This window comes from Perna viridis, chromosome 2 (assembly GCF_037379345.1).
Source record: "Perna viridis isolate PV_CMFRI_1.1 ecotype Kerala chromosome 2, ASM3737934v1, whole genome shotgun sequence".
NCBI classification, from domain to species: domain Eukaryota; kingdom Metazoa; phylum Mollusca; class Bivalvia; order Mytilida; family Mytilidae; genus Perna; species Perna viridis.
The window spans coordinates 32,817,410-32,930,104 of NC_142446.1; the positions used below are offsets into that span (position 1 = coordinate 32,817,410).

General features: G+C 33.9%; 7 protein-coding genes and 3 long non-coding RNA genes across 16 annotated transcripts; 1 reads left to right on the forward strand and 9 right to left on the reverse strand.

Annotated features, from left to right (window-relative positions):
* Positions 1–34,647: 34,647 nt before the first annotated feature.
* Positions 34,648–37,828, reverse strand: LOC148624691 (BPTI/Kunitz domain-containing protein-like). Of its 2 annotated transcripts, none has more exons than XM_088571173.1 (3): positions 37,691–37,828; positions 36,011–36,152; positions 34,648–35,044 (listed from the first exon to the last, which is right to left on the reverse strand). In XM_088571173.1, exons 2-3 carry the CDS (start codon positions 36,138–36,140, stop codon positions 34,677–34,679), a joined length of 498 nt encoding a protein of 165 aa, XP_088427299.1. In that variant the 5' UTR covers positions 36,141–36,152; positions 37,691–37,828; the 3' UTR covers positions 34,648–34,676. The 2 variants fall into 2 exon arrangements, with proteins under 2 accessions (XP_088427299.1, XP_088427298.1); XM_088571172.1 differs by lacking the exon at positions 37,691–37,828 and adding an exon at positions 36,341–36,358.
* Positions 37,829–45,807: 7,979 nt separating this feature from the next.
* Positions 45,808–48,373, reverse strand: LOC148624692 (uncharacterized). Of its 2 annotated transcripts, none has more exons than XM_088571175.1 (3): positions 48,234–48,373; positions 46,306–46,616; positions 45,808–46,077 (listed from the first exon to the last, which is right to left on the reverse strand). In XM_088571175.1, exons 2-3 carry the CDS (start codon positions 46,610–46,612, stop codon positions 45,908–45,910), a joined length of 477 nt encoding a protein of 158 aa, XP_088427301.1. In that variant the 5' UTR covers positions 46,613–46,616; positions 48,234–48,373; the 3' UTR covers positions 45,808–45,907. The 2 variants fall into 2 exon arrangements, with proteins under 2 accessions (XP_088427301.1, XP_088427302.1); XM_088571176.1 differs by having other exon boundaries at positions 46,306–46,613; positions 48,234–48,328.
* Positions 48,374–55,577: 7,204 nt separating this feature from the next.
* Positions 55,578–57,624, reverse strand: LOC148624693 (uncharacterized). Its single transcript, XR_015919737.1, has 3 exons — positions 57,485–57,624; positions 56,223–56,602; positions 55,578–55,693 (listed from the first exon to the last, which is right to left on the reverse strand). It is a non-coding gene; the product is annotated as an uncharacterized LOC148624693 (long non-coding RNA).
* Positions 57,625–59,677: 2,053 nt separating this feature from the next.
* LOC148624694 (uncharacterized) lies at positions 59,678–61,777 on the reverse strand. The gene is made up of 2 exons (XR_015919738.1): positions 61,510–61,777; positions 59,678–60,190 (listed from the first exon to the last, which is right to left on the reverse strand). It is a non-coding gene; the product is annotated as an uncharacterized LOC148624694 (long non-coding RNA).
* Positions 61,778–63,893: 2,116 nt separating this feature from the next.
* On the reverse strand, positions 63,894–66,238 carry LOC148624695 (uncharacterized). Its single transcript, XM_088571177.1, has 3 exons — positions 66,177–66,238; positions 65,099–65,529; positions 63,894–64,001 (listed from the first exon to the last, which is right to left on the reverse strand). Exons 1-2 carry the CDS (start codon positions 66,227–66,229, stop codon positions 65,145–65,147), a joined length of 438 nt encoding a protein of 145 aa, XP_088427303.1. The 5' UTR covers positions 66,230–66,238; the 3' UTR covers positions 63,894–64,001; positions 65,099–65,144.
* Positions 66,239–70,274: 4,036 nt separating this feature from the next.
* LOC148624696 (uncharacterized) lies at positions 70,275–72,336 on the reverse strand. Its single transcript, XM_088571178.1, has 3 exons — positions 72,194–72,336; positions 70,876–71,260; positions 70,275–70,420 (listed from the first exon to the last, which is right to left on the reverse strand). Coding segments are annotated over exons 2-3 (351 nt in total). The 5' UTR covers positions 71,225–71,260; positions 72,194–72,336; the 3' UTR covers positions 70,275–70,418.
* Positions 72,337–73,985: 1,649 nt separating this feature from the next.
* Positions 73,986–79,340, reverse strand: LOC148624697 (uncharacterized). 3 transcript variants are annotated; one of them, XR_015920170.1, is made up of 3 exons: positions 79,301–79,340; positions 77,088–77,196; positions 73,986–74,638 (listed from the first exon to the last, which is right to left on the reverse strand). It is a non-coding gene; the product is annotated as an uncharacterized LOC148624697 (long non-coding RNA). The 3 variants fall into 3 exon arrangements; XR_015920171.1 differs by lacking the exon at positions 79,301–79,340 and adding an exon at positions 78,630–78,718; XR_015920172.1 differs by lacking the exon at positions 79,301–79,340 and adding an exon at positions 78,097–78,248.
* A 6,144-nt stretch (positions 79,341–85,484) lies between these two features.
* On the reverse strand, positions 85,485–90,363 carry LOC148624698 (uncharacterized). Of its 3 annotated transcripts, none has more exons than XM_088567536.1 (3): positions 90,212–90,363; positions 88,929–89,049; positions 85,485–87,958 (listed from the first exon to the last, which is right to left on the reverse strand). In XM_088567536.1, exons 2-3 carry the CDS (start codon positions 89,038–89,040, stop codon positions 85,812–85,814), a joined length of 2,259 nt encoding a protein of 752 aa, XP_088423662.1. In that variant the 5' UTR covers positions 89,041–89,049; positions 90,212–90,363; the 3' UTR covers positions 85,485–85,811. The 3 variants fall into 3 exon arrangements, with proteins under 3 accessions (XP_088423662.1, XP_088423664.1, XP_088423663.1); XM_088567538.1 differs by lacking the exon at positions 90,212–90,363 and adding an exon at positions 90,088–90,180; XM_088567537.1 differs by lacking the exon at positions 90,212–90,363 and adding an exon at positions 89,842–89,979.
* A 1,482-nt stretch (positions 90,364–91,845) lies between these two features.
* On the reverse strand, positions 91,846–96,127 carry LOC148624699 (uncharacterized). Its single transcript, XM_088567539.1, has 3 exons — positions 95,999–96,127; positions 95,409–95,475; positions 91,846–94,923 (listed from the first exon to the last, which is right to left on the reverse strand). Exons 1-3 carry the CDS (start codon positions 95,999–96,001, stop codon positions 93,866–93,868), a joined length of 1,128 nt encoding a protein of 375 aa, XP_088423665.1. The 5' UTR covers positions 96,002–96,127; the 3' UTR covers positions 91,846–93,865.
* Positions 96,128–107,016: 10,889 nt separating this feature from the next.
* LOC148624700 (uncharacterized) lies at positions 107,017–112,480 on the forward strand. Its single transcript, XM_088571179.1, has 2 exons — positions 107,017–107,382; positions 112,041–112,480. Exons 1-2 carry the CDS (start codon positions 107,071–107,073, stop codon positions 112,143–112,145), a joined length of 417 nt encoding a protein of 138 aa, XP_088427305.1. The 5' UTR covers positions 107,017–107,070; the 3' UTR covers positions 112,146–112,480.
* The last annotated feature ends 215 nt before the right edge of the window (positions 112,481–112,695 follow it).

The window sequence follows — 112,695 nt, forward strand, 5'->3', positions numbered from 1 at the left end:
CCTTCACTTTCGGTGATTAGTACTGCACTGCAAGTCTGCTAATCCCACATGCCATTCTGAGGATTGTGAGCTGACATATGTAGAATCATGCTGATATATAGTCCTCTGCAGGTTAAAGTTAAGGTAAAGTCCAGAGAAGCCATTGAACATTGTGAAATTAGCATAGAAGCCTATGGGAAGTGGAATTAATGGTTGTTAACCGGAATTAAGACTAAACGTCCTAATACTATTCATTTAGCTTACCAGATGACCTTTTAATACTTGTAAGGTCAAATATTAAATTCGCATTGATTACCAGTATGAGGACGTGCGTCAGTTTAAAAGATTAACTTGATTTTTGCGTCGATTGATTCATATTTATATAGTTAAAACACATTGATAAAACATCATTCTGAGATCTGTGAGTTCTCTTCATTGCCGGATTACGAAAAATAAAATACCAGAAAATATCGTTTACACTTTTTTCCTTCATTTGGTTCAGGTTTTTATACGCACGATTCTTCATACTTGTTTTAATCCACCATAAAGTTCAAGCTTGCACTGAAACTTGAATGTAATGATACACTCAGATTTTTCATGTCTAGGTTTAGATCCACCGAGTTTATTGATGTCGTATAATTAGGAATGGCAGATGGTTTCTTTGTAAAATTATAAGGTGTGTGAATGTTAAAGCCTAATGAAAATGACAATCTTTCTGATTAGAGACATTTTCATCTCTTAACCTGGATAAAGGATGTTATTTCAAGATAATTACTATCTCGACCAAGACGGAAAAAGAAGCACTCACATGTATAAAGTCATTAGTTTTATAACGGGTCTCATACTTACAAAAAACATCTTTGATTTGTTTTGTCGTTTTTACCAGCATTCAGGGAGTTTTCAAACGTTTTCATTTAAATAAAGCAAATTTGTCGGTCGCTCCCTTCTTCACTTAATGTTATACGTTGCGCAAACCACACCTTTGAGACTAACTTCTTTTTCTTTTTACTTTATTTGGAATCTATTTATTTAAATGCACTGTGTCTTCACAAGTTTCTAATTTCATTCTTGAATTTTAAGCATCGTATTCTAGGAAAGTGCGTGAATGTGTGCCTTTATGTCTGCACTGAGGGTTTACAGGCAATATATGAGCCAAACATAATAGATATAGTGGACAGTGTGCAATGCAACCTATCACGGCATTGTGAATCTTATAGTACATACAGTAAGTGTGTCAGAGCTGCAGTAGTTAGCATTACACTCAGTAAAATGTATATCCACAATTACGGTGCTTACGTACAGTATATAACGTTCTAAAACACTCAGCAGTGTCATTCCTAAATGAAGAATTCTGCAAGAGTTTCTAGAAAAAGCAGAGTATCCTACCTTACCGATGCACCTGATCCTAGTATTCGCTTTAATGGAGTCCATGTGGCTGGTATTATTTTAGTTTTCTGTGTGTTGGTCATTTTTTAAAATCTCCGTTGTCTTCTTTTTAATCTTTGAACCTTAGATTGCGAGTGTTTTTGGATTTGGGTGATATGAAGTTATGAATAACAAAAATATGAGTTTCGTCCTGAGAAATAGATTCCACTGTAAAATTTTATGTATCACTGGTCACATTTACCCAGTGCACTTCTAAACTTTGCTTGCCATTACACCAAGTTGAGCAAATTATTTCATAATAGAAGTTACTGAGCAACTCATAAATAATAAATGTCTGAAAATTGCAGCTGAAGGAATAAAACATTTTCAATCAAAATAGCTTTCTAGAGACTCTTATCAAACAAAAAAATCTTTTAGACCAATGATGTGTTCTCTCTCAACAGAATATTATATCATCAAATATAAATAGGTTGCTGTCGTGAAGGTTAAAAATCTCATTAACAATTACTTTGCCTTAAAGTACAATACAAGATAAAACGTGAACGATATTTTACCGAACCAGTATTAGTTTTTTGGAATTTGGAATATTATAAAACTTTTTTTCGGAAGAGTATTGCGTTTGGTTCTTGGATGTGCGCTTTTAGTTCACAGTTAGCGCAATGCTTTTTTTCGTAATGCATGTACACGTATATGTTATATGAAGGAAATCGCTACTAATTGATATCTTTATTCCATGTTTACCTTAATCTCTTCCACAACCTTATACCTGGTTCCAGGTTCACTACGTATCACTCTATTAGTTTATAAGCTCTGCTATATAGGATGTAGACAAATCACGGGGAATGATCACTACTTATTACAAATTCGGCTGTACTGTACTAATTTTCACAAAGGGGTGAAGTTTAGCACTGAGTGTGGCAGAGCTGTAAAATTGGGTTTATCTGACCTGGATTTTTTTGTAAATTGTGTCACTCCCGATCTATGCTGTGGTATCTCTCAAAAGTGAATCTTAAGCAGAGAAACTGCTATAATAATTGCATATCTCTTTCCAAATTTTCTTTTACTAAAATACATTTAGTAGGCTACACACATTTAGATATTTTATCCATAAAAGTTTATGGACCGTGAAGATCGTGTTGTTTTTTCACTTAACATTTAGTTTCATTTCATCAGTCAAAAACAGTTATCTTGTAAAATGCATTCTAAAAAGGAATGAAGACTGGAAAGTCTATTTTAAAAGTCGTTAGATACATTTTAGTAGCATGTAAAATTATTTAGAATGATAAGTAATGATTGATCTTTAAACAACATGGAACTGGGATCATAGAATACAAATTATTAGAAGGCTTTTTTTTTCAAATGGAGAGTCAGAGTTAAACATACAAAGTATGTACAGTTAATTGCTATTTGCTACATAATTTATGTACCAAATATCCACAAGCTCGTGGCATACATAGATTTATCACTTGCAATATAACACATATGAACACATTCATTGATATATCTCGGGAGATGCATGTTCTTTGCTCTCATTTTAAATATTTTTTTTTTTAGCTCTTTCACAATAACCTATGGAATTTGCTATCTTTATCCATATCATTCAACAGTAAGGACAAGTAATGCAGAAAGATGCATCTCAAAATGACTCGAAGCGATCTATTGCTTGATGAATACCATGAAGAGAGATAGAGCGATTGTAATACATTGTTTCACCATTAAATTCCAGTAATTAAACAGTGAAATTATTGATCAGGCTTAGTTGCTCTGCATAATAGAAAGATAGAAACTTGATGTACGAACAATTAATTCACATTAAGTGCCATTAAAACGAGCATTAAGTGCAATTTATCGAATTAGTGCGGTCACATTTTAAGTGAGATATTTTTTTCTTCGTGAATACATTATTAAAATCAATGTAGAAATACCTGTATATATCCCATTACTTGCGAGATTCCTGAGTACAAACAAACACTTGAAGGACACACACATGTATTATTACCCCGCCTCCCATTTTGCATTTTGCAATTGAATACTAATAATTCAGGGGGTGCATAATGGCCCCGTGTGATCAAGAATGTGGGAAAGTTTCATTAAAAACGATTTATGCAGCAGTTTCAGAATGAACCAACAGACGAACGGACAGTATAACCACTCTTTACCTCTCCCCTTTTAAACGTTAATGAATGATGGGTTTTGACTAAAACACACATAAAAAAAAAAAAAATACAATGTCATTTCTTGGCTTCCTCACGAATCACATACAATTATGACGTACATACAGTAACTATGCATTTGAATAAAATAGGAACTCAATCTTTAAGACAGACTGACATCATTATGTAACTGTTAAAAAAAATGTAGACAGACGGATAAAACGAGTATGTCCTAAAGAGACTAAGTGCTTGTAAGGTTTACTTTGCTTTTTTCTATAAATATGATCTATTGCAATATGGAAATATACAGTATCAATATTATAGTTTTGTCTCCTTTTAAATGATAATATACACAAAACCTGTACATGTATATTTAGGCAAATTGCCCCATAAAGACAAAATTAGCAACATTTTGTCTAAAGTCGTGAAGCTTGAATAATTAATATTAAAACATTCTTTCATAACTGGCTTTATACTGACTCTTAATGATCGTAAAATGGCACTAAAGTCAAATTTAGTTCGATATTTTGCGCAGTATCTAACGCGGAAGTTACTGATTTAGTATGCTTTAAATTTGTTAACCTTATAACCCGTTGTAAAAGTCATAAGTCATTACACTATCAACCTAGCTTTATTATAAATGGGCTAAAAATCGTTTTGTAAGTGAGTTGAGCTTGTGATCCGTGTTTGGTATTGTTTTTATTTTCTTTACAGCCCGTAATGAATTTTGTTTCTAAAGTCAACACAACATTGTAACGTACATGTACATGTACGACAAATAAACAAACAAAATCAGCTAAATCAGTGCATTTTATGTGCATTATGTACATAACTTTATACATATTTGCATAAACATTCACATGAAATTCGAGAAAATATACTTTGTGGTCGTTGACTTCATTACCAAGTGATAACTGCCACACATGCCAGTGTCAAACAAAATGTACATGTATGAAAAAGTAAATATAAAAAGTAACAAGAGACACCCCGCACTTACTATGTAAAGTCAGCTATTTTATGGCGATCTAATGTCAGCTGCACTATTGCGATATAATGCCAGCTGTGCTATGGCGATCTAATTCCAACTATACTATGGCGATATAATGCCAGCTGTGCTTTGGTGATCTAAAGTAAGCTGTACTTTGGCGATCTTATACCAGCTATACTAAGGAGATCTAATGCAAACTGTGTTATGGCGTTCTAAAGTCAGCTGTAATTTGGCGGTCTAATTCCAGCTGTTATGTGGTCAACTGCAATTAAAACATGAAGTTTCTACTCTTAGAAATATACAGCAATCATTGAACGACCATGTCAGGTTTAATGAATACCCTGTCTTTCATGGAAGGAACTATCTGTTCGCTTAATGGATATAAAATTATACCAATTTCAAATTTCTTTTCAACCTTTCCCGGAAACATCTGACAGCTTTCGGGATTTTGAGATTTCATTATGCTTTTCTATGGGTTGACCATATAATCTGTAATAAATGTCAAACATGATTTCAGTTGGTATAAAACATGCAGCCCCGATGCCTAAATTAATTAAGATGAAGGAGAATTTCCTCTGAGGGACAATGCTAGTTATTAAATTTTACGAAATATCTTTTAGACGGAGTCTTTTGCGACAAACTGCACAAAAAAGCTATGAACAAACTACTAATGATGCATTCTTTAAAATAAATGCTCAAGTACATGGCATGTACACTTGTGTAAGTCATGTCTGTTGACTTGTCATATAAAATTTAAAAAAAAAGATCGGATATAGTGAAATACAACACAGGCACCAGCGTAAAACTTATATTCAAAACAATGAGTACCCTCAGGAGTCACCACAGGGTCTACAACAAAACAATGAGTACCCTCAGGGGTCACCACAAGGTCTACAACAAAACAATGAGTACCCTCAGGGGTCACTACAAGGTCTACAACAAAACAATGAGTACCCTCAGGGATCACCACAAGGTCTACAACAAATATTACACACATTCAACATTTATGTAAGCTTTGATATGGATGAAAACAAAAGTAGTTATAAATACACGGTAACAGAACTATGAAAATTGCTTATAGTCAAATTTAAGAGTAATTAATATATATAACGATACACAGACCCATTAATAACCAACATCTCCTGACTGTTGACAGGCACATGAAACTTGCGAAGAGTACTAACTCAATAAGTCTTACTTCAAAAAGAACAAAAGAAACAGGAGTTAACATATTTAAGGTCACTCAGCTGTATAGATGATATTTTATCACTACATGTACGTTCAGTAGTCCCAAATTTAGGGTCTATCTTACTAGGTCGTCACCATATGATTGACCCATATGGACTTTCCATATCTTTTTCTTTCATTGACCATCGCACGCGAAGCACTGTGTTGTCTCGCAAGGGACGGGAACTACTCACACTTCGGATGCATTATTATTCAACCCGGTCTTAGGAATTTCTGTTCATGTTTTCTGTTTTCTCATATAGTTCATTTATTTTTGTGCTGTGCGACATGTTTACTGAATGTTGTGCTACGTGTGTACTAAGCATTGTTTTGACAACGGATTTCCCCTCGTTTGCATTAATCGTTTGTTTTTGTTGTATGTTTGTATTCAGTTGCTATATACATGAATGTTGACATGTAATTTTATGAACACGATTGTTGTTTCTGTGTTTTTTAAAGGCTTTTTCTATCTCGGCTGATTTTCCTGTCTCTGTCGTAGTTCATTACCATGCACATACAAAGACTGTTCCTTAAAAAATCTTATGTATCAATACACAAAACTATGTCTTCAGCAGTCCTCTGATTTATGGGTTTGACGCATACAATTCTGTCACAAAGCTTCAAAAAGCAAAATGTTAATCTGCCCTACATCACAGTGTCTATAAAACTCAAATCATCAGACAAAACAATTCCTACCTTTCTTTGGCACTTCAGGAATACATTTTCTTCCCTACTAAAATATTTCCTCTGTCGCTTAATTGATAATCTCTATGAATCTATTTTAGATCTTAGCGAATTATATCAATACGAAATGATTAAGCTCCAAAGAAATATTTTCAGTGCGATACAGGGTAAGTTGAGTGCGTCTTTTGTTTTTGGTTCTAGATATATCGTTTTATAGTAGGATTTGATCTAATTAAAAGAACTTAAGAATCCTTCTTTCACACTAAGTGTTGTGTTTCGTTGTGAGGTCTGAAAGAAAACATGGTGATCGTGACCTTATCTTTGATACAGCACATCTAGTCTTTTTAATGCATGTACATGTTACGTCAACAATATTTTAAAAATGAATTATACTCGGCGTCACATAAATAACATACTGTTAAAATTTGAATAAAAATATTTTCTTCGACTTTATTGACACCAACCGTCGTTTAAATTGTCTTAAATGACTTGCTCATTCGTTTAGCCAAACAGCTTCTCAAAAACAAGTCGCTTATTAGCTTAAATCATGCGTAACAAATCCTTACGGGAAAATCCCATACTAATATCCGCCATGTTGGTTTTTACGGGACGATTTGTTTACAAACGAAGTACGTAAGTTCCCGTCGAACTCCGGTGACAATCGTCTGCTTGATCAACTTCTCGGTATTATACGTTGTTCGCGTAAAATAAATCCGAGATATCCGAAATAACGCCGAATTGCATTCTGGGTTCTTCGGTTTTTGGACAAACCATTTAAACGTAAACAACATCTCCTAGCAACCCGATCACTGTAAACATGGCCGACTTTTTACAATGTAAATATTGCCACCTAGAATTAAAATCTGACCGGAATTTAACGATTCAATGTTTAGGGAGAAGCCGTTTGGCTAAACGAATGAGCAAGTCATTTAAGACAATTTAAACGACGGTAGGTGTCAATAAAGTCGTAGAAAATATTTTTATTCAAATTTTAACAGTATGTTATTTATGTGACGCCGACTATAACTAATATTTTGATATTGTAACGTCATCCCAATCGCAACACACAACAAGCACTGTCACTACATGTAAGTCGATTACAGTATCTAACTTAAAAGACTCAAGTCCAACACAGGCGTTTAGGTATACCAACTTTCTTATATTGAAATAACTTGTATAATGGTTGGATTTGATTTGATCATTTACAATATTTACCGCATTAATGTATATGGTCTCTATGATTCGGTTTTTTTTTTATATAATTAATGTTGTTTGTTTTGGTTTCTTTTTTATTTCTTTTCTTTAACTTGAATATCTTTGTCTCTTGACTTTTCAGTTCAGTTAATGTAATCGTTTTAAAATTTCGCTGAACTTCTCATTAATTTACTATTAATATGGTTGTTACATAAAAATATGAGTTTTTAATAACAATCATGCTTAAGATTGGAAATGTACATTGTAAGTGTACGGGCAAATTGAAAACAGTGCAAAATTGATTTCGATCAGGTCTTCCAAAAGCCGCAGATTACACTAGTAATAAATTGTCATATATCCAAAACTTACAAACAGCTACATTTTTATTGGCAGACCAATACAAAGCCTCTATCTACGATAATATTCAATTTGACACTGTTTACTCTGTAGAACAATTCCGCAATTTCCTAATACTTCGGAAATTGGCATGATGAAATATGGTATACATATGTTAATCTGGTAGATAGTAAATTGTTCCTTGATTGACATTGTTGCTAATTCCATCTGATACTAAAGTATTGTGTTACTTATCGTTAATTCGACAGTATTTCCTTGGGAACAATATCATTTAAGCCAGTAACAGTTAACGTCGATGCGGATTAATTTGACAAACCTATTGGGATACATTTGTGTGTCCTGAACGTCAAACAGTGACAACTGAAATTCTCTAAGATTCCTTACCCATGCTTGATGTATCTTCATAATGCAATTAAAATAACAACTATAAACTGGTATTCTTCATCCAAATATATTTTCATTTGATTTGAAACAAGGTTTCTGATTGGAAAATTCCTCATGCCGATTTGTTGCTATTTCATACTTTAAAATTTTGTCTTGTGTCGTCCATAACTTCGGAAGGTTTTAAGTCCGCGTTCAAATAGTCCCAAACTAAATTACTTCATAGGTACTAATCAGAAAGTTTGGACTTAGAAACATTGAATGTATTTTCCCGACACAGTCGGTATAGTTTCGCTGTTTACCCTTTGACCTTAAAGACGCTCTTCCATGGAAACGCAAGTCACCTGATCGCAATTCTGTTTCCCGATTAGCCAAATACTGATAACAAATACTGAATCGAAAATAGAAATTACGTGCCATGTGTTATCTCTTAAATTAAATGTAGACTTTTATAAGTAAAAAGAACAAAGTTTTACACGTGCCGCGCTTCAAAAAACACAAATATTTTACTTGAAACAAAAATTTAAACATTTTTCAAATTAACATCAAATTTAAAAATGAAAGTTGTGTTATGTCTAAGATATGATATTCTATAATAGGCGTACGTCGAGACTCGATATATTTTCTAATACCACTGGGAAAGTAAAACAAATAACTCTAGAAATATTCTAGTATGATTGATCATACGTCTGAAAAATTCCAATTAAGTGCGTTTTATTTGTTTCCCCAAAACAATATTACAAGACAATGTTCCATTTGTTTCCTTAAAATGTACATGAAATGACCCTTGAACAATATATTTCACCGTACTCCAGATGTGTAAGATTTCTGAATTATTTAGACTGCAATAAAAAATTTATTCATGCAATGGCTTAACAATTATTACCAATTTACGTGGATATAAAAGTCACCCCATGAACCATGAATCATAAGTAATAATTATTGTTTCATTATACCAATTATTAAGGTAATTGTTCTGTATCCCAGTTCATGTTGGGTCTTGAGTTCCTCATTGACTTTTACCATGATCTTGTCACCCGACTTATCAAACAAAGATACAAGAACATTCGCCCTATCCACTCCCTTAAAAAGTTCTCCTGTAGATATAAAGATCCTTAACAACGGAATATGCAAGTAATAGCCTTTTGTAGCGTTATCTGCCTTCTGCAACACGCTTCCAAATAATGGACAAAAATGTATTGCAAAATATCAAGATTTGCAAGATTTAAAATCTTGTCTAAGAGGTCCTCTCTTGTTCATGATGACCTTTATAATGGACGATGATATTCTCACAAATCCTCTAAATATATCATTCCTGCTTTGAAAGTCATAAGTGGCGACATTTTCAAGTCCCTACCATGTATTGGTTATCTCAAGTCGTATAAACAAGTCCCCTCAAATTCAGTTTCATCTCAGCGTCCAGTAAGTGTACTAAAATGTCTGTCCTTTTAACTAGTGATCTCACTAAATTAAAGGAACGAATTATAAATTATTGTAATAAAGCCTATGAACATAATGGTGTTAAGTGTTTTATGTGAAAAACTCGCTGGAAGTTTTGGATAATTACATGGTTTGGATATACCCATAGAAAATGTGGACAGTTATGATTTCTCCACACTTTACACTATACTTCCACATTACCTCATTCAACAGACATTTTCTTAATTTATCAAATAGTGTTTCGATAAAAAAACAGATCAAAAACATATTTATTGTAATAAAGAAAGATCATTATTCGCAGACGAAAGAGACAAAAATAAAACTTATACTAGCTGGACCCGTATCGACATGATTAGTTCAGCCCATTTTGTTTTTCTTGACAACATTCATTTCCGTTTCAGCGACAAATTTTTTTGGCAGGTTGTAGATATTCCGGGGCACAAATTGTGGTCCTTAATCATTATAGCAGATTTATTCCTGTACTGTTATGAATCTCAGTTTATGGCCAAACTTCATAAAGATCCTTCCAAACATGATTTAATAGACACATTTCATTATACTGATCGCTACCTTCATGATATTTTTGCGGTGAAAAATCCTGATTTTTTTAAATACTTAGTACACGGCTGAAATTTACCATAAGGAATTGACTTTAGATTAAGCTAATAAGGGCAGTTTTTATTGCCCTTTCCTGGGTTTAGATGTTTCCATTTCACAAGATAAACTCAAAAATAAAATTTACGACAAATGGGACGATTTTTCGTTTCCAATTGTTAATTTTTACCTTCCTTGAAAGGGGGGGGGCTTCCTTTGGCACTTTCATAAGGTGTATCTATTTCTCAACTTGTTCGATATGCCCGTGTTTGTAGCAATGTTTTACTAGACTTTAATGTACGAAATCTCTGTGTTTCCGGTAAATAGTTGAGTTAAGGTTTTCATTACCATAAATTAGTTTTACTAAATTTTTCCATAAATAACAAAATTTGTTGCTGACGTTTGGCTGTACTTGTAACTTAATCAATAAAAAGCTTCGCTGTGCGCAACATGATACGACCGCAGTGGTCAACTGATAATTTCCCCATGTTCTTTAGTATGCCAGTCGCGTTTATATACATTTTTATAATATACATAAAAGTTCAAGATTAAAAAAGCCCGCGTAACATTATAATGTTTATGTGCATGTGAGCGTCACTGCTTTTTATCTTGGCATTTGTAAGAAGACCTTGTTTTACTTGGAAATTTTATGATATAGTTTCACTTAATTCTGTAGGACTTTTTCGTATTGATAACTTTGTTTGAGTATACATGTTGTACTTTTGGACTATGAATTAGCTTACAGATAAAGCGAGTACACTTTTGAGGTAGATAAAAGTTTGTTTTCGTTTGTTCTATTCGTTAAAGTGTATGCATTCTGTATCGATCTCAAGATTTAAATCCGAATTCAACAGATTTTTATAGTTCGTGTTGTTGGTGTATTTTCCCACAAGTATCCCAAGTTAGGGGGAGGGTTGGGCGCTCATAAACATGTTTATCCCGCCACATACTTTATGCGCCAGCCCCAATGTTCATTGTTATTCGTTTAACGTGTTTTTCTATAGATTAGGTCGATTTTCATCATTTATTTTGGGGCCTTTTACAGCTTGCTTTATGGTATTGGTTTTCCCCATCACTGAAGACCATGAACTGTTACAGTAGAAGTTTAATTGTTCGTTCTTTGGCTTTTGAGTGATGACTGTCTCATTTACAATCATACCAAATTTCCTATTTTAATATTTGGTGAATTTTTTATTATCTTGACAAACTCTACAAAAGCTGCGCATCACGCTTGATACATAATTATGTCATTTGGCATTATTGTGTATTTTCGGTCGCTTTCGTATATCTCCGTAACATGTTTCTTGTTTTTTTAATCGAGAATATCTTTAAACACACACAAGATAGTTCTGTCTTTTTAAGTTACTTTCTCCTTTAAGTAAATTATAACATTCTTTCTAGAACAATCAGCAAACGTTATTTTCTTAACTGTTATCCATGTTTTGTCATGTAAGACGGGAATTACAGTTGTGTTCTTCACAACACCCGTCGTACAGTCTAGCGCTGCGTTGACTAATATTTTCACATTCATCAGCAGAATACATTCAAACTTACACCAAAACTCTTATGGCAATTATCGAAGAGGGGGTTAATTAGCAATTTAATTGTGAATTACCTGTACAAAGTCTGGAAGGTAATTTTCTTTCGCTTCGGCGAAAGAATATTTAGGGTAGGTTTTGACCTGTTGACCCCTTGTAATCCTTTGAAAGAGCAGCATACACGGAAAGAAACTTTTGTTCATGTTGTTAAACGGTGCGAAGACTGAGCTGTATGTGTACTACACAGAGTCGATATCGGACTGGGTAATTTCAGGTTACAGACCACCAATTCAACCAATGGGCATTTGGAACGTACGCAGAAATTACCCCTGTTCCTCATAGTGCTGTGAAAAAAAGTTCTCATCTTATTTAAAAAAATTAAACAGTTTCTGAAAGGAAAAACATTTCTGTACATTTTATAGGTGCATTTTGCTTCTTGTGAAGCCTAATCTCCATAATGATTTTTAATTATACCCCTATCTTGTGAAAACACTGGGATTTCCCATGCTATTTATAGACCCTTCACTTCCGGTGACCAGTACTGCACTGCATGTAAAAGAGGAAGTAAACATAGTTTGGTCGTTTTATTTGCTTATCTAAGTCAGAACATTAATACATGGCGATGTTTGTTTCATCTTTAGCGTAAAATTTTCATCAAAGATCTTTTGGCTTCTATGTATTGGAATACTTGGTCTGCAGCATTATCAGGGTGAGTTGTACTCTGTCTCCCCTTTACATGTCCCCTTTTCATGTCATCCTCTTTGTTAACTTACTCGATCATTTAATAGTATGTGCATGTACATCCCCATGTAAAGTTTTGCCAAAAATTATTTGGTTTGTATATAAAAAAAATGTCACGTTTGATATGCAGCGTAATCAGGGATTTTTATGTCTCTCCTTCCCGAGCCTATCATATATCTCTTCCAGTTTGCTGGAGGCATCCATGTCCATTTAGAAGTATGATTAAAATTCTCTAGAAATTATCACAATCTGAGGATAAAAAAAATTAAATAAATATATAATTATATTTAATACAATAAAAACAGCTAACTTTAACTCAACCAAGATCAACAATTCGACCTCATCTTTCAGACAAAGGAAATAACTATTCAACAGAATACAGAAAATGTAAATTTTTTGGTGACACTTAAACAGTACATTCAGTTCCAGTACCTTCAAAAAACGGAACCAACAAGGTTTTAATAGCCGATAATTCATGTTCTCCTCTACATGTATTTACCTTCAACATCTATGTTACCAAACCTGATTTCTAAGAAATATTGCAAACGAAAGACTCTGCCTTAAAAAGTTTTAAAAGCAATTACTTGTTATACAGCTAATTTTATCTTGGTGATTTGTCCTTGATTTTACTGGTTAAATTACTATTTATCCCATTTGTAACGTCACATGACTGTGACACGAAAGGTGTACTTAGGGTGGCTGCATGTACTTGTATCTTCCACACAGATGTGTTTTTTATGATTGACGCACATGTCACACCCACAAGTTTCATATTTGAACTTTAGATGCCCTTGGTCGAAGAAATGTAGGAGGTTGGTCCGATCACTCGTGTAAACCTAGTAACTTACAACAAAACGTAGATTTTTTTTGCGGATTCTAATTTGAGCGAGCAAATGTAGACACGTATGAAGATGAACTGTGTCCCCATAGTAACCTGGGATTTATGATAAAAGTGGTAGATTACAAGTGGAATTGTTTGGTATCGGTTGTGTAACTCTAACACTGCACCAGAGAGGGCTTCTTGTATTTTTAATTGATGGTGCGCATTCTTTATCAAATCATCCAGATTCAATTTTACCGACAGAACTACAAATTTAGCGGATTGATATCTACATGTAGTAAAGCTGGGAGCTGTTAATAGGTCTGCGTAGGAGTTTTCTCAAGATCTCTTTCATTTTTCCGATCTCGCCATGAATAAAATGAGCTTGTTGTTTATTTTCCATCAAATTATGGACCTAAATGGGAAAACAAATCTAATTTTGTTGCATCTTTTGGAATTTATTATCATGGAATTCTGAATGTCTCGGATCTAAATTTCAAAAATGATTTCGTACTATTACTCTCCATGTCCATATAATAAAAAAAAACTAATTGTCATGAAATACATTTCATTATTTTCTTTATGACCATTGTCCTAATATGCAATTTTGATGATTTTATCTTGTAGTCTCTAAAAGAAATTGAGCGGAAGATTTTTTATAGTCAAATTTACTGGAGATTCATCTCTTGTTTTAAAAGATATACATAAAATCGTCGTATCTATATTGTTTCTGACTCATATATAGCGAAAAATCCTTATCGATGCTGTTTTATTATATTATTCTCATTAATATTCATTGAATAAAATAATAAGCTTTACGACAGATACTTAGTCACAAAATACTGAATACGAAAAAATTTAACATTTAGGTTTTTGGTAGCCACAATTTGAATGATACTTATTATAATGACGAATACATGTTTACTACACAAATAAAAACAAGTTTTTATCTGGAAGAAATGACTCCTCTTTCCGTCCGCACCATGAAAACTGATTTGCTTAACGTGTAAAATTTTGCCTTTCCGCATTCGTCTGCTCTGGACTTGTCTTTTTATGAGCAACTCGGCGGGTGTTTCTAGAAAAGCAGAAGACGCTTGCCTTACCCGTGAACATGGTTCATGCTCTCAGTTTTTAGTGGAGTCGGAGTTGCTCATTTATTTTTGCAATTTGTATTTATTATTTTAGTTATTTTATGTTCTTTGTTGTGTTTGTCTGTTTTCCATGTCTGGTCTTTGTCCCTGGATTACATTCTCTTGATTTCCGCTAGAATTTTGGTTCCCTTGATTACTCTCTGACTAACAAATGTACACACAGAAAAAAAAGTATTACTACAATTATGAAGTTTGCAAGTGTTACAAATATACAACACGTGGCCATAGAGCAGGTAATATAAGGTAGAGACGTGGGGAACAAATGTTTCATTTTTAATAAAGTTCTGGAAGCCAAGTAATCTCTGTCAAGCGCTGAATGATATAGTTACCAGGTCAACGCACGCAATTCCACAACTTGTAGGTTTTTGAAATGGCTGCCCATGAAGTTTTAAATTACTTTGACACAGAAAAATGAAAAATGCAGTAAAAAAAAAAATACATTTCTCAAATTACATTTAATTGATAAGGTATTATTAAATACCATAGCAATCAGTCTACGCTTCATGACAATTTGTGAGGAGGCGCTTACATGTATAATCTGTATTTTCTATCTTTAACATTATGCATTTGAATATTTTCTTCAGTGTCCTTGAGAATTCATGTTAACAGGATAGTTTCATAGTTCAAACGCAGTATCTCATCGACATGGCATTGATTTCATAGTATTATTGTATTTTAGTTTTATATTTTGATAGATTGTTTTCCTCATAGATAAATCATAGATAAATCATATGATATTCGTTTAGAAGCAGTTAAAATTACATACTAAACAGCTTAAAAGAGCATTGACGCTCTGATTTATTTATTTCAATCCTTTTGCACCGATCTCAATTCAAAGAACAAAAAAAATATTTGAATCATCATTATGCTTTGAGTTAATTTACATTTTTTTCATCTATATTCATAAAATAAACTTAATCTGGTATAATACTAGCGTGGTGCGATTTTCAGCAGCTAGATATTATTTTCAGTTCAGCTTAAAAATATCAAATGCTGTTGTTTTTAGTCTTTTACGGTGGCAGTAAAAAAGGGCACGAAATGAGTAACAGTGATGATAGACGTGAAGACTGACAAGTCGAGCAAGAAGACTAGATTTAAAAGTCGTCAGGCAAGAAGACTGTAGCCTTAGGATTCAGGAAAGAAGACTGTAATCTTAGCCTTAGACGTCAGGTAAGACGATTGTAGCCTTAAAAGTCAAGCAAGAAGACTGTAGTCTTAGAAGTCAGGCATGAAAACTCTATCCTGTGAATTCAAGCAAAAAGACTGTAACTTTTGAAGTGAGGCAAGTAGACTGTAGCCTAAGAAGTCGGACAAGAAGACTGTGGCCTTAAAAGATAGGCAAAAAGACTGTAACCTTTGTAGTCAGGCAAACAGACTGAAGCTTTAGAAATCAGGCAAGCAAACTGAAGTCTTAGAAGTCAGACAAGAAGACAGTTTCATCAGTTTAACTTTTACAAAAATATGAAGACTTATTATTTATACATTCACTTTAACGCCATAAACAATTTGTCGGATGTAGATTCATTACATTTAAAAGGTCAGAAAAAAACAGTGAAACCTGTCTACACCGAACCCTTTCTGACTGTAGAGTTTGTTCGGTTGATACAGGTGTTTAGTTTACACAGGTTCAAAATGCACTTATACAAAACTGATATAAAGGACGTTAAAAAAGTGTCTGGTTTAAAAACCAATAGGATGGTTCGCCAATCTCATTAGTGATGTCATATTCAGTAATTTGCATATCAATAAGTGTCAAATTGGTTGGCAAGTAAACAACTAAATAAATAATTGACAATTTCATGATTAGAAACTAAATATTCAAAACTTTATACCTTTGTTATTTCATATCGAATTTTGGATCTGTAAAATGTTTCATTTAGATAAAATAATTCATATTTTGCATGTGAATTTATAACTCTTTTACTTGAAAAATAAATTTGAAATGATATTTATATGTAAACTTCTATTTTCATTTTAAATTATTTTCAAAATATCATGCTCATAATGTCTGATTATTGAATATCTATTTAAAAATTCCAAATAAAAAGAGTTTTATTGGAAGTGTAGGGAACCAAGAGCATTTTTCAATTATCTTTAAAAATAAAAAAAAGTTATGATGATTTAAAGTTGATGCCCCAAGCCACTCACGGATTTTTTTGCCAACCAAATCCGAATCACAGGTACACATGTAAGTCATGAAATCACAAAGAACTCTCCTATACATATATGAAGGGCTTTTGAAAAGTGTCTAGTTTAGCTAGGCTTTAGGTTTATTAAAGATTCATTTTAGATGTGTTTCATCATACTACTGATGAATGTTTACCACTGAAAACGTACAGAATATTGGATTGATTGAGAATATTGAATCTCGGCGTCTTTCTTTTCATCTTGGATAAGGTATAATGCTGCAATAAATTCTTTCCATTTATGCCTGCCTTTCACCAACTTCTGAGCCTCTCTCCGTGTGAACCCTCCATCATTCAACTCTATTACGACTGTTCTGCGCCATGTTATTCTTGACCTGCCAAGGTTTCTTTTTCTATGTGGGGTCCATCTATAAGCGACTTTTAGTATTAGCTACTGGTCCATTCTGAAGACATGAACTAGTAATCTCAACCGTCTTTCTTTATTTTCTATACTGATGCAGGGATGATTCAGTGGTTGGTTTTCTTTATCATCAATGTTAGAGATCTTATTGGGGCAAAATATTTGTATACCTTTCGAAGACATCCATGGTAGAAGCTTTAAATTTTCTTCATTTCACTATGTATTCAGCTCCATGTAATAGCGCAGATTTTACATAGCTGTTGAAGAGTTTGATCTTTTTTAAGAGAGTATAGCATATTGAATACATGTATCCAAATTCCCTGTCTCACAAAGACATCTTATATAAGTGACATATTTATGCTATTTTTAATCATGTTCTTGATCTTTGGTCAACATGCACTGTCCTCAAAATCAATAAGTTTTATCTCCACAAACGTTTAAATTCCATTAAGGAGAACTGCTAGCGGAGATTTACATCACAAATCATTGTTGAAAGGCTTGCCGAAACTACATGGACGTTTGGCACCATGCTAGACTTGTTATAATAGACTTTTTAAACAGGGTTATGTTGCTACAATATAGAAATATCTATATCAAAATATCTATGGTCGTCACCGTGATCTCGTCAGTCTACACCATGTGATTTAATTTGTTTACTGTGTCATGTAGGAAAAAAGTCATTAATCTTTTACTTCCCCAGACTGTTGTATGCAACTTGGGGCGCTTGTTCCAAGAAAAGCAGAAGACGCTAACTCTTCGGGTGCATCTGATCCATGCTTCCAGTTTTTAGCGAAGTATTGGTTGTTCATTTACTTTTTGTTTCTTTGTTTGTGGTATATTGGTTATTGCATGTTCCTTGTTGTGTGTGTCTATTTTCTTTTTCCTTTTTAAAACTTTATACCGCTAGCGTCAATTAAAACATGTTTTTAGTTTATTTTTATTTTGAGATGGAAGGTATCCAGAAATGAAAACCCAACAAAGAAGCCATTAACTAATTTCTGTTAACACTAATTCAACTTTAACGATGCGGTGAACGCCTACAAAAGTTAGTGAAGACCTCGTTATTGAAATGCCGATTCACAAGGTATGACAAGACTGGCATAAAGAAATGCCGATTCACAAGATATTACATGACTGACATAATGACATGCCGGTCACAAGAGTAATCAAGGGAACCAAGGTTATAGCGGTAATCAAAAGAATGTAACCCTGGGACAAAGACGAGACATGGAAAACAGACATACACAACAAAGAACATAAAGTAACTAAAATCATACATACAAAGTAACAAAAGCAAATGAGCAACTCGGACTCCACTAAAAAATGGGAGCATGGACCATGTGCACCGGTAGGGTAAGCGTCCTCTGCTTTCCTAGAAACACCCGCCGAGTTGCTCATAAAAAGTCAAGTTCGGAGTAGACAAACGAGGAAAGGAAAACTATGACCCGTTGAATAAATCAGTTTTCATGGTGTAGATGGATACACCATAACGATCCAAGAGTTCATGATGACGACCATAAAACTTCTGTAGCGATGACTTCAATCTTGTAGCAACCCTGTTCCAGAAGGTATGAAATGACTGGCATAATGAAATACCGCTTCACAAGGTATGACATGACTGGCATAATGAAATACCGGTTCACAAGGTATGACATGACTGACATAACGAACTGACAAGTTACGGCATCAAGAATTGCTGATTTACAAGGGAAGCGCTTTTATGTTTGTTTGTTTGTTGGGGTTTAACGTCCGAGCAGCAATATTTCAGCTGCATTCAGACGATGAAAATGAAGTGTATGATAAAATAAGCATGAAATGATGATGAAATGAAAAAGGGATGGGACACAAGGACAATGGGGTCGACAAATTTTGATTGCCACTGGAAATGGGGAGAGGTGGTTAGGGTCGGGCAATTTAGCCTCCTGTGGCGGAGCCCTATGGTTCCTACTCCGGAAGAATACCACAGTAGGGTTCTTTAACGTGCGAGGAACGTGGCATCTTTCCCAACACGGTGCACCACTATGGTTTGCGGTCAGGTTTTCCGTATTATAGCCTGACAACCCCAACATTTAACATGCCAGGGGTACCCCATTCCACCACCTGGGGCACACATCCCAGCTGCTCTGTGGGCAGAGCGCCCTAGCCCCCGTCTCGGGTTCTGAGCACTATTTAGTCGCCTTTTACGAATAGCTTAGCGGGAAGCGCTTTTATGATTACATAACAATATTTTTGTATTGTCAGCAACAAAATGATGCATTACATGAAAATACGTGTGTCATCAATGAATTATACCTTCTTTGTTCTCTTTTGTTGTTCATTATTCAAGATTATCTGGAAATATCGCTGCTGAGATTATAAAACCATCTCTATTTTCCTAAACAAATGATCCTATTAGACTTCTTCATTTTTACGAAGCTACCATTAGTCTTTAACTGGAATTTCATATTACATAATACTTGAATGATCAGTTGAATATCTCAGTAAGGGGCATGACCAGTTTTAAAGTCAATTAAAAAAGCAGCGTCAAGTATTTTCACCTAGTAAAAAATGTTAATCATGGTAAATATACACAGAAAAGTCCACAGACGAACCAGATTTTGTTATCATACATGTACAAATCAATATGACAGTTCACTGTTTTGGGTATACTTGTAATGCGTTTGGTAAATACTGCAAATGTGGATGTATTCCAATCGTAATATATGTACATGTATAAACTTGGTGATAATATCATATCACGTGTCATTCCAATCCTACATCTTTCAAAAATTAGTCTAAACACACACACACACACACACACACACACACACACACATACATAAACGAAAGATCGATAATAACATGCATTTTCTTTCCAAGAGAAAAAATATCATAATGATAATAGTTAATCCCGCTAACCAAAGACAGAAATAAAAGCGATGACAGGTAAGGACTAAGTGAACTTCCTTGTCTTACATCAGCATTTAATACAGCAAGTTCACATAAGTACATGTCCACCTAAGAATCATGCAGACAGTAATTTTTGTTAACTTTCTAAATAGTGTAAATTAATGCAGAGTGTCTCATATGGAGAAAAAAGTAACTGGTTTATAGTAAGATGCAGTTTATAAAAATGGCGGGAATATTTTTGATTGAATTAAAATAAAATGTTTCGACTTATTCCTTTGATTTTCTAAATTTAGATAAAACTCTGCATGGAATTTTTATCAAATAAGTGACTTTTTACATTTTAGCATGGTTTAGATATTGACAAAGTTCGATGTATTATCTGTTTTTTCGGTTGCATGATTCTTAACTGAACCCGTATATAAAGCCATATTATTAGCATAGCATGCAGACATAGATGAATCACATCAGGTTACATGTGTCATTTATGAATTAAGTCGCCTTCGTTCTTCATGTTATATCATTTCTTAACGTTATCTACAATCACAATACGTTTGATACAGAGCACAATACAGTTGGAGGAGAAACAATCATTTCACAATTTGTAATATTGGAAATTTCTATTATTGGTTTGATAATTATTAATTTAATAATTAACACCATACACAAGTAATGTGACATTAAACGACCGTGAAGAGCTTAAATCATAAAAAGTTTTTTTTTTTGTCTTCATTTGGTCACAAACATGTAAAATATAACGCAAATCTACGTATCTAATTCCAAATTTCATCGGATAGACTGGAGGTAAGGGGCATTTAAAAAGTTTTTGAAATTGACCTTCTTTGTGGTCAGAATCCTAGGGAAAATGGCATTGGTCCTTTATTATCTTCGTATCACTGTAACATTACATAACAGTTTGACAGTTAAGTTATTTTCTATTGTTCTGTAAGGTTCACAATAATTTTAGTATTCATTTATAACACTTTTAAGCATTTCCATATTTCATTGAAAAAGTCTTGTAATTCTGTCTTAATTATTTACTTGCGACATGATGATAAGGATAAGCCGATGTTTTATGAATTGTATCACATCTGCGAGATTTCTATGATGGCATCATAATTACAAAAGATAACTGAAGGTATTATTATTGTTCGTCTGACAGATTGTTTTACTGTCAGATCCCCCAAATAAATATATCTTGTCTTAATAATACCCACGGCTCAGTTGAATTATCTTTAATCTTCTAGTACAATATATCAAGTTTTTTTTATTCACCATGTTTTGTTCACTCAAACTATGAATACATTCAATTTGCGTGAAATATGTAAAAAAAAAAGGGCGAAAGTACTAGAACACGTTTATCATATAGGTAGATAAATTTATTCTAATACGCCTTGAAGCACATGTAAGCACACAAAATTTGATAAAACTAATATGAGTGGCATTATTGTTTAAAGCTGTGAATTTAAGTCCCGTAATACCTATGGGAACAAACTGTACACCACTACTACAGAAAAAGAGAAACGAGTAGCTCAGTCCTTCAGTTGTACTTATAGAAGATATAAATATGCATTATACATACAGAAAACACCGAGGTTTCATTTCTTGTATTGCACATATTTATTACTCTTGGTGACAGAATTGGTTTTCTATCACCAGAGTTTTGGTTTTGAGTTCCTTAAGGTATTTTCTGTTGCTTTTCCCATCGTAATCTAACATCTACAGTCTGGTTTCAATTGAATCTTCTTATTGAATTGAAAGGAAATTTTACAGGATTTTATTTCATTCAGCTTTTCTTAACGGCTTGAAAATCAAAATGTAAAATGAATTGAATTCAAACATAATGCTATGCGTTTTCCTTCAAGACAGTTAATTGATTATGAAATATAAATCTAATAAAATCGATACAACCTGACTTACAGAGTATAGAATTTTATTGTAGTTAAGTTGCTGCTACCTATCGGGGGACAAACAGTGGTTCAAAAAAAAAAAAAAAAAAAAAAAAAAAAAAAAAAAAAAAAAAAAAAATTGTAGAATTGGTAGGATGCAAAAGGACACAATATCAAATACAGTTTCGGACACCTGAATTATATATGAATTGGTATCTACCAGTATAATTGCGAGTGAAAACTCAATCGTAAAAATATCAAGAGTCAGGTATTAAGATAATAATAGTTTGATAAAAAGGATTTTGTATGTGGTACCTTTACAGACAGATAATATTACTCGCAAAATTTAAAAGTCGATAACAATTCTAATACATGAACTTCAGCTAAACTGCGTCGACACATCATTTGTTCTAACCAACGATCGAATCTAGTCCATTCTTTAGACAAGGGAAACTAGATAAAAATTGGAGGTTCCCAGGAGCCATTGGCTTAAATTAACAAAACAAAAAAAAAAACAAAAATAAAATAAATAATAATAAAATGAAATAAAATAATATAATATAATAAAAAATGATAATAATAAAAAGTATAAAATTATTTTTTTTTACCTATTAAGAGCAATGAATGTAACTATTATTTTATTATTTCATCAATCAGATTTTTTGCATTGCTGTCTAACTCATTTTTGGATGTAGCGTCTTTTCTATACTCGGCGTCACATAAATAACATACTGTTAAAATTTGAATAAAAATATTTTCTACGACTTTATTGACACCTACCGTCGTTTAAATTGTCTTAAATGACTTGCTCATTCGTTTAGCCAAACGGCTTCTCCCTAAATTCAGGTTACAGACCACCAATTCAACCAATGAGCATTTGGAACGTAGGCAAAAATAGTCCTACGCAGAAATTACCCCTGTTCCTCATAGTGCTGCAAAAAAAGTTCTCATCTAATTTAAAAAATTTAAACAGTTTCTGAAAGGAAAAACATTTCTGTACATTTTATAGGTGCATTTTGCTTCTTGTGATGTGAAGCCTAATCTCCATAATGATTTTTAAATATACCCCTATCTTGTGAAAACGCTGGGATTTCCCATGCTATTTATAGACCCTTCACTTCCGGTGACCAGTACTGCACTGCAAGTCTGCTAACCCCACATGCCATTCTGAGGATTGTGAGCTGACATATGTAGAATCATGCTGATATATAGTCCTCTGCAGGTTAAAGTTAAGGTAAAGTCCAGAGAAGCCATTGAATATTGTGAAATTAGCATAGAAGCCTATGGGAAGTGGAATTAGTGGTTTTTAGCCTAAACATTGAATCGTTAAATTCCGGTCAGATTTTAATTCTAGGTGCCAATATTTACATTGTAAAAAGTCGGCCATGTGATCGGGTTGCTAGGAGATGTTGTTTACATTTAAATGGTTTGTCCAAAAACCGAAGAACCCAGAATGCATTTAGGCGTTATTTCGGATATCTCGGATTTATTTTAAGCGAACAACGTACAATACCGAGAAGTTAATCAAGCAGACGATTGTCACCGGAGTTCGACGGGAACTTACGAACTTCGTTTGTAAACAAATCGTCCCGTAGAAACCAACATGGCGGATATTAGTATGGGATTTTCCCGTAAGGATTTGTTACGCATGATTTAAGCTAAAAGCGACTTGTTCAGGGAGAAGCCGTTGGGCTAAACGAATGAGCAAGTCATTTAAGACAATTTAAACGACGGTAGGTCGTAGAAAATATTTTTATTCAAATTTTAACAGTATGTTATTTATGTGACGCCGAGTATAATTGGTTGACATTTTTACGTTTATCATCTCATAGACGTAAATGTACCATGTGATTGTGACGTCATATAGCGTTGTTTGTTGATTTACTTTTGAAATTTTGAATTAAAAAAAACTTATCGTTCTATTTAAAATGACCCAAATGCGTGTGGTGAGCATTTGAAAATAACTCAATACGCGAATTATTTTAGTGTGCACCAAATGATGGAGGTTATATTTCTTCATAGAACTACAATATATTACACTATCTGAAAGATAACAGCTGTAACTATTTTAAAATGATAGCACATTGGATAATTCATTTCTTTACAAGTAATTAATGAATTAATCATTTTAAAGGTACGAATATCATTGAAATGGGAAAAAAGTACCACTCAACCGACTGCAATAAAGTGATGAGAATGGAGGACGACGCTTTTATTACTTGCCTAAGTGTATATGTACGTTCACCAACTACTTGTTTTAACGGACTATAACTGCAGATTTATTTACTGTAAATAATCGCGATATCTTCCACTTGTCCAATTCTTTTTCTGTAAAAAATTGTCGGACAATATTTTACTTTCTGTTCAATTTGACAAAAACAAATGAACAACTGTGTCTAGGATACAAATTAAACACTGAATTGGAATGTTCGTGACATACGATAAATCACTTGTATATACGGGGTAACAGGTCTATTTGTCAACGACAGCGGTTTTTAACAGTGGAAATGGAAGCAAACGATTGATTGCGAAAACATAAAAGTCTCTGTCGTGTTCATAAACTACAAGGCTGCGACGATATTAAAACTATTAAAATAGTCACATACTTCATGAGTTTATATTTATTTTTAATTAAAAATTGCACTTTTTTTGCTTCACAACATAAATTTACCTCGGAATATGGAAGCGGGTGGTTTTGTTATTCATTAGAGCAGGTTTAATCTACCATTTTACCTTCGGTGTTCATGACGTCACAGTACCAAAACAAAATAAGAAAGTAAATTGATTTGCTCAGAGAGAATCAAAATTGAATTATTCGCAAAAAAGGCAGAAAAATATTACCGAACCTATATTATTTAAAATTCGGGAATGGAGATATTAAATAGTACATGAACTGACATAATCAAGACGGTAATGGAAAATGGATTTAGCCACTATATTAATGATTTGGTACAGGCATTTCAAAATCGGCAAGTTTGCACTCGGCTATTCAAATAATCACAAATAAAATAGTTTTTATTAAGAAACCAAATTTTATCATCTGCAATTACCAATATTAGAATTTGAAATCATTAGATATTAAATCATAATAAATGTTCTTAAATAAGATAGTAATAAAGTTTCCATCTGAGCATAGCACCACAGAGCTAAATGCAATAAATAGACAGATTTTGTAAGGATCAGGCAGTGCGGAAAACACTAGACAAAACATTGCCTTAATTGTTATTATCAGGATTAGGGAGTTAACAATTATATAACCACATCTATTTTTTAAATGATTATAATGTCATCATAACTTTTCAAAACAAGCTAAAAAGCACGATTTAAATGAAAATATAAATAAATGTAAATATAGCAAACAAAAAATAAAATGTAAGCGAAAGAAGACAAAAAATAAGGTATACATAATACTGAGGAATCTTATATTTGACACGTAAGATGATTTTTCTAATGCAAAAGTTTATTTTATCATTATAATTTCGCGTTTCCATCTTGACATCCTTTTTGCGTAATTGATACTTTATTCGTTTTCTAATAGTAGTATAAGAAGTTAAATACTTTTGTAGTTCATCTTGATAATAACCTTGTCCATTTATGAACTCCGTGCTGACTTAGAATAATTCTATTGTATATAACATCTTTATGTTCAACTTGAAAATCCTTTCCTTGGTCGATTTTGTATTTTTGTAAGGCTATTCTCCATCAGTGAAGTAAATATAATAATTGTTTTCTAATTTATCATGTCCATTTGCTGTTATCTGTTACAGTATTGTCATTGATTCCTGACTTGTGCCTAACATCACGTGATCTGTTTTTTTTTTTTTCAATGATTGGTGTTAATTGAGTTTTGTCTTTATATATGGTTTCTTAGATTTTTGTTATTATATCCTTGGGAAATTTTCTGCTGTTGAGATCCAACAAAGCAACAACAGTTACACAGATCGTTTAACTTATCTTATTGATTAGAAATAATTAAGAATAATCATGTTTAAGTTCAAAATGTATAAGTTCGTCACATTGTAGATAATTTACCGCTAATTGTGGAAAAACTATTTTGGAAAAAAATGAAGGGACATAAAGATTAATCGTGGACAGTATTAAGATCAGAATTGCATGTATGGTTGGACTGTTATGAAAATGGGAAATAACAAAGAGACTAGACACCCTTTGTAAAAATATAGGCTTTTAAAAATATTATACGCTCACCGAAATAGAAATAAAGCCTTCAATATAATAAAGTTGCCATGCAATATTTTTCAGAAAATGTTTATGTGTTTAGATGAGTATTGCATATTTTAATATCAACCGAGACATTTTATTTCAGTTTCTCTAATAGAACCAAGAGATACGCTGTATGATAAATCTGCAAAACAGAGCTGAAAAGTTTGCAGTTTTCTAGGCAATAAGATATTTCCGAAAATTTGAAGCACATACATATCAAAGATAAGAAAACAACTGAAGAAGCAATACTGAAATGATCACTGGAGAACTGCCGATCAAAATCTAAGTTTAACATAGCTTGCTCAATAGTCTGGGCCAATGTAAAACAAGTTAAGAGACAAGGTATATAAATAACATCTTTCTTTATACCATAGACTCTGAAGGACTTGAAGAGTAGAGGATAACGTTTTGATGAGTAGAAATGTGAAACCAAATATTATTTTCAGAGATTTCTAACTGGAATATGTTTGGGGAACCGAAAACATATTATTATTAATTATATCTCACTAAAATATATTATAATTAGTGTTTGATTACACAAGATGACACTGCAGAACCTTATGGCCAAGCTTTGATACTGGAAAACCAAATCCAGTCAGCTTTCAAGGAGAAATGAAACATTACAAAGGAAGAATTCGTTCAGTAAATGTCACTTGGAACTGTCCCATTGACCAAGGACCATGCAAAACATACCGACGCGACAACAACAAAATAAATCCATTTCTATCAAAGCAGAAGAACGGATTAACATCAGGTAAAAAAGCTTGAAATAACTTGTCAACAGCACAAGAACGACCCTTACTACCATATTCAGTAACAGGAATGGTCAGTAGTTTGAATAATCCGTGTTTCTTGAACAGGAGACATGTACAAGGATGGACTGGAACTATTGACCTACCTCACTAACATGCGTCTGGTGCTGATTGGTGGAAGTTCCCAACATTTTACATTATACATCGGTTTTTAAAATGCTCGAATTTTTTATCGACAACATATTTGTCCAGTGTGGTGGACGCATGCTTCAACAATAGTCGGCATTCCAATGAAAACAAATTGTGATCCTTTATTAGTTGTCCAATACCTTCACTCTTAAATCTCAGTTTCCGCTGTATAGATGACTTATTATCTTTAAACAGTCCTAGTTTCGGGAATCTGATACATCGCATCTACCCCAAAGAACTTGAGATAAAGGATACTTCAGACACTGTGAAGTCAGCCTCATATCGTGACCTTGAGATTGATGGTAAAGGAAAACTATTGAACAAACTATACGACAAACGCGATGACGTTTCATAATTTTACTTTCCACTTTCGTCTACCCCAGCCTTGACTTTTTATGAGCAACTCAGCGGGTTTCTAGAAAAAGCTTAGGACGGGTCCCTACCTGTGCACCTGGTCCATGCTCCCAGTTTTCAGTGGAGTCTGAGTTGCTCATTTCCTTTTTTGTATGTATCATTTTGGTTATTTTATGTTCTTTGTTGTGTTTGTCTGTTCTCCATGTCTGGTCTTTGTCCAAGAATTACATTCTTTTCATTTCCACTAGAACCTTGATTCCCTTGATTACTCTTACATAATATGTACCATGACGACAGAAAGAAAATATTATATACTTATTACAAGACGGCTTTAGTGGAAACAAATCTAGTAAAACCCAACAAATTGAGTTCAGATATACGTAATTGTCTTGTATCTTCAAACTTGAAATATGTGAGGAGAATTTGAGGATAGAATGTCATCCAGATTGGTGGAATATACTTTTCATCTTCAAGAATGTTAGTCCCATCAAGTTCGAATCGTAGACTCAAGAATTGTATCCATTCGATAGAGTTCAGTTCAAATGCAAAATACCTAGTTTTTTTTTTTTACATTGAAATCTATTTGTTAAGTCACATCTGCAAGCTATCAAGACAAAAAAAGGAGTTTATTAAGCTACAAGCAATTCTGAGAGTGCCCGTTTGTGCATATATGTTATTCAGTATTGTTAAACAAAAGGCCATTGAGGAGCATATTAGAAGATCAAGTCCTTCAATATAATAGATGTCTAATGTTGACGAACTCTATGCGAACATTTGTGTTCATCGTCGGAATTACAAGATTGAAACGTAAAGAGATAATCTACATTGAAGCCCCCAAGACAAAAAAAATTCTAGATTTAAACAAGTATTATCTTTAAAAAGAGATAGCCGACGCATTAAAATTTGGTTCTGTTTACTTATAATTTTATACATTTCATTCAGGAAATAACACATGGGCACGCAATTTCGATACAGTTTTTTCGAACACCACTTAGTTATCAGTATTTGGCCAATCGGGAAACAGAATTGCGATCAGGTGACTTGCGCGGAAGAGTGTCTTTAAGGTCAAAGGGTAATAAAGCGAAACTATACCGACTGCGTCGGAAAAAAGTACTAAATTTTCATATCCAGAATACTCTGACGTAGTGATACGTAATTATAAGTAGAAGGCAGTATGTAGGAAGGCAGAGTGGTTATTCTCTTGTGCAGTTTATTTTGTATTACAAAGCTATATTACCCATTTCATCTAAATTTATGACCTGTCTCCTATGTAAAAAAACACAGTTAAGTGAAAAGGCATTTGCATGCATTCAGGAGCAATATTGCCTTGTACAATTTTGCATATTTGGGTTGCTAAAAAAACATAATAAATCGTGAAATGGTTATTTTGTCTATACAAATATGTCTGTTGCCGACTCCTTGACATCACTTAGATCTAAAACCGTTTACCCGCATTTATCGACATCACGAATGAACTGCAACTTGGCACTGTATGGTTTTTCCCTCTGCTAACATAATTTGAGGAAGACACTCCTTTGAAGATTGATTGCAAACAACAACGGAAATAGGAAATTTCTCAATTAGAATTCAATTAAAATTTGTAAATCAAAATTAATTACCAGTTACTGTGTTTATTGTTTCAGATCAACAGTTATTCATGTTACCTAGCCATTAGATAACGTTCTGAGCCAGTGATAATTAAAACACTTGGTCGTTTTCGTACACAGTGTAATGGAATGATGTCAAAGAATAAAAGATAAATCATTTTAAAACGTACTTTTCACCGACTTACCAAATTACAAAGTTGTATTTATTAGGATCATAATAGATCTTTGATTATAAAAATAAGTACGTACTTGTTTAAGTATGACATACAAAGTGTAATATAATAACAATAGACCCTTTTGTGGTAAGTTGGTGAGCATGCTCGATATACACTTCCGCGAGGTAGGGCTTGGGTAGGACAAAAGAATTTTCCTCGCGGAAGTGTATATTGAGCATGCTCTACGCATGCTCATTGACTACCCCAACGTTAGTACAAAAGGGTCTATACTACAAGTACATGTATTTTTGTATCGAACAACTGGTACTTTTTGCGGAACAAAATGTTTGCGTTTTGTTTCCAAAATTTTTTAATGATTTGAAATTTCAAATATTGGTCTTTTCAAATAGGGAAAACATCCTTGAATAAAAATCATATTGTCAGATCGGTATTTTTTTTTTACATTCATGTTTTTGAGGATAAATTCCTTTATACTTTATGATCGGAAAATGCAGTGTCTCTTTAAGAAACTGCAAAGGTGCTTATAAATGTTCAAGACAAAAATAAAACCGATAAAAAGTAATCAACATGCAGAGAATAAATGTATAAATCAAACGATCGCAAAATGTGCATTGGCATTATGGGAATGGAATAATTTTTTTGTCGAAAAGATCTTTATTTAGCTCGCTAAACTGAAGCTGAAGTCTGACATGTAGGATTTGACCTTTGCGTGATCCGGAAAAGTAATATGTTCGTTTTTTGACGACCTCATTCTCGAGGAGAGTTCTGAAAATTTTACTGATGGCGAGGTCTTAATATCATTTGGTAATGTGTTCCATAATCAAATAGTGGAAGGTAGAAAATAATTAGAATATTGGTATGTTCTACAATAAACTGATTGGATTAGGTCAGAATTACGAGTTGGGTAGTTATGGCTTTGGGGGAAGGGGTTTACTCTGTTAGTAATAAGAGTTTGAGGAAATGAACGATAGGGAACTAGAACCTCTGCATTTATGTTTTACCTCGCATACAATGAATAATTCCTGAATTCATCTTGTGGGTTGAAGTTTTCTTGTGTTTGCTGTATTTTTAATGGCATTCAACGCGTATTTGTATGACTTCACATAATATATATTGACGTTTATTTGTCTCAGAAAATCGTGAATTTTATGCACGAATATAGTAAACCATTTACTACATACTTGACAGGAGGTCATAATCAGCACACTTTTAAAAGCACTGGTATTGCTATAATAGCCTTTATTATGCTAGAAAGGCATTATCTGTGATTCTAGATAATGTCTTCTAAATACCTGATGATTTTGTGTTTTATAGAAAAGTGGGATAGATTGGTCGAAGGTGGTGTATTATAGCCAATTACAGCGACCAACAGTGTTGTTTTGTATGAGTTAGGTAATGGTTCCCGGATATTGTCGTAGGCAACGTACTTAACAGGATTTGCTAATTATAGCTATTTTCCAGACACAAGAATAAATTTTCTCTAGACGTATGAAAAAAAAGCCACCTGCTTCCGGTATATATCAACAAAAATGTATATATCAACCCGTAGCAGTTGCTGAAAACTTTTTTTTTTTCATTTTCATTTCATTTTTGATCATGTATTGACTGTACCAACTGTAATTTTTTCTCCTTCGGCATTATAATCATTTCATTTGCTACATACTATAATGATACAAAATTTCCTGCACAGAGGCATTTTCGCCATTTCAAAGATCTGAGCCCCGTGCGGGTCCTGGTGTCAAAATAATAGGCCCGCAGCAGCGCTAAGCTTGTCGTAAAAAGCGACTAAATAGTGCTCAGAACCATGGCCGGGGACTAGGGCACTCTGCCCATAGAGCAACTGGGTTGTGTGCCCCAGGCGGTGGAATGGGGTAACCCTGGCATGTTTCATGCTGGGGTTGTCAGGCCATAATACAGAAAACCTGACCGCAAACCATAGTGGTGCAACGCTTTGGGAAAGATGCCACGTTCCTCGCACGTTAAAGAACCCTTCTGTGGTATTCTCCCTGAGTAGGAACCATAGGGCTCCGCCACGGGAGGCTAAATTGTCCGATCCTACCCACCTCTCCCAATTTCCAGTGGCAATCAAAATTTTTCGACTCCATTATCCATGTGTCCCATCCCAACAATCAATCAATCAATCAATCAATCAATCAATGATATGAAACCTCATTGTTCATTACTTGACCGGCTTTTTATACAATGTATTTACCACAGAATTCGAAGTCTATTTAAGTAGTGTTGATGCCTCGTGAATATTTTCTTTCAATTCTTGTTTTTCTGAGAAAATAGAGATAATGAGATAATATAAAAATGAGACATTCATAAAGAGTATATGCTTGACGGATGTATCAAACAGAGGGCACCTTTCTTTTGCGTGGCCCTTGGTTCATTAATTCAATGTTTGAATAACTTCAGGTTGCTTTCTGCATGTTTATATTATTTTACACGATTTTTTTGTCTTTGTGTCTCTTATTTTCGTCTTTGTCTGCCAATAGATATCGAGTTTGTTTTTTCATGAGAATCCTAACATGCGTGAAATGAGCAAGAAAAAATGATATTTATACATGTTGTAAGACTATAATGAACAACAGTTGGTGTATCTGTCGTAGCATTCTTATGATCCATTCTACAATAATGATGGAAACTCGCTATTGATATCAATAGTTATCTTAGTTCAAAGCATTTTGACATTTCCTCTTATCAATCCAATTTATCTTTAATTTCCTAAAGTGTAAAACAATGCTTACATAAACAAATGGTCTGACAAAATTAAAGCATTTCTGACAATGTGATTTAAGGATAAATTTGATGTAGTATTTTTGTTCCGATCTACCGGAGACCATACATAGATAACATTCTAACAAATTGTCGACAAATGGTTAGGTTGTTTTCTTTTTCAATTTTGGTCGCAATATCAATATTAGGCATCCAATTGTATGTCACGATCCATCCTTGAAAAAGGAATATAATTTAATTTTCCTAATTTTCACCTTCCTACATCGTTTGTGTTTACCTCATTAATTTTATTAATCGTGATTTGAAAAAAAAGTATATTGCTTCTGTGTTTGGACTTTAGAAACTTTAGAAAAGAATGTCGTTTCGAATCTACAGTCTTCTTTGTAACTAATATATCAGTGTAAAAGCAGTTAAAATATTGCAAGAAGTTAATGATTGATTGATTGATTGTTGGGGTTTAACGCCCGAACAGCAATATTTCAGCTATACTCAGGCCATGAACATGAAAGGGATGATAAAATGAACATGAAATGAAAAAGGGATTGGACACAAGGATGATAAGGTCGACAAATTTTGATTGCCACATGATAAATGGGGGTATGGGTAGGGTCGGGCAATTTAGCCTCCTGTGGCGGAGCGGAAAGGTTCCTACTCCTATCGGATACCACAGCAGGGTTCTTAAAGTGCGAGGAACGTGACATCTTTTCCAACACGGTGCACCACTATGGTTTGCGGTCAGGTTTTCCGTATTATAGCCTGGGAACCCCAGTATATAACACGCCAGGAGTATCCCATTCCACCACCTGGGGCCCACATCCCAGTTGCGCTGAGCGCCCTAGCCTCCAGCTAGGTTTCTGAGCACTATTTAGTCGCCTTTTACCACAAGCTTAGCATGCTGCAGGCCAATTCTTTTGACACCTATTCTTTTTCTGCACGGGGCGCAAGAAGTTAAGGAAATGTTGTGCCGAGTATACTAAATTTGATTTTGAACGACATTTAGAGTTTAGTTTATATTGAATGCCCAAATATTTATTGAACGAGCTTTCTGTTGCTAGCATTTAATTTATTTAAAAATGTATATCTTATTACTAAATGAAGTTATTCTAATAAATTAATATTTTGGAGCAAGACATCATGGGTATCTATTTCTGTTTATGTTAGTTCTTTTTGTGGGAAATATCTCTTGATTATAATATGATACAACTTTTAAATATTTATATTTTACTTTCTTTATTGTTTGGATTGAAACTATTGTATCCTGAGCGCATGTTATAAATGTAACTAACTTGTATATGTAACTTCAGATATTAATACAAAACCCTTCCAATATGTAGAAGAATTCATCAGTACTATCAATTCATCTTTTTCTTTGCACAAAGCGAGATAACTCTACACAAACTGAACTTTTTAAGGATTGATACTGATTGATCTATACTTGTTGTAAAGAGATTTGTACTTGTAGATACTGAAATTTAAGTCAGAATTCATCTAAAATACATTTCTATTTCATTCAATTGTTTACTACAAACATTACACACATTTTGTATTGATCCCAGAGATTTACAAGGAGAGAAAATTATAGGGTTTAGTTAACCTATGAATTAGGTATTTGTTTTAGAATGTCTACAGTCGTCAGAGTGACTTGTTAGGTTTCACACAGACACACCTTTAAATTGAATTCATAAATATTCAAGGATATGTTATACAATGTCTTATGTCAGAAAATACTTGGTTCTTAGTCCAATTAACGTTCATTTAGTAGTTGGATTTTATGTGGGCAGTGTTTATTCCCGAATCATATCAACACGTTAAACTACTCTGCTGTGCACAGTGACAATCCGGACTTATATACCATTGTTTTGTTTAAGTAAAACTTTACTTCCAATGGCTCTGATAGTGTTTAAAATATGTAAATTGAATACTCGTATTCCTATTAAACTTCATTTATTTGTACTTATCATTGTAGATACTTTTATTCAAGTTGAATGACATCGGTTAGATTCTAAGTTTTCAGTACTTCTAGTATATAAAATTTATTTTTTGGGTAAAGGTCTTCTTATGTATTTGACTATAATACTTCTGACAGGAAGTTACTCATTGCAACATATAGAAATTTGCATTATATATGATTGGTATTTTTGTATTTAGATAAATTATGAAACATTTGTACTAACGCTGTTAATACGTGTTTTAATGTGAACGATTTCATCGACAATTGACTTATAACTTTTGGTTCAGTTATAAAAGTTATATTGTTTTAAACATTTCATACTTACATTTGATTTCTTGTCTGTGCTGTTATTTCAATGTAAAAGCAGTTAAAATATACCACTGGTTGCTTTAAGTTAATAATATTTCTCACACCATTGCGTTTTATTAAGGCTTCATCCCAGATATACACAAAGTTTGGGTTCTTGTGTCAACAGTTTGCTCTCTACATTATCTTGATGTATTATTTTACGACAATGCTATATAGTTATTTGTGATGTGTTCACAGAAAACAGGGGACATATTTTATTTGTGTTATATTACTTACTTGTGAACAATATATGTGAATAAATTACCGTAAACATATTTATGCAAGTCAAAAATGAAAATATTTGACGATATTCTATTGTATAATAAGACATGTAAAGTAGAAAGAAGTAACAAAATCGCCTTAATGCCTTTTTATTCACCCATTTTACAGTTCAATTTCACCACCACCTCCACTTCTTCCACATGCCAGTTGACAACTCATAAAATCAGCAAAATTATTATCATTTCCTTCACAGCCGTTGAACTGAAATGAAGCGCACATCTTGAAAACTTTGTTGTAGTAGTATCTTGTGATTCCAGTTGTTGAGTTGTGACATGTTCCAGGATCTACTGGCATGTGACATGCGCATCTGCTGAGACACTCGACAGGACTCCTGTACCTATTACGGTTTCCACCACGTCCACTGTAACCGAAGGTTTCACATCGCCCAGTTTGGGCATTGAAATAATACATGTTGATTGTAAAGAAAGGGTTACGTGGGTTGTATCCAGGGTATGATGGTAATCGACATCCTGAAAGTAAAAGGGAACTGATACAATATGTATAATGGATAGCAAATGTACATGTAAACAGTGCAGTTATGTATTTGAATTTGACAGATATTTAAATTAACATTTTAGAACTTCTTTTTACTTGTTTCGTGTAAGATTCTATAAAGGATCACTTAACTGTCTTTTCATTATAGCTATATTAAAAGAATACTTAAACAAATCCTAATTGTAGCCATCTAATCACAACATGATTAATCATTTAAAAAAAAATATTTTTAGTGTTTTCAGTATTTTATACTATTAACAGATGAATCATTTACCTTATAAAATACCTAAACTAAAAAAAAATAAAATAAAATATTTGTTTGTAAGGGCCCCTTTAGTACTTTTAACTATTCTTTTTTATTCTAAAGAAGAAGCACTTTCCCTAGTACGTAACTCGTTTTTTTAATGCAATACTTTACTACGAATATAACATGTAATTTAAAATTTCAAATATATTTTTCTACTAAAGCTTAATTCCCTAATGTCGTTTATAGAGGCATAAGTTTGCATGCTGTCAGTATAAACTTTCAAACTCAAAATAAATAAATAATCAGTACAATGTCTAAGATAAAACGAAAATCATTGATTAACGTAGCAAATATATCACGGTGTTCTTACAGCAAACTATCTCCGCAGACTTCAGGGAGAAGAAGAGAAGAAAAAAACCAAAACAATCTTTTAATGCATTATATATATTATTGATGTGCAGTGACTTGACTTGGAACACATATGAATTACAAGCACGTATTTGGTAAGACGACATCGAATATTATTACTTCTGCATTTCTTTACTGACTGTCATAATTTTACGAGCTTACAATTGTATACATTGAATTAAAGTTATGTAATTAGGCCAATTTAGCGATAACATTTTGATGACTTAAGAGACATTATGGCATAGAATCTGGTTTGATACCATTGGCTTTTAATCTATTTACTCACTATGTGGTAATTGTCTGTATGTTAGTAACTTTCGTAGATCTAGGTTTTGGTTGACGTTGTTAAAGTTCAAGCTGGAGAAAAGGAATGCAGCGGTTACAGGCACCAAAAGAATGATAAGAAATCGTATCATTCTTAATTCTGTCTGAAAAGTACAAATAATTGCAAAGAAAAATTAATTTTAGTATATACAAACAATTGACGGTATTCATAAACCTCCAACACGATCCACCGATTGGTTAGTAATGTATTAAAATCACAAATAGCCGAATCACAAAAGTTTCCATTTGTCATTTCGTGTTTTGTTTATAAATTTATCACTAGCAATGTTACCATTATACGATATCAGGAAGTAAGCTTGTCAATGGTCACAATACACTGATCATTGCTTCTTTTGTCTTAATCCATGCCAGGCATTCTATAGGAACTTGAAGATATAACAGGATTGCAGAAACGCATTTAACTCTTTTACATTTTCGGAGTTTGGTTTTATTTCAGGTACATCGCATTCATACCGCTGTTTTGCTTGTTTATCATGTGTCTCTGTATGCCAAATGAATGTACAATTTCGGTTTCAATAATATTAACATCTACAACATGTAGGCGAATTGACTGCCAGATCTTTTTTATTGTTACTTCTACATTTGTTCCATGTAATAAAGGAAAAAGATATCTATGCTCCTGTTCATAATTCTAAGTTCATAATTATCAATACCAAAGATACACGATTGTGGGACATCACCAGAAACCCAAAAAGACCAAATAGACGAGAAGCAAATATGGCACAACAAAAGGTTAGAGGACAGAACAAACAGCCAGATGAAATTAAAAACGATGCCGAAAAAGAGATCGAAATAAAAGTGATATCGAAAATATTGGTATTACGTGTTATCGCTAACAAGAGGACGGAAGGACATCTACTCAACCAGCGCACCCAGTTCATGCTCTGGATTGAGATTTATGTTAAAATTTTCCATTTTATTTTGTTCTTTTATTTGCTTTCATTTTTTTTTCAGTTTCAGTGCAAAATTAAAGCAGTGGAACATTTTCTTGATGAAATTAAAACGTTGACTCAAGGGTAAAAAAAGGAATGGCATCATTTAGAAGATATATCATACAGAAACTAGCATACATCATTGAATGATAGTAATTAACGAACACCCAAAACTTCTAGATGTATATAGAGAGTACGTCGTACAGGTATGAAATGCTCCGTAAGAAGTCTAAAAATGCAAATTAATCAGCTAAGCTGTCCTCATGTAAAGAAGCGTCCATCTACTTCGTTCGTTCAAAACGAATGCTGTGATACCATTTAAACAAGCCATACGATGCAGTGCTACTTCATAAATTGATATTCCAATTTTGTTCATAAAAGATGCATATTTGGACACTTGAACATTTGCTGTTCGATAACAGTCGAACCAAAACCCATAAAGTATATACAGAATTGTTCACTTGACCGATGTTACATCCCATAGTTTCTACATACATGTAAATGTGACAAAGGTTACTCGGATCGCTCATATTTTATATGCGTGCACACAAGTTGACAAGCAATCAGAAAGCAAGAAAGTCTACCTATTTAGTCAAACTAAGTTAACATGTCGATTTAAATGTGTATTTCTGTATTTAACAAAATGCAGAAAAGCATACTTCGTTAAAATATTCTTATTCAATACTTACATTTGACTCACAAAATAATTTCCAAAAAGACTAATTAAATAGATACTGAACAATATTAATTACAGAATTAATTAAGCATTGTTTATTAAATTAAATGACTAGAAAAAACAAGATGTCATGGAAATTTCGTGATGAGAATGCACGGAATAATTTATCATTACACTTACAAGGCATGCTTGTACATGGATGTGAAATTTGAGGCATTCAAAGGGGTATTTAAAAAAAGTTCGGATTTTACAGAATTAAAAGGAAAAACAGGCGACAATTTTGCCTTATATTTTCGATCTAGAATAACGCAGGAGACCCTCAGCAAACTAGCATACAGGCGCTACTTATTAAGTTTACCCCCACCTTAAATTTGGTAACCTTAATAATATAAAAAATATACTAATTACATGTACATAGTACATGTTACTATAAATCCATTGTTTTACATTACTAACTGTATAGAAAAATACACACGTGATTGTTTGGTCAGAAAAAAGGATATACCTCATGAAAAGCCACAGCCACAGAAGATATTAGTTGCGCATCAATTAAAAAAAGGCAATATATACAAATGTATTATAAATATGTGTAACATTTCTTCAATGAGCAAGTATTTATGGAGTTTTTGTTAACAGACATATAATTCTCACATTTGTAAAGAGGTTTGAATCTTGGTTTCCTTAATAACCCTAATATAATAGTAAATACATTTAAAAAGACGTTTCTCTAATCTTTTCATTATTTTCATTTTTTCATATTTTCAAATCGACTGTACAGTACCTGTATGGGATAAACTTCCCATTTTATGGGGTATGGGACAATGGGGCATGGGGAATTGGGGATGGGGAAATGGGGAATGGGGGATGATTGGGCGATGGGGAATGCGGCATTGGGAATGGGGTAAATGAATAGGGCAATGGGAATGGGGCGAAGGAATAATTTTGATTGGTCAATAAAACAATTATTGTTTAATTTTAATATTGATAAATTAAACACATTGAGCATTAATAACAAGACCATTTAAAAAAGTAATATGCTGATTCCCTCTCAATTGGTAGAGCCCCGTGCAGGTCCGGGTGTCAAAAGAATAGGCCTGCAGCAGAGCTAAGCTTGTCGTAAAAGGCGACTAAATAGTGCTCAGAAACCTAGCCGGGGGCTAGCCGCTCTGCCCACAGAGCAACTGGGATGTGTGCCCCAGGTGGTGGAATGGGGTACCCCTGGCATGTTACATGCTGGGGTTGTCAGGCTATAATACGGAAAACCTGACCGCAAACCATAGTGGTGCACCGTGTAGGGAAAGATGCCACGTTCCTCGCACGTTAAAGAACCCTGCTGGGGTATTCGATAGGAGTAGGAACCTTTGCGCTCCGCCACAGGAGGCTAAATTGTCCGACCTTACCCATCCCTCCCTTTTCCTAGTGGCAATCAAAATTTGTCGACCCTACTGTCCTTGTGTCCCATCCCATTTTTCATTTCATCATCATTTCATGTTCATTTTATCATCCATTTCATGTTCATCGTCTGAATATAGCTGAAATATTGCTGCTCGGACGTTAAACCCCAACAATCAATCAATCAATCAATCAATCAATCAGCACCTGCGCATGGACTGTTCATATCAAAACTCATACGTTATACCAGAGCTTGCCGAAACTACGCAGACTTTTTGTATCGCGCTAGAACTCTAACAAATAGGCTTCTGGAACAGGGTTATGTTGCTACAAGATTGAAGTCTTCACTACAGAAGTTTTATGGTCGTCATTATGAACTCGTGGATCGTTATGGTGTATCTATCTGCACCATGAAAACTGATTTATTCAACGGGTCATAGTTTTCCTTTTCTCGTTTGTCTACCCCGAATTTGTCTTTTTATGAGCAACCCGACGGGTGGAAAAACAGAGGACGCTTACCCTACCGGTGCATCGGGTCCATGCTCCCAGTTTTTAGTGGAGTCCGAGTTGCTCATTTGCTTTTGTTACTTTGTATGTATGATTTTAGTTACTTTCTGTTCTTTTCTGTGTATGTCTGTTTTCCATGTCTGGTCTTTGTCCCTGGAAAGAGTAATCAAGGGAACAAAGGTTATAGCGCTAATCACACGAATGTAATCCTGGGACAAAGACCAGACATGTAGAGCAGACATACACAACAAAGAACACAAAGTAACTAAAACTCATATATACAAAGCAACAAAAGCAATTGAGCAACTCATCTCATGTATCAAATGTTTGGTTTATTAAATTAAGCCTACCTCATACCTAATTCCCCCTAAAAATAGAGAGTTAATTACAGTTTATTACGGACCAGGATAAGGCTTAGAATCGGTGTAAAACACGAGGGAGTTTTCCTCAGTATTTTCAACATTACTATATTCATTCGTTTAAAGACGTTTCGAGTGGAACCATGATCTACAGCAGCTTTGATCCATAGCAAGAGGTCGATATGTGAATTGTCGTGGTTCCGATGACACGGCCTGACCCAAGAGCCAGATTGTCAATTTGACTTTTTTCGAGTTTCTGATCGGCATTTTAATTCTAATATAGTCTTCCAATGAAAACGCTAAAAAGGTTTGTCTCCATTTCTTCCTAATTTCGAAAAACATTATTTATACATATGTGGTCCTTAAAATTGCTATCATGTTATACAAAATGAAGTGCATGTGCTCTTGTCTGACGTGTAGTTCTATTTACAAATATGACACACTAAAAATGGTTTGTATAGTAGCCGGTCATGTGATAACAGGAGGGTGCCTGCAATATCTCATGCATTACTTCGGCAAAATTTCAAGCTAATTTTTCGTGAACTATGTTACATCATAGATGTATGGTTACATGTAATTATCAGTCTCTATGTAGGGATCAAACAGTGTGGGTGATACATGTACCATCAGAATCAAGAAAGAAAGACGCCATGTCCATTTTTCTTATTTTATTTCGTTAAAGTGAATTGAAATGTCATTAAATTGCACTGCAAATGAACATTTAAAGGTCACGAAACGCTCTCAAGAACCTCAATTTCTAACATTCTATTGAAAAAGTACCAATTACGCAGTAATGCAGCTATCAAAATGTTCCTTTCAAATACAGAAGTTTTTTTAATGGAACTATTTTGTCTGATCGTTTAGTTTTTTACTTTGGTGTTTCAAAATTTTGCAATTTTGTCTGACTTTCTCAAAGACTTGTTTTTCATTATATGCGTATTTTAAATTATTATTTTCATTAGGTATTTATTTGGAGATGAGTGTATTTCAAATGAAGGTATTAGAGTATTACGGTATAAATAGTATACACAAGGTCTAAAAGTTGTCTTGATAAAAAGGAAACTACCATTCTTGCTTTCTCTTTTTATTGCCTTAACAGTTGGATTTTAAAAACCGAAAACCACGAAAACTGGTACCCCACGAACCATAGTACTTTCACAGTACCTATTTTCAATTAAAAATCAACTATAAAATGATAAATTGTATTCGGTTATTTTTTCTTGAATTTCAGTCCAGCGTGCTGGTCAGTAGCAAAAATGTCTCGGGTACATGCAATAGACGCCCGAGTCACAAAAAAACCTACCTAAACGGTTTTATTCCGACCAACAGCTGGACAGCACATACATGTACCATCTCCGGTTTTAATGGATTATTGATTTTGAAATCGCAAATCATTACTACGAGGCAAGCGAAGTGTACAGTAAACTCCAGTTCGTGATAAACAAACTAGCGAAAGGACTAGGGGAAACCAAACTTAGATTCGGGAATAAACATTCAGAAGTCAACGTTAATAAAATGACTTAACTTTCTCGTTAGTTCTTTCTGGGCTAATGGTAATTAGTGGCATACTGATAAATCGAACAACGGCTCACACTTTCTAAAAACTACTGACTGAGTTGTTTTTGGAGAATTGTGTCTATTGTTTGATCCCCGCTGATTTGTAAAAAAGAATCCACTGTTTAAACAAAAGCTTTAAATCTTGTCAATGTGTTATAGATGACAAATCCCCATAACAGAAATCAAAACAAATTTAACCTAGGACGGACCCAAAAAGCTTTGTATACCCGATTTCGGTCTGAATCTGAAATGAAGTTAACTTGTAATTCAGAATATGATTTTTATCGAGTTTCCTTAAAAAAGCAGATTGTTTTTCTGATAAAGCTCGCGTCTTAAAATTTTGTTGATTCGTTGAGATTAACCCTAGTTGATATAAAACCGTATCAGGCATGGTTATTTTAAAATAAAATATAACTATATATATTCAACTTCGTCCTCTTACGGTTACATCTGCCTCTAATACATTTAAAACTAAAGTTACATATTACATTTACACAAGCTATAATTTCCATTCAAAACGAATTGATTGAACCGATATACAAGTTGAATTGTACAAGCGAACACAATTAAAACATATGAAAATATCAAATATAAAATTAAGACGCCAAACCTGTTTGCAATCCGGTTGAACAAATCAAATCACTATGTTCTTGCATTTTTCCAAGCTAGTCACCTGCAACCCTGCAATCAAGGTCACACTTGTAGCTGTGAATTTTATGTAAAATAAATTAAAAAAAATAATATATATCAAACTGATGCATATTTATTGTTTCATGTGATATTTTGTCTACCTTACAACAGCCCCTTTTAATCTTTTTTCTTTTAATAGATACGTTCACCACATGCTGAACGCACTACGTATAAACTAACTCGTTAAATTTCATCACATTTTTTGTTTATACTCTTTAGCTTTGGGATATTGAGGATGTTGGGGTGGTTGGGCGATTGGATTAGTTTAAAGCTATGAACGGTAGGATATTTTGCTCAAATAACCCCATCAAATCTAACAAAATGTGGCTACGGCCGAACATCGATGTCTCGGTGCTAAAAACCCATATAAATATTGAAGCATTCTATTTAACATTTTTAGTCTTTAATCTTTGATTAAAATTGGTGATACAGAAAACTACGTTCAAAGAATGTGAGGCTACCTACAACAATTAATATCACGCAGTAAAAATACTTAATATATGACTGTGAAATACAATCCTGTTCTGCGTCGAAGGGCGGTAAATATAATATAATCACACAAAAATAAAATAAAATAAAATAAAATAAACAATTTAAAAATATAAACGAAATATTAAAACCAAAAATTAAAAAAAGTAAACATTTGGTAATTTTAAGCAAGAGTAAATTTAGTAAAATAGACATGTGTGAAAAAATGAAGACCACAATTTTCGAGTTATCATCCTTTCTTCATTTGTATGATTTTAAGCATCACTGTAATTACAGTACTTTAAAAAAAATATACAGATAAAAGATTGCTAAGATGAGCATGTACAGTTCCCTTATGTTTGTTAATATAAAATGTGTCTTCATAATATGAAACTTCCCTAAAAATAACACAAACATTTCCGTTTTTATTTCAATATCAATGACCGCAACCATAGCACGATTATCGATACGCTACTTCGAGAATCTTTTATCCCGTGGTTGATTTTGAGTATCGTGTATGTTATTCAGCTCTCCTATGGGGTAAGTTACCCACTATCCCAAATACCTGGTTCCAACTCCAACATCGCCACATTCACCATGTCACGTTCCGCATTTTTCATTCAACGTGCATTCTTATTTCACAGCGCCCAAAAAGTAGGAAAACATGTATTATGCATGACGCTAATTAAACCTTCAAAGGTTTTTCAATACAATATTTAGGTGAAGATTCGTTTATCACGCATGTATTCCAAATTAATGCTAAGATTCCTCGTCTTCCATGTCCTTTGTCCCATTTCCAATTGTCCCGCACACTCATCCTATTGCAACATACCCCAGGCAAGGGAAGTTCACAGGTACAGTAATTTGGAGAAGAAAAATATCAATAATTGAAGAAATATGTTTGTGCGATAGCCATAAAAGTGCTTTCTTACTTAAAAAAATCACGATGGGTGTTCAATCCCCGAAACACTGAGAAGTTGTAATGTTTAGAAGTAGCTCTGACAGCTAGGCATTGGATCAATAAAAACACCAATCTGACAGTGTAATTTCATTATATGTACCTTGTGCTTACATAACCATTAGTTATAGTCCAACCAATGAAATCCAATCCAAACTGAATAATGAGGACAAATAACATTCAACTGAAAAACTCCTTTTCCCCCATACATGTAGAGACATAATGATGATCAACATTAATACACGGAGCTATTACAAATCTTGGATTTTTAAGGTACCATAAGGTTGATCGATTCGATTTGTACTTGACAAGCATGTGTAAAATGAATAAAGACTTGTTCTGATAAGGCGAAGATCGATGTAAACCTTTCATCTTCTATTTCTAACTTGCAAACAAAAATATTGTTTCTATATGACAGGAGGTGATTCATTCATGTCAAAAACTAACTGAACTCACTTTCGTTTCATGTTTACAAACGGGTATTTATCACATAATCAGTCTTAATTTCTTTTGAATTAAAAAAAAAACAGAAAGTATTATCGTTACGAAAAGAAATAGTGTATGTAGAGCTTAAAAACATTAACTATTTGATTGATTTTACTACAGAATGAATCACCTCTAAAATTGGTAGTGTCTAAATTTTATGTGGACTGGTAATTAAGATATTACTTTTTTTAATCAGGGTTTTACTTTGCACAAAATAAATCAAAATATTATAAATTAATACTTTTTTGACATGTAACTTACATAAATTTGTTGTCACCTTAACCAAACCATGTAATTATTCAGTTATGTTAATACTACTACAAAATATTTTCCACAAAAAAATAAGGGGCACTTATCATTGTTTATGTTTTCGTTTATCATTTATGTTTGTATAAAATGTACCATTCTTCATTTGCATACGTTAACGTCAATTGTTTTTTAAAGCAGAGGACGCTTATCCTACCGGTGCACCTGGTCCATGCTCCCAGATTTTAATGGAGGCCGAGTTGCTCATTTGCTTTTGTTATTTTGTATGTATTATTTTAGTCATGTAATGTTCTTTGTTATATATATCTGTTTTTCCATGTGTGGTCTTTGTCCCTGGATTACTTTCTTTTGATTTCCGCTAGAACCTTGGTTCAATTGATTACTTTTTTTTTACTTGCCGAAACTACGCAGACTTTTTGTATAGCGCTAGAACTCTAATAAATAGGCTTCTGGAACAGGGTTATGTTGCTACAAGATTGAAGTCATCACTACAGAAGTTTTATGGTCGTCATCATGAACTCGTGGATCGTTATGGTGTATCCATCAGCACCATGAAAACTGATCAACGGGTCATAGTTTTCCTTCCCTCGTTTGTCTACCCCGGACTTGACTTTTTATGAGCAACTCGGCGGGTATTTCTAGAAAAGCAGAGGACGTTTACCCTACCGGAGCACCTAGTCCATGCTCCCAGTTTTTATTGGAGTCCGAGTTGCTCATTTACTTTTGTTACCTTGTATGTATGATTTTAGTTACTTTATATTCTTTGTTGTGTATATCTGTTTTCCATGTCTGGTCTTTGTCCCTGGATTACATCCTTTTGATTACCGCTATAACCTTGGTTCCCTTGATCACTCTTTTACTGTCGAGTACCTGAATGTAGAGACCAAATTGGGAGAACGGCCTCTACTACATAGATACCCCAGAAACTGTCCTTTTAATTTGTTAATCATCGATATTAACGTTAAATGGAAATCTTATCGATACAGAATTTGCCAGTACTATCAAGTTCCTAGAGTGCATTTGACGATTTCTATTTTTAAACGGTAAAAGTACTTTTTAATAAAATCTTTTTTTTTTTTTTCGCTTCAAAAAGACTTGTTTTATCAATGTTGTGCTTGACGATCAAAGCAAAGGAAAATATTGTGATTGAAAAAAAAACCCAAAACATTTCCATCATCACAAAGGCAACTTTACCAGGGCTTAACCAATGAAAATTATATAACTTAAATCTTGAAACGCCTTAGTAGGCAAAGTTACACATTATTATAGCAACGTGTCAACAACTGTAGTAAAACTCCATGTTTATCTATTTCAATAATTACTCAATAATACCGTCATATGTTACATATATAACGTAATTTGGAAACTTTAATTTGCATATTTGTATTCATAAACTTTTAGTTTTTGTTATATTCATTGTAAAATGAAGTAAAAATAAAATAAACCTCAACATAAAAAAGTTTAATGAAATGATATACGAAAATATTATGAATGTAATTACACATGCTGTAGAGGATACAAAAAATCAACATTTGAGTCCGAATGTTTAACGCTTGCACTTTTGTTTACACTCAGATAAACTCCGGAAGTTATTTCTGTTTCCTCCACATCCGGTATAGTGAAATTCTCGACACATTTTACTTTCTCTTTCATAGTAATATCGTACAACAGCTTCCGTACAGTCAGTGTTTCCATAGCTTAAAGGTTGATCACATTCTACAAAGAAGACAATTTTATCCTTATTAGATATAATAAAATTACCTCGAATCAGGACGACAGAATTAATTTAAAATATGGGAAAACACCATAAATAGTGACAACTAAAAACACTTATCGGCATAACATGTAGTATATCTGTATATCGTCGTTAGATGGATGTAGTGTGCAGGTTTTGTTAATTGAGTGTTTGTTACAAGCAACTATTGATTAATCATATATACTTACTAAACGACATTGATGACCATGACCTCGAACGTCCCGACTTCTTATTTTTACCATGTTTTTGTTCCCACCACGATTTTCCTGCTCTCCACTGCTCTTCGTGTTTGTTCTTACGTCTCTTTGATGACCTGTCTCGTTTCCTGCTACTGGTCGATCCTGTTAGTTGATCCTGTAGCTCTGACAACTCTTTCAAATAATAACTGACTTCACTTTTTGTCAATGGATTTGCTGGTGATCTCTTTTTTCTGATACTGCTTCCTATTACCATAGTTACAGCGCATAACAACAGAAACACACATTTTGTGTCCATACTTCTACAAAAAGTAATCAATCGACAGTACCATTTAAATGCAACTGCCACGTACTACGTGCATATCAGAAACCTGTTTTCGGAGAGAAAACCTATAAATAGTTTATTTATTAGTATGTGCATGTGAATTTGTAAATGGCAACCTACTTTGCAAAATTATTTCATCTTTAGTATATCTGTCATAATCATACATGGCATCAGGAAAAAAAACAACCTTTTGAACTATCATATCTTCCTTTTTGAACATGTCGTCTTGTCACCAAACATTACACGATTCTGTGACTAACTTCATTCATTTACATGTAACATAAGGATTGAAAATCTCATTACAGATACGGAGAATTCATGTGGGGATGAGAAATTAGAATGGCAAGAATAATGAAATTGTTTTGAATGCTGAGGTATTGGTCAAATTGAAAATGTTTTCATTTGAAATTTGCATGTGGTAATTCTGTCGGAATTAGAATGGGGATAGTGGCGAATACTTTATGGTAAAATGGATACTTCATATCATATAAGAGCTGTATGTTCCAAACAATATTTACATTTTGAATTTTTATATCAACTAATAGCAAATATATCCCTCCAAAATACATGTTCTGAACTTTATTTTGAAAACCTCACATTTTGTTGTTATGGACTAAAATGTAAAATCTGAGTACACAAAGATACATTTACAATTCATACAACGTGAATAAATACTCCTGAATAGGAATAACAAACGTATGAAACTTAAAGTATAAAACACAATGTAATACATCCCTTTTACTTAAAGAAACAAATTCCAGTTTATTTTGCTCTCAAAATGACAGTATGTCAATTATCATGTCAAAATCAATTGAAGAATAATGAGCTAAGAATCATGCAAAATGTGATAAATGTTTGAAAAGTCTACATATTTTTATTTTGATATTTTGTTTAAAATGCTAAAGTTAAAAGAAATTTACACGTGACCTTTCATATAAATCCTGTTCTTTGAGATTATAATTTATATAGAATGTTTTATAGAATTCAAAATTTAGGGAGATAAAGCTGTAAATTACACTAAAATACAATAGAAACTATTGGATTTCGATGTTAATTGTCTCTCAAGACCAGACAGATTGGAATGAATAATTACATATTTCATCATGTAGACCCATTAAAACAACTTAATAACAACAATAAAAATGTGTGGCGATATTTGGAGTGTACCACATATTACATAATTTGCATGATTTTTACAAAGACTGCTTTTAAACAGCAGTAAAATTAATCCAAATTGTGTTTACATGCATCCTTAAGCGCACTTATATACTATCGGATGTATTCATATAGAGAAGGGAATAACTAACGAATTAAAACTAGGAGGTGCGATGAAAAATGAATTGTGACGTAAAACACGTTTGTCATGTTAACGTGTAAAAAATATGAATTTGTTTTGAGCTTTGATGTATGATTGAGAAACGTCTGGAACCTAATTACATTACGTTATACTTTAAAATCAAAGCAAATTTAAAAAACATAATTCATGAAACGAGTCACTATTTATAATGTTTTTTTGTTTTTTGGTCAATGTTTTAAGTGAAATCCTATCACTGGCACGAGGTGAAAAATTGAAGAAAAAATATATGGTACTTACAATCTTTAGCACAGTGTCAACCTGTTTGTTTCGGAGTTTTAACAAGTAAACAACGCGAATATGTCAAATTTAAATATGCAAATCACGAATCCAAATTATTTAAATTTTCTTTGTTAAGTATGACAGTTTTTGTCAATTACTTAAAACTTAGGTAATGTAGACATGATATTTATATAATTTATTACACGTTATATATTAATTAAAGAGCAATAAATAACCACAAATTATACAATAAAGATACTTTAAAACACTATATGTTATTGTTATTGCGCCACAAAATCATCCAAAAGACTTGTAAGTAATTGACCAGTCATACCTTTGGCTCTGTTACAAACAGGAAAAAGTGTTATGGGTTTGATATTTTGGGACAAAACATCCTCATAATGACGACATTTATTTTCATTAGTGTATGATTAAAAGGTACCAAATATTTCTATACAGATTTAACGGATATGTCATGACCAAATTCTAAATATTGCATTACATACTATCATGAATAAGGTTCTTTGTCATAGTCAGCACTTTTTTCTCTAAACATGGAATATAAGTATTTCATATTGTGTCGAATGTCAAAATAAACAGTCGATTCTTGGCTGGAATCAAATCTAATTTAGGTATATTTGCCTGCAATTAACTATCAACTCTTCAAAATGCGGTTGTCTTATACTATTTACTGTTTATGTCTGTAATTTCTAGACATCATTATGACCAACCAACATCGCCATACTAAAATTGTTATCCCCAAGGTCTTTTTATATTTTCATATTTATATTGTCGCACTACATTGTACACGATGTGATAACATGCTATTTTAAAATGGGTTTTGTTACATGATATTGTGATTTTAAGAGACCAAGCCAGTATCTCTATCAAATTATGGCGTTCCACATGTAAGGAATAGAAACGTTTGCCCTATTAAACAATTTATTACCCCCACTGCGACACGTTAACATATAACACAGACGTCCGTTTCCTTTTTTTGACAGTAATTAGTCAAACGTGCACGTTTTTTCCCTCAAATATTATATAACCGACTTAATGACTACGTAACTGTGAAGCTTCAGGGAGTGTAACTTGCGATGCAATAAGTCATATCGTTATATATGTCCTGTCAAACAATTTTACATCTGTATTAGCCAATTTTTGGCGCATGTGTTTATTGTTCAGTCCTCTTCCTCATACAATCAATATTATTTGAACCAAACGAATTACTTTTTGGTTTCGTTTAGTTTTCAGGAAAAGAACGCCAGACCACTAGACAATTTCACATGTTGACTACTCACGAGAGTGTCCACGCAAATAGGAGTCAGTGGGTGGCACATGACAAATTTTGTTTTCCAAAAAAAGTTCATCCATTACATATCGCAAATGCATCCTTTCTCAAGTTTAATGTTGGTTTTTTATTAAATGTACCGGTTAAAGCGGTTAAATTACATGGAAAGCGTTGAAATTCATTAAAAAGGGGAGATAACTTTCTAATTTTGCTAAATTTGGTTTTCTTAGGGAACTGTAAAATCATTTTCTGAGCCATCCGCTGTCGATTGAAAAACAATAAAGTACTATTGGACTTATATATGATATTACATTGGATTGAAACAAAAAATGCAGTGGGATAAAATTTACCCTGTGCCACCCATATCATAGGATTGACCTGACTCCCTCTTAAGTGCTGGTCCTTTTGAATCAGACCGAATAGGTTAATTATTTCAAACACCAACCCATCTTACAATGTAAATAGAAAAAGAAGTCCTCTCTTTGAAATTACAACTATTCAATCTATGTATCTCTGCTTGGAAATACCAAAAAATTACGGTTTTTGACAGAATAACTTGCATTTCAATAAATTAATAACTCATGTTACCAAAATGATTCGGAATCTTTTCTTTCTTTCTTTATTCTAATTGTACATATAGTAAAAATACACAGTCAGCTGGGTTATTTCCCCTATTGTCAAATTCTTACAGAGACTGGCACTTAAAAATATAGCATGTAAGTAATACAGACTTCAAAAATATCTTCACTTGTGTTTAATAAATGGGAATTATGTATATAATTCAGGTTTATACACAAATGACATAGTTAACCGCTACCCTTAAGTACCTCTTTTGTTTTTAGTACAAAGTTCAAGTGTTACACGTGGACACTACCTTTTCTCATCATTAGTTTCAGTGGATGGTACACTCCTTAAAATGTTCATGTTTCCAATTTTAGCATTCGTGCATCATTTATCGTGCAGTTTCATATCGTTTTGTGTTCGTTCAAACGCATGATAAACGCATGACAGAAGCGTTCGTTTAAACGCACACCAGAAGCGTTTGTTTAAACGCACTGTACGAGCGTTCGTTTATTTTTGTACTTCGATTATATCCTTGATTCAACTGCTATTGATATTTTTTTGCTATTATTTATTCATATATTTTTATTAATTCTATTTTCTACTTTTTCTTTCTTCATTATTTGTAAATATTATTATTTTTCATCGTTCGTCTATCGTACGTTTAAATGCACGATATGAGCGTTCATCTATCGTGCGTTTAAACGCACGCTAGAAGAGTTCGTTTATCGTGCGTTTTGGTATATGTGGAAAACCTAAACGTCTCAAGGAATGTATGCACGTCACTCTCCTCCCCTACCACCACCTTACAATTGACTGTATAGAGTTTGTTTGTTTTTAATTTTATCTGTTAATATAAAAGTATTTTATTATAAATATGTGTTGTCTCAGTGAATTTGATTCTAAAACATGGCCAGGTTTCGACTTTGTCAGAACTTTAAATATATTTGCCTTGGTATTTCGAATGGCCTGCCCCGTGCAGGTTCGGTTGTCAAAAGAATAGGCTCACAGCAGCTCTAAGCTTGGTGTAAAAGGCGACTAAATAGTGCTCAAGACCCTGGTCGGGGGCGCGGACGCTCTACCCACAGAGCAACTGGGTTGTGTGCCCCAGGTGGTGGAATGGGGTACACCTGGCGTGTTGCATGCAGGGGTCGTCAGGCTATAACACGAAAAACCTGAGTACAAACCATACTGGTTGTCAAAGAACCATGTTGTGGTATTCGATAGGAATAGGAACCTTTGCGCTCCGCTACAGGAGGCTAAATTGCCCCGATTCTACCCATCCTTCCCTATTTCTAGTGGCAATCAAAATTTGTCGACCCTATTATCCTTGTGTCCCATCCTTTTTTCATTTCATCATCATCATCATTTCATGTTCATGTTATCGTCCATTTCATGTTCATCGCCCTGAATGTAGCTGAAATATTGCTGCTCGGGCGTTAAACCCCGATAATCAATCAATCGAATGGCGTAGATTAGTATTATTGTTTCTCTGCCTTAAAACACCCGTTTGTAGCTACACGTGTAAATAGCTTAAAGTTTGAAGATGTATTTAGTTAAATGTGAACTGCTGGTTTTTAGGTTTCATACTTTGACGGAGGGTGGTTTGTATCTTTTTTAAACTGGCAAATAGGCGGCCATATTATGATATATGGCCTGAACGTCCGAACGTCCGTCCTTCATACATCGTGTTAACACAGGCAATCTTTTAGGGATTTTAGCTTTTGAGGTCAAATATATGTGTACAATTATGGAAACAACACTTTTTATTCGCTCCATTTTGGAAGCGATGGAAATACTAGGTGAACTTAAACAAAACATTGTGACAGACTTAAGTGTAGAGTATGATTTAGTGCTGCTGATTATTAAAGAAACACAAGTTTCTAGTTAACTTGTTTAGCTGTGTAACTATCACGCATTTTCTTTTGACAGGTAATGATCTCTTTTCCTTAGCTTGTTGCTACTCGATGATTTTGTTTGCGTAGAAAATATACAAAATTCCAGTCAATCGAAAGATTCAGCTATACCATGCCATGTCAAAATGATTACACCATGAAATTCGATACCTGGACAGCCAAGATAAAACTAACGACGCAATGGCATGTTTTTTTATGCGTTTCGATATACTCATAGTCTTTACATTGATTGTAATTTTCGTTTTTTTTAAAACAAAACAGCATTAATAATGAGTTGAAGAATAAATGACTTGGCTTGATTATGGATCGGATTATATTTTAGCGTCATTTACAGAGTTATTTCTCTTAATTTTGAATTTTACAAAATATTCTATATAACTTTAATCTCGCGAGAACAAGGGATACATGAAAAGTCATATGTCAGTTTCAGTTTACTATAACCTTTAAAACAAAATATAAAAAAAATAAAAATATGTAGGCTTTCAAACCATGAATCACATTTAGCATGATTCTAAGCGCATTATTCTTCGATTGATTTTAACATAATAATTAACATACTGTCAGTTTGAGAGCAAAATAAACTGGAATTTGTTTCCTTAAATAAAAGGGATTACCCTGTATGTCGTGTCGGACGGATGACTGCGTCATCAATGAAACCAAGATTTGAGGAGAACTCTAAATAATATATTCAAAGCATTAAGACTAGACAATAGACACACACAACAAAGAGCATGAAATAACCAAATAGCACGTACATAGAAACAAAAGTAAATGAGCATCCTCGATTCCACTAAAACTGCCAGCATGGACCTGTTGGACTGGCAGGATAACCATCCCTTGCTTTTCTAGAAGGACCTTCAGAGTTAGAAAAAAAGTAGAAAAAAAGTTGCAATCTGATTTATTAACATCTCAAATGGGTAAACTAAAAGATGGTAATATGAATGTATTGTAAAAAGTAGGCTTATCAATTCTACAAATGTATCATAAATTTTATGCGCACTTTTCTCCCATCCTAGTGTGTAAAGGCGTCTGGGTTGCATAAAAACGTTTTTTTTTTATTTATTTGAGTTATATAGCGTTATTTATGATGTTTTCTACATTTACCATGACAACAAATTCTTGTTTGTGCATATTGGCTTATTTTAATCCATCATCACCAACGCCATTGGTGTCTCGGTTTCATGGCGCTATTGATAATTGTTAATACTATCGTAGTTGTATTAATTCAATGTCGATCCTGAAAAATTCGAAAGATCTTCTGCAGACCATCAGTTCAAGACTATTATCAGAATATAATAGCATTAGAACCTATGTTTTTTCCACACTGTATACTTTTATCCCGTATACTCAGTTAAAATCCAGACTTAAAACATTATACATCGTTGTTTTTCCAAAAAGACGGTACACCTAAATACAAATATATTGTTTTAAGTAGAGAGTCCGTATACTTTGTAAGAAATAATTCCAAATCATCTTCCAAATATACAGAAAATGATGATTACAAAATGCTGGAATTTTTAACAACATATCGACAACATATTTGTTCAGTGAGGTGAACTCGTTTTTCAACAAATGGTCGGTATTCCAATGGGAACAAATTGTGCTCATCTACTTGCTGATCTATTCCTTTATTCTTATGAGGCTGAATTTATAGCTGATCTGGTCCGAAAATATCTTTTAATCTCAGTTTTCGCTATATAGATGACGTGTTATCTTTAAACAATCATAACTTCGGGGATTAGATACGTCGCATCTACCCCAAAGAACTTGAGATAAGAGATACTACAGACAGTGTAAAGACAGCATCATATCTTGACCTACACATAGAAATTGAAGGTAAGGGAAAACTATTGACCAAACGTTTCGACAAACGTGATAACTTTTCATTCAGAATTTTCAACTTCCTTTTCGGTGGCAACATCCCTTCAGCAACTGCGTATGGAGTGTCAGAGCTGGTTAAAACTACGCATACTTTTTGTATCGCGCTGGACTTCTAACAAGTAGGCTTCTGGAACAAGGTTATGTTGCTACAAGATTGAAGTCATCACTACAGAAGTTTTATGGTCGTCACCATGAACTGGTGGATCGTTACGGTGTATCCATCTGTGCCATGAGAACTAATTTGTTCAACGTGTAATAGTTTTTCTGTCCTCTTTCGAATACCCCGGACTTTACCTTTTATGAGACACTCGACGAGTGTTCCTAGAAAAGCAAAGGACGCTTATCCTACCGGTGCTCCCACGGTCCATGCTCCCAGTTTTTAGTGGAGTCCGAGTTCCTCAATTGTTTTTGTTACTTTATATTGTTTTTGTTGCTTTGTGTTCTTTGTTGTGTATGTCTGTTTTTCATATCTGGTCTTTGTTCCTGGATTACATTCTTTTGATTACCGCTAGAACCTTGGTTCCCTTGATTACTTTTTCACTACTTAAAAATATTAAAATCCGAGAAAGATCATAAATTTAATGGTAATACTAATTGAAATCCTAGGATTACATGACATCAAAAATATTTTTCCTACAATTGTGACCTTGACTTACCAAATTATTTTACCTAGGGAAAGCACTAAAATTGAAATATCAATAATAGTGATTGATTCATTTGTTATTTCTAATCACATGATCGACAAATTAATCTAATGCATTTGTTCTTAATTTGTTCTGTTGTAAAAGATACAATGTATTACGCTCATTTTCGAAGAATAAGTAATACTTGTATCTGGTGGACGTCCAAAATGAGTTTGCAGTGGCGGAATTACGATTCTTAAATGTGGAATGAAAAAAAAAGTAAGAATGGGGGTCGGGGATGGTTTATGGTGTAAACGGAAAGTCTAGGCCATATAGTGTTGAACCGACTTTTTATACTTGTATATCACGTTTTGCAGAATGTGTACAACTGAGTTTTATATCGCTTATACCTTATTTGTGTTTACAGTAGAACTGCAGTGCGAAGAGAGAAAAATAAAAAAAAATCTTAAAAGTCTGTTAATCATGTTTTTGCCGATATATTTTTTTGTAAATAATATTAATAGCAGCAATATTTTCTTTTTGTTTTGTAAAGTTTAATTCGTGATGTCCATCAAGTTCAAGAAGATTTAGTTGTGATTGATTTAACAATTAGAAGAAAAGTGAACAGTTAATCGTAAGTGGTAATGCCAATACCTACGACTGTGTTTTGTAAAAGAGGTACCAGAAATTTAACTTCAAATTCATTAATTTTTGCAAGACATTTCAGGTCACTCAGCGTTTATGTAGTACAAAATTCAAAATGATATTTTTCTTCCGCTATCTTAAATTTACTTGTTACACAAACCAATGACAACAAGACTTTTCAGACTAAAGTTATTTTTTTACTACAAATAAAACGAGATAAGATAATAGGATGTGTCGGCTAATTCATACTCTGAGTTTTGTTTGTCTATGATTATTATTGTCTTTTTCTCATTTTATTGACTCACTACCGGTATTCGTCACGTATTTGTCTCATGATTTTTAGTTCTTTACTGTTTCACGTGACTAATATTTTGTTTGTGTCAAATCCATACTCACTATTTTATGTACTTGAAACAATAGTTTACATGACACAAAACGAATCAAATTATATAATTAGACATTTACTAAGTCCAAAAGCATCATTAGAAACGCGCTTAAAGGAGTACTGCTGTGCGTCAAATAGTGCATTTCTTTCCAGTAGTGACCTCTCAATTGTGACCTCTGAAAAAGAAGAGGTATATTTTTTTTCAAAAGTATATATTTAAAAATATATGTATACATTTTTGACTGTACAGCGTCGTCTTACAACATTTATTATTGTGTATTTCAAAAACCTTGTTATTAACAATGTATTTATGTCGTTAATGCGAACCTGTATGAAGAAAATATATTTTAAGTTCACAATGTCAATAATATAGAAATATGACCGTTCAAGTTCGACAAATACAACTTCATATAATAACTGAAATTAAAATAGATAGTGGCTTACAAAATCCTGAATGCATTTTCCGGCTGAGAGGAGAAAGTTATGCCCCAACTGGCCGAAATATTTTTTACGGCCTGGTTTTCCTGTATAATGAACTTCCTGATTTATGCCGCGTAATGTACCACATAGCACTTCCCGCCATACTTAAATAAGACCTTCTGTGATTTGATTCGTATTAGTTGTTGTAATTAGGATATATCCTTTTTATTCTATGCCATTTAATTGGACGGTTTTGTTGTATTTATAAGAGGAATTAATTGTTACCTGTAAATAACACTTAGATGTCTCCATTGCCTTTGGTTTAAATTCAATTTTTTTTTGATGTGCGACTCCTACTTTTCTTTGAAGACTTTCTGCCCTTTTTATTTTTCTTGGATTTCCTCGACTTCGATTTTTGCTTTTTTGACTTCTTTTTGTTGCTCTTCCTCTTTTGTTTCGGCGACCTTTTGCTTCTTGAGCTTCCAGTATTTGCAACAGATGAAGTGAGATCAAAGAGGGATTCTCCTAAGCTAGATTCGCTTAATTGTAAAGCAGTACTCCTCACTGCGGGCTTTGACCATGCAAACACTAGAAGGACACTGAACACCAACAACGAGAGAAACAGTTTCTTCATATCTGTCTCTTTGTTGATATGTGTTTGTAAACTGTAAAACATTGTACAAACTCAGACCAGTAGAAATAAAAATTGAAATCAACCTTACTGTAACAAGAATTACGCCATATTTCTGCTCTTTACCTTTAGTAAAAGACAAAACCAGAAGTTCCGAATAAAAATGCTACAACTGGTACTTAATATGAGTCTTACCACATAAAGTAATAAATTAGCAGGGAACCAGAAATATGGCGGGAAATCATGGTATTGCAGCTCAGATAATAGGAAACATTTCAAAATATCCATAGAAATAAGATGGCGGATAAACAATACATTCAGTGCAAAATTCACGTAGGAAAAATAAATTTGGAATTTTTTCAATATCGGAGGTAAGAATGAAAAATAATTGTAAGGGAATCGTAGTACAGAACGACATGAATAAAATGGCAAGTTTTTGAAAGGAACCGTCGAGTAATTACAAAAATAAACGCAAAAAAAAACGCAAACAATCTGAGGTGACTTGGAGTATAAGAGACATGATAAATATATTAAATGATAAGAAAACAACGGATGTTAGTACACATAATTGTCTGAAAAATGTATAAAAAGTAAAAATGAAAAACAAGAAAACAAACAAATAATTATTATAATCGATTTTTTCCAATTTGAATCGTAATTTAGATTGATTCAAATTGCTAAAATTTATCTTTTTCCTTTTTTTTTTTTTTTAAGTTTTCATTATGCGTAAAGTGTGAAGTTGATACCTACTTAATCATATGTATTTTTAACCTGTCAATTTGTAAATGGTAATTTGTTGAATTTCAGGTTCATCTGTTTTACAAGAGAGCATTCATCCATCTTCAGGAAAAAAAATTCCATTGTAAATGTTTAACAGTATTTGTTTGGATTTCTTACTGCTTAAAAAACAACTTACCCGTTTGCAGTTCTAACGACAAAAGAAGTCTAATACAAGCATTTATCTAATTAACGAAAATTAATTTATTCAATTCACGCGCAACATTGTATTGTCATAATTCATGTGTCATCTCATTGTAGTGTTATGCAGGTGCATTAATGCAATTTGATCATAATCTCGTCTCAACTAGATTTTTCAAGACTGCTTATTTTAAAGTCTAACATTAGCCTCAGGTACTTTTGTTGTATGCTTTAACCCCTTGAACCCATGTCAACTACATGTTTGAAATATAAAGATATATTTAGAATCGTGAAAAAGAAAACAATGAAACCACAAGACAAGTCATATTTGCCTTGAACCTTTTGCTCTTTTAAAAACACATCATAATGATTGTACATTAGTATAGTGCGAAGTTGTTTCAGATCAATGGGATTTACTTTAGATATTCTTTTTATTTTACATGAAAATGTTTTTTATTGTTTTTTCTTTGAGAAGATTGTTTCTATATATCTATATGCCTGTATGAATTAAGATATGTCATTGGTCAATAATTTTACGAGAGATCATTGATGATATCACCAAATTAATCATTTATTGCAGAAAATTCAATTGTTAAAGCTCACTTATGACACAGTTGAAGTCAGACCTGAGATAGGAATGATTGATATACTAGTACTGTGGATTTAGCTTAAGTTTGTTACGTACGAATATACTTTAAAATATAACAATGTATTGCACAAATTCGCGCTGTTGGATCTTTTCAAATAAAACTAGTTTTACTGGTACCATAGATATTGCTTAATTTGTCTAATATCGCGAGCTTTTTACAACGTTTGGCCGGAAGGAAATTAAACATATTACTCTAATTATTCTAATTAACTGATTGTATTAACATGCCATATTGTAAATTTGCCTTTCAATTGCAATATTATACCCCCAGTTTGAAGATCTATCTTTTCTCAGATGTTTAAGTGATATTAAAGTTTTTTAGGTCAATTTTTGTATTATGTGATTACATTTTAAGTAAAGTAATACTACCTTAAGAATTCTCAACAGCAGCTTTAACAAATTTCTTCTTATTACTGTGTTAACAATTATAAAATATTTTATGTTGATAAAGACCTATTTTTTTTCTCAAAATAAACATTGTTTTCAATGACAATAAGGCACTTCAATATGTCTTAAGTTTTTGTGTTTCGGAATGCAAATTGTCTCTCTATTACTATAGTCTCAGATTATTTATTTGATATATCATTTTTTCAATGAGATGTGAATTAGTATCAGCACTGTTACTTGGAATGTTACGAAACATTTACTTAGTCTCATATCTATGTTTATTTTGGTTACTTCTGTCGTATGTCCGATAGAAAAGTATTATTAAAAAGTTTTGTGTACTTTTACAAGTGTTATTTGCAATAAATAAGAAACAACACATGACCCTGGTTAGCTTGCAAATATGTTTTTTTTTCAATTTACGAAAGTTGTAGATCAAAGGTCATACGCCATGTTTATATCAAACACACTTTAGAGTCATAACCGGAAATGCCATATTTTTTAATAAATAAACTCTGTAATTATTGCAATCAATTGCTAAAATGAGTTTTGCAAAAAATTCTCCTTTACAAAACATGTTCACTCGTTACAGATTATAGACCACCAAAACATTTGTCCAACCACTTCCCCTACTGTTTTAGTGGTCCGGTATGACGTTATAATGACAATAATTTTGTGACGTCGAGATATTTTACCTATTTTACACTGACGAGGTTTTGTGGAATTGGTTACTGAAGGCCTATACCTTCATTCATTAGATTTACACCGGGTTAATCGTTGTGCATTTGTATTTAGTTTCTGTTTCGAATTCGATGATTTGTCTCACATATCGTTGTATACTGCTTTAACTTCATCGTCCATTTCATCAACTTAATACCCTTTTGGCATAATAAATCTAATAACTTATTTCTTAAGAGAAGAGAAGATAACAAAATCGATATTGTAAGGAGAACAATTCAATCTATGAAGACTTTAAAGCACGTCTTCATCCAAATAAAACGAAATCTCAGTTAGATGAGAAACGGCAATTACACTGGATATTCAATCATCAAAAATATAACTTTAAAAATACGCTAATAAATTGTAGCACCTGAAATCGAATGCAAAGAAATGAAATGAAATAAGCATTTCTGGACAATCAAAAAACTGAACAAGAAATTGTGCATTTGATTTAATGAGTTAAGATTATTGTGATTGTTTTAATAATCATGTCAATCATGTCATGCGAATTTTGGAGATAACAATTAAAGATTTTAATCACGTATGTTTTTTTTTCTTCTAAAAAATCCATTGTAATTTATACCGAGTGATGTTATATTGTCCGTCAATACGTCTTATTTAATGTCTTCATGACCTCCTTTTCTTGCTTTTCTTGGAAGACTTTTTACTCTTCTTACTTTTCTTGGATTTCTTTGACTTGGATTTTCGGCTACTAGACTTTTTTTTTCCTCGTCGTGATTTTTTCGATGACCTTTTCTTGCTTCTTGAGCTGCCGATCTTTGCTATTGTTGTAGTTAGATCAAATAAGGATGCTGCTAAACTTGACTGACTAGATTTCAAAGCATTACTCCTCTTCTTTGCAGGTTTTGAATGTGCGAATGCTAAAAGAACACTGAACACCAACAACGAGAGAAACAGTTTGTTCATCTCTGCCTCTTGGTTGATATGTGTCTGTAAAAAAAATATTAGAGCAACTTGATATTCACTTGTTATAAAATGATTTGTAGTAAACAAAACAATACAGTCAGAAAAAAACATTTCAGAGTCTTAATTGTTAATACATGTATATATAGTGTAAGATATGTACACAAAGAAGAGTTCCTTGAATCCCAACTTCTTAATTAAATAATATATAGATGTACACTGATTTTCCTTCGCACAAAGACTCCGTCATGTGCTTACACCTTGTATTTCTTAACCAATTCTTTTTATATGATCAAATCAATTAATATATTATATGAACATAATCGCCTTATTTATTATTCTATGAGACGAAAATTATTATGACATTCATCTTTGCTTTTACTCTTCAAATTTGTAGAAAACTTTTAAAGATCAGAATTAAAGTTTTTAAATATAAAATAGATCTTTATGAAAACAAACAACAATATCCACTATCTTAGCAAAATAACTATAAAAATGAATGCGTATTTTAAACATTATAACATTCGTATTAGCGGAGATCCTAGATAATAAGTTGTTAAACTATATATTACCGCTATATAAGATACATTTGTAGATTTTCGCCCCCTCCATGCCCCTTAAAAAATTACAAAACTAAACAAAAATTGGGCGGGAATTAAAAAAATCTAGATTTTGGTCGCGTCAGTTTCTAGTAGTGAGATACTATAACACATAGACCTTTCATATCTTGGTGACTAAGATGTTTCTTCTCAGAAAATGATGGAACTTTAGATAATCTGGTTAGAAATAAAAAATAAAATCCTTCCATCAGCCAATATATTTCTTAGAAGATTGGATGACAATCTACAATTTAAGTTTACTCAGCCTTAATAGGCAATGTTTGATTTAAAATAGCATTGGTATAGAGTGCTAAAAGTCGGAGGGCATTTTTAGACAAGGAAGAAAGTTTAGCTTGATGGTTTTACCGCAAATGATGCATTCTTATAAAAATGAATAAAATTAGTCTAAAAACATAAACTCAATTTCCAAGGAAATGTTACATCGGAAGGAACTTATAACATAAGAAAGGGATATATCACTATTTTTTAATACGTAAATACATGTATGTTCAAGTAAAGTTGAATTTCTATTTTTAAACTTTTAATAGTTTTTGTTTAACGTTTAAAATACAAAAATCGTAACTACTTCATCAAATGTGGTTTCTTATATTGTAAATTAGATCGATTACGTGTTTGACTGAAATTACACATAACCAGTGATGTTCATACCTAAATCTCATTGGAACTATTTAACAATACCTGTTTAAAATGTGTTTGACTTTGGTACTTGTTAAAAAGCTAACTTACCCGTTTGTAGTTCTAATGACAAAAGAAGTCTAATACAAGTCTTTATCTAATTAACAAAAAATATAATTTATTCACTTCACGTGTGTGCAGCATTATATTGTCATTATTCATGTGTCATGTTGTGATAGTGTTTTGCAGATGAATTAATGCAATTTGATCATTATCTTGTTGTTACTAGATTGTTCAAGATTTCCAAGGAGAACATCATCCTCGGGCGGTTTATGGTGTACACTTGAACGCTTGTCTATCAATTACATGTTTGAAGTATAATAGGTATATTTAGGTGCATGTCAAATTCGCATGAAACATTTCTTGTAAACAATGAATATTTTGTTTTATCACACCTTCTTGATATACTCATTGTTTCAGAATGATAATAATTCAATACTTTTTGCAATTCATTTTACTTTTATCCGCCCCGTGCAGGTCCGGGTGTTAAAAGAATAGGCCAGCAGCAGCACTAAGCTTGTCGTAAAAGGCGACTAAATAGTCCACAGAGCAACTGGGATGTGTGCCCCAGGGTGGAATGTGGTACCCCTGGCGTGTTACATGCTGGGATTGTCAGGCTATAATACAGAAAACCTGACCGCAAACCATAGTGGTGCACCATGTTGGGAAAGATGCCACGTTCCTCGCACGTTAAAGAACCCTACTGTGGTATTCTCCCGGAGTAGGAACCATAGGCCTCCGCCACAGGAGGTTAAATTGCCCAACCCTACCCACCTCTCCCTATATCCAGTGGTAATCAAAATTTGTCGACCCCATTGTCCTTGTGTCCCATCCCTTTTTCATTTCATCATCATTTCATGTTCATCGTCTGAATATAGCTGAAATATTGCTGCTCGGACGTTAAACTCCAACAAACAAAATACTTTTATCCAAACTTTTATTACCATTCCATTTTTATCTTTTATTGAAATAATTTTTATTTAATTTTATTTTGTTTTATTCTTGTAGTGAACTGTACACAGATCTATCATCATAAGGTGTCAGGCATTCAGGTTATGCTCTGACCAGGTAGAGCATTATGACCTTACAATTATATTCAGAACGATTATTACTCTCACTCTTAGCCGGTGATTAAAGATTCACCTGACTTTTTTACTACAAGGTGGTTGTAAATTTGATGCGAGAGTTTTCCCGCCGTTTTACTTTCACAAGTTTTTTTTTTTATAGATTTCATAGGAGAAACTGATTTTTCTTTAACCTATTCTTGATTTTCTTCTACTTTTTCTTTTTTTCTCTATAAGATTTTTATTCATGTTTTAATTTCGTATTTTTGTTCTGCTTAATATAGGGGCTATGTAGATGCCCATATATCGGTGTTAGTGCAGAAGCGGTTCCAGAAATGTCAAAATTGGGCTCTGACTGGCCAAAGAGGGTTCCTACTCAAAGATTACCAAACACATTGTTACATTTACATAATACTCCATTTTCCGTAAAAGATTGGGAAAAGGTCTCCCTTGATGGATTGTTCTGTTTTTCATTTCAAAAGCTGCCTTTTAACCTTTTTCGTTCAAAGTGTAAAATAGAATCGTATCGACGTACATGTTCCCAAGTCAAGGTTTTGAGTCGACCTTCACTCCATCAAACCCCTGACACCACTCATTCATATTTAGCGGGTATTGTCCCGCGCCTTCTAGTGAGTTACCTAAATTTAAACCGAATCCAACATCCAATCAACTCAATCGTAATAGAACCTTTTCGATATTACTTACAATATGGCTACACATAGCGTCTATTTCTTTTCGGCAAAGATTCTAAACATAATATTCATCTTCCCAAGTCAAGATTTTGAGTCGACCTTCACTCCATCAAACCTCTGACACCATTTATTCATATTTAGCGGGTATTGTCCCGCGCCTTCTAGTGAGTTACCTAAATTTAAACCGGATCCAACATCCAATCAACTCAATCGTAATAGAAACTCTTCGATATTACTTACAATATGGCTTCACATAGCGTCTATTTCTTTTCGGCAAAGATTCTGAACATAATATACAGTTATCATTTTTGCTCATATTGAAGTATTTGTGATATCTTACAACTATCACTTTCTATATCGGATCGTCCATTACCTCATGTTTTTACTAAACTTTCAACTGACGTTATATGGTAAACCGATTTTCATTAGTGCTTCGTACCTGGAGAAGTAACCAATCGTAATCGAAATTAATTGGAAGGGAAACCGTCATTAGTTAAAGCAATAATGCAAAAGTGTAGGTCAGCACGCCAAGTAGACGGTACGCTACGACTCTCATTTCATTCAGCATTTTTTTAAACTTCACCTAATCGTGCGAATTATGAATGTCTTGGTATAACCGAATCACTTGTGTCGAAAACATTTACTTAATTCGTATTGTTTAAGCATAAAGAAGAAAGCATTTATGTCAATTATTTTAATTATACAAAAGCAAATTGGGAGCAAAAACAAATATTCTTTTCTGACCATCTTCGTGTCGCGGCATGTTTGCAACGCATATAATCTTCATCTGTAAAATGATAAAATAATAAACATGTTATATTTATACGTAATAATAATCAAGAAACCATTGTATTTAAACAATAGATAATTTAATTATGTAATGAAGTGTAATAGAAATTTTACCACCCTGTATGATATTACTCTTGGATAGTAAGAATAATCAAATCATTCCAAAAAAGAGTTTTTTTCTATCGACAAAGTTAAAAAAAAACAACATCAAAATTTGTTACAAATAGCAATGGAACAAAATAAAAATAATATTCCGGGTTTAAGTTGTCCCTATAACAATGTATAAATGGAGTATAAAATGAATATGTTAATTGTATTCAAAATAGTTTTGAGAAGTATCATTTCTCCCAGAACAGTGTTATTTTGCTACAAAATGATACTCATGACTAGAAGTGTTTCATGGTTGTTCTAAAGAATCCTATGGTTCCTACTCCGGGAAAATACCACAGTAGGATTCTTTAACGTGTGAGGAACGTGGCATCTTTCCCAACACGGTGCACCACTATCGTTTGCGGTCAGGTTTTCCGTATTATAGCCTGACAACCCCAGCATGTAACACACCAGGGGTACCCCATTCCACCACCTGGGGCACACAACCCAGTTGCTCTGTGGGCAGAGCGCCCTAGCCCCCGGCCAGGGTTCTGAGCACTATTTAGTTGCATTTCACGACAAGCTTAGCGTTGCTACAGGCCTATTCTTTTGACACCCGGACCTGCACGGGGCAACAATATTTGGATGAGGCAATTGAACATGTAAACAGCATTTAGAGTTATTCAACAGAAGGGTAAATATGGTAAAACTCGAACTAGTGCATTTGGTGTTTAAATGAGAAATTTGTAAATCAAAAATACAAGTACTCATATCAAATGAAAAAAATATATACACTTAGAATGAATAATATGTTTGGCTAATGACAAAATATGAATCCTTAGAATCTTTCCTTTGTACTACAACTATGGTTCAATTAATAAAATAATTTTCTGTTGGTACTCTGTAAAACCAGAGATTTTTCGTCTATCACGTTTTTGTCTAATTATTTCATTTTTTCTTCAATTTCTTTACCAATAGTTTAATGCATATAAAAGACTGTCTTACCTGTTAATGTATTTATTCAAAAATGTACCAGTAGGTTATCTCGCTGTTATGGTTTCTTCGTCGTTTTCTGAACTTTTCTTTGTGTCTTTTTTCCTTTTCGTGTATTTTTGCTAGACGTTCTATTTTTTGATGCTGTTGTTTTTGAAGATTTTTTTGATTTTGATTTTGATTTTGATTTTCTTTGTTTCCTTGATTTATTTGACTTTCTCTTTGGTTTAACACTTGTGATACTTCCAGATGGAGTTAAGTCCCCTACATGTGGTTTTGTTGTCTTTGGTACTAACTGGGAATTTTTCGGTGGTGACAAACTACCCGTTTGCCCTCCTGTCTGCCGAGGCTCAGATGCATTAATTAGTGTCACCAATATAGCAACCACTAGTACTGAAAACAACAGTTTATTCATCTCGATTATAGCTTTTACTGTGAAATAGCTGGAATAAACAAATTATAGTATCAATATTGACTTTAAAATAAATTATTTAACAATTGTTAACCTATTTTATAGGGTGGAAGCAACGTTTGCTTTCGGTAGAGAGCCGTATTTTTTTCTAACCAATCAGGTGGAGGAATGGTTATTCAATAAAATACTTTTTTCATAATGCAGTATAATATTGTATATGTGTTTAATTGTACCAAATAATGTTATGTTAAACGCACGATTTATAATATCTGTCTGTTATAACAGGGAAAGGTTAAAACGCTGCAAGCAATTTGTATAAATATAAAAAAAAACATAACATAATAGAGGGTAAAAAGCAGCAAATATATTTGCGAAAAATGCCATGTTACTAGTTGTTTAAAATGTTGTGTCTAATAAAAAAACATTGTAGTATGCAGCATTCTTACATTAGGTCGCGTAATCAAATATGTTCTCGATTTTTCAAATTATTTTTTTTAAATATGCATTTCAGAATGATTACATGAATCCTTGATTAATATATTTAACTTTGATTGATTGATGTTTTCAATATTGCAATTTAGCTTCTGATATGTGCTTTATATCCAAGATATTCAGAGTTGCAGTTTAGATCTGCATTTTCGGTGAAAAAAAATATATATTTGAATTTTTAAAACTCACCTCTTTGAACTTCTTCTCCTGTTAATAAATGTAATGTAAGCATTTATGTCCATTTTATACCTACCGTGAAGGACAACTTTTGATGAATGACTTGTCTCTTGTTTAATCCAGTTTTGACCAGAAAAGTGTAACACTTTATTTCAGCCGTAGGCATTTATATTCATAAAGAATATTTGATGAACAATCTTTCGATGCTATAACTGCCAGTGTTTACAGGAAAACATCATTTATTTTGGGACTTTTTTCATCTTGTTTTATGTTATAAGTTTTGCCTACCTCTGAAGACCATGTGTTGACCTGTAGAAGTTTAATTATTCGTTTCTTGACATTTCATGGATTACTATCTCTTTGGCAATCATACCACATTTCCTAATCTTTTAGGATAAAAAAAAAACAGACAAACAAAGAAGCAAACAGACATAAATAAATAAACAAGATAAATTACAATAATGCATTAGTAGAACATTTAATGATATCTCATCACATAATGGTAAAAAAGCAGTATGCAAAATGTTCAGAATGTATAAATTTGGAAACTACAGCATTGTTTAGCTGAAATTGAATTTAGCCTGTATGTTATGGTACTTAACGAAGATAATAAAAAATGCATATATGCGGTCCCAAGATACCTACCGTCTGGAAACCATCGGAGACGGACGCGCATGTCAGGTCTTTGTCCCTGGATTACATTTTTCTTATTACCGCTATTACCTTGATTTCCTTGATTACTGCCCCGTGCAGGTCCGGGTGTTAAAAGAATTGGCCTGCAGCAGCGCTAAGCTTGTCGTAAAAGGCGACTAAATAGTGCTCAGAACCTTAGCCGGGGGCTAGGGCGCTCTGCCCACAGAGCAACTGGGATGTGTGCCCCAGGTGGTGGAATGGGGTACCCCTGGCGTGTTACATGCTGGGGTTGTCAGGCTATAATACGGAAAACCTGACCACAAATCATAGTGGTGCACCGTGTTGGGAAAGATGCCACGTTCCTCGCACGTTAAAGAACCCTACTGTGGTATTCTCCCGGAGTAGGAACCATAGGGATCCGCCACAGGAGGCTACATTGCCCGACCCTACCCACCTCTCCCTATTTCCAGTGGCAATCAAATTTTGTCGCCCCCATTGTCCTTGTGTCCCATCCCTTTTTCATTTCATCATCATGTCATGTTCATTTTATCATCAATTTCATGTTCATCGTCTGAATATAGCTGATATATTGCTGCTCGGACGTTAAACCCCAACAACAATCAACCACCCCTTGATTACTCTTTTTGGAGGGTATCACATAATACCTTGCAACTTCGTTTGCGGGTATTAAAAAACGTGGTACTACGCTGACGTTTTATCCATTTCTTATCTCTATATATACAGTGGATCGATTAATTAATATAACTAAATCTGTGTAGTTGATGCAACATTCCATTCCCAAAACCATATCTATGGACTCAACGTTTGGAGTTCATTTTTTTTTGTATTAGCAGCAATTGCAGGTCATATTTTTTACAGAAACCGTTTCCGTTCGACTATGAATGCGACATTGCTAAAATTTTGATATCTTATGGGGAAGGCGCTACCTTAAATGTCAGCGAATGATATTTCATCAACCTCAATCAAGTAATTCGTAGTGTTATCGCGAAATTGAAATATACCATGTTGTCCCTTTTTGACCATGTGATCAATAGAACTGCTATATCCTTTTCAGCAGTATCAGTAGAAAAAGAACGGATTTGTTGAAACGTAACAAATGCACCAGCGTATCAATTCAATACAAAATAGTAAATACTTTCAGAGATCACCAAAAGCTTTGGAAGGCCCGATAACAAATTTACAAATTCCACGGTAACTGAACGATGACAATTCTTCAAATCAAACTGAAATGTAATATATATAACGACACAAAGACCCTTTAATGACCAACATATCCTGACTGTGGACAGGCGTTTGTAATCTGCGGATTGGTTAAACTAGTTTCATAAAGCCTTTATCATCACCTTTTAATGTGATGTCAAAATGGATTAAAACAACAAACAAACCACAAACTTCATTCAATACTACATCCAATTCTCTGCATAGAATACCTTAACATAAACCACATAGACAAACACAAGATGTCCATTTAAAGAACCCTAGCAATTACTGAAAGCTAGCTCAGAACATATCAAAGAATGATAATACCATAAAATCTACCAGCATTAGAAATAATCAGTGACTACAATTCCAGTGGGCTGGATTTGAAGTAGTAACGTCAAGGAATATACAGGCAAGATTTGATGTAGTGCAGTACTCAAGCCCCGTGCAGGTCCGGGTGTTAAAAGAATAGGCCTGCAGCAGCGCTAAGCTTGTCGTAAAAGGCGACTAAATAGTGCTCAGAAACCTAGCCGGGGGCTAGCCGCTCTGCCCCCAGAGCAACTGGGATGTGTGCCCCAGGTGGTGGAATGGGGTACCCCTGGCGTCTTACATGCTGGGGTTGTCAGGATATAATACGGAAAATCTGACCGCAAACCATAGTGGTGCACCGTGTTGGGTAAGATGCCACGTTCCTCGCACGTTAAAGAACCCTACTGTGGTATTCTCCCGGAGTAGGAACCTTTGCGCTCCGCCACAGGAGGCTAAATTGCCCGACCTTACCCATCCCCTCTTTTTCCAGTGGCAATCAAAATTTGTGGACCCTATTATCCTTGTGACCCATCTTTTTTTCTTTTTTTTCCATTTCATGTTCATTTTATCATCCATTTCATGTTCATTGTCTGAATATAGCTGAAATATTGCTGCTCGGACGTTAAACCCCACCAAACAAACAAACAAGCAGCACTCAAAAATGACCTAGTTTTTACACAGGGTTTCAATAAGTGATAAAATATCTCTATTTGTGAAAGCAATGGATAAAGAATAGACACCAATTTATAAAACGTATACTTTACCAATAAATCTAAGGACGGTCGATAAACCCATAGGACTTTGTTTAAAAAAAGTTATAGGAATATTTTCGTAAAAAATGGATGGGCACTATTTTTTTTAATTAAGAAACTGCAAGTGCTATTATAGTTTTATTTCAAAGTTTTGTAACAGTGAAACCCTTAATGTTTTAGAAGCCTGTGATGTCGATATTCCTGGTGGAACAGCTTTTCTGTAAGGAATTTATTGTGGTCATTAAAATCGCAAAGTCAGCAAAACGGATCAGTTATGAAATATGAATACCATAAGTTTGTTTGTTTGTTGGGGTTTAACGTCCGAGCAGCAATATTTCAGCTATATTCAGACGATGAACATGAAATTGATAAATGAACATGAAATGATGATGAAATGAAAGAGGATGGGACACAAGGACAATGGGGTCGACAAATTTTTATTGCCACTGGAAACAGGAAGAGGTGGGTAGGGTCGGGCAATTTAGCCTCCTGTGGCGGAGCCCTATGGTTCCTACTCCGGGAGAATACCACAGTAGGGTTCTTTAACGTGCGAGGAACGTTGAATACCATAAGAGGGTACTTCAGGAATATTATTTTTAGTGTAATATCTAAATCAAGAAAGAGTATACGAGTACTATTATTTTTGAACTTAGTCAGCTCAAGTACTCTTTGGGGATATCTTGAACAAAGTTTTCGAAGTAAGAATTATTAACGGCCAAAATATCATCAAGGTATCTTAAATAATGCAACATATCATGTTTTGTAGAATCTTTAAAAAGTTTAGCCAAAAACTGCGATTCATAGCAGTAGAGAAACAAATCCGCTAGAAGAGGAGCTCAATTAGTCCTAATTGGAATACCAACAAAATGTATGTATTACCAAATCGAATGAAAATATTATCAATCAAAAAACTCGTAGCATTGATCATATCTTGTCCAATTCGTCGATTTTATTTCGTCTTCAATCACTCAAAATAACAAGAAATGAAGGTATACTTATTTGTATCATATTTGTATGTTTCGCTGGTTTAATTGTGTTTGAAAACTTTGTTCACCACAAAAAATAAAAACGACGACGACGACAACAACAACAACAACAACGACAACAAACAAAACAAAACAAGACAAAACAAAAAAGCAAATTATTTTTTTTTTAAAGTGGCTGCATATAAATATTTTAAAACAACAACAAACGGTTTGGCTGTACTCGTCGTCGATAAATAATTTTATTTAAAAAATGGTATCAATAATTAAAGTAAATTTTAGCATTTTTTTTAACTTTAAATTTGAGGTCTTCTGCATCCTGTACAACCACATATTTGTTCCATCCTTTATAATGTTTCTGAAAAAATGAAAAAAAATCATGTACATGTATCCTTAAAACACGAGAATAAGGAAAACATATCTCGCGCTATTATCATTCACTTCTTTTGTACACTTGAACTATGACCTCATCTAAATGGAGTTTGAACTTTTGAGATTACTTATAAGAAACTTATATTGCTTACTTATAAGAAACTTATATTGCTTACTTATAAGTCTTAACACTATATGTCCATTGTTTAAAGTTTGAGAATTTCATAGCCTCTTCAATATCATCAACTCTTCAAATGGTATCAATTTCATCAGAATATTGGAGTCAAACGGAATTACGAATAACGTAAAATGTCCTTTGTAGAAGCTACTTATATGAAAATATGAATAATTAATTATGGCTAGTTTAATACGAGAAAAAGTAACATAACATGAGTACGAATGGACCATGTGCACACAGAGAAGCTATGTCTTGATACTCACATGTGGGCTTTGGTGTACTCTTCCTATGATTGTGGTGAGGGTGATGATGACGGCGATGATGATGTTTTCGTTGATGATGACGATGATGATGATGCTGATGATGACGTTTAGGCTTATCAGCAGTTTCTGCTTTTCCTGCATTTGATGTAGCTGCAACACTTTTCTCGTCATCAACATCTTTTTTCTCTTGTTTGTTGACTGCGGATGGTGTCTGTTTCGGAGCAGGTGACGTTGGTTTAGGCTGCGGTGCTGGTGTGGTTGAGGTAGCCTTTGATTCCACATATGAAGGAGTATAGATGATTGCCAAAACGACTGTCACCGTCCATACTGCTACCATGTATTTGTTCATCTTTTGGCCAATTGGTGCCAGATAGTCTTACTATTTCTGTAAGTAAAACAATTAAAATCGGCATTTCATACCCACCAAGAATGACAATTATTTTACATTTTGTTGTATTGCATAGAGTCATAGTATTGCATTTTGTTATTACCCTTTATTCATCTAAATAGCTATGGTTCCTGTATATCCTGAGTTAAGAAAGCAAACGCGTGGAAACTTAAAACAGAGCACTTTTTAACTCTTTAATTTTCCCTTTTAATGTCTAAATTTCTTCCTGTTGTAATGTTGACGTCGAAGTTACTTAATTTAGTTTTTCGTCTGAAATTGTCGAAAGAGGAATTCATATCCATCATATTTGCAGGTTTAAATCCTGCTGGGAACTATTTCTAAGATGTGTTTAATATTTACATTAACTGCACTTTTAAACATATTGCAAACAAGTCATCATACGTGTCATCATACGTGTGTCTTTTTTCTTACGTGCATTTTCATATTCGAAACATTTTTTTAAAAAAGAGTCTCTTACTGGTATGAGTGGTTTGAACCATTTTGCACCCATGATTGTAAAGTTTGTATTTTCAATTAGCGAGCATATTAAATGTGCATGGAATGAAACGTCTGTGTTTTTCATGAAAATTATGGAAATTAGAAGTAGTAATTTACAAGGTACTTATATAATCGAGGGACACATCAATTGAAAATTGTGGAAAATGTCATTGAGAAAACACAGTAAAAACATTAATGCCCAAAGAAAGGAGCATGCTGTATCGCATGAGAATATATAAGAGACACTACATGCTGTTTGTGTTTCATTTTGCTTCATATCAAAAAGGCACATTCCACAGTTTCTATCACATGCAATTCAATTATACCGTTTGATACTTGCATTTGAAAAGTACTACAGATATGAGGCATAGCGCCCATAGTACATGTACCTGCATTATTATATTATTAAATTAGATGCAAAGGTTAACTTACTGTTTGCCGAACTAAAATTCCAAAGACGAGGGCGCTATGCTTCTTATCTGCTCAACTGACTGTCTTTTACCTCTGTTTCTCTTAATTAGTTTGTTATTTTTTCATGTATGCAAAGCTCTATTATATACGGTCATGGGTTTCAGATAATCTGCCCTTTGTGTCATTACTATGGGGAAAATTTCCAGTTATAACCAGAAAGTATCAGGCAGCAGCTGTACCAAAGCCTATCATGAGATCAATTAGTCATAATAATAAAACAAATGCAATTTAAAAAGGGGACATTGGGTTAAGTTGGTTGATTTGATTTACACATCGTTCTTGCTATATACTTTCGTTGATGCTTTTTGATGTACGCATGTTTAAAAAAAAAAACACCACCAAAAGACCCCCCCCCCCCGCCTTTTTACAAAAAGAGAAAATAAATAGAAGAATTAAAGTAGACAGTCTCTATTTAAAACAAAAATAAAACTTATTGGTTATGGAATTGATGACTACTCTCTTTTCCCCCTTTGGGACGGAGTGTGACTTTTCCTGTTCAGGTGTTTTATTGCTCTAAATTGTATGACAAACCTTTCGATTCTAAAGAATAATCAAGGGGACAAAGGTTATAGCGGTAATCAAAAGAATGTAATCCAGGGACAAAGACCAGACATGAAAAACAGACATACACAACAAAGAGCATGAAGTAACTAAAATCACACATACAAAGTAACAAAAGTAAATCAGCAACTCAGCCACTAAAAACTGGGAGCATGGACCAGGTGCACCGGTAGGGTAAGCGTCCTCTGCTTTTCTAGAAACTCCCGCCGAGTTACTCATAAAAACGTCAAGTCCGGTTTAGACCCGTACAAAATCAAGAAGGTGAATTCATTTGTTAACAGGTCAAAAATGAAACCTTAATCTGTAAAAAAATACATGTGAAATGACTTGATAAAGACAATGATAATGGTAACAAAGCGTCAAATTTCTTTAATGTCCGTTAATTCCAAATATATGCAAAAGGAAGTGGTTTTCAGGCGAAAATAGCAAATATTGAACATAAATCTTGTCATATGTGCTGATTATTTGGAGTGCGAACAAAGCGTGTAAGTCAATACGCGATCTGACATGAGAGGAATTGTGTAATCACGTCAAATGTATTTACACTCAACTTAAGACATTTATTATAAGACACCTTGACAGTATTAACATGAAAAGGCTAATATAGAGTAAAGTTCAAACAAATCAATTAAAAGGTGCTTTGAAACTGACAACATTCAATTATTTGTTTAATCATTCATAAAAGTACATTAACTTATCAGCGACATATGTTAGAGAACATTACAAATACTACGTAAGCTCCTGATTAATTGTTTCTTGATAGGTGTGCATAACAATATGACAGAACGTCACAAATCAAGTATTGGTGCGGAGTTTGATGCATCTCTTTGGGTTTTTTTTTTCGGAGTATTAAGATATTTCCGAAATGTTCGTTTCGCTTGGTATACTGTGTTTTTGACTAGTTATGGGGTGAAATGCTCTACAACATCTTTGCGGAAAAAATTTCTCGAACTTTTTGTGTGTAAAATTCAACTAAAATTTGGCTGTAAATATTTTTTGAACATACTCTCACCGTCAATGTTTTTTCGTTTGAAACGTTGTCTACTAAGGCATGAATCCCGAATGGTTTCCAGCAAAATATAATTATATAATCTATTTAATTATTTCTTTTCCTATAATGCATAATTCTTAAATGTAGACAGAACATAGGGTAAGCATAAGCAAAATGTAATTTAAGAAAGAAATCTTTCAATGCAGTGTAAGAAATCAGATCTGTTTATCAAAAATAAAGTTTTAATTAAAAGCATACACGAATATCTTTCTATTTGTTCTATATTGTTCCAATTTGTCGAACAACTTCCCCAAAATGATAGTAATCAAAAACTAAAATAAAATATAAAGAATCGGTTCTTGCCCCCACCGAAAACTGTACTTTACATTCCAATACAGCAATAATAATTAATACTTGAAAAGCAAACCAAAAGTAAAATTGTTTATTTATAAATACAATACACCAGTTAGAAAGGACGAATATATAAAGATACAGGCAAAGGTGATTCCTTGATAAATATCGTAACGCCTAATTACAAACACGTTTACATTGGCTTATAGTTCTGTAACGATTTTCGTTGCCTTTACATCCGCTGAACCAGAACTTCCGACACATCTTGCTCGACGTTTCCCAAAAATAACGCATCACATATTTTTTATCACAGTATACACCATGGTTGATATCTGCTTGACATGAACATTTTCGGCGACACTCAGAATATGAACTGAAACGATTTGAATTACCACCGCATCCATAGTATGTGAACTTATTGCACTGCCCCTGTCGAACGCTGAAATACCATTTTTCTTTCCCGGATTTACATTTCCGTCCACTTTCTTTGGGCAATGTGCATTCTGTAAATGAACAATGTAAAGATACTTACAGATGAAGACTGTAAGGTATATATTGACATTACAATATTTTCTGGTTTCAGAGTTATCTTCTATATATGTATAATGCAAATGAAAACGGGTCGTTCCGCGATGCATATGCTATATGTACAAGTAATATTACCGGAGTTTGAATATTTACATGTATTATTACGGTACATTCTATATCATTAAGTATGAAAGAGAGAAATAGAGAGGGAACATGGAGAGACCACACAGATTATCAAGAACCAATACAGGGCTATGTACAGAATTATGAATAAAATCGTATACATGGAAAACAAAATAAATTCGTCGTAGTTCAAAGAAATGTTTTTTTTCTTTTTTAATTTAAATGTTACAAATATACTACATGTATTAATAGCAAAATTAAATAATCAAGAGTATTTCATTCATACAATTGTATGTTATGCGTCTTTTAACCAAACTTTGCCTAATGGGAACGAGAAAATAGCTCTGGAATCGGTATCCATGAGTTAATAATATATAACAATCATTAAACAATACACTCTATCGCAATCCGAAAATGGAAGCCATTCGAATAATTATTTTCAGATGGTGATATAGAAAGCATTATTTGTGATATTTGTATAATTGTTGTGAAGTCACAGTTGATCTCATAAGTGATAAACGACGAAAAAATACACAAATTGTTGTAAAAATAAAAGAAATTGTAGGATCCATCAGTTTCCCCATCTCCGGGACGCTGTGTATGTAAGATATGAAAACTTTGTACAGTTAACTTTAATAAATTCAAATTCGTGTTGAATGCATAGTAAGTGCTATATTATTAAAAGGAAATACCACCTTTGCATTAAGTTGGGCTCTTATGATAAATCATACCCACGTAAACAAAAAAAAAAAAAAAACCTTTAATGCAAAATGCGCTTTTATAAAATGCTCAAGGCTATGCAAAATTCGAAATCCTTGAAATATAAGTGGATAGCCATCTTTCAGAACTCTCCTATCTGAAGGAAGATGATAGTCAGACTTTATTGATTTTTACCGATAGCTTCGGATTGGCACTGGACGTCACTAAGTCGGTCGGATACTGATACAAGTACTGCAAATAATATGTAAACAAAGAATTTTCCGTAAATATTTCTAAGATCCTGCTTATTTAATCACCAAAACATGATGTCAAGCTGACGATTGCACGAATGATAAAAGAGTAAGTTTTTTTTTTGTTTTTTTTTTTACCAGCAACATGAACATTCTTCGGAAGTCATGGAAGTAGCCATAAGATTTTCTTTACAAATACTAGGCATCTGGCTGCAAATCCCGTTGTTCGTCAATGATGTCTGACATTTGCTTACGTGTTGTGCCTCAATTTCTTCTTCTATTTTTTTTGGGTTGAATTTATAGAGGAAAAGTCCCAAATTTGCGATTTCTTCGGACACCGTAATCAATTACCTATTTACTTTCACTTTACAAACCGACTTCGTGACGTCACAGTTCAACCGTTCAAATTTCCTAATAATAAATCTTGATTAATTAATTAAGAAAAGGAAATTATTTTGGCTTCTCCTTTAATCACACGATGAATGACTAAGTTGTTATATTGTAATAAATTATCTTCTTTGCATCAGTTGGGTTGTTAACGTGTGACATTGCACTTAACAATTGGGAAAAAAAATCGGTCGAATCTGGACTGTTTTAGAGATCTGAAGATGTGACATAATTAAAGTGGAACTTATTAAGCAATGGATGTTGAAAAAAAAGTTCTTATTGATACAAGTTTGAAATTAATAGTCATCTATTCTCATTATGTACCAGTATGTACTTTTGTTGAAGAATTTCCTATATTAAGCATACTGGTATTGTGATCTCCCATTATTTAGCACATAATTACATGTAGAGTTATCTCCCGTTATCTATTGCATTAATCTTTTTTCTCACAACAGTGATTTCATTTACATGATGTCTTACGACTAACTTTACGAATGAATTAAAATTAAAACTCTGCACATGTTCACTACATGGTGTAAAAGTAATGATTGAAAAAACATAAAACAAAAAACAAAAACAAACGATAGAAAACATAAATTAAAAAAAGGAAAACATGAGTTATTGGTAAAAGAAATACAATGCATTAGATTACATTTTACATCGGACTCTATGTTATACAAAACGATTCAACAACATGCATTTGGTCACACAAGTTTTATAGTCAAGTTACAATGGACTTTCTGTAAAAAAGAAAATAAAACGTGTACATTAAGAGCCTGACAATGAATTATAATTTTAAAAATGCATTTTTTTGCCATTTCATGGTGAAGATTGTACTATTTTAATTACTGCAAGTCGGTTCATTTTTTTGTTGAAAAAAATCAGTTTTCTTTTTCTGTGCTTTATATTGCTGAGAACATAGTTCCTCAATCAGTGAAATGATTTAATCTTACAGTGAACTTACCATACGGCAGAACGTTTTCCCCAGAGTTCGCAAAGCATGATACGATTATAACTATGAATACTGCACCGGTTAATATCAACACCTTTGTTGTTTCCATGGCTTAACAAATCTAAATAAATGTAAAAGTGGGAGTAAATTAGAAAATTAAAACAGTATGATTAAAAACACTACTACTTTTATTTATTACATATAAAATTAAAATATGAACAAACTGTACATATTTATCAAATGGCATAAAACAACGATTGCAAAAACATAAAACAAAAAACAAAACAAATTATAGAAAACATAAATTAAAAAAGGAAAACAAAAGTAAGAAATCAAGCTATCATTTCTAAAAAAAAAAACAAAGGATATTTCTATCAACTTAGCGGTAACTGATTACCTTAGCGTGCAATACATTTGCATGTATATTAAAATAGTAACTGTTTAGGTAATAGCGACTATTGGAAGCGACCCTATTTTGACCTTACACCCAGTTTGCCACACATTTTTTTTACATCAGCATATCCTCGATAGCAATGTTGGCTTTGTATGACGGCTAGATTATTACTGAATATTGTCAACAAATAGTCTATCAAACATAAAAAACCCTATCTAATTCTCATAGTGTCGGCTAACCTAAGTCTGGAACTAAATTTGTCTACCTTTTTTGGCGATTAACAAAGCCATTGTCAACTAATTACCAACCCATCATTGTTATAGCGCGTTTTCATGTTTAGGATGAGCTATGCTGAGCTATGGAGTTTAACGGATGAGCAATATGTATACAATTAAAACGATTTTAGGGAACTCGGATATTTTGATAACAACGAATCCATACTTGAAAATTTGTTCTGAACCTTAAACGACAATGTCGACATGGAATAGCAGTTTGTTCCATTGAAAAAAAACACTCAATTTCTTGTGCTTTTTTTCCATGTATTCCGTTGAACAGTGCCACTAAGAAGTCAGGAAATACGGTTTGAGGTTTTAAAGCTTTAAAAAAAGACCTATTAATTACATGTACCTATTCGTGAGAAAATTTCGTTGTAAGTCACACCATGGCATTGAGACGAGCGTGTTTATATGACACGAACTGTGTGATTGGTTAGACACTTCCTGTATGAATAATTATGTTGTGTGGTGCACTTGTTTGTCATCTAATTTGGCACCACAGAGTGATTTGATCTGCGGATGAGAGCACTCTTATTATTCAGATATGTGATTGTAAGAAAACCATTCGGTTTACACTTGAAGCTAAATTGTTTATTGTGTAGCGTATATACGTACAGCACAAGCCGGGTAGACATTTGAATTATTTTAGGATATTATTGGATAAATTACCATGAACTTGGGAATAAATATGCAGCTGATGAATACGTTTATGTTTACGATATTTTCATTTAGTGTCATCCCAGTTAAATATGTTAAATATCAAACCGTTCTTGATACAAGACTCTACTGTATACAATGTATAAGATCAAAGTTCAATAAATGTTATGAAATATACAAAAAACATAATTGACATTATTAAAAGCTATTTATGTATAGAAGACTCACCTTTCGCTGGTCTGCGTGTAAATAATTTCATTTAATTTAAATTTGCATGAAGTATGACATGGGTGACATGGATATTCATGACAAAGTAGTTACAGACTGCCTGCATAATGTCATTGTTATTTTATTTAATTAAAAACCGCTCAATTTATCTTTGTTTTATGTTTCTTTTGTTACAATGTACTTATGCAATGACAATTTAATTTATATTATAACAATACATGTACACGTATTACTCCAGAATAATATAATAAAATAGCATACTAGCAGTAGAAAGTTAGTTGAATCGCTATTGAAGAAAAAGCTGCATGTATACGAATGATCGCCAAGTACATGAATACAGAAACTCAAGTATAAACCGTGTCTAGTCATTTCTTCCTCCAATTGTACGTGTATGTGTTGGTTCAGTCGGATAGGAAACAAAGAATACGTATGAAAGTTATACATATTTTTTTTTAATTGTGTCCTTTGAAATAATTTTATTTGTTTTTATCTCTTGGGTACATGTATACAGAGGGTGCTCATCACTTTTCTAAAAAAAAAAACAACAACATTTTTTGTATAAACGTACAATGATGAACACAAAAAAAAATGAGTAAAGACAACCACTTAGACAGTTTTACATGATCCTGTTTATATATGTGTGTATACTGTAGGTAGATAACTAAACTTACTTTATTTACTAAATAGAATTATGTCTCATATTGTATACACTTGCGAAAAATGTAAATTAATTCTTTAATCAACTAAAGAGGCACAGTACAGGAAAATGTACAATATATGATGTAATATGTTCGCGTTTTTTTAACGAAGGAAACAGTGTCATGCACTTTGGTGTCTTCTGTTATTTGAATATTCATAAAAAATGAGTTATCGCCTATCATCATCTCAAAATTAATCAAGATACATTGTATCGCAAGAAGTAATTGCCCTTAACCTCTAACCCCTCTCCATTATTCAATGCATTAGTTTGAATATCAATTAATAATATTTATTGACCTGTCACCTTGGGATGGTAATGAACTTTGTATGTATAGTTCGAACGACTGAGATCGATTTAGAATGAAACGGAATAAGGATTCAAAGTTCGTCTTTCTTGGTAAGCATCTATTATAGAATGAAACCCTTGTAGTTAACAATGTCCTGCATTCAAAACTAAAAATTCAGTTTTCACTATTTTTTTTTATAATTGTAAAGTTGATCGAACGTTATGATGTCACACTAATGATTTCTTTTATGACGTCACTGTTTATGATTAACTTTACACTAACGATTTTTTTTAAAATTGACGCCTGGATTTAAATCTATAGGAATGGTCCGAACCAACAAGGAATTTGCGCTAAAAGGAAACGATGAACAAGGTCATACCATAAAACTTCCTTTCTCAAATATAAAACAGAAAATATTGTAATCTCTAACTCTTGAATGTTACTTAGTTCCTATTCACTCCACAAATTCCATAATGTACCAAACATAAATCGATCCGAATAACTGATTCAAATGTCAGTGTAAAGCATGTTTATGACTTTTTAAGGCTGTTTGGTTTCCTTTTTTTTCAGCTTACCGTTAGAAACACCCATTGCCAAACATGTCTAATAATTCAGTTATGCTCTCATTTAGTTAAGATCTTAGCATCGAAAGTTTACTTATGTCTATACTATTTATTTAGTTGCATAAAAATTGTTTCTACAAGTAATTGTTTATTTTCTAGGGAAAAAACGCTCATTTGAATTGTAAGTGTCTTCTTGAGTAAATTGTTGTATTTCCGTTATTCTTTTGATACATATTGAATGTTGGTAAGGAATGACTCTGAAAGGTTTGATAGTTGTGGTTGTTTATATTTTAAAATATAGAAATGACGGTTGTTGAACTTAGGCATTTTTCAGCAAAACCTAGTCTGATGCGTTGTTCGCAACTCCTCTTTAACGAATCGCAGGATTGTAATGAAACTTAATGGAGTGTTACCATATTTGGGTGTTTATGTTGTCAGAAATTAATGTTTGGCATAAACTCTAGAAATGACGGGTGTTGGACTTTTTTACAGAAAAACTTGGACTCGTGTGTTGTCGGCAATTCCTCCTCTTGCAGGATTAATATGAAACTTAATGGGGTATTTAATAACCATACTGGGATGTACGTGTATATATTGTTAGGAATTTATGTTTAAAATAAATTTGCATTCATAATCTGTCATTGTGTTGTCAACAATAGAAATAGCACTGATTGTGCCATAGGATTGGGTGTTTTAGAAATGGCAGCAAAGTTGTGAATAAAAAAATGCTTGGTCTATCCACCATAATAATTATGTCCAATATGAATCGTGTGTCCACTTTGGTCTCCAAATATACAGGGTTCAACAGGCTGCGGGCGAAGAAGTCCCGTTACGGGCAATGTTCAGTTATATTTCGATCAAGATCAAGCATGTGAAAAGATCAGATCAATACAGCTATGCATCTAGGGAAGAGCAACAAAACTTGATAGATATGCAAACCCAATAATATTTGTTGAATTGTTGTGTGAACCCAATAATATTTGTTGAATTGTTGTGTGAACTAGTAAACGCCTACGTGTTTTATGATTTCACCAAACTAACCTTTTATAAAAAAAAATTCTCAAGTAGAACTTTCAGACAAAATCAAAGGTGTGGATCAGGAAATGTGACCAGGAGAGTAAGGGACATAGTAAGGCAATTCCATAATTTGTACTGTATACAAGTACTGATTTGTCGTCTAAAATAGATAAAATACAAATTTTGAGGTAAAAAAAATCATACTACATTACATGATAAAATCATGTAACGTTATAGTTAAGACTTAAGACTGGAAACGCAGTATTGTATTGAAAAATGTCATTCAGTTCTTACAATTAGAAAGCATCTACTAGTACCCGGAATAGTTGACTAGATAAAGGCAGAGGATTTAATGAAATTTTTATATTGCTGAATATCATTTTGTATGCATGGTGCTTTGAATACCTAATTCATTAAGTTGGATAGCGATTGATGACAGTTCTATAAGTGTGTTGGTTTCATTTCCAGTGACATTTAAGAAATGGTTCTAATTGTTGAAGAGGTTATACGAAATAACATGGCTTGAACAGTTTACACTTATAAACCGCGAAGCGCTTTATAAAAGGTATAAACTGGCAAAAAACTGGTAAAACCTGTTCAAAAATTGTAGACATTCTTTATTATTCAATTTCTAATGGAGTCAAATCCAAATATTAAGATAATTCATACTTTATACTTCTGTTCCCCATGGTCAGTTAAAATTCCGATTCAAAGACATTATACATTGTTGTTAGTCCAGAAATGACGATGTACCTAGGTACAGATACGTAGTACTTGGTAGAGATTCATTATATTTTATATAAAAAAAAATAAAATAAAAAAATTCAAAATCATCTTCCGAATATACCGAAGATATTTTAATATGCTTAAGGTCTCCTTGTTACTGTAAACGTGACAATTATAATCTTAAATTTTGGAACGATTCAAGTCCATTCAACATGCTTCAAGCACATGTCCAAAAAAAACCCAAAACACTATATTTTTATGTAACCATATTTTTGGGGTTCCGTGTTAAGAAGAGTCATATTGCATGTGAAAAAGATTACCTTTGAAGAGTATTGACAAGTTTGATTTATTATCCAAACGTCAAGTATTGATTATTATGGTATATTTTTAACCAAGCAGCATGACACCGTCTTCAATGTTTATGATTGATGTCATTTACGTTTACTTTCACTTCCGGGTTCTGGCGATGGCATTTCATAAGTTTTCAAGATAGGTTAAAGTTATATGTTGATCTTGATATTGTTTAATGTTAATTGATAGCAGTTTCGATATTTATTCAGATATTTCAAACCTATAGATGTTTGGGGCCATGGACTATTTGTAGTGACGTATTTCACCACTTCACATAGCATCAGCGTCAATGGAAACGTTAGCCGATTAATTTGAGTGTTCTTGGAAGAGAACCACTGGGATCTTTACACAATTATGAAATAACATTAGGGACATACCATGAGCCAAGATTCCTTTGTTTGCTGACATGTAATCATTATCATGAGCCAGCGTATGAATTATTTCGAAGGTATAAATATGGAGCAAGTTCGCCGAAGATGACGGATTGCATTTGGCTGCAGTGCTGTCAACATCATTTGAAATATAAGGAAACAGCCATGGGAAGAACTTAATGCTGTAAGAAACCATCATTAATGCAATCTCCCACCATATCGATAGCGTCGTTTGACGTTTATTGCGTTTTACAATATCATACGATATTTTCCACCAATATAGGAGCACCACCGGAGTAATTTCATGGGAACCTGACTTTGAAATGAGTGAAATACAAGCATTATTTATGGTGGATAAGGAATAAGAAGGGACTTTGGGATGTATGGTTAACATTTTTAAGGATCGTTTGATGTGGAAAAGGAACTAGGAACTATTAACTTTATAGTTGGTGAATGCCATTTTTGAAAGCTGTTAGTATTACAATTGGACTAGGATAAGGGCAACTTAACAAGTCACGCATGGCGTACAATTTATTAAAGACACAGAAACTGCTATCACTATGAGTCAATATCATTCTGTTATATATCCTGCTGAATAGAACAAGCATTTATTGTAATAAATCAAGCGTTTATTTTTAATTGGTTTGTTCTACATCCATATGCCTACAGTATACACAGAAGCGTAATATTTAAAACCAAGGGCCATCTTATCCAACGGACCACTCGCCATTCCTGTTACAATGTTTTCAAAATATTGGAATTATTTATCGACCACGGTTGACACGTTTTCCAAATTGTGCTTCTCTACTCGCTGATCTATTGCTTCACACTTATGAGGCTGACTTTATAGCTGATCTGATCTAAAGGAAGGAACATCGTTTAGTAAGGTCTTTTGATCTCAATTTCAGCTGTAATCCTGGGATTGGGGATTTTATACATTGCATCTACCACAAGGAACTTGAGATAAAGGATACTACATACACTGTCAGCCTCATATCTTGACCTATACTTAAAGATCGATGGAACAGGAAACTAATGAACAAACTATACGACAAACGCGATGGCTTTTCTTTTTGTATTGTCAGCTTTCCTTACATATGTGTTAACATCCCATCAGGACCTGCGTATGAAATTTTTATATCACTACTCATACGTTATGCCAGAGCATGCCGTATGTTCGTCCACTACTTACAATTAGGCTTCTGGAACAGAGTTATGTTGCTACAAGATGTATGTTATCACTACAGAAGTTTTATGGTCGTCATCACATGGTTCGGTACGGTGTATCCATCTTCACCATTAGAACAAAACCGATTTGTTCAGCGTGTCATCGTTTTTCTTTCCTCTTTCGTCTACCCCGGACTTGACTTTTTATCAGCAACTTGGAGTGTGTGTGGATCTTGAAATGCAGAGGACGCTTACCCGACCGGCGTGCATGAGCCATGTCCCAGTTTTTAGTGGAGTCCTTGTTGCTTTTTTACTTTTGTTTCTCTGTGCGTACTATTTTTGTAATTTATATTCTTCGTTGTGTGTGTCTTGTTTTCGTTGTTTTTTTGGTTTTTTTTTTTTTTTTTTTGGGGGGGGGGTGGGGGGGGGTAGGGGGATTATATGAAAAGCGGGGTGCATACCGATCGACGTTAATGATTTCATAGTACCAAAACAAGTTATACTAAATAACTAACGTTGCTCAAATCGAAACAACCAATCAGAAAATTTATTACAAATTAAATTGGTATTGGTATTATGTAAGGCGAAATTTTATTAATGTATATGTGAAATTATGACTTTAACTGTTATTGTTGATAAATTATATCGTAGCAAATCTATTCAATCTCATATATAACCAGTTTATCTTTTTTACATCTAGGCATGCCCTATCATATTTTTTCCCAGACGCTTGTAATTAGAAAGTTATGGTGAAATTGTGTCCATATGTCACATGGAAATGATGAATCTTAATGTTGTTCTCTACAAAATATATTACTTTTTGATAATCCCATAGTTTCAAATGCATAGTTTTATATAGTTTACTCTCATGATATAATATTATGGTTATGTTCACATATATATATTTTCCAGATATACATGCTTTTTCATATATTAAACATAAAAACTTATTTCATGCGATATTGATAATCAGAACAGCGCTATAGCTAAGCCCATAAGAGTGACTGTTACATTGTAGTTAATCTCAATAAACTCCCAATATGGTCAACATACAAAATCGTCAAATCGAAATTTATGTCTCTCTCTTGTCAAAATCCAACGATATGACAAACCTAAATAAAGCTTCTCTCAAAATATCAAGTGACTGTGACAAGACGATGGAGATAAAACTATAACGATTAACTATTAAAGTGCAAACGGACGGACGGACAGCATGATTATTTCATACCTCCCGCTTTCAAAGCATTGGTTTAATAAAAAAGAACAGACTATACACAGAAGCCGAAAAATGAAAGAAACACAGATGGCAATCAGGTGTATAAGCGTATGACACTTTTCGTGGCGTTTCACTCATACGTGAAAGAAAACAAGAATATTGTGGTTGTTAAATTATTTTTTTATGATTTTAATTAGTCCTTCTCTTTATTGTACACAAGTTAATGCAGCTGTTGTATGTTTACATTGTCAAGTTTCTTACCATTTCTATATAACTATTTATGTTTTAATACAGTTGTCATTGTATTTTAGAATAACTTCTTTAATTCTGTATTAATGGACTGATACGCTATATATCATTTTTTTTTTTTTGGGAATTGGGACTTTTTAGGTGACATTGTATACTAAACATAGAAAATATAAACTTGGTCAAACGCCGATTTTAAATAATCAAACTGATTTTTAAAAAATTACTATATTTGGTCATCCAAAAAACGTATCGACAAGTAACATAAGTAACTAATCAATATTCAGCATTCTAACTTGAGCTATAAGAACAAAGTTGCACTCTTCTCTAAACTATGTATCACAGAAAGCATGTCAATATTTATATACCATCTGATCATTGAGCAATAGTCACTACTTTAACACCCAACAGAAAAGAACAAGTATCATTACGTTCGTGTCAAACCAACAATATATCTGGTACCTTGAATACTGGTTCAATATAAAAAAGTCTTTTAAAAAATGGATTAATAGAAACATAGAAACTACGATCTTTTTGTTCTATTTCAGAAACATCCATGTAGCCATGCTTGTGAATCCAGGATATGCTGTTGTTCCGACCACATTATTAGTGCCTAAATTGCCTTGATTGTTTGTTCCATGACCGAAAAATGAATTTCCTTGGCCAAAATTATGGTTTGGTGCAGAAGTAGCCCCTCCAGTGGTTTCAATTTGCGGAGAACCTCCCATGTTTCCTCCTTGTGAACCTCCCATGTTTCCTCCATGTGAACCACCTACGTTTCCTCCTTGCGCGCCTCCGTTGTTTATTCCGGGAATGTTATTGCCAGTTGGTCCACTATTTTGTGAATTAGTTGCTGGTTGATTTGTTTGTGGATTTACCCCAACGCCACCACCACTGCTACCACTGTTTGCTGGGTTTTGATTACTTACTTGCGGTGTAGCGTTTCCTGGCTGCTTAGGTTGGGTTTGACCTTGATTTTTGCTCTGTGGTTGTGAAACACTTCCTCCTTGATTAGGTTGGAGCATACTTCCCATTGTATGGAAACTAATGTCACTTGCCCCTCCAAAGCCGCCCCCCACTGATGACATTGAAGCCGGTGGGGTAGGTGGGTGTTCTACAGGCTTTGATTTTGTTCCTTGGTCAACTAGGGGTGTACCTCCATTGTTCATATTTGCAACTCCGTTATTCCTTGCTCCACCTGGTCCTGACAACACAGAGCCAGAATTTGACATGGGCTTGTTATTGCTTTGTCCATTTACACGGTTCCAAACGTTTGTCCCATGGCTAGCTAGTCCACTACCCATTCCTCCATTTTTGTGCATACTACCACCCATATTACTTAACGTCCTCCCTCCTCCTACACCAAAATCTGCTGCTCCGAAACCCGATCTTCCATTATTTGCAGGATTGCCCCCGAAACCACTTCCAGACGACCCAGTATTACTACTTAAATGATCCCAAACATTCAGCGAACCACCAACTCCGCCATTACCCATTCCCATACCATCTCCTCCACTTCCCATTCCATGTTCCATATGCATACCTCTCCCACCGTTACCCATTCCCTTACCACTCCCAATACCACTTCTGTCAATATTGCTCATGCCTCCTCCAAATCCTGCTCTGGTACTGCCCATGCCACCTCCCATACCATTTCCACTACTACCCATACCCCCATTATTAGCCATTCCAAATCCTGCTTCATTTCCCCCGGTACTACTACTTCCCGTCCCCATACCATTATTTCCCATGCCACCATTACCCATCCCCATATCGCTATTTCCCAATCCCATACCATTATTTCCCATGCCACTATTACCCATCCCCATTCCATTTCCCATGCCACCATTACCCATCCCCATTCCATTATTTCCCATGCCACCATTACCCATCCCCATTCCATCATTTCCCATGCCACCATTACCCATCCCCATATCGCTATTTCCCATCCCCATTCCATTATTTCCCATGCCACCATTACCCATCCCCATTCCATTATTTCCCATGCCACCATTATCCATCCCCATACCGCCATTACCAATTCCCATACCATTATTTCCCATGCCACCATTACCCATTCCCAAACCATTATTTCTCATGCCAGCATTACCAATTCCCATACCATTATTTCCCATGCCGCCATTACCCATTCCCATGCCACCAGTACCCATTCCCATACCACCAGTACCCATTCCCATACCACCATTACCCATTCCCATACCACCATTACCCATTCCCATATTTCGTCTTCCAGCACCTCTAAAATTCATGTTTCCCATCATTCCACCTCCCATTCCAGACATTCCTGCCCAGCCCATCATTCCTGGCATCATTTCACCCATCATATCTAACGGTTCTCTCTCTCTACAAGCATTCATACATTCTGCAATAGTATTGAAACGATTTCCATTCCCACCACATCCAGTGAACATGAATGGCGTGCACACTTCTCCAACCATAGCATATTTTTGCACTTCGAGTTCACAATTAGCTCCAACCGGTCCAGAACCTGAGCCTTCATTTAGTGGTTGTCTACACTGACATTCCTTTCGACATTCTTGCATTGATATGAATCCTTGATAGAAACAACCTTGAGACATGACACACTTGCCCGTGGCTTCGTTAAAGAACCATTTTGCTTGGAACATTCCCATGCACATTCCTGTTCTTGGATTGTCAAAACATTCTACAAGAAACACAAAGCACTAAAAAACAAAAACAAAAACAAAAAACGAAAAACTAAAAAAAAAAACCCAAAAAAAACAAAAACAAACAAAAACAAAAAAAAACCGCAAAACAACAGTGGGAACGACCATAATATCAATAATTGAACTCATGTAAGGAATTCAGTAAATAAAATTTGATTAAATAGTATATCAATGTTTGATCTGATACAAATGAAATGATTTAGTCCATGTAGTAATTAAGTTTGTTTGTTGGGGTTTAACGTCCGAGCAGCAATATTTCAGCTATATTCAGACGATGAACATGAAATGGATGATAAAATGAACATGAAATGAAAAAGAAAGGATGGGACACAAGGATGATAGGGTCGACAAATTTTGATTGCCACTGGAAAAAGGGGGGATGGGTAAGGTCGGGCAATTTATCCTCCTGTGGCGGAGCGCAAAGGTTCCTACTCCTATCGAATACACCAGCAGGGTTCTTTAACGTGCGAGGAACGTGGCATCTTTCCCCACACGGTGCACCACTATGATTTGCGGTCAGGTTTTCCGTATTATAGCCTGACAACCCCAGCATGTAACACGCCAGGGGTACCCCATTCCACCACCTGGGGCACACATCCCAGTTGCTCTGTGGGCAGAGCGCCTAGCCCCCGGCTAGGTTTCTGAGCACTATTTAGTCGCCTTATACGACAAGCTTAGCGCTGCTGCAGGCCTATTCTTTTAACACCCGGACACCTGCACGGGGATAGTAATTAAATATGTGACTTATTGCTAATAATAAGTAATAGTATAATAGGACAATTTGTGAGTACATCATTTCATTGCATTTGATCTATATCTTTTATTTAACACATATGTCATTTCTGTTGCGGATGAAAATTTGGTGGTCTTTTTTGCACTTTTTGTAAGCTTAAATTTGAACAAAACACGACATTGTATAAACAGAAATTATATGATAGATATACCTACTCTTGTCCATTTTTCCGACAGTTTTAGCAGCTTTCTGTTTAGCGTTTGCTGCTTGGCCATTAACGCCATGAAAAATTGCCAGTGTGATAAATCCAAGAGGTAGCCACATCATGCCGAAATTCTAAAAAAAAAAAAACAAAAACAAAACAAAAAAAAACAAAAAACAAACAAAAAACAAAAAACAAACAAACATTAGATAACATACGATAAACAGAGGAAAATCCATTATTCTAAATTTCAAATCAAGTAACATTTAGTTATCTTGTACTGATTATCTCCCCTTTCCTTTAAATTTACCTCAGATTTTCTTTAACATTAATATGAATTGGAACTTAGTAGAATTAATATTAGATATATATTTTTCGACAATTGGAAAATCATTAAGGTTACTGATCAACTAGATCTTTTAACTCAATTACATAAGAATTCTAATTTTAATGTGTCTGTCGTTCTGTCTTCATATAGCTACTCTCCTAAACGTTAACCGAGAACAGTTACTTTGAGAGTAACATTGGAGTCTTCAGAAATGAAATAAATTAATAAAGGTTATAGCGGTAATCAAAATAATGTAATCCAGGGACAAAGACCAGACATGGAAAATAGACATACACAACAAAGAACATTAAGTAACTAAAATCATACATACAAAGTAACAAAAGTAAATGAGCAACTCGGACTCCACTATGGAGAATAGACAAGCAGAGGTCAAGCGATCGAAAACTAAAATAACAAATTACAATAATGATAGGAAACAGCCTACATGTATAATCACAGCACTGTCAACTTGACATAATGACCTTTACAAATTCAACGAATACTGTGCTCCAATAATAATACTTCCAATAAAAAAACAAAAAAAAAATACCATAGTGTATCATGTGTTTTTTTTTAAGAAATAAGAATCTACAAGTACCTGAAATAAATGTCTACAGTAAAAAAACTATTCCATTACTTAGAAGAATGGCTGTTGAAAATCAGCGAATCAAAAACTTAGGCTAGATTCATCCACATAAACAATCACGCTACAAAAATGTATCGTCCGATATATATGTATATATATACCATTCTTGGTTAACATATGCACTCCAATATTTGATGGTGCCCGATATTTGATATGAAATAAAGGTTGATGCGATTTTTGAAATACTGTGGTACTAACTATTCAAGCCCCATATCAACTTTATTCGCTGACGTTATAAGTAAACAATGGACAGTTCAATACACATAATTCTGTTAACAAATTCCGGACAATTAATTTGTTTTGAGTTTCTTAAGACGCTTACCTTAATTAGTCGTTACCGGATGCCTTGTTTAATATATCTGTCTGTCCCGAGCATGACTCTCAGGATAGTAGACTTGTCATAAATTAATCTGTGCAGAATATTAATTTTTGCTAAATGACATAATATGATTAAAATGAACTAAATACTAATCGAAATTATGTCAATCGCATAATATTGAGTCTACCAATGATTTTGAAATTGTATGAAGTATCAATAAATTAAGTATTTATGACTATTATGCCATAATTACAAGCCATTTTATGCTTTTGTCATGTAGTAATTATGCAAATAATGTGTATGTAAAAAAGTGTGAACATTTTAATGAATTCGCACAAAACCATTATCCATTACATTATGTTTTATTTACATACCGACCCAGAGAATCGCTTTGTCAATTTGACACAAATTTAAATTTGATGTTCGTAAAATATTGTTATTTCAGTGCAACTATTTCATGTAGGATTAATTAAACAATGATATGGTAGCTTATTTATTTTGAAATTATTTTACAAAAAGATAGTTTGATATACGAGTAATTTGTCTTTGGCTTATATTAATCAATGGATTATCAATCGCTAATATATTGCAAATATAACCATGTTTGGTATGAATGTTTTTGCTAAACACATTAATATGAAAGTTATTTACTAACGTGTCCAATAAAACGTAAAATAAAAAAATCTTTTACGAAGGTGTATGTTTTTAAGTTTAACTTGATTGAAATAAAAAATTACAACAAATTTCAGGCCACATATTTGTGATATAAATAACAGGTTGAAAAGGATATCCCTGGCGTACACTAAATGGCATTTAAAATTTCAAGGATTAACACTGTAAGTATGCATATTTTTTCTTTTGTAAAACTTCCATTCACCGAGACACTTTGATCAGCGTGACAACTAAGCAAGTATAAAATAAGAATGTACAAGGCATAATCGTTTTTCACACAATTATTAATGTAAACTAGTCAAATAAATGGCAATACACAAGTATAAACGTTCATTGCACTGTATAACTATACATATATGTTTAAAAGGGCGTTGATAAATCGTCATGTGTTCCCTTCGGCTATAAAATGACATAATTAATTCAGGTTTGTTTTGTAATAACCTTAATATGTTAGATCTTATTCACGTTTTTTCGTTTTCAATGGTATTGTGATAAATATAGACAAAGAGTATAAAAAACTCAAATAACAATAAAGATGTATGTTTTTTATGTGTAATAAAAGTGTTTTTGTTTCTAAATTTAACCTAGTCAGTTTTTCGAGAAAAAGTATTTATTCAACTCTACATCGTGTAATTTTGAAGTTTATAATGAGATAAAGAGATGTTTTTGAAACATACAAATTTACTTGCACTAACCGTGTAAAGCCAGTATATCTGCAACATCTTATATTGACAGAAGCGCTGACTATTTTTCTGATTATAAAGACCGTTGCGCTCACTAAGTAACACCATGAGAAGGTTGTTTTCAAGTGTTCACTACGAGCATTAATGTTGATATTTTAAATCGAAAAAAAATATAAGTCACTTTAAATAAATTTAAAAATACCAATCTTATAAATATTGCAACTTGCGATATGCTTTACATTGGCTTCACAGAGTAACCTCTCACCAGCAGCATTTGGAATATGTAGGAAGTATATACAAGAAGTACTTAAAAAATTTAAAAATATCAAACTAGGAAGCCATATATTCAGCACATTTATTATGATTTTTAAAATATTAGTATATAAGTATTGAAATTTAACGAGTTAATTTTCAAAAAGGTTAACGTTGGTGACGTAACTGTTACATAACAAAATCATGTCTTTGACATGGTGGATATTTTGTCATCCAATTAAAAAAGTGCTTCCTTGAATTAGATTAATAAAAGATATGAGTCTTAAATATTGTTGTCTTTCGGTTGTTGAAAATAAATAAAAAAAAAAAAAAAAACAGAAATGTTGGCGTGCACAAGATTGCTGAATTCCGAGGGGTTCCGATGATGACAATTAAGATAAATGTGTGTTTCTATATTTAGGAACTCTGTATACATGTTGTATATTGGAACACTAATTTGTGTCTATATTTGTATGTTTTCACTTTTCGTTGAAATATTTTCTTATTACTTGTTATACAATATACATTCAATAGTCACCAACAATAAAGAAAAGACTTTTGTAGAGTACCCATTATGTATTTAACATACGATGAGCTTATTTGCTTGTTTAAAGGAATTGATATGTAAGCCTCGGAACCACGATGGTCGCGCGGAAGAGCGATGGTAATACGCTGACGTGCGTTGTGATCACGCTGAACTGCGATGGTTAGAAATGATTGTTAACTGCCAGTAGCAACACGGAAATGTGTTGGCCATTACACTGAGGTGCATTTTTTGTGCTTGGCTAAAATGTTTCGACTCTCATGTCGACGTTTTTCCGTTAATATCGTAAATATACGAAAATCTTGAAATACCTTATTTACTTAACAAAATGATTCTACAGGTACATGTATAATTATGCAGTCTATTTGCAAATAGAAACAACTTTACTTCCATTCCTTTCACAGGGGCTTGACATACTTCCAATTATTTAGGAAATTAAAAAGCTAATTAAAATTTATACTAATTTTACTTCCATTTTTCACTATACTATCACTAAGGAATACTAAAACAGTTACCGAAAATCTACAATTTGATCTAAATGTCCCGCCAAAATTTACTTAACTCGATAATCGATCCAGGACCCCATATTTTGATTTTGCGTTCTGATGTATCTCTTGGTAAAAATGATCGTATAAAGTTTAATGATGCAGCAAGAAAGTCGATTCAAGTAACATCTTCAATTTACAAGCGTACAATTTCGTGGCCACGGCAATGGGATACCATCGCACTTCCGCATCTTCGCACAATATAAACGAACGTACTTCCGCGTATTAGCATTACACACCAACGTACTTCAGTGTTGGCCATGGCAGAACAGCGCGACCACCGCACTCCTACGTCCACACCGCACTTCCGAGTCTTATAGATGTATAGCACTTTATATCCATTAAAACGCGAAGAGGGATTTCTGAAAACTCTGTGAAGTGATCATTTTCTATATGATGTGATGTTTTCGTTATATTGGACCATGTGCGTGTTACATGTAAGCTTTCACGCGCTTGATTAAGGTTCCATACATTGAATTTTCTGTAATTTAGACTATTTATGCCTGAAACTTACACCTGTATTATTTCTATTCCTTACTTTGAGAAAACAACATTTCTTACGTTCAAGAAATGTTGTTTTAACGTATCTCTCAGTTGTTCCTATTCAATGATTTTTTTTTATCATTTGATCAAAGTTATTAATCCATTTTTAATTCAACAGTATCTTCTGATAAATGCATTGAAAAAGAGTCAATCAATATCAGCAATTCAATTATTGCTTGAGTCATCCCTATATAAAGTATTGCTTCACGAGCAAGGACATTCTCGAATTCAAGTTCAAAACATCTGTATTCTTATTTGTCACAACATAGTTTTTTTTGCATTGTATGCCTTTCGTCGCTTTTGAAACATTTATCATCAATATATTCGAATACGAAATAAAATAAGAAGAACAGAAAAAATGTTGATAACGATGCAGTAAATGTTGCTAGTCAAATAATACGTTACAATCATTCTTTTTTTAAGCAACAATTCTTCCCATCCAAGGAGGCTGAATCTGAGAACGTATTTTTCCACCAGACATATTTGACATCGAACCTCTTTTCCCGCCAGACGTAGCGCCACTTTTTGGCATGTCGCTTACAATACCGCCTCCACTTGATATCTTAAAGCCTCCAGGGTCGACTCTACCAGAATTCCCCATTCCAAATCCTCCACTTAGAACCCCACCTCCGCCAGTCCTTCCCCCAAAACCACCGTTGCGACCACTTCCCATCATTCCACTTCCGCCGGTCATCATGCCACCTCCACCACTCATCATACCTCCTCTTCCACTCACCATGCCTCCATTTCCACTCATTCCAGCTTCACCACCTCGCCCGCCACCAGTCATTCCCGAAGAACTCGACATGCTCGACATTCCCGAAACAACAGGACCGGAGGACATCGAAACTCTGCTACCTCCTGTCATTATTGGACCCGATGACCAAGAACTGCTTGTTTTCTCAGACTTGATTAATCCAGGTCCTGTGATTTCTCGGCCAACAATTTGTGTACTGCCACCTAGGAGATTCATTCCAGGTTTAGACATCGCATTGAGTACACCTTTGCCTAACACAGGTGCATTTTCGTTATGTAACCAAACAGTCCTACTTCCTCCAAAAGTTTTCCCGAAAGTACCACCTAAACTTCTATCACCAGAAATGGACGTTATTTTTAAACTCCCCCAGTTTAAACCTTTTGGAAGCTTAATGTCATAAGATCCTGCGCATGTCTTGGTACATTCTTGGTAGGAATTGAAATTGTTACTGTTACCTTGACAACCACCATAGAAAAATTTCTCACAACAGCCACGCTCTGGATTATAATACCATCTCTCCATCAATCCCTTACATGTCCCAGCATCTGGCTTTACATGACATGCACAACTTTTGATGCAGTCATCCTCAGACATGAATCTATTCTCATTACCACCGCATCCACTGTATGTGAATTTTTCACAACGACCACTGTGGGTATTGTAAAAGTAATTTTGTATGTTGGCCATACACGGACCCTTTTCTACGGGTGACATACATCCTGAAAGTAGTAAATTGAACATATTAGCGATAGTCACTGCAGGTAGAGCTACAAGTGGCCAATATCCAAAAATTGCCTAATACAACATCACAATTTTTAGAAAATTAAACAATGCACCAGTTTGTTATTGTCATCAGAACGCAATGATGAGTTTGAAAATGACACAAATGATCAAAGTTCCTTACCCCCTTGTCTCGTCGAAAATTAACAGTCAGTAGTTTTTACACTAGTTGCTTATTCTAAAATAAAATGATAGGCAGAAGTCAAGAACAAATATATAAACAAACAGATTCGATTGTATTTACATTAAGATAAAACGCATATAAAATACTATGCAGACCCGTCAGACTTAATTACATACATTTATGATACCAAAGATTTGAATAAATACGTTTCATTGGGGTTTGTCAAACTTCGTTCCATCAAAGAATCCTATAAATGGATGGCGACCATAGTACAAGTGTTTACATCAATGCAATACTTACTTGGAGAGTCAGCGTTGACTGCGTATACATATAAGATCGAAAGAGCAACTCCCCAAAATACTGAACTCTGAAAAATACATTGTAATTTCGTTGAAGTACATCGTACATTGTAAATCTACCTTAAATCATAATGTGTATTGTTGCAAAACCAACAAATGTATGAAGACCATGGACAGAGTGTGATATAGAAAAATCGATTAAGTCAAATCGTAATAAACCTAATACATTTGTGCAGAACCATAGTGACTGTAGAGCCATAGTGACTGTAGAGCCCATAGTGACTGTAGAGCCATAGTGACTGTAGAACCATAGTGACTGTAGAGCCATAGTGACTGTAGAGCCATAGTGACTGTTGAAACAGTTACTGGCTCTTGTTTTTAATTTAATAATAAAAATAAACATTGTTTTTTCAAAAATAAATTATTTTAGTTTTTTTTTTAAAAATCAAGTACAATTGAATTCTTAAAATCTAATATCAATTCGTTGACGCATCAGAATTGGCTTATACATCGATAATAAACAAATAAAATACTAGATATTAAGTATTAAAATCTTAAAACAACAATGGTATCTACGAAAAAAAAACCTACCATTATTATTATTATAATCCTTAAAACACCAGTATGAATGTTTGGTCTTCCTTAAAACATTGAAACAATTTACTTTTTTCCTCGTAACTTTAGATAGGACCGAAAAGGGTTTATATATCATATTAAGATACATTTACAACTACGAAATAAGTATAATTTCCTTTTTTGGACCCCGAGCACGTGTCTTTGATTTGACATAGGTATCCCGAAGTACTGCAGTGAAGGATGGTGTATAAGCCATGAGTCAAACCAAACTCCTCCCGGCCATTACTGGTCATCTGTACCAAATTTGTCAATTTTGTCTTTGTTTTGTGTAAGTATAATTATATTTCTTAAGGCCATGCTGTACATTATACACACATCACGACAAGTTTATTGAGATGCGACCAAATATCAACCCAGCTTTACACAATTCATAACACTTTTAGACGGAACAATTTTGATCTCTGTCGTTTTCCTTTGTAAACTAATGATCCGACATAAGCATTAACATTCCTGATACATGATATCGTTGGAATGTCAAAGTTCTGTACTGTTACTTCTATGTGTAAATTTTGATGTTGAAATGTCACATTGTACAGTCGTTATAATAAATTAAAATGTTACATGATTGCACATAATTATATTCCAAGTTATGCGTAACGGAAATATCACCGGTATTTTAATGTTGTGCATTTTAACTGTAGCAGTACCAATTCTTGAAGATATTTATTTTAGCAGGTCCTGTTTTGAAGCATTGTTTCTAGAAAAGCAGAGGACGCTTACCCTACCGGTGCATCTGGTCAATGCTCCCAGTTCTTAGTGGAGTCCGAGTTGCTCATTTGTTTTTGTTATTTTGTATGTATGACTTTACATGTTTTAGTTACTTTATGTTCTTTGTTGTGTATGTCTGTTTACCATGTCTGGTCTTTGTCCCTGGATTACATTCTTTTGATTACCGCTATAACCTAGATTACTCTATGACCAAATGTTGATATTACGTTGGCAGTTTCAAAAGGATGACCTTTGAATTTGTTGTGGTACAAAATGTGTTTTTTCTTGACTGGTACATGTACTACATGTAAGAATGGGTTTTTGTTTCTATTTTACTTTACGAAAGATACCGAATATTGAAAAACAGCAGAATCTAAAACTTCCTTTATAAAATATGCCTGTATATAAGATACATTTTGAAAATTACCCGACAAGTCTTGTCTTATTATCTTATTACTTTTTATTCATTAAGGAACACTTACACCGCCATCAACACTATAAGACAGATCGCAGGTTTAAAGTAAGAAGTTTTCTGTTGTAGTCCTGCATAAAAACTTTAAATTCCGATTGATGGTTTATTGGGAAGAGGGTAAAAATAACATCCTTTTTTATTTGAGTTAGATTTAGGCATTTTTGAATGAGCGAGGATTTTGTAAGTGAAGTCATTAGTGCTCCTTTCCAAGAAATGAAAGTGCATTTTAGTGATTTTTGTTTTGGCAATACATATAAAAAAGTTTGTATGAAACCTATGCAAATTTAAGTACCCTTAAGCATTCTTTACAACATATCAAAATTAAAAATAAGTAATATTCAGGTCCATAAATTACTACTTCATGGTTCTTACATGACGATGAAAAGCTACTTAAATGATGGCTAAAAGAATTTTCAAGAATTCGGTATTATTGGCAAAAAAATACATTAATGTTAAAACCCTAACCTTCAATTACATTCATAATACCAATTGTACTAGATACTCTAACCTTCAATTACATTCATAATACCCCAATTGTACTCGATACTAGTTTCGTGCGCCGATGGGTCCTTAACTGTATAAAATATGTCCACTGAACATTTGGCTTATCGACAGCCTTAAGGTGTTTACAAGACGACCGGTACATCAGGTTTCTTTTCATTTGATTTGTTCTGGTGGTTAATCAGGAAGTAAGATAAAATTGTTTAGGGTATTTTTTCCTAGCTACTGCATGACGTTTGGTTCCACCTGTCTGTTCCTTTTAGAGTATTGCAATCAAAATACCGGTATTTTAGAGGCAATATCCGATTTGCATGTACATGTATAATGATATGTATATAAGAACTTATAATGTTACAAGGAATTGTGATTGGGAATAACTTGTACATTAGCCATATACACTTGTATATTATGATTTGGAATAATGTCATGTTTGTGTTTGAATCCACTTTTCAACAACGTCACGAATCTAAAAGGACGTACTTAAAAATATAAAACACACGACCAGCTGGGATTTGTATCGTCAAACATGGAGACTTCAGTGCCCAAAATTGGTCAGACAAATATTATGTCCAAATATCTTGCTGCATTATATGTACGTTATAGATTATTAATCTCCTCAAATATACTTACTATATGTAACAATTTTTGACACCTTTTGATAAAATCAGTAATTACATGTGTTTTATTTGTAACGCAAACAAGCGGTGCGTAATAAGAATTATAGACCAGGTGTTCAGAAGCAAAAATGCGATTACACGAAATCTCATTCGCAAATCCAAAGAATGTTATCTGGCTTAAGCATAAACATACTTTTAATTGCATGAATTTTGCAGTTGACTGATGAACGGTAGACATCTTTTGAACTTAATAAAATTTAGCCGAGTCCACAAATAACGCTACAGTCAATTTATGAATAAATTTGCCCTACATCATGAATGAGGTCAGTACTGGTGAAGTCGGTTTATTATAGGACGGAAACCAAGAAAAGTAATGGTGGCATAACTCAATGATTTCTGGTATATATCTCACAACTTATGAGAAAAATGATGTAACGAAGCTACTACTAAGGGGTTTTAACGTCCTTGACTACCATGTTGGGTCTCGCGCTGACGGCAACGAAGCTGGTTATCTTAAAAGTATATATACATAGATCTCCCTTTTTCAGCTCTATGAAAAATGCTGGTCTGACACTCCGGATATTAAGACAGGGGTTACTGTAAATGGGTACAGACTACTGAGTATGAAAAACGGCCACAGCTGCCAATTTTATCGGGATCTGACATGACTTACATAAATGCTATTTATATTGAAATATATCCAGGCTAGAAAAGCATAAGCGAACAAGAGAAATCTTGTCAGGCTCCCGGAATACATTGTTATACACCCCATTACCCTCTAGGGGAAAACAGCAGCATTTCTATAAGCAATTAATATGAAAGTTCAAAGTGTTAATCGAATATAACCAGCCGCTCATGGTACAAGTAGGACCGCCACTTCCTGTAGTAACGTTTTGTTCCACCATAGAATAAGGAGAATATCACCTCGCTTAAAGCAACTTGAAACAAAACTTATTAAAGAATACAACATCAGAAATAATTAATTTCAGTGATTATTCTATGACTAGCTTTTTTATTGTCTTGAAGATGAACTAAATACCAATTAAATATGCACAGTAACAGAAATACATGTCAAACTGAGAGTCATTGAATATTTCTTTTTTAATAACATTGAAACATACGTAGCTTAGCAATTCGCGCAAGTCCACCAGAGGCTGATTTGCACACACTGGGATCACAATTCCAATGTCAAACAAGTACCAATAGCTGAATATATCGCATTCAATTCGGCATCTAGTATATTCTTATCCGTACTGCATCAATAAATCCGCATAGGCATGAACTGATTGAAATATATTATATTTCAAATGTAGGATTCCCGTAGAAAAAAAAATCAACTATAAATCACTCCAGAAGTGACGGTCATATAAGATCATAGATAAATGTGATAATTACCGAATATATACAAGATAGTAAACTTATTTACTGTATCATATCCATGTACCTTACAAAATACAAGTTTTATTTACCTCTATAAAATGTCATTTGTTTATGGCGCAACGGAATAGATTGTTCAGCATAGCTACAATGTGGGCATTACCAATACTGAAATTAAAACTATGAAAGCTTTATTTGGATTCGGCATGTATATATTTTTAAATATAAAGTGAGCTTATAACAGAAAACCGAATATTAAACATGCATGATAACATTTAAAACAAGATACATGAGACAATGTATAGAAACACAAGGACATATCAGGACATGTAGCAAAGCATAGCAAACAAAACAAATAATTTTAATTATATATTTAAAAGTAGTATGCATGCTTGATGTACCCATGACTGTATATGTCATCCAGTCTGATATAGATTTACTATAGAAAATCAATAGGACAGTAGTATTGTACCCTTTCTGTATTATACCTCAGTCATGATGAACTATAGTCTGCAACCAAAATATGGCTGAAGCGGAGGATGTCCGGCGTTTCAGATAAATAGATAAATTAATGAAGATGACACTTATACAATCGTCGATGACAAGAAAAACCTTAACACAAGAAGGAAAACCACAAGTGACTGCAAGATATTTACAGATTTGCTTCTTGAATGTTAACGAACAACAAAATATCGTGAAAATATCCCCACAGGAACTAGACAATTTTCTGGCTAGTTTTTTTTTTTCATCTGGAAAAATAAGAAGCAAACTGAGAACAGTCTTCATAAGTCTATATCTTACAGATAAATCTAACATAAACATACTTTAAAAAAGGAGTTTTCCCTACCAAGCTCAAGCTAGCGAACAGTAAAAAAGCGCGGGGAAACTCCAATATCTAAAAACCATTGAACATAACAAACCCACAATTACGGACTTCGCCATTTTATTTCATAATATTTATGTATCATTGAATAAGTTCGTAATAACATTTTTGACACTATTGTGTTTATGCACGTACTTCTAATGCATTTCAAATTGCTTTATTAAAACTGAGATTGAACACTTTTGAAATAAAATTTTGAATGCCTTCATAGACGTAATATATTAGTTTGCATACTGATATGAATAATTAACTAATTTTGGACCCTGGTTTAGGGCCCGATTTGTAAATATCTGGATCTGACATTTATAACTCTGTCAACTTTAATTATATAACTCAATTCAATTACATAGAAACGAAATAATGTTTGAAATGAATAATTCTCCTTCTAAACAAATTATATCCCATTTTTGAAAAAAAACCACACAAACAAAAAGAAAAACAAAAACAAAACAAAAAACCCAAAACAAATGAAATACACACAAATTAATGAACCACCGCTTTTGAATTTCACTCCCCCTCGGAAAAGCATTTCTACAAATAATTAATTCGTAACTTGAATGAAAAAAATAATGTGTTGGGAGGATGCTGATTTGGGGAAACGATCCATATGCACATCGTAGAAATTTGATGGTTAACTATCCTATATATTGAAAACTCACCCTTTAATTGTTCTTAAAAGTATAAGGCTACGAAATATTTTATAACTAATTGAAAAGGGGTCCCCCTGCATAACATGTTGAAATGCTCAATTTCCAACCTGACTTAACAAGAACAATTTACATATAGATTCTAGAAATTTGCTGGTGAACTAACCGGTATGGTGACTAACTAACCCTGAATGGCATGGAAAAGCTTTGCCTTAGGAATTTTTTATGACACCTTGAAGAGGGATCCCCAACATGACGTTTTTTGCCATATTTGAATTCCATGTTTGAGAGAACGGTTTATATGCACACCCTGAAAATTTGGTGGTAGGTTTCTCACTAACGGTTAGTTCACCTCTAAATTTCTAGGATCCATATAATTATGAACAGTTCTGAAAAAGTCTCATTTAAAATTGGGATAGAATTTATTTTTGTATCTATATATTTTGAATCTTTATAGAAGTGGAATTGCTTATTTTCAACATTATTCTTTCTTTGTGTAACTGATTTGTGTTATAAAATTTAAGTTAACGGAGTTATTCATCTCAGATCTATAAATGAGGGCACTAACCCAGTGTCCAAAATAAATTATATCAGTATGAAAACTACTTTCTCACGCCTATCTAGGAAAAGCTAAATAACGAATGAATTCAATTTTTCACTCTTTTTTTTACATGGAAAATAAAACATTTAAAAAAAATACTAATTAGATGACTCGACATTTTGTCGTCTTTAGATCCAGTCAATGCTTGAGCTTGGCGTTTCTCTTTTAAGAGTTGATCTGGAAGCAAATATAATTCCACTGAATTCAATGGATCTGACTAAACGATGTTCATAATAAGGGCCTTAACGTCTAAAAATATTTAACTGTTGGAATGCCTTCCTGCAGTGTTTACATATATGAGAGTCAAAAGATGATTGTAACCAATCTTAATACCCAGTAGTTTAACACTCTCTTCGCAGTTAAGTCCAAAATTTTGTAATTTTATTGAATTTTTATTCTTATTTGATTTTTATCATGAGTTAAACTACCAATAGTCAAAACTTGGAATTTGTCACAATTAGCCTGTTTTTAGTTAGTTTTGAACCATTCTATTAATTGCAAAGTGGAAACATTTTTTAGCGTCCGCATAGTTAGACATGGAGCTTCTTTTAATCACGGAAATGTCATTTAAGAATACATTGAATAAGATGGGTCCAAGAAATGAACCTTGCGGAAGCCCATTATTGATGTCAGCATAGTCGCTCAGAACTGCATTTAACTTTATATGTTGCTTTATGTTAGGCAAAAATGATTTTAATAATGAAACAGAGTTATCTGAAACACCATTCACTGACACTTTGTATACTAAAATTATATATGATAGACAATAAAACGCCTTTGATAAAGCTATCAGTTCTGCTGCTACATACTATTTTTTTGTCTCAATCATCACGCCAATCTTCTAAAAGTCTGAGAATTGTGGTCTGACATCAATGTCCACGGAAATTACCACGGCATATAGAAAAGGGTCAAATATTGATTAAAAAAATCTGATGATTGTATTTCAAATACCTTTTCAGAGTTCTTAGGGGGAGGGGGAAATGGGTGCTACACTCAATTGTCTAGAATTAGGTTTACTCAATGGGGCATTTTTCTTCTATATCGGTGTTACCTGTGCTTTTTTCAGAGTCTAAAATTATCAATTTTATCAACGATGTTACAATGTAACTGGTTTGATACTATGGGTTAATACTGTTTGATAACTTATATCATAACCAGAGGTTTTTTTTTAATATATTATGTTTATCTTTGTTTTTTGATTTCAATTTTGTCAGATGTTATATGCCTGAGTTTTTTTATCCAAATTTACATGATTTCACTATGCTAGGTTGAGTATCTGAGTCATATACAACACTTTCCCCAATTTTATCAGCAACTATAGAGAAATAATTATTAAACTTCCTAGAAACTTCTTGTGAATCATATATGATCTGATTGCAGTTTTCACACAGGATTATGTTCCGTTCTCCAAGGGTTACATTTTTATAAGACAAATGGTAAATGAACGGTTTTTCCAGAAATATTTACGTGTTTAAAGAACCCTTTTTTACTTTTGAAACAAGATTTTTGCTGCTTTCTTAATTTCTCCCAGGTTTTATTGTTGCGGTTCTTTATATATTTGGGCTTAAACGTTATGTAATTTCTTAACTCATTGTTCATACAGGGAAGTTGATTTCTACGCGAGTTTTCACTTGTGTATGTTCGTCAAGTACATATTAAACGCACTATAGTCATCATTTTACATGTTGTGAACTTCATTTCATGTCAATGCATTATCAGTACATGTTTCGCATCAAATACTGACGAATTGCTTTGTAACTTCTGTAAGTTAATATCTTTCTGAGCTGAAACTTCACCTTTTGTTGTGACTGACGCTAAACTGCGGCAATCACTTATGCCTGTAGAAAAGGTTTGGTCATTGAATCATTTGTTTTTTTTTCTGATTTATTTAGGAAGTAGACCTAGGGTAATGGACACAACTCTTTCAAATCATTGGAATGTTTGTATTAACAATTTTATGCCAATCTCTTGTTACCATCAAAATACATGTAACTTCGATCAATTTCATTCTGTTTCAATGGAAAGCTTGAAAGGCTATGGTGAAATTGAATATGATATAAACATATCATCGATTTCAAGGGTAATGTCCCCTAGGTCTACCTCCACAAGTTAGTGTCAACTAACGATGGGTTAAAGTTTTTCATAAAATACGTTGGTTTTGAAATAAGCCTTAGCTGTGAAAAATCCAACGCATAACATAAATAAACTAAAGCTTAACATTTGTTATTATTGAACATATCAAAATTTATGTCTTCCATTACTAAAATTGTATCATATTTAACAACATATTAATATAATGGTACCACAGATTGGTAGGTTAATGTCGAAATTCCTATACAATTGCATATTTAAAGAATTAATTGTTACTGACATTTTAAAAGAATACAGTTATGTACTCTTAAATATATCAAATCTTACGAAAAACACGACCAAACCAGACGGGATACATGTATCTACCGTAAAACGGTAACAATTAAATCAATTTGTATGTAGATATCAACTAATGTTTAAAGTCAATACTATACTAAGGTTAATAACTTTATGTGTCAAAGTTTTGTAAGTCTATTTCAGTTCACTGATATTTTTTTCGATATGCAATGTAAAACAATAAAAGACTTAAGTGATAATTATCAAGACAGATACATTTCGGAAGCTCGACGTGAGCGGACTGAATGGAAACATTTAACATAATTTTTCTCACTTTTTAATTACAAGACATAAAAATTAGTTGTATTCAAATAGACGAGAATGCGTAGCAGTCATTATTGAAGTGCAAGTTATATATTTGCGTGCGCGGTACAGTGTTTTTCGTAGACAAAAAAAAAATAATTTTTTTTTAAATTGGGATAACTTTTGGACGATCATATATGTACAAGTATTCAATATAAGATAGATAACAATGTTTTTTTCCAGAATTTATGAATGTGAAATGTGTAATGTTTGGGAGTGGAGAGATCCGTTAATACATCCATGAGCCCCGTGCAGGTCCGGGTGTTAAAAGAATAAGCCTGCAGCAGCGCTAAGCTTGTCGTAAAAGGCGACTAAATAGTGCTCAGAACCCTAGCTGGGGGCTAAGGCGCTCTGCCCACAGAGCAACTGGGATGTGTGTCCCAGGTGGTGGAGTGGGGTACCCCTGCCGTGTTACATGCTGGGGTTGTCAGGCTATAATACGGAAAACCTGACCGCAAACCATAGTGGTGCACCGTGTTGGGAAAGATGCCACGTTCCTCGCACGTTGAAGAATCCTACTGTGTTATTCTCCCGGAGTAGGAACCATGGGGCTCCGCCACAGGAGGCTAAATTGCCCGACCCTACCCATGTGTCCCTATTTCCAGTGGCAATCAAAATATGTGGACCCCATTATCCTTGTGTCCCATCCATTTTTCATTTCTTCATCATTTCATGTTCATTTTATCATCAATTTCATGTTTATCGTCTGAATATAGCTGAAATATTGCTGCTCGGACGTTAAACCCCAACAAACAAACAAACAAAATACATCCATGAACGACCGAAAATAGCTGTTTAATCCTTATAACTTTTCTCCCGACATTTGGTTATTATTTTTTTAATGTGTTGAACCGGTAAATGTATTTATAGAATCTAGTTCTGGGACAATTTAATTTTGGGGTGAATTTACTTGTAGTTAGGTTTTAAGCATTTGTCAGTTTCTTTCCCCGAGCTGAAAGTTACTCCCTGTAAATAAACTGTACCGGTAAAATCAACGTGGGTGTAATAAGCCATACTTACGACGGCTATATTATACTTTTTAGTTCGTTACCACACTCTTTCGAACTACACGGCCGCCATAATGGCTTCAATCTGACCGGCGTTCATGCATGTATGAACGAATTTAAGAAGTTCATGCAAGTATGAACTTCGTGAAAGACGTTCTCGCCCAATCAGAAATGGCTATAAGCATAAGGAATCTTAGAATCTTAGAATTATACATCCATAAATTCTTGAAATAAACGGTGTTTAATCTATATTATTCAAATCCCTAACCATCTGAATTATATTTTTTTAGGCTCTTATTCAGTGAAAATGACATTGCAAATGGCGGCAATATCAATATACAATGTATTTACGGGCTACTGATAACAGCATTCTTTTAAGAATTGCTGTTTTGAATTTTCAACGCCGAAAATGAATGGAATAAGTTAGATAATACCGTTTTATGCCTGTAAACGGCCCTGTTTGTTGCCGAAGCGATGGTAGACATGCTGTTTGTACATGGAATTTACACTATTAAAAACTGTCACCGTCGTAATTGATTGCTATATTAGTTTCATTATTCAGTATAATACTGATTCAACAACATACTATTGTTTTGATTAATAGGTGGATTTTCCTTTTAGGGTCCCCATTTGCATATTGTCCATTGATAACTTCATCATTGCGGATGGATTTTCTATGGGTTGGTCTTCATTTGCATATTGCTGATTCGGTTATGTGAACAAATGGGTTTATCCAATCACGAATGGTCAACACAACCCAAAATCGATCAAACAAGTTATTTCTGCAGCGTCAACATTTTCGACTTGGCTAATAATCCCATTAAAGTATGAAACAACGGAGTAGCTCGTCAATATATATTCTGTAAAAGATGTAAGATAAAAAGTTCAAATCACTCACTTATTACACTGATAAAAGATATTGCTTTTGAAGGTCGGATAAAGATATTGATAGGAATTATTAAAGCTTTTATATATTGAATCAGCTTTTTTAACAGTTCCATCTGAACGTCATATTTTATTATTCAACATTGGAATCAATTTTCGGCGGTTTACACTTTCAAGTTGAACAATTATGTTCGGAGTAAAAGCAAAGCGCAACTTCCAAATCTATAAAGATATTAAGTACTTTACTGATTAGTTAGTACAATGCCGAAGTAGATTGCAAAAACGGTCGATCGTCGAAAAACGTTGAACAATTAAAAGTTCACCATTAGCTTGCTTGATAAATTGGTTGAGTATTTCCGGTTTTTAAATGCGAACTGTAATTTATATAACTGCACTGAATATTTCACCAAGGTGAATTTATTTCATAATCGACATATCCGAAAAAATGCTAAAATCCTTAATATGTAGATAGAAGTCATATTGTACCATTTTTGATTTTAGGGTCGGTTTACAATCAAACACTTTATCTTTTAAACTCCAAAACCATTGGTTGGATTTTGTTGTATCAAAGTAATACAACGCGCTGTAAATCCTATAACATGGCAGCAAAAGTGACAATAGTCAGTATAGCCATCATATTATATGTAATTAATCACGCACGGAGTATATCAACCATACGAAACATCCAGAATGACACAGAATTCTATGGTACAACAATTTGGGTGTCTAAGACACAATCATACATACAATGCGCTCAGCTATGCTTAAAAGTCACAATGTGTAGATCTGTCGGGTTTAAAGAATATAACAATTGTTATCTGTATAGCAATAGCGCTTCAACTGAAGGTACATCCGTTACTGAGAGGACTAATTCTGGATTTCTTTACATGGAGGCAAAGGACATGCAACCAGTAAGCAATATAATGACATTATATCGAATTTTAATGTATTACAATCCTACTTGTTTTAATAATAGTGTCTAACCATGCAATTTCAGTAAAATACCAGACAATATATTTAATGTTAGTCATAAGCGTGTTTTCCTCTATTTCCTTCGTATATTTAGACATTTTGTTTTTGCTTTGATTTTAGGAAAGAGGACAATCTGTCTTGTTTTGGCGTTAAATAATATTACTTCAGGATGTTTGTTATCTAATAGTCATTTGCAATACTGCCTACATCTTTTGTTTAAAAATCATAAGAAACGTTAGTAAATGTATTGACGAAAATATCGAAAACGCTGTTACTGTTGGTATTATTGAAAACGTATTTTTGCAGGAATGTTAACTTTTTACAAACATCCCGCCCGTGCAGGTCCGGGTGTTAAAAGAATAGGCCTGCAGCAGCGCTAAGCTTGTCGTAAAAGGCGACTAAATAGTGCTCAGAACCCTAGCCGGGGGCTAGGGGGCTCTGCCCACAGAGCAACTGGGATGTGTGCCCCAGGTGGTGGAATGGGGTACCCCTGGCGTGTTACATGCTGGGTGTATCAGGCTATAATACGGAAAACCTGACCGCTAACTATAGTGGTGCACCGTGTTGGGAGAAATGCCACGTTCTTCGCACGTTAAAGAACCCTACTGTGGTATTCTCCCGGAGTACGAACCATAGGGCTCCCCCACAGGAGGCTAAATTGCCCGATCCTACCCACCTCTCCCTATTTCCAGTGGCCACGTGCAGGTCAGGGTGTCAAAAAAATAGGACTGCAGCAGCGCTAAGCTTGTCGTATAAGGCGACTAAATGGTGCTCAGAACCTTAGCCGGGGGCTAGGGCGCTCTGCCCACAGAGCAACTGGGTTGTGTGCCCCAGGTGGTGGAATGGGGTACCCCTGGCGTGTTACATGCTCGGGTTGTCAGGCTATAATACGGAAAACCTGACCGCAAACCATAGTGGTGCACCGTGTTGGGAAAGATGCCACGTTCCTCGCACGTTAAAGAACACTACTGTGGTATTCTCCCGGAGTAGGAACCATAGGTCTACGCCACAGGAGGCTAAATTGCCCTACCCTACCCAACTCTCCCTATTTCCAGTGGCAATCAAAATTTGTCGACCCCATTATCCTTGTGTCCCATCCCTTTTTCATTTCATCATCATTTCATGTTCATTTTATCATCAATTTCATGTTCATCGTCTGAATATAGCTGAAATATTGCTGCTCGGACGTTAAACCCTAACAAACAAACAAAAAAAAATACAAAAATCCCTTCAGCGCCTGCGTATGGAGTGTTCATGTCACAACTCATACGTTATGAGCTTGCCGAAACTACGCAGACGTTTTGTATGTCTGTTTTCCATATCTGGTCTTTATTCTCGGATTAAATTCTTTTGATTACCGCTATAACCTTGGTTCCCTTGATTACTCTTTGATTACCGCTATAACCTCGGTTCCCTTGATCACTCTTTGATTACCGCTATAACCTCGGTTCCCTTGATTACTTTTAGATTACCGATACAACTTTTGTTCCCTTGATTACTCCTATATAAAAAAAGAACTACATGCATCTTTTTTCTAAAACAAAGGGTTCGAATTCAAACACCTTTACTATTCTTAATGTATGAAGTAGTTTCAATTTCGGAAACAGCAACTTTTTCAGCAGAATATTCAAAGAAAAGTTATATATATGCAAAATATCTTACCTGTTTTCAAATTATGTTTTGATGACTTCTTATGGAAGCCGCGGACGACTACGCAAGGATATGGATGAAACGAGAAAAAGACATTGATTCTCTGTCAGATTGGGTAAAGGCTGTGATGTCCTTAAATTTGAAACGTATGAAAGTTTTAAGTAGGCCATTTTTTTCAATGCTACATCAGTTTTCAAAGCAACCGATGTAGCAAAAACATTGTTTACCATACATAACAAATATATTGTCGTACCAGTAGGCAAGGCTCAAAACATCATTTATTTTTGTCTGCAAAACGTTTTACATTCATTGTTCATTATCTGAGACGTAGACAATAATAGTAGTAATAAGACATATACTGCTACCACACTCTCTAAATGCGGTAGAGGAAAACCATGAACTTGTGTTATCCTTTTTTGCTCTCTCTACCAAATATTGTGATCTACCGTCTATGTACTGGATTACTAAACTCAAGAATACATACAAATAACGCTACATACTGGATCTACAAACTGTACCACCAAATTTCTTTCACAATTTTAACTTCTATACTCACAGCTGTCAAAGGAGGTCTCCAGTCCTACCACGACATTTATTACTCCCGTAGTGATATCAATTCAATGCTGATCCTGAAAAATTCGAAAGATCTTCTGGAAACTCTGATTTCAAGATTATTATCAGAATACAATAGCATTAAAACTTTTGATTTTTCAACTCTTTATACATCCATACTCTGTTAAAATTTCGACTCAAAAACATTATATATCACTTTTCTGATGACGGTGCATCTAGATACAAATATGTATTTCTTCTGTAGGTAGAGATTCCTCATACTTTTAACAAACAATCATATCCCTAAAATACCGAAAGAGATTTTTTTTAAAATGCTGGATTTTTTTCATCGACAACATTTGCAATAGTTTGTACTACCTACATTTTCAGTGTGATGAACGCGATATTCAACAAACGATCGGCATCCCAGTGGAAACGAACTCTGCTTCTCTACTTGCTGACCTATTCCTTCACTCTTAGCCCCGTGCAGGTCCGGGTGTTAAAAGAATAGGCCTGCAGCAGCGCTAAGCTTGTCGTATAAGGCGACTAAATAGTGCTCAGAAACCTAGCCGGGGGCTAGGCGCTCCGCCCACAGAGCAACTGGGATGTGTGCCTCAGGTGGTGGAATGGGGTACCCCTGGCGTGTTACATGCTGGGGTTGTCAGGCTATAATACGGTGCCTCAGGTGGTGGAATGGGGTACCCCTGGCGTGTTACATGCTGGGGTTGTCAGGCTATAATACGGAAAACCTGACCGCAAACCATAGTGGTGCACCGTGTTGGGAAAGATGCCACGTTCCTCGCACGTTAAAGAACCCTGCTGTGGTATTCGATAGGAGTAGGAACCTTTGCGCTCCGCCACAGGAGGCTAAATTGCCCGACCTTACCCATCTCCCCCCTTTTTCCAGTGGCAATCAAAATTTGTCGACCCTATTATCCTTGTGACCCATCCTTTTTTTTCATTTCATGTTCATTTTATCATCCATTTCATGTTCATCGTCTGAATATAGCTGAAATATTGCTGCTCGGACGTTAAACCCCAACAAACAAACAAACAAACCTTCACTCTTATGAGGCTAACTTTATAGCTGATCTGATGTATTATCGTTAAACAATCCTAGTTTTGGGGATTTTATATATGACATCTACCAAAAGATCTTGATATAAAGGATACTACAAACACTGTAAAATCAGCCTAATATATTGACCTACACTTAGAGATTGATTGTTTTGTTTGTTTGTTGGGGTTTAACGTCCGAGCAGCAATATTTCAGCTATATTCAGACGATGAACATGAAATGGATGATAAAATGAACATGAAATGAAAAAAAAAAGGATGGGACACAAGGATAATAGGGTCGACAAATTTTGATTGCCACTGGAAAAAGGAGGGATTGGCAAGGTCGGGCAATTTAGCCTCCTGTGGCGGAGCGCAAAGGTTCCTACTCCTATCGAATACCACAGAAGGGTTCTTTAACGTGCGAGGAACGTGGCATCTTTCCCAACACGGTGCACCACTATGGTTTGCGGTCAGGTTTTCCGTATTATAGCCTGACAACCCCAGCATGTAACACGCCAGGGGTACCCCATTCCACCACCTGGGGCACACATCCCAGTTGCTCTGTGGGCAGAGCGCCTAGCCTCCGGCTAGGTTTCTGAGCACTACTTAGTCGCCTTATACGACAAGCTTAGCGCTGCTGCAGGCCTATTCTTTTTAACACCCGGACCTGCACGGGGTGAAATTGATTGTAAAGGTAAAATTATGACCAAACTATTCTTTCATCTGTTGCAACACCCTTTCACAACTCATATGTTATGCCAGGGCTTGCCGTAACTACGCAGACTTTTTGTATCGGGCTAGACTTCTTACAGTTCAGCTTCTTGAACAGGGTTATGTTGCTTCAGGTTTTATGGTCGTCATCATGAACTCGTAGATTGTTACAGGTACGGTGTGTCCATTCGAACCATGAAAATTCATTTGTTCAACCTGTCATAGTTTTCCAATCTCTTTTTCCTTCACCCTGGAAAATGAGAGGACGCTTATCCTACCGGTGCACCGAGTCAATGCTCCTGGTTTTAAGAGTCCGAGTTGCTTATTGACTTTTGTTGCTTTGTATGTATTATTTTGGTTATTTTATGTTCTTTGTTGTGTGTGTCTGTTTTCCGTTTTTGATCTTGGTCCGTGGATTGCATTCTTTTTGTTTCCGCTGGAATCTTTGTTTCCATGATTGCTTTTCCAAACTTGAAAAAAGGAATTTTTGTGCCCTTTGGACAACGTAAACGATATACTCTCTCGATTCCTTGAGGTTTGTATTTCATTGTGGACGACTCACTTTTTCCTACTCAGGCCAAGTATTGTACATTATCATTTTTACAACATATGACTTAAATTTCAGGATATTGTTGGAACCTGCATGGACCATCAATGCGACTACAACCAGATATGTGTACAGAAAGAAACAAGTTACAAATGTGTCCAAACAACTGATTACAGAGATTAAAACTATGGACAAAGTCATCCGTTTTTTCCGCTTGTGATCATTTCTGTTGATACACTTCGAGCAAACCTTAGTTTTATATGTTAAGTATAAGCTTTTTCATAAGTGAGAATTGTTTATTTCTTGTTATAATTTTATATTTACATTTTAACTATAATTATATCTTCAATATCCCTAAAATAATCATTTTATACTTAAAGTTCCTTAGCAGTTCGACAATGATGGATGTAATAATGCTATGAATGGGTGACTATGTCTTGTAGAACGGTTCATGTTGTTTTTGTCAGTTTTAACCAGTCCTGAATTGGTCTTGTAATAAAATAATTATGTTGATTATAGTTTAAGTTTTCCTTTTATTTCAGCCCCGTGCAGGTCCGGGTGTTAAAAGAATAGGCCTGCAGCAGCGCTAAGCTTGTCGTATAAGGCGACTAAATAGTGCTCAGAAACCTAGCCGGGGGCTAGGCGCTCTGCCCACAGAGCAACTGGGATGTGTGCCCCAGGTGGTGGAATGGGGTACCCCTGGCGTGTTACATGCTGGGGTTGTCAGGCTATA

Bases quoted from the DNA above. Each gene is read 5' to 3' on its own strand.
- LOC148624692 (XM_088571175.1), bottom strand. From the start codon at position 46,612: ATGGACACAAAATGTGTGTTTCTGTTGTTATGCGCTGTAACTATGGTA. The intron at 46,078-46,305 runs GTAAGTATATAT...TCTTCTTTGTAG, and splicing joins ATGGTCATCAATGTCGTTTA to AATGTGATCAACCTTTAAGC.
- LOC148624691 (XM_088571172.1), bottom strand. The intron at 35,045-36,010 runs GTGAGTAAATAG...TTTTACTTTCAG, and splicing joins ATACAGACAATTACCACATA to GATGTCGATTACCATCATAC.
- LOC148624699 (XM_088567539.1), bottom strand. The intron at 94,924-95,408 runs GTAAGTATTGCA...TACTACTTTCAG, and splicing joins AGTCAACGCTGACTCTCCAA to GATGTATGTCACCCGTAGAA.
- LOC148624696 (XM_088571178.1), bottom strand. From the start codon at position 71,224: ATGAACAAATACATGGTAGCAGTATGGACGGTGACAGTCGTTTTGGCA.
- LOC148624700 (XM_088571179.1), top strand. From the start codon at position 107,071: ATGGCAGCAAAAGTGACAATAGTCAGTATAGCCATCATATTATATGTA. The intron at 107,383-112,040 runs GTAAGCAATATA...CTTAAATTTCAG, and splicing joins AGGCAAAGGACATGCAACCA to GATATTGTTGGAACCTGCAT.
- LOC148624698 (XM_088567536.1), bottom strand. From the start codon at position 89,040: ATGATGTGGCTACCTCTTGGATTTATCACACTGGCAATTTTTCATGGC. The intron at 87,959-88,928 runs GTAGGTATATCT...TGTTTCTTGTAG, and splicing joins TGTCGGAAAAATGGACAAGA to AATGTTTTGACAATCCAAGA.
- LOC148624695 (XM_088571177.1), bottom strand. From the start codon at position 66,229: ATGGACATAAATGCTTACATTACATTTATTAACAGGAGAAGAAGTTCA. The intron at 65,530-66,176 runs GTGAGTTTTAAA...TGTTTATTCCAG, and splicing joins AGGAGAAGAAGTTCAAAGAG to CTATTTCACAGTAAAAGCTA.